Source organism: Bombina bombina, chromosome 6 (assembly GCF_027579735.1).
Source record: "Bombina bombina isolate aBomBom1 chromosome 6, aBomBom1.pri, whole genome shotgun sequence".
Taxonomy (NCBI): Eukaryota; Metazoa; Chordata; class Amphibia; order Anura; family Bombinatoridae; genus Bombina; species Bombina bombina.
Genome location: NC_069504.1, coordinates 855,107,838 through 855,252,016, shown reverse-complemented (window position 1 = coordinate 855,252,016; position 144,179 = coordinate 855,107,838). Strand labels below are relative to the sequence as shown.

The 144,179-nt window shown below is 40.0% G+C and overlaps 2 protein-coding genes across 7 annotated transcripts in view; one reads left to right on the top strand and one right to left on the bottom strand.

The window, feature by feature from the left end:
* Window positions 1–9,545, top strand: part of CTC1 (CST telomere replication complex component 1) — a 210,478-nt gene extending 200,933 nt beyond the window's left edge. For all 3 annotated transcript variants that reach the window (XM_053718286.1, XM_053718285.1, XM_053718287.1), the window contains one exon: window positions 9,193–9,545. In XM_053718286.1, coding sequence (XP_053574261.1) covers window positions 9,193–9,347 — 155 coding nt within the window. In that variant the 3' untranslated portion in view covers window positions 9,348–9,545. The remainder of the gene's footprint in view (window positions 1–9,192) is intronic.
* Window positions 9,546–60,242: 50,697 nt separating this feature from the next.
* On the bottom strand, window positions 60,243–117,293 carry PER1 (period circadian regulator 1). 4 transcript variants are annotated; one of them, XM_053718280.1, is made up of 24 exons: window positions 116,884–117,293; window positions 101,677–101,937; window positions 99,803–100,095; window positions 98,595–98,693; window positions 98,248–98,402; window positions 97,010–97,131; window positions 96,722–96,923; window positions 96,577–96,628; window positions 91,311–91,453; window positions 90,751–90,829; window positions 87,482–87,588; window positions 80,097–80,250; window positions 78,294–78,402; window positions 77,950–78,084; window positions 76,833–76,941; window positions 70,322–70,469; window positions 66,652–66,758; window positions 65,893–66,084; window positions 64,904–65,110; window positions 64,027–64,754; window positions 63,771–63,924; window positions 62,070–62,262; window positions 61,795–61,945; window positions 60,243–60,844 (listed from the first exon to the last, which is right to left on the bottom strand). In XM_053718280.1, the coding sequence occupies exons 3-24, from the start codon at window positions 100,030–100,032 to the stop codon at window positions 60,707–60,709; spliced, it is 3,714 nt and encodes a 1,237-aa protein (XP_053574255.1). In that variant the 5' UTR covers window positions 100,033–100,095; window positions 101,677–101,937; window positions 116,884–117,293; the 3' UTR covers window positions 60,243–60,706. The 4 variants fall into 4 exon arrangements, with proteins under 4 accessions (XP_053574255.1, XP_053574259.1, XP_053574256.1 ...); XM_053718284.1 differs by having other exon boundaries at window positions 76,833–76,938; XM_053718281.1 differs by having other exon boundaries at window positions 101,677–101,895; window positions 116,884–116,981.
* Between the last annotated feature and the right edge of the window lie 26,886 nt (window positions 117,294–144,179).

Sequence of the window (144,179 nt, the reverse complement as noted above, 5' to 3'; positions counted from 1 at the left end):
TTAACGAATAGCCAAGAAGTGGGGTGATAAGAAAAAAAGTGCGAAAGCATATAAATAAGGAATTGGAATAATTGTGCTTTATACAAAAAAATCATAACCACCACAAAAAGGGTGGGCCTCATGGACTCTTGCTAATATGAAAGAAATGAATTTATCAGGTAAGTTCTTACATAAATTATGTTTTCTTTCATGTAATTAGCAAGAGTCCATGAGCTAGTGACGTATGGGATAATGACTACCCAAGATGTGGATCTTTCCACGCAAGAGTCACTAGAGAGGGAGGGATAAAATAAAGACAGCCAATTCCTGCTGAAAATAATCCACACCCAAAATAAAGTTTAATGAAAACATAAGCAGAAGATTCAAATAGAAACCGCTGCCTGAAGTACTTTTCTACCGAAAACTGCTTCAGAAGAAGAAAACACATCAAAATGGTAGAATTTAGTAAAAGTATGCAAAGAGTACCAAGTTGCTGCTTTGCAAATTTGATCAACCGAAGCCTCATTCCTAAACGCCCAAGAAGTAGAAACTGACCTAGTAGAATGAGCTGTAATCTTTTGAGGCGGAGTTTTACCCGACTCGACATAGGCATGATGAATTAAAGATTTCAACCAAGATGCCAAAGAAATGGCAGAAGCTTTCTGGCCTTTTCTAGAATCGGAAAAGATGACAAATAGACTAGAAGTCTTTCGGAAAGACTTAGTAGCTTCAACATAATATTTCAAAGCTCTAACAACATCCAAAGAATGCAACGATTTCTCCTTAGAATTCTTAGGATTAGGACATAATGAAGGAACCACAATTTCTCTACTAATGTTGTTGGAATTCACAACCTTAGGTAAAAATTCAAAAGAAGTTCGCAACACCGCCTTATCCTGGTGAAAAATCAGAAAAGGAGATTCACAAGAAAGAGCAGATAATTCAGAGACTCTTCTGGCAGAAGAGATGGCCAAAAGGAACAAAACTTTCCAAGAAAGTAATTTAATGTCCAATGAATGCATGGGTTCAAAAGGAGGAGCTTGAAGAGCCCCCAGAACCAAATTCAAACTCCAAGGAGGAGAAATTGACTTAATGACAGGTTTTATACGAACCAAAGCTAGTAAAAAACAATGAGTATCAGGAAGATTAGCAATCTTTCTGTGAAAAAGAACAGAAAGAGCAGAGATTTGTCCTTTCAAGGAACTTGCGGACAAACCTTTATCTAAACCATCCTGAAGAAACTGTAAAATTCTCGGAATTCTAAAAGAATGCCAGGAAAAATGATGAGAAAGGCACCAAGAAATATAAGTCTTCCAGACTCTATAATATATCTCTCTAGATACAGATTTACGAGCCTGTAACATAGTATTAATCACAGAGTCAGAGAAACCTCTTTGACCAAGAATCAAGCGTTCAATCTCTACCTTTAAATTTAAGGATTTGAGATCCTGATGGAAAAAAGGACCTTGCGACAGAAGGTCTGGTCTTAACGGGAGAGTCCACGGTTGGCAAGAGGCCATCCGGACAAGATCCGCATACCAAAACCTGTGAGGCCATGCTGGAGCTACCAGCAGAACAAACTAGCATTCCTTCAGAATCTTGGAGATTACTTTTGGAAGAAGAACTAGAGGCGGAAAGATATAGGCAGGATGATACTTCCAAGGAAGTGACAATGCATCCACTGCTTCCGCTTGAGGATCCCGGGATCTGGACAGATACCTGGGAAGTTTCTTGTTTAGATGAGAAGCCATCAGATCTATTTCTGGGAGTTCCCACATTTGAACAATCTGAAGAAATACCTCTGGGTGAAGAGACCATTCGCCCGGATGCAACGTTTGGCGACTGAGATAATCCGCTTCCCAATTGTCTATACCTGGGATATGAACCGCAGAGATTAGACAGGAGCTGGATTCCGCCCAAACCAGAATTCGAGATACTTCTTTCATAGCCAGAGGACTGTGAGTCCCTCCTTGATGATTGATGTATGCCACAGTTGTGACATTGTCTGTCTGAAAACAAATGAACGACTCTCTCTTCAGAAGAGGCCAAGACTGAAGAGCTCTGAAAATTGCACGGAGTTCCAAAATATTGATCGGTAATCTCACCTCCTGAGATTCCCAAACCCCTTGTGCCGTCAGAGACCCACACACAGCTCCCCAACCTGTAAGACTTGCATCTGTTGAGATTATAGTCCAGGTCGGAAGAACAAAAGAAGCCCCCTGAATTAAACGATGGTGATCTGTCCACCACGTCAGAGAATGTCTTACAATCGGTTTTAAAGATATTAATTGAGATATCTTTGTGTAATCCCTGCACCATTGGTTCAGCATACAGAGCTGAAGAGGTTGCATGTGAAAACGAGCAAAGGGGATCGCGTCCGATGCAGCAGTCATAAGACCTAGAATTTCCATGCATAAGGCTACCGAAGGGAATGATTGTGACTGAAGGTTTCGACAAGCTGAAATCAATTTTAGACGTCTCTTGTCTGTCAAAGACAGAGTCATGGACACTGAATCTATCTGGAAACCCAAAAAGGTTACCCTTGTCTGAGGAATCAATGAACTTTTTAGTGAATTGATCCTCCAACCATGATCTTGAAGAAACAACACAAGTCGATTCGTATGAGATTCTGCTAAATGTGAAGACTGAGCAAGTACCAAGATATCGTCCAAATAAGGAAATACCACAATACCCTGTTCTCTGATTACAGACAGAAGGGCACCGAGAACCTATGTAAAAATTCTTGGAGCTGTAGCTAGGCCAAACGGCAGAGCCACAAACTGGTAATGCTTGTCCAGGAAAGAGAATCTCAGAAACTGATAGTGATCTGGATGAATCGGAATATGCAGATATGCATCCTGTAAATCTATTGTAGACATATAATGCCCTTGCTGAACAAAAGGCAGGATAGTCTTTATAGTTACCATTTTGAATGTTGGTATCCTTACATAACGATTCAATATTTTTAGATCCAGAACTGGTCTGAAGGAATTCTCCTTCTTTGGTACAATGAAGAGATTCGAATAAAACCCCAGCCCCTGTTCCAGAACTGAAACTGGCATAATTACCCCAGCCAACTCTAGATCTGAAACACATTTCAGAAATGCTTGAGCTTTCACTGGGTTTACTGGGACACGGGAAAGAAAAAATCTCTTTGCAGGAGGTCTTATCTTGAAACCAATTCTGTACCCTTCTGAAACAATGTTCTGAATCCAAAGATTGTGAACAGAATTGATCCAAATTTCTTTGAAAAAACGTAATCTGCCCCCTACCAGCTGGGCTGGAATGAGGGCCGCACCTTCATGTGGACTTAGAAGCTGGCTTTGCTTTTCTACAAGGCTTGGATTTATTCCAGACTGGAGATGGTTTCCAAACTGAAACTGCTCCTGAGGATGAAGGATCAGGCTTTTGTTCTTTGTTGAAACGAAAGGAACGAAAACGATTATTAGCCCTGTTTTTACCCTTAGATTTTTATCCTGTGGTAAAAAAGTTCCTTTCCCTCCAGTAACAGTTGAGATAATAGAATCCAACTGAGAACCAAATAATGTATTACCCTGGAAAGAAAGGGAAAGTAGAGTCGATTTAGAAGACATATCAGCATTCCAAGTTTTAAGCCATAAAGCTCTTCTAGCTAAAATAGCTAGAGACATAAACCTGACATCAACTCTGATAATATAAAAAATGGCATCACAGATAAAATTATTAGCATGTTGAAGAAGAATAATAATATTATGAGAATCATGATCTGTTACTTGTTGCGCTAAAGTTTCCAACCAAAAAGTTGAAGCTGCAGCAACATCCAATGATATAGCAGGTCTAAGAAGATTACCTGAACACAGATAAGCTTTTCTTAGAAAGGATTCAATTTTCCTGTCTAAAGGATCCTTAAAGGAAGTACCATCTGCCGTAGGAATAGTAGTACGTTTAGCAAGGGTAGAAATAGCCCCATCAACTTTAGGGATTTTGTCCCAAAACTCTAATCTGTCGGACGGTACAGGATATAATTGCTTAAAACGTTTAGGAGTAAATGAATTACCCAAATGATACCATTCTCTGGAAATTACTTCAGAAATAGCACCAGGAACAGGAAAAACTTCTGGAATAACCACAGGAGATTTAAAGACCTTGTCTAAACGTTTAGATTTAGTATCAAGAGGACCAGAATCCTCAATTTCTAATGCAATTAGGACTTCTTTAAGTAAAGAACGGATAAATTCCATTTTAAATAAATATGACGATTTATCAGCATCAACCTCTGAGACAGAATCCTCTGTATCAGAAGAATCATTAGAATCAGAATGATGATGTTCATTTAAAAATTCATCTGTATAAAGAGAAGTTTTAAAAGACTTTTTATGTTTACCAGAAGGAGGAATAACAGACATAGCCTTCTTAATGGATTCAGAAACAAAATCTCTTATGTTATCAGGAACACTCTGAACATTAGATGTTGATGGAACTGCAACAGGTAATGGTACTTTACTACAGGAAATATTTTCTGCATTAACAAGTTTGCCATGACATTTAATACAAACAACAGCTGGAGGAACAACTACCAAAAGTTTACAGCAGATACACTTAGCTTTGGTAGTTCCAGCACCAGGCAGCGATTTTCCAGTAGTATCTTCTGACTCAGTTGCAACGTGTGACATCTTGCAATATGTAATAGAAAAAACAACATATAAAGCAAAATTGATCAAATTCCTTAAATGACAGTTTCAGGAATGGGAAAAAATGCCAGTGAACAAGCTTCTAGCAACCAGAAGCAAAAAATAACGAGACTTAAATAAAGTGGAGACAAAATTGACGCCCACATTATTTGGCGCCTAAATGCTATTAGCGCCAAAAACGACGCCACATCCGGAACGCCGACATTTTTGGCGGGAAAAACGTCAAAAATGACGCAACTTCCGGCGACACGTATGACGCCGGAAACAGAAAAAAAAAATCTGCGCCAAGAAAGTCAGCGCCAAGAATGACGCAATAAAATGAACCATTTTCAGCCCCCGCGAGCCTAACAGCCCACAGGGAAGTCAAATTTTAAGGTAAGATAAAAATGATATATTTAAATGCATTATCCCAAATATGAAACTGACTGTCTGAAATAAGGAAATGTTGAACATCCTGAGTCAAGGCAAATAAATTTTTGAATACATATATTTAGAACTTTATAAAAAAAAGTGCCCAATCATAGCTTTAGAGTGTCACAGAAAATAAGACTTACTTACCCCAGGACACTCATCTACATGTTGTAGAAAGCCAAACCAGTACTGAAACGAAAATCAGCAGAGGTAATGGTATATATATAAGAGTATATCGTCGATCTGAAAAGGGAGGTAAGAGATGAATCTCTACGACCGATAACAGAGAACCTATGAAATAGACCCCGTAGAAGGAGATCATTGAATTCAAATAGGCAATACTCTCCTCACATCCCTCTGACATTCACTGCACGCTGAGAGGAAAACCGGGCTCCAACCTGCTGCGGAGCGCATATCAACGTAGAATCTAGCACAAACTTACTTCACCACCTCCATAGGAGGCAAAGTTTGTAAAACTGATTTGTGGGTGTGGTGAGGGGTGTATTTATAGGCATTTTGAGGTTTGGGAAACTTTGCCCCTCCTGGTAGGAATGTATATCCCATACGTCACTAGCTCATGGACTCTTGCTAATTACATGAAAGAAAAACACATCCTTAGGTCTATGTTCTTTATGAACAGGCCGTCTTAAACCATAGAAGGTCAGAACCTGAGAAAATTGAGGTAATATCTAAATCCCATTCCCAGACTGGGATTGGAATTAACACTTCCAGAGAGAAAGGTCTTGAACCCAGTTCCAGGAATGCCTCATCATACCTGGATTGCAGATACTCTAGAAGGAGAAATCTGCCCCTGGGAGGAAATCCTAGGTTTCGTTAGTTTCCAAGAGACATAACTGACCCCGTAATACAGAGAAGTTCAGCCAGACCAAGTGCAAACAAGGTCTTATCCTAGAAAGAAAAAACCAAAGCAAAGATTTGGAGAAAACCCAATATACTGAACCTGCAAATGCAAAACTATAAAGCCTAGGCTGTACCACTAGGCCACAGTTAGGCTTCTCAGCTGACCAGGCTACCCTCCATAAGAATCGAAGATCTTTAATCCATAGTAGAAAAGTTCCCTTCTACTTAGACACCAAGCATATAATTGGAGTCGGCGACAGGAAAATCCTTTAAGGACGGAAGACAGGGAGAAGACGTCTCCTATTTCTGTGAAGATATCCAAAACAGGACTAGAACACTTCCTCATAGGAGGAACATCCTAGAAATGAGAGAGATAAAAATTCCAAGGGTTGACAACGACATTGTGTTATCAATGTCGTCCAGGTAGCGGAAACCTCCTATAACAGTACACGAGGTGTACACGCATACATCTGAAGTAGACCACATCAGATGAAGGGATTACACTGTCCGAATCTGAGATTTCACCCTCAGAGGTTACCAGCGAATCGTCAGCAGACTTAGGAGAAAAAGCAACCTGTGTAACAGAGAATGGAGCAGAAACCTTACCATCTGAATCATTAAATTTTCTCTTGCGTATCCTCTATAGAAAGGAAAAACAGATAAAGCTGCAGATACCGCAGGGATACCTGAGCTGCAAAATCTGCAAGCAAATACACACCTCTAGGAGAGTGAGAGGAACCGCATGGTACTGCATGTGACGCCATAAAGGCTTGGGACTTGTAAGGAGAAAGCTATGGCATTGCCTGAACAGCATCATCCTGGGAGACAAGGGGCTCATAGGGCATTAATCAGACTGTATGTATTGGGTACTTGTAAAGCGTGGCTAATCACCCATAAGGGTCCCAAGGCTCTGCTCGTTTTTATCGACCTTGGAAGGATGTAAGGCTGAGTGGACCTCGCTGGGGATCGAACCTGCTACAGAGCTCAGCCACAACGCCTTAGCATGCTGAGCTATCTGTCCGGCTGTCTATACATTCAATATATAGTAGATACTGGCCCTACCAGAATAGGGATTCACCAGCAACTTCCAGTTACTAAAACAGCTTACATAGCTCCTATGCTATGCAATTCTGAATTGCAAAGACAATTAATCCTGAGGGACATGAGTCATGAGGTTCCAATGAAAGAATTATTTTATTGTGAAACCCCAGTCCCAAAAACAAATTTTCTAATTTGAGATCTTAATAAAAATAAACACACATGTACCTATTCTTATTATGTACATTAAAAATATCAAAACTTCTTATAAATAACGTTTCCACTAGGAGTACGGTATTTCCAAACATTGTAAGAGGAGCCCTCTCTATCCCTGCGTATCTCTCTCTATAAGACCACTCCGCTGTGAAGGATATGTATAATGAGGGCGCCGCTCCGTTCTCGATTGAAAACAAGGCAGAGTTATAGGAAAAGGCTAACAAGCCTAAAATGGCGCTGCTCTTCTAAGAAGGAGGAGGCGGAGCCATAAAAACGGAATGGGATGAAGCGTTCTGATATTCGCGCTTTCTCCCGCCTAACTTAGGTATCTGGTCTTGAAACCAGAGCGATGAAAAAACCTGTAACTCTTAGATACCAAGGGGTATAGAGAGGAAAGAGAGTGCGGACAAACAGCTTGTCACCCTGAAGGTGTTATCAGCGTATACGCGCCACTCTCCATCATATGTCCTACTGGAAAATTTTCTGTTGCTGAACTTCAAACAACAATAGAATATAAATAATTAGGGAGGTTTACGTCATATATAGAAATAAATAAATACATTTCACCGCTCCGATCTCAAAAGAAAACTGAGGAAATTACACTACATACTCTCCCAAAATGAATGGCGCTGAAAAAAATAAGAGCGTGTCTTACTATAATCCTACTGATGACATGATAGCTCAGAGTATATTCCATAAAATAACACCGAGCCCCAAAAGAGAGTTAACCCCTTAGTCTCCAAACTCGCATGTTAAGTAGTACCTGCTTACTGCCAGAATATTCCTAACTAAGGAATTTGTGTCCCATATATCTGCAGTTACCAGAGTCCTTAACCCTTTCAGTGCCCACCTCCTAGCTCCAGAAGACAAAAAAGGGCACTCACCTGCATTCCAGTTGTCCGGCAGTCAGACGACCTCACAAAGTATGGGAGGATGCCACTCCTCACAGAGACCTGTGAAAAAAAGTAAGAGAGAGTAAACCTACTCAGGCTTTTTATACCAGGGCAGCAAAGCACACTTTACAAGTTCCTAACTGCTTAAAAGCCACCACTGCCCTACTGAAGAGACTGAAGTGGAGTACGGCTAAACCCAATATTGAGGGGAAAGATCAGAGTAAACCTACTCCGATTTCCAAAATAATAAAATCTTGATTGAAGAGAAATAATCGGACACCAAAAACTTCACCTCTTCCTTGTAACGCAGGCAAAGAGAATGACTGGGGTTTGTGGGAAGGGAAGTGATACTTAACAGCTTTGTTGTGGTGCTCTTTGCCTCCTCCTGCTGGCCAAGAGAGATATGACCAACAGTAATTGATGGTGATCCGTGGACTCACCGTGTCATTAGAAAGAATAACAGTCTCTGTTAATAACTGTTAGTGATCAGGCAGAGTACAACCGGAACACCCCCCCCCCCCCGCGCAAATTTACCAGGTCAGAAGGAGCCTGTCAAAGAAAGAGCCTCAAAGGAGGAGGACTGACTAAATGTGTGTGCCAAAGGGAAAATAGCAGCCTAAAATTATGATAGATTTGAAGGTCATGTTTCCTAACAAAAAAAGGGGAGAGATTGTAAGGAAAATGCTCAAACATAAGGACACCATGGTTTTGCTTAGTGGAGATTTCTTTTTAGACTTTCACTTAAACGTCCAAGAGTATTTCCAAGCTCTAATAGAGTTTGAATGTGGTCTTCTATTAGGAATAACCTTAGGCTTGTTATTATGGTCCCGGAAAGATAAGGGCTTTAGAAACAGGCTGTACCTGAGGAGCATCTAAGACAGTGATGGTGAACCTTGGCACTCCAAATGTTTCAGAACTATATTTCCCATGATGCTTGACTTCAGAGTGCCTAAGCATCATGAGAAATGTAGTTTTGAAACATCTGGAGTTTCAAGGTTTGCCATCACTGATCTAATATATTACCTGTATAAGGAATATTATAACTAATCATTACTTCCTGAAGAGTTTCTATCTATGTGATGTTGTATAAGGATTTATTTTTATACATTTTTTTCCATTTACAGCACTTCCACAGTCAAGACGTTTCACACGGGGTGATAGAGATTACATTACATATGTTCCTTCTGCTCCTACTCTCACTTGTTTGCATTTGCAGGAAGTGGACCCTCGAACCTTCTGTCACTTGATCCATGATCGCAACCTATCTAATGTTACATAATTTATTGGAGTGTACACGAAGATTGATTCATTTGTGTTTTTTAATAATTCAACTTTTTATATTAATATATAAAATCTTTGTTGGCTATGCTTAAAAGTTTGTTAATTCAAAGAAGACATAAAAATAACATATTTTACTAATTTAATGTTTTTACTTGCAAAGAACAGAAAAATAAAATATATATATTTTTAAAAAATATTTACTGGCTAATACTTAATGTTAAAGTAATATATCTTAAATTGTTGCTCGTATATGACTTTAGCGCTAGTATTCACTTTGTATAAGAGCAGAAGTCATACTTACCCCAAAATTAATGTCTTTGCATTGAGGGACAGTGCATGGTTACATTTTGTACATGTAGGTTAACACTAGATATATGCACAGATAAAAAAAAATTTGGGAGGAATCATTTTTCATGAAAAAAAAATATTTGTTAAGGAGATTTATTTACAAAAATGCATTTGTTTGCTATTTCCTATGCAGAACATCTTCTGAGGACCAGCTGGACAGTAGCTTACATTTAACCCTTTCTCTACCAGGAATTTCAGAGAAAAAGTACCAGAGAGATTTTAGCATTTTTGTTATCTCTACGTTTAATTTTTTTTTTTTACCTCTGAAAAGTAGACAACCCAGTAGTGTAGTGTAGGGACCACCTTCTCCCCTCCAAGATCACTTTTTTATGTAGTGCAGGGTCCTCCTCCAGCTGATATTTTTCCATAGTGTAGGGGCCCATTCCTCCCTCTGCCTTCATAACTTTTACATAATGTAGGGAACCCCACCCTCCCGGCACCAATGGAGGATTGTTACAGAGAGTGACACAGACAGTGTCACTCTCTGTAAGTCAGTGGTCTGGCTTTATATGGTAAGGCAGCATGATCAGTATGTATGTATTGGGTACTTGTAAAGCACAGCTAATAACCCGTAAGGGTCTCAAGGAGCTGCTCATTTTGTCGATTTCGGAAGGATGAAAGACTGAGTGGACCTTGCCAGGGATCGTACCTGCAACCCTCGGGTTGCTACAGAGCTCAGCCACAATACATTAGAATGCTGAGCTATCTGTCCGGCCGCTCCCTTACCATATGAAGGCTGATGACTTCTGACCCTTTGTTGTGGCTCCCTGTCTAAGCACCTCTGTGCGGAAAGTAGGTACTATGTTAACACAATACACTGGGCAAAGGACTGTGTGACATAGTGCCTACGCTCATATAGCGCAAGGGGTTAAATAAAGTTAACGTAGTAGCCTGTGATACTGCTAGAAGCCAGCAGCAGCACAATTTTTTTTTATGTAGTCAGGACTGGCCAAGAACAAAAGTGATTCTGGTGTCAGCCAAAATTATTCTGCTTACACCAGAATCAATTAACTGGCATGGACATTGGTAAATAATTATTTAATTGTGTAAATTTGACATTTTTTTTAAGTCTTTCGTGCATTTAGAGCACTGGTTTTCAAACCTGTCCTCAGGCCTCCCTAACAGGCCACATTTTAAGGTTATCTGAACTGGAGCACAGGTGAAATAATCAGCTGATTAGTAACCATGGTTATTTTACCTGATCTCATCCAAGGTAATCCTGAAAACCTGGACTGTTGGTAAGGCCCGAGGACAGGTTTGAAAACAAGTGCTTTAAAGTAAAGGTTTTACCGGTTACAGAGGTAAGATACACCAGCTTGTAGAACTTGTAGCATCATTATAGCTGGCAAAGAGGTTGATAATGTAATAATATGAAAGAAGATTCAGAAATTGGACAAAGGATTGTAAACGCAGAAGCATGACTACAGAAAGAAGATTTATCATATGAGAACCCTACTCATCCGTTTAGTCTCAGACCTGTAGTGATATGAAGAGTAATCTACCAGGAAAGCACAATATACACTGCATAGCAGGTACAGATAAAAAGTATAAACAAGTAACACACTAATAGCAACAACGTGGGGGGAAAGGGATTTTGAATTAAAGGGACAGCCAAGTCCAAAATAAACTTTAATGATTCAAATAGGGCATGTAATTTTAAAAAAAGTTTCCAATTTACTTGTATCACCAATTTTGCTTTGTTCTCTTGGTATTCTTAGTTAAAAGCTAAACCTAGGAAGTTCATATGCTAATTTCTTAGACCTTGAAGGCCGCATCTAATCTAAATTTTTGACAGTTTTTCACCACTAGAGAGTGTTAGTTCATGTGTTTCACATAGATAACATTGAGCTCATGCACGTGAATTTACCAAGGATTAAGCACTGATTGGCTAAAATGCAAGTTTGTCAAAATAATTTAAATAAGGGGGCAGTCTGCAGAGGCTTAGATGCAAGGTAATTGAAGAGGTAAAACGTGTATTATTATAACTGTGTTGGTTATGCAAAACTGGGGAATGGGTAATTAAGGGATTATCTATCTTTTAAAACAACAAAAAGTCTGGAGTTGACTGTCCCTTTAAATACATGACACAAGACATTATTATATACTATTACGTGGAGATGTGCAGAAATTCAAACAACCTGTTCAACAGGAAAGCCATCCTATCTCATCCCTCTCCCTCCAGTTTCACCGTTCAGCCAAACAATAAATAAGGAGGAAAAAAGTAAGAGGAAAGAAGCCACACTGCAAGAAGCACCAAACCAGGAACGATGGGTCTTATGCAACACCTTCATTTCTTCATTTTTTTTTATGATTCAGACAGAACAAATTATTATCTAATTTGTTTTGTTCTCTTGATATCCTTTGTTGAAAAGAATACATAGGTAGGTTCAAGATCTGCTGATTGGTGGCTGCACATACATGCCTCATGTTATTGGCTCACCAATGTGCATTGCTGTTTCTTCAACAAACGAAACCAAGAGAATTAAGCTAATTAGGCAATAGAAGTAAATTGGAAAGTTGTTTAAAATTGTATGTCCGATCTGAATTATAAAAGGAAAAAATTGGGTTTCACGTTCCTTTAAGGTCCTCAAATGTGGTTTTTTTAAACCAGGAGGAGGCAGAAATATCCTATTGTATCTTATGTTTATAGTAACAGCACATAATGCTGTAGATGATTTATTTCTAGACTACTGGGTCAGAACCAAATCAAGGTGAATAACCATATGGGTGTGTAAATCTACCAAAGAACAAAGGGGACCTTAACTGCCCCATGCAACTAGGATGATTGGGTGCTGAGGCAAGCTGCCTACAAGGTTGCAACTTTGAACCTGTAGAATGTGCAATAACAGGAATGACATATTTTCTTGGATTCTTCTCTGCTGTATATATCATAGTAATGGCTAAACAATACTTGCTAGGATCCCAGTCAAAGAAAAGTAGACCATCAGTCCATTTGCCTTTAGGCAATATTGACCACAGCTAAGGTGCATAAGAAAGCTTCCAGGAGAGACATGCTCTTGAGGTTCCGGGGGTGGAGTCTGAGTGCAGGTCACACAGTGCTCGTTCTCTCTACTCTCAAACCAGCTGTTGGCGGGAACTACTGCGCTGAAGCCCTGAGACCTAGGGTAGCTGTCGAAAGACCATTACGCTGTCACCGGAACCCCAGAGGTGCCATCCATCGTACCAACTGGTAAATTACTGGAAAATTATCTAAGGTTGTTAACTCTGTGCACCCCTGTTCTATCCCATACCTCTATGGTTCCCCTCTCCCACCGGTGCTGCATGAGAGGGGAATACCTGACAATGGGAGATTGAAGCTTGATGACTGAGGCTATCAGACAAGAGGGACCTCTGTGCAGCACCTGACTGCCGACCGGAACCATCAGAAGGGAACTTTTCAGAAGTTGGCTGCCGTACCTTGTTACCTCTGCCCACCGGTGTTGCGAGCGGAGGTCCGACTAAGATCCTCTACACATCGCACATCTAATATACCTCTGCATCTCCGGCCTTTAACTACACACTCTGTCTCATCGCCCCTCTTCTCCCACTGGTGCTGCGTGGGAAGAGGGCTTTGTGGAGGAAGAAGCTGTGACTGTGATCTGCAGGCTGGGGACTCCGACCAGAAGGAACTCCTGTACAGCCCACAATTGCCGCCGGAAGTCAGAGGGAAAAGTCATCCAAGAAGTAGGAAGCCGTTTTTCGGCTTCTCCATATACCGCTGCTGCGAGGGGAAAATGGAGCAAACTCCTGTGTGACAACTCATCTAAACCAGGGTGAATCCACCTCGAGTACCCTTATTCCATTGGACTCATCTGGAGATCTTGCGGGCCTGGCTATACGTAAGGGCCTTTTCTATGTACCGTTGTACATATAAGGTACTGTCTTATAACTATTTGATTGAAATACCGGTGTCTTAGTAAAATATTGTATAGTTCCCTTACTCTGGTAAAACTGAGCCACCACCCCACCTCTCACACCGCATATACCTGGCTAACTTTAAACGGGGCAGGATAAAACTATAAGAAGGGACCTTCATACACATGAGAGCAAAAGAAGGGAAGGGGAAGAGAAAGAAAAAAAAGTAAAAAGAATTGTAACTGACACAGGACTGCTATGAATCTGTCCCTACCTTGAACAAATTTTAGTACCTCATCCCTCTGCATTCATTTTTCTTTTTCTCCCCAAGAGGAAGAAGGGAAGAAGAGAGAAAAGAGAGGACATTTTCCTTGTCTGTTTGTTCAATAAGAACTCCCATACACTCTTCTATATAAAGGAGAACTACTGACAGACCAGCCCGAATATTTGCTATAGATGGGTAAGCATAACTCCTATTTTTTGTTTGGGATATTGTTCGCTTTGCCAGTCGTTTTTTCTTTCTCTTGTTTCCAAACAGGTTAAAGGGCCATAATACCCAAATGTTTAAACACTTGAAAGTGATGCAGCATAGCTGTAAAATGCTGACTAGAAAATATCTCCTGAACATCTCTATGTAAAAAAGAAAGATATTTTACCTCAAAAGTTCCTCAGTAGCCACCTCCCATTGTAAAGGATTTCTAAGCAGCATTTTAGTGTGTCTGTCCTAGGACTGCTGAAAGGATGAGCCTCGTGAACTCTCATATTATTTCACCAATCAGGTAAAGGAAGCTTACTGTCAAATCTCATGAGATCACAGTAAGAGTTCATGACCTCAGCACTGCTGATGCTGATTGGCTGCTGTTCATTTCTTCATTTTTTTTTTATTTTTACCTGCAGCTGGGAGCAGGTGAAGTATAACTTTTTACACAGAACTTACTCTACTGTGCTGAGGAGATTGTGAGGTAAAATATCTTCCTTTTTTACATAGTGATGCTCAGGTGATATTTTCCTGTCAGCTTTTTACAGTTATACTGCATCAGTTTCAAAAGATTTAGCATATGAGTATTATGTCCCTTTAACAAGAGACATTTTGCCTTTATACACCCTTGGCTAAATATTCTACTAAAATTTTCCTGTTGAAGTTGGATATCGGCCGTTTGAATATCTGATGTATGGATCCATTTCAGTTTTGACTGTCTTTTAAAATAAGCAACTCTTTGGATACACAGGATTCTATATAGGACTTTATTCAGAACTTCTATTTTCTAAAAAGCCTTAAATTTGGGGTTTTATATTGCTATCACAAATTTTGCCCCAATAAGGCAGTCTCTATCTATGTGTTTACAGTCAAATATATATATATATTTTTTTTTATGTTATTCGTATTTTTATTGTGGTTTTAATATCTCATTGTACAACATATTCTACAGTTGCTTTTTGATATCATATGTTTGTATTGGATTGGCCAATCCATTCATATTGTTGTCATATTTTGTATATTCACTTGAAGAGCGCCGTCTCTTCTATATTTTATTTTAACAAGAAATTATTTACTATACACGTTAACACACTGATCTTTCGCACACTATACTGTGTCTTCTCAGTTACCTACCATATACATTATATATATTGATCAAAATATCCATTATTTCCAATAATATTGGAAATAAACTCTTCTCTCTTCACGCAGTTACATTATTGTAACGCTTTTTACTTATATAGTCAAAATAAGCATCTACTCTAAGCAAGTTACTCAATAGTTTTCATGCTTTACTCCTATTCGCTACGCCAATTAGCTCATTTCACTTTATATTTTGCACATTAGAAGTAATCTGCACATTAGAAGTGTATTTTTCAGCAACGTTCTCTAATAACGTTCTTTTTTCCTCCTATCCACACACGATAAGTGTCTCTTTCATCTACTTTTATTGTTCTCGCACTGATACATTGTATTTCTGCTATTCACACTTAACAAGTGTTCTTATTCTACTTTCTTTTTTTACACTGATACACTGTATCACTATATTTATTGACCTTCCAAAATCCACTATATGTAACTATTGCTCTATTAGATGCCCTCCGAGTGGATGTACTAGTCTAACAGATATCACAAGATAATTTTAAATTGCGCTTTAGGCTTTTTAAATTGTGTTTAGCGCTCAAAGGGACATGCGCAGATGTTTTCCTAATTTATGTATCTAATTTGTGTTTGATAACCCTATAATATATATATATATATATATATATATATATATATATATATATATATATATATATATATATATATATATATATATATATACATTATTTTTATCTGAACTCATCGTTTATTGTATCAAATATATTTTTTTAAAAACGTATACTTCTGAGTGATTCATTCATTTCTTAACGAACTAGTGGCTAATCCATTAACTACTCATTTTCACATTCAAACCTTAGTAACCAACATTTCAGAGGCATTAACCCCCAAATTTGAGGCACTCAAATCAGAGATTAAACAGGATATCATCTCACTATCCCAGGAAATCAGACACTTTGCTAGCAGAATAAATGAAGTAGAACAAAGGGTGTCGGATCTTGAAGAGCTCACAATAACACAGAGCTCAAGCTTAGATGCCGCTAAGGCAAATATCTCCAAAATGCAGGAAAAAATTGAGGATCTTGAAAATCGCTCAAGAAGGAATAATATACGAATAATTGGGGTACCTGAGGAGAAACAATTTGAAGACCTAAATACATTTATCTCAGAAACACTAGTCTCTCTCCTTAAAATACCTTCTTCTCACCACCAGATTATAGTTGAAAGAGCACATAGAATAGGGAAATCCCTGAAAGATAGCAAAGGAAACAGTAGACCTAGACCAATAATAGCAAAACTGCTTAATTTTCAGGATAAGGTCACGATACTCCAGCACTTCCGTAAATATCAGCCCATTACTATCAGGGAAGCCAAAATTCTCCTATTCCAAGACTATTCAGCTTAGACAGCATCAAAGAGGAAACGCATAGCCCCAACTTGCACTAAATTCATACAACAAGGTTATCAAGCCTCAATCATATACCCCTCAAAACTAAAAGGGATTGTTAGAGAGGAAACCCATCTTTTTGATAATGCACAAGACGCAGAAAAGCTTCTGCGGGATGTAAATCTCCTAGAGCAATAATGAGCAAGGTTAGCACACTGCAGAATAACCTTACTATTTGTTTCTTTTTCCTTTTATCCTTTTTCTTCTATAATAGTGGTTCACACAATGAGAAACCCTTTCCCTATTTTTTTTTTTTTTTTTTTTTGTGTTTTGTTTCTCGTTATATTCCCCTTGGTCTGTATGAATGGCCAATTTAGTGCCTAATTTTAAAATAATCTCCTGGAATGTGGGAGGTATTACCACCCCCATTAAAAGGAAATCAATCCTCACCCATTTGAGAAAGACTGATGCCAACATAGTATTCCTCCAGGAAACACACCTAACCCTGGAGTAAGCCATGAAGCTCAGAACATCTTGGGTGAAAGAAGTCTTTGCCTCACCAAGCTCTGGGAGGAAAAGAGGGGTGGCTATATTAGTGGGGAAGAAGATCAAGACTGAAGTCATTCAAATATGGGCAGACCCAGAGGGGAGATTTGTGATGTTAAAAATTAAAATTGACAAATCAGTATTAACGCTTTGCAACATTTATGCACCCAATGTTCTTGACATAGAGTTTTGGAATTCGTTACAATCAAAAGCTCTCTTCCACTCTGAAGGATATCTGATCCTTGGAGGGGACTTTAACATGGCCCGGCACTATCCCTTGGATAGATGTAGGCAGAACATTAAACAACTAAAATGCAAAAAGGATAACTTAGAAAATAAATTGCTCACTAAGATTATGCATAATTTGGACATTAGGGACATCTGGAGAATCCAGAATCCCGATACAAGAGACTTTACCTGCTTATCTAAAGCCCACAAAACACTATCAAGAATTGACTTCTTTTTAATCGATCAAAGACTATGTACACAGAAAGTAAAAGCTGAAATAATGCCTATCTTTCTATCAGATCATGGACCTGTTTCCTTAGAGTTTCAGATGAATCATCCTAAATCCAAATCTTTACGATTTCATTTTCCTTCCTTCCTTGCTTCTGATTTAAAATTCAAGAGCTGGCTTAAAAACAAATTTAACGAGTACGCCCTTTTTAACCATGAACATATAGATCGCCCTGTGCTGTTCTGGGAAACCGCAAAAGCGGTACTGAGAGGTGAAATCATTGCATATAACTCCATGGTAATTAAGAAACTTAAATTGAGAGAGAAAGAAACAACTAAATCAGTAACCAATTCTTATAATCGATTTCTGCTTGAAAGAAACCCAACTAATTGGGCAAAATATACTAGAGCTAAAAGTGACAGAGACGCATTTGCAATATATCAAGAAACCCAAAAAGACTTAAAACTGCAAACCAAATTATATAGGTACAGAAATAAGTCTGCAAAACTTCTGGCTAAACTGGTAAAAAGCGATAAAAAAATCACCCTTAATTGAGAATCTCCAAAAACCTGATGAAATAGCTGAGGTCTTTGGAAAATACTATCAAGAATTATATGCCTCTAGAAACTCAGACTTAGCTCAATCTGATTATTTTTGGAGCAAAATCACTTATCCTACATTAACACCTGAATCAGTAGAAATGCTCAATGCTCCAATTTCTGAAGAGGAAATAAAGTAAGTCATATCCGACCTTGCTTTGAACAAAGCAGCAGGGCCTGATGGGTTACCTAATGAGTTCTATAAAATCATATCTCCAGAAATGTAATCTTATCTTTGTAAACTGTATAACTTTATGTATATTAATGGCGAATCAGTGCCTACCTCCTTCTCTGCTTCATTTACAACACTAATCTTGAAGAGTGGGAAAGATCCCACTCAGAAAGAGTCATATAGACCAATAGCTTTACTGAACTCAGACTACAAGGTATTTACTTCAATACTTGCTCAGAGACTTCAGGTATCTCTTGTTAATATTATTCACAAAGACCAAGCCGGGTTCTTAAATACGCGAAACTCTTCAGTGAAAATAAGAGAAGCCTTGGTCATCACATAGTATTTCGATAACATTGCCACATCTAAGCAGGGTCGAAGAGAGGACATCCCTGATCTGGCAAAGACATCCCTGATCTGGCAATCATTTCAATTAATGCAGAGAAAGTATTTGACTCGGTACATCATTACCATCTTTTTTTCTCTCTAGCTAAATATGGCTTTAAAGGTGGTTTTCTCAATTTTATTAAAAGCTTGTACAATCAACCCCATACAAAATTGATAGTCAATAACACTCTGTCCTTACCAATCACCTTAGATAGAGGAACTTGCCAGGGTTGTCCCCTCTTCCCTCTTCTTTTTAATCTCTGTATCGAGCCATTAGCAACTATGATCAGACATCGACTAGAAGGTATCAAAATAGGCAAACAGGAGATGATATACTTATATATACAGGGAGTGCAGAATTATTAGGCACATGAGTATTTTGACCACATCATCCTCTTTATGCATGTTGTCTTACTCCAAGCTGTATAGGCTCGAAAGCCTACTACCAATTAAGCATATTAGGTGATGTGCATCTCTGTAATGAGAAGGGGTGTGGTCTAATGACATAAACACCCTATATCAGGTGTGCATAATTATTAGGCAACTTCCTTTTCTTTGGCAAAATGGGTTAAAAGAAGGACTTGACAGGCTCAGAAAAGTCAAAAATAGTGAGATATCTTGCAGAGGGATGCAGCACTCTTAAAATTGCAAAGCTTCTGAAGCGTGATCATCAAACAATCAAGTGTTTCATTCAAAATAGTCAACAGGGCGCAAGAAGTGTGTGGAAAAACCAAGGTGCAAAATAACTGCCCATGAACTGAGAAAAGTCAAGCGTGCAGCTGCCAAGATGCCACTTGCCACCAGTTTGGCCATATTTCAGAGCTGCAACATTACTGGAGTGCCCAAAAGCACAAGGTGTGCAATACTCAGAGACATGGCCAAGGTAAGAAAGGCTGAAAGACGACCACCACTGAACAAGACACACAAGCTGAAACGTCAAGACTGGGCCAAGAAATATCTCAAGACTGATTTTTCTAAGGTTTTATGGACTGATGAAATGAGAGTGAGTCTTGATGGGCCAGATGGATGGGCCCGTGGCTGGATTGGTAAAGGGCAGAGAGCTCCAGTCCGACTCAGACGCCAGCAAGGTGGAGGTGGAGTACTGGTTTGGGCTGGTATCATCAAAGATGAGCTTGTGGGGCCTTTTCGGGTTGAGGATGGAGTCAAGCTCAACTCCCAGTCCTACTGCCAGTTTCTGGAAGACACCTTCTTCAAGCAGTGGTACAGGAAGAAGTCTGCATCTTTCAAGAAAAACATGATTTTCATGCAGGACAATGCTCCATCACACGCGTCCAAGTACTCCACAGCGTGGCTGGCAAGAAAGGGTATAAAAGAAGAAAATCTAATGACATGGCCTCCTTGTTCACCTGATCTGAACCCCATTGAGAACCTGTGGTCCATCATCAAATGTGAGATTTACAAGGAGGGAAAACAGTACACCTCTCTGAACAGTGTCTGGGAGGCTGTGGTTGCTGCTGCACGCAATGTTGATGGTGAACAGATCAAAACACTGACAGAATCCATGGATGGCAGGCTTTTGAGTGTCCTTGCAATGAAAGGTGGCTATATTGGTCACTGATTTGTTTTTGTTTTGTTTTTGAATGTCAGAAATGTATATTTGTGAATGTTGAGATGTTATATTGGTTTCACTGGTAAAAATAAATAATTGAAATGGGTATATATTTGTTTTTTGTTAAGTTGCCTAATAATTATGCACAGTAATAGTCACCTGCACACACAGATATCCCCCTAAAATAGCTATAACTAAAAACAAACTAAAAACTACTTCCAAAACTATTCAGCTTTGATATTAATGAGTTTTTTGGGTTCATTGAGAACATGGTTGTTGTTCATTAATACAATTAATCCTCAAAAATACAACTTGCCTAATAATTCTGCACTCCCTGTATATCAAACACCAAAAATATACCTAAACTCTTGCAGATTATTAATCAATTAGGATAATTTTCTGGTTACAAAGTAAACACCAAAAAATCAGCACTCCTCTGGCTTAGGGCAAATGACAACTCTCCCTCTACTATTCCATTTCGAACGGTCAAGGATTCATTTAAATATTTTGGGATCCTAATTCCATGTATACCAGCTGATCTATATAGCCTCAACATACCCCCAGTTTTAACGTTCTTTAGGGAGAAGCTTAGAGGGTGGCAAAACTTACCGTTATCTATCTCCGGACGAATCGCCTTATTCAAGATGGTTCTCTTCCCTAAGCTGCTTTATATCTTACAGAACACCGCAATATTATTACTAGAGAGGGATATTCGACTATTAAATACTATGCTCAGAAAATTTATATGGCAGGATAAAAGACCTAGGATGGCGCTTTTTAAACGATCTCTTGCAAGAGATTACAGAGGCCTTGCTCTACCAGATATACGATTATATAATCTCGCCTGTCTGGTGCGCATAGTGGCAGATTGGATTTTTTTCTAAGGACTACATCCTGAATAATGCACTCGGGAAAGTATATGTGAACCCTATCTTCCTCGAGCATTAATTCACTGTGAGCCGAAGGAGCTACCAAACGAGATTAAGAGACACAAATCCTATCTTCACCCAATAAAGGCTTGGTGGAAGATAGGGAATCTTTTATCAGTAAACTGCAGGGTCTCTCAACATCTACCTCTGTTGGGAAACCCACATTTTCAAGCCAACTTAAATGCAGCAGTTTTTAAAAAATGGCATATCCTAGGGCTGGATAGGATAGTGCACCTCATCAACCAAGAGAAAAACTGTGTTAAAACATTTGAGGAACTTAAAAATGAATTTCATCTTATCAATAAAGAGTTCTTTGCATACCTGCAGATAAGGCACTATGCGCTAGAATTAATAAAGGAAGCCAATCGGTGTTAGGCTTTGGGCAATCTGGCTAACCTTGGTCAAGAAGGGACGTATGTCTATTACTCCTTGCTATTATCTCCTGGGATCTAGTAAGGGAATCCCCACTCTTGGAAAATTGCTTCTGGCTGAAACTTGATGTTACCACAAAATAGCATTGACCCTAAATTTATACAAGCATCCATTAATAAAGTTTCACAGGCTACTCTCTCAGCAACGTGGAGAGAAGCACACCTCAAATTACTTCATACATTCTATTACACTCCTGATAAAGGTCATAAACTGCGGAATTTAAGTTTTAATAAATGCCCCAAATGCTCTTTCATAGCCGCCAGATCTTTTGCACATGCTCTGGAACTGCCCAAGGATCAGACACTTCTGGTGGAAGTTAGAATTTTGGCTAAACTCAGCACTTAAAATCTAGCCTCTGGCATTAACACCGATTCAGGTTTTATTTTGTTTAAAAAATCAGGAGGGACATCAACCCAGTGAAAAATTAATAATTCTATCTCTCTTGGCAGCCAGATATTTAATTTTTTAAAAATGGAAAACAAGAGAGACTCCAAGTATCCCAGAGGTCAAGAACTATTTGAAGAAGCAATGCATATTAGAACAACGGGACACTAACATAGATAATGAACTAGACATCAGACAATTTTTGAGCAAATGGGCACCCTTTATTAAGTCACTCCCGACCACTGAGATTGACTATATAATCTTCCCGTTTAGAAATTCAGAGCTAATACTTCTAGGTATATGGTAATTATCAATAAGGATAGCTTAAGATGAAGAATAGGTATATGATGCTTGTCCCCCTTAGTTCATTTCTTTCTTTTTTTCCCCCCTTTATTTTATTTATAGATTTTTTTTTTCTTGGTTCGGGATAATTGTTGTATGTAGAGAGTATTGGTTAAAATTGAAGATTCAGCAGTATAAGATAGAAATTTAAGGTTGTTTTCTGTTAATTTTTTAAACAATGGCAGCTGTGACTTAAACTTTGTTTATGTTATATTATGTTTTGTTTGATACTTTATGCTGCTGAGCTTAAATTAAATTATAAAAAAAAAAGAGAAAGCTTCCAGGACATTAAAGGGATTATGACAAAAAATATTTAAGAATAATTTCAAATTTTATAAAAGTAAACTAATCATAGTTCGGTAATTGAACCTCTTCTGGTAAGTTTGTTTCTTTCATGTAATTAGCAAGAGTCCATGAGCTAGTGACGTATGGGATATACATTCCTACCAGGAGGGGCAAAGTTTCCCAAACCTCAAAATGCCTATAAATACACCCCTCACCACACCCACAAATCAGTTTTACAAACTTTGCCTCCCATGGAGGTGGTGAAGTAAGTTTGTGCTAGATTCTACGTTGATATGCGCTCTGCAACAGGTTGGAGCCCGGTTTTCCTCTCAGAGTGCAGTGAATGTCAGAGGGATGTGAGGAGAGTATTGCCTATTTGAATTCAATGATCTCCTTCTACGGGGTCTATTTCATAGGTTCTCTGTTATCGGTCGTAGAGATTCATCTCTTACCTCCCTTTTCAGATCGACGATATACTCTTATATATACCATTACCTCTACTGATTCTCATTTCAGTACTGGTTTGGCTTTCTACTACATGTAGATGAGTGTCCTGGGGTAAGTAAGTCTTATTTTCTGTGACACTCTAAGCTATGGTTGGGCACTTTTTTATAAAGTTCTAAATATATGTGTTTAAACATTTATTTGCCTTGATTCAGGATGTTCAACGTTCCTTATTTCAGACATTCAGTTTCATATTTGGGATAATGCATATGAATAAATCATTTTTTCTTACCTTAAAATTTGACTTTTTTCCTGTGGGCTGTTAGGCTCGCGGGGGCTGAAAATGCTTCATTTTATTGCGTCATTCTTGGCGCGGACTTTCTTGGCGCAAAAATTTTCTTCTCATTTGCACCAAAAAATGTCGGCGTTACCGGATGTGGCGCCATTTTTGGCGCCAAAAGCATTTAGGCTCCAAATAATGTAGGCGGCTTTTTTGGCGCTAAAAAATTTGAGCGTCATTGTTGTCTCCACAATATTTAAGTATCATTATTTATTGCTTCTGGTTGCTAGAAGCTTGTTCATTGGCATTTTTTTCCCATTCCTGAAACTGTCATTTAAAGAATTTGATCTTTTTTGCTTTATATGTTGTTTTTTCTATTACATATTGCAAGATGTCTCAGATTGACCCTGAATCAGAAGCCACTTCTGGAAAAACGCTTAACTGAGTTTCAGTTCTACCAAAGCTAAGTTCATTTATTTTAAATGTTATAAATGTTTATCTTTAGCTATGGTTTGTAATAAGTTATTATGATATACTTTTACATGCAGAATCCATTAGTGTTTATGCTTTATATATTTCCATTCTTACATCTTATGTACAAGAAATATTTAGAAGATTTATAAGAAATATTTTTCTGATTCTATTTTAAAGGCTTTGTCTGACTTCGTGCCTTCTAATAACATTTTTAGGTCTTTTTTCACTTCTTTTTTAATTATTGAAGTTTCAAATGACCAACAACATACTGATTTATCCTTCTCTGATGATGTTTTTTCTCTTTCAGAAATTTTCTTCATCAGATATTGACACTAACAAATCTACTTTTTTATTATTTTTCTATTATTAAAGTACATTTGTTCTTTGTTGAAAAGGTGTTGATTATTTTGGATATTAAGGTAACTAGTTCTTTAAGACTAGCTGACACTATTTCTGCCTATTTATTTCTTCTGTGTTTCAGAGGTTTTCTTTCCAATTCCCCATTCTAGGGAATGGAATAGGCTGAGAATTTTCTTTTATTCCTTCTTTAAAGGTTTTAAACTATATTCTTTGCCAGCAGTTAAATTCAATTTGGAGGGTTCTCCAATTTATTGGGGCTATCTCTACTTCTACTAATTATGCTATTGTTTCTATAGCAAAATAGTATTTATTTTCCTTTAGATAGTTGTATCTTATTTATGGAAAATTATTTAGTTTCAGGTACTTTTCTTGGTCCTGTGATTTATTTGGATATTGCAATTGCTTCATTTTTTCTGTTTGCTTTAAGATCAAGTATCAGATTATGATTTATTTTAGCATTGTTAAGGGACAACATTTACTATACTAGGTGCTGTTGCATTTGTCTTGTTGTTTTGCATTTATTGATTATGCAAGTCCACTGTATTGACTGGTCCTTTAAACTGAACTATCATGCTAATAATTTCATTTGTGTCTTCATTTTATTGAATATTTTCGCAAATGAGGGTTAATCTATGTCTTTAGCTATTTTAGCTAGAAGAATTTTGTGATTTTTAAAAAAAATAAATAAAAAAAATCCATATTTCTTTTGTTCTAGGATAATCAATTATTTGTTTTATAATTGTATTCAATTCTTAACTGTTACTCTGGGCTTCAAGATTGAGTTCTAAGACTAAAACTTTAAGCTTATACTAGTTTGGTTGTTCTCATTAAGGAACGAATTCCTGAGTTCTTTCCCAAGTAACATGTTTTTAATTGGGGTTCGAAATCAGCTCCCTAATATTGCGATGTACGTGCCGTATTCCAGTTTGGCTGGTAAGGGGCAGGTTAAGACTTCTTTGAAATTTATTTGGTTCTATTTTGTCCAAATTTCTTTGATTTTATTCCAGTAAGGCTAACACTTTCTTTAAGTGTGTTTCTGTCCTATATATTTTGGATACTGTTGAAGCATGGCTTGGCACCCATGGGGTTCAAGCGCTGCTCAGACCTGGAATCTTCTGGGGTATTTCTTCCAGTTCCTTTTTTAGGAACCGGGTTTGGAGTTTTATTCAAACTATTTTGCCTTTTTATGGTCATTGATAGCATTATTTGTTTTCCTTAGATACAATAAATGCATATTTTCATTTAGATTATTTTCTGAGGATACGGAATCTCATATGATTCACTTGCTCTTCAGGACATAGTTAGAGGATCTTTTTTTCGAAAGCTCTTGATTCCTCAAACAAGGGTCACCTTTTTTAGGTTTCCAGATAGTTTGTGTCATTGTCTTTGTCTCTATCAGACAAGGGATAATTCTATTGGGTTCCGTCTGTCGGTACCTTTAGTCTCTATTATTTCCTTCAGTTGCTATATATGCACAGAAGTTTTAGGTCTTATGGCCGCATCATTGGATTCAATTCCCTTTGCTCATTTTCACTAGAAAGAACCTTTCCAGTCTTTTATGAGTGTTGTTTCTTCTAGAACATGGTTGGAGGATCAATTTACCAAAAAGTTTGTTGATTCCTCAGACAAGGGTAACCTTTTTAGGTTTCCTGATAGATTCAGTGTCCTTGACTCTGTCTCTGACAGACAAGAGACGTCTGAAATTGGTTTCAGCTTGTCGAAACCTTCAGTCTCAATCTTTCCCTTCGGTAGCCTTATGCATGGAAATTCTAGGTCTTATGACTGCTGCATTTTCACATGCGACTTCTTCAGCTCTGTATTCTGAACCAGTGGTGCAGGGATTATACAAAGATATCTCAATTAATATCTTTGAAACCGATTGTACGACACTCTCTGACGTGGTGGACAGACCACCATCGTTTAGTTCAGGGGGCTTCTTTTTGTTCTTCCAACCTGGACTGTGATTTCAACAGATGCAAGTCTGACAGGTTGGGGAGCTGTTTGGGGGTCTCTGACAGCACAAGGGGTTTGGGATCTCAGGAGGTGAGATTACCAATCAAAATTTTGGAACTCCGTGCAATTTTCAGAGCTCTTCAGTCATGGCCTCTTCTAAAGAGAGAGTCGTTCATTTGTTTTCAGACGGACAATGTCACAATTGTGGCATATGTCAATCATTAAGGAGGGACTCATAGTCTTCTGGCTATGAAAGAAGTATCTCGAATTCTGGTATGGGCGGAATCCAGCTCCTGTCTAATTTCTGCGGTTCATATCCCAGGTATAGACAATTGGGAAGCGGATTATCTCAGTCGCCAAACGTTACATCCGGGCGAATGGTCTCTTCACCCAGAGGTATTTCTTCAGATTGTTCAAATGTGGGGACTTCCAGAAATAGATCTGATGGCTTCTCATCTAAACAAGAAGCTTCCCAGGTATCTGTCCAGATCCAGGGATCCTCAGGCGGAGGCAGTGAATGCATTGTCACTTCCTTGGAAGTATCATCCTGCCTATATCTTTCTGCCTCTAGTTCTTCTTCCAAGAGTAATTTCCAAGATTCTAAAGGAGTGCTCGTTTGTTCTGCTGGTGGCTCCAGCATGGCCTCACAGGTTTTGGTATGCAGATCTTGTCCGGATGGCCACTTGCCAACCGTGGACTCTTCCGTTAAGACCAGACCTTCTATCACAAGGTCCTTTTTTCCATCAGGATCTCAAATCCTTAAATTTGAAGGTATGGAGATTGAACGCTTGATTCTCAGTCATAGAGGTTTCTCTGACTCTCTGATTAATACTATGTTACAGGCTCCTAAATCTGTATCTAGGAAGATATATTATCGAGTCTGGAAGATTTACATTTCTTGGTGTTTTTCTCATCATTTTTCTTGGCATTCTTTTAGAATTCCTAGAATTTTACAGTTTCTTCAGGATGGTTTGGATAAAGGTTTGTCTGCAAGTTCCTTGAAAGGACAAATCTCTGCTCCTTCTGTTCTTTTTCACAGAAAGATTGCTAGTCTTCCTGATATTCATTGTTTTGTACAAGCTTTGGTTCGTATAAAACCTGTTATTAAGTCAATTTCTCCTCCTTGAAGTTTGAATTTGGTTCTGGGGGCTCTTCAAGCTTCTCCGTTTGAACCTATGCATTCGCTGGACATTAAATGACTTTCTTGGAAAGTTTTGTTTCTTTTGGCATCTCTTCTGCTAGAAGAGTTTCTGATTTATCTGCTCTTTCTTGTGAGTCTCCTTTTCTGATTTTTCATCAGGATAAGGCGGTGTTGCAAACTTCTTTTAATTTTTACCTAAGGTTGTGAATTCTAACAACATTAGTAGAGAAATTGTGGTTCCTTCATTGTGTCCTAATCCTAAGAATTCTAAGGAAAGATCGTTGCATTCTTTGGATGTAGTTAGAGCTTTGAAATATTATGTTGAAGCTACTAAAAATTTCCGCAAGACTTCTAGTCTATTTGTTATCTTTTCCGGTTCTAGGAAAGGTCAGAAGGCCTCTGCCATTTCTTTGGCGTCTTGGTTAAAGTCTTTGATTCATCATGCTTATGTCGAGTCAGGTAAAACTCCGCCTCAAAGGATTACAGCTCATTGTACTAGGTCAGTTTCTACTTCCTGGGCGTTTAGGAATGAAGCTTCGGTTGATCAGACTTGCAAAGCAGCAACTTGGTCTTCTTTGCATACTTTTACTAAATTCTACCATTTTTGATGTGTTTTCTTCTTCTGAAGCAGTTTTTGATAGAAAAGTACTTCAGGCAGCTGTTTCAGTTTGATTCTTCTGTTTATAATTTCATTTTTTTTCATTATAAGATTTAAACTTTATTTTGGGTGTGGATTATTTTCAGCGGAATTGGCTGTCTTTATTTTATCCCTCCCTCTCTAGTGACTCTTGCGTGGAAGATCCACATCTTGGGTATTCATTATCCCATACGTCACTAGCTCATGGACTCTTGCTAATTACATGAAAGAAAACATAATTTATGTAAGAACTTACCTGATAAATTCATTTCTTTCATATTAGCAAGAGTCCATGAGGCCCACCCTTTTTTGTGGTGGTTATGATTTTTTTGTATAAAGCACAATTATTCCAATTCCTTATTTTTTATGCTTTCCCACTTTTGTCTTATCACCCCACTTCTTGGCTATGCGTTAAACTGATTTGTGGGTGTGGTGAGGGGTGTATTTATAGGCATTTTGAGGTTTGGGAAACTTTGCCCCTCCTGGTAGGAATGTATATCCCATACGTCACTAGCTCATGGACTCTTGCTAATATGAAAGAAATGAATTTATCAGGTAAGTTCTTACATAAATTATGTTTTTTTGTTTGTTTTTTAAGAACATGTACCCTTTAGTTTATATCCTGCTGGAGATATGATCTCCAGAACTGCACAACATACTAAAGATGAGGCCTAACTAGTGATCTGTGAAGTGGCATAAGAACCTTAGATTTCTGCTGCAAATACAACTTTGTATATTTTTTGTTGTTGTTTCATAACATACCCCCATAAGTATCCTTATTTTAAAAAGGTTTTGTAGGGCCCAAAACCTTATTATGGCATTACAGATGTAATTAAGATGCCTATTCTCACACTTTATATGGTCATTTATTAATCCATTCTATTGATTTAGGGGTAGATAAAGACTCTTGGAGCAGTAGCCAGACCGAAGGGGAGAGCTACAAACTGGAAATGCTGGTCCAGAAAAGCGAATCTTAGGAACTTTAAGTGATCCCTGTGTATTGGCACATGAAGGTATGTGTTGTTCAAGTCTATCGTAGTTATGAACTGACCCTCTATAACTAAGGGCAGAATAGACCTTATCGTCTCTATCTTGAACGATGGGACCAACAGAAATTTGTTTAGGCACTTTAAGTCCAGAATCGGGCGCAACGTGCCCTCCTTTTTTGGGACCACAAAAAGGTTTGAATAGTACCCTAGACCTCTTTCTGCTAAAAATACCGGAACAATTACTCCTAGAGAGGATAGATCCCTCACGCACTCTAGAAAAGCATCTTGCTTATCTGGTCTTGACAATAGATTTGACAAGAGGAATCTGCCCCTGCGAGGGTGAGTTTTGAAACCTATCCTGTAACCCTGGGCAATATCCTCCAGAACCCAAGGATCCTGCATGTCTCCCATCCAAGCCTCCGCAAAAAGAGATAGTCTGCCCCCTACGAGATCCAGAGACGGATCAGGGGGCCGCCCCTTCATGCCAATTTTGTTTTGACGGGCTTCTTGCTCTGCTTGGCTTTATTCCAAGACTGAGATGGTTTCCAAGATCCCTTGGACTGCTCTGGCTTCACAGCAGGTTACTGTCGTTGGGACTTGTCCGAATGAAAGGGATGAAAATTAGGACCCTTAGCTTTATTATTCTTATCCTGCGGTAGAAATGCACCCTTGCGCCCCGTGACTGTGGATATGATAGAGTCCAGGCCTGGACCGAAAAGAACCTTGCCCTTAAATGGAAGGGGAAGTAATCTAGATTTAGGCATCATATAAGCAGGCGACGACTTCAGCCACAGGGCCCTCCGGGCCAGAACAGAAAGGCCTGATAGCTTGGCATTCAAGCGAATAATCTGAATATTTGCATCACAGATGAACGAATTAGCTACCCTCAGGGCCTTAATTCTTTCCTGTATCTCATCAAGGGGAGTCTTCACCTCGATCATCTCTGACAGAGTCACACCAATAGGTAGCGGCTCCCGCCACCACAGCGATCACCGCTGCCGGTTGAAATACGAACCCCGTGTGCTGAAACATCTTTCTTAACAGGGTCTCTCATTTCTTATACATGGGTTCCTTAAACAATGAACTATCCTTGAGTGGGATAGTGGTGCGCTTAGTGAGTGTTGAGATAGCTTCATCCACCTTAGGGACAGATCCCCACAATTCTAGCTGAGAATCAGGAGCGAAGAAGAAGGGGAGAAAGATGAACCAAGTCTCTCCCATTCATTCTTTATAATATTCGCCATCTTTACGGGAACCGGTAAAGTCTGGGGCACCACCCTGTCCTCATAGACTTTATCAAGCTTAGGAATAGAAGGTTCCTCCGGCAACTTCGGTTCCGGAACCTCTAGAGTAGCTAACACCACCTTTTGTAAAAAGCGTAAGTGCTCCATCCTAAACCTAAAGTCTGGTTCCTCCACAGCCAGAGGTTTAGAGGCCGCAGATTCTAAACCAGAGAAAGAGTCCTCCAAAGTATCGGAGTCCTCTGCGTCAGCGGATAATCCAACGGAGTAGATGACCCCTGGGAAGGATAGCAATGTTTAACCTTTCGCTTGCGCTTAGCAGTGCGAGGTAAAGCACTGAAGGTCGCAGACACCGCCGTTTGCAACTGATCAGCAAAATCTGGAGGCCACAGGGCTCCTCCCACAGGAGGTTTAGTAGTGCACTGGGGAGCTGCATGTGTAATCGGAGATGATTGTAGGGAACGCACCTCGCGGGACGGAGACCCCTCAGAGGTGAAAGGTTTAGTGTTACTAAACATCTTGTTCTTTTTAGATATCACTATTTTATCAAGGCATGTGGAACATAGTTGAGCAGGCAGATATACCGTAGCGTCCTCACAATAAACACAGACATTAGATTTAGGCAAAAAGGGAGTACCCTCTAAAGCATCAGAGTCCTCCATAGCTTGTGGACTATGGAAAAAATAAATGGCACCTTTATACCCCAATGGCCGGGGCACTCACCACCTCCTATGACACAGGCCCACAGAGAAACCGTGTTCGTCTCCTGCAACCGGCGGTCAGGAAAAGGAAGAGAATGAGGCCACACCCCTGCAGCCGAGAAAAAGCACGCCAACTAGACAGGCTGAGAAGTAATCAAAATGAAGGAAGAACCTGTTCACACATGTTGCAGCAAAAACATAATTTATGTAAGAACTTACCTGGTAAATTAATTTCTTTCATAATGGCAAGAGTCCATGAGCTAGTGACGTATGGGATATACATTCCTACCAGGAGGGGAAAAGTTTCCCAAACCTCAAAATGCCTATAAATACACCTCCCACCACACTCACACCTTAGTTTAACGTACAGCCAAGTAGTGACGTGTTAAAAGGAGTAAAAAAGCATAAAATAAGAGGAACTGGAAAAAAATTATGTGCTTTTAAACAAAAAAAATATAACCACCAAAAACAGGGTGGGCCTCATGAACTCTTGCCATTATGAAAGAAATGAATTTAGCACTTACAAAAATTATGTTTTCTTTCATGTAAATGGCAAGAGTCCATGAGCTAGTGACGTATGGGATAAAATATCCAAGATGTGGAAATCCACAGAAGAGTCACTAGAGAGGGAGGGATAAAATAAAAACAGCTATTTCCGCTGAGAAATTAAATCCAAACAAAAAATAAGTTTTTCTTATAAATTTTAAGAAAAAAACTTAAAATATAAGCAGAAGAATCAAACTGAGACAGCTGCCTGAAGAACCTTTCTACCAAAGACTGCTTCAGAAGAAGCAAATACATCGAAATGGTAAAATTTTGTAAATGTATGCAAAAAAGACCAAGTTGCTGCTTTGCAAATCTGATCAACTGAAGCTTCATTCTTAAAAGCCCAAGAAGTGGCAACTGATCTAGTAGAATGAGCCGTAATTCTCTGAGGTGGAGTCTGACCCACCAGCAAGTAAGCCTTGTGAATCAAAAGCTTTAACCAAGATGCCAAAGAAATGGCAGAGGCTCGCTGACCTTTCCTAGAACCAGAAAAGACAACAAATAGACAAAGTCTTTCTGAAATCTTTAGTAGCCTCAACATAGTATTTCAAAGCTCTTACCACATCCAAAGAGTGTAATGATTTCTCAAGAGAATTCTTAGGATTCGGACACAAGGAAAGAACAACAATTTCCCTACTAATGTTGTTAGAATTCACAACCTTAGGAAGAAATTTAAACAAAGCCTGCAAAACAGCTTTATCCTGATGGAAAATCAGAAAAGGAGACTCACAAGAGAGAGCAGATAATTCAGAAACTATTCAAGCAGAAGAGATAGCCAAAAGGAACAATAGTTTCCAAGAAAGTAGTTTAATATCCAAAGAATGCATAAGCTCAAAAGGAGGAGCCTGCAAAACCTTCAAAACCAAATTAAGACTCCAAGGAGGAGAAATAGATTTAATAACAGGCTTGATACGGACCAAAGCCTGAACAAAACAGTGAATATCAGGAAGTTTAACAATCTTTCTATGAAATAAAACAGAAAGAGCAGAGATTTGTCCCTTCAAAGTACTTGCAGACAAACCTTTATCCAAACCGTCCTGAAGAAACTGTAAAATTCTAGGAATTCTAAAAGTTGGTAAGGTCAAGGAACTGCTAACCCATCCACCATCTCCGCCTGAGGATCCCTGGACCTGGAAAGGGAAGTTTCTTGTTTAGATGGGAAGCCATCAGATCTATTTCTGGAAGACATCTTTATAATCTGAAAAAACACATCTGGATGGAGAGACCACTCCCCCAGATGTAAGATAATCCGCTTGCCAATTGTCTACACCTGGGATATGCACCGCAGAAATTAGACAAGAGCTGGATTCCGTCCAAGAAAGTATCCGAGATACTTCTTTCATAGCTAGGGGACTGCAAGTCCCACCCTGATGATTGACATATGCCACAGTTGTGATATTGTCTGTCTGAAAACAAATTAATGGTTCTCTCTTTAACAGAGGCCAAACCTGAAGAGCCCTAAAAATAGCACAGATTTCTAAAATATTGATTGGTAACCTTGCCTCTTGAGGTTTCCACTCCCCCGGATGTAAAGTCTGACGGCTGAGATAATCCGCTTCCCAATTGTCTACACCTGGGATATAAATCTCAGAAATTAGACAAGAGTTGGATTGTGCCCAAGAAAGTATCCGAGATACTTCTTTCATTGCTAAAGGACTGCGAGTCCCTCCCTGATGATTGACATATGCCACAGTTGTGATATTGTCTGTCTGAAAACGAATAAAAAGTTATCTCTTTAATAGAGGCCAAGCCTGAAGAGCCCTAAAAATGGCACTGAGTTCTAAGATATTGATTGGTAACCTCGCCTCTAGAGGATTCCAAACCCCTTGTGCTGTCAGAGACCCCCAGACATCTCCCCAACCTGAAAGACTTGTATCTGTTGAGACTACAGTCCAGGAAGGACGAACAAAAGAGGCCACTTGAACAATACAATGATGGTCTAACCACCAAGTCAGAGAGTAGAATGCTGGGATTTAAGAATATCAATTGTGATATCTGAGTATAATCCCTGCACCACTGATTCAGCATGCAAAATTGCAGAGGTCTCATATGAAAATGAGCAAATGGGATCGCGTCCAATGCTGCAGTCATGAGACCTAAAACTTCCATGCACATAGCCACTGAAGGGAATGATCGAGACAAAGTTTCGACAGGCTGAAACCAATTTCATTCGTCTCTTATCTGTTCATGGACACTGAATCTATCTGGAAACATAAAAAGGTGACCCTTGTCTGAGGAATGAAGAAACTCTTTGGTAAATTGATACTCCAACCATGTCTTTGATGAAACAACACTAGTTGATTTGTGTGAGATTCTGCTAAATTAAAAGACGCCAGTACCAAGGTATTGTCCAAATAAGGAAACACTGCAATACCATGCTCTTTGATTACAGATAGAAGGGCACCGAGAACCATCGAAAAGATTTTTGGAGCTGTTGCTAGGCCAAATGAAAGAGCGTCAAATTGGTAATGCTTGTCTAGAAAAACATAATTTATCGTATGGGATATACATTCCTACCAGGAGGGGCAAAGTTTCCCAAACCTCAAAATGCCTATAAATACACCCCCCCCCACCACACCCACAATTCAGTTTAACGAATAGCCAAGAAGTGGGGTGATAAGAAAGGAGCGAAAGCATCAACAAGGAATTGGAATAATTGTGCTTTATACAAAAAAATCATAACCACCACAAAAAGGGTGGGCCTCATGGACTCTTGCCAATATGAAAGAAATTAATTTATCAGGTAAGTTCTTACATAAATTATGTTTTCTTTCATGTAATTGGCAAGAGTCCATGAGCTAGTGACGTATGGGATAGCAAATACCCAAGATGTGGAACTCCACGCAAGAGTCACTAGAGAGGGAGGGATAAAAATAAAGACAGCCAATTACGCTGAAAAAAGAATCCACAACCCAAATCAAAAAGTTTTAATCTTATAATGAAAAAAACTGAAATTATAAGCAGAAGAATCAAACTGAAACAGCTGCCTGAAGAACTTTTCTACCAAAAACTGAGAAATTATCAAAATGGTAGAATTTAGTAAAGGTATGCAAAGAAGACCAAGTTGCTGCTTTGCAAATCTGATCAACAGAAGCTTCATTCTTAAAAGCCCAGGAAGTAGAAACTGACCTAGTAGAATGAGTCGTAATCCTCCGGGATTTACCCAACTCCAAATAAGCATGATGAATCAAAAGCTTTAACCAAGAAGACAAAGAAATGGCAGAAGCTTTCTGACCTTTCCTACAACCAGAAAAGATAACAAATAGACTAGAAGTCTTTCTGAAATCTTTAGTAGCTTCAACATAATATTTCAAAGCTCTTACCACATCCAAAGAATGCAAAGATCTTTCCAAAGAATTCTTAGGATTAGGACACAACGAAGGGACAACAATTTCTCTACTAATGTTGTTGGAATTCACAACCTTAGGTAAAAATTTAAATGAAGTCTGCAAAACCGCCTTATCCTGATGAAAAATCAGAAAAGGAGACTCATAAGAAAGAGCAGATAATTCAGAAACTCTTCTAGCAGAAGAGATAGCCAAAAGAAACAATACTTTCCAAGAAAGTAATTTAATGTCCAGAGAATGCATAGTCTCAAACAGAGGAGCCTGTAAAGCACTCAAAACCAAATTAAGACTCCAAGGAGGAGAGATTGACTTAATGACAGGCTTGATATGAACCAAAGCCTGTACAAAACAACGAATGTCAGGAAGATTAGCAATTTTTCTGTGAAACAGAACAGAAAGAGCAGAGATTTGTCCTTTCAAGGAACTTGCAGACAAACCCTTATAACCATCCTGAAGAAACTGTAAAATTCTAGGAATTCTAAAAGAATGCCAAAAGAATTTATGAGAAGAACACCATGAAATGTAAGTCTTCCAAACTCGGTAATAAATCTTTCTAGACACAGATTTACGAGCCTGCAACATAGTATTGATCACTGAGTCAGAGAAACCTCTATGACTAAGCACTAAGCGTTCAATCTCCATACCTTCAAATTTAATGATTTGAGATCCTGATGGAAAAACGGGCCTTGAGATAGAAGGTCTGGCCTTAACGGAAGTGGCCAAGGTTGGCAACTGGACATCCGAACAAGATCAGCATACCAAAACCTGTGTAGCCATGCTGGAGCCACCAGCAGTACAAAACGAACGCTCCATTATGATTTTGGAAATCACTCTTGGAAGAAGAACTAGAGGCGGAAAGATATAAGCAGGTTGATAATTCCAAGGAAGTGACAACGCATCCACTGCTTCCGCCTGAGGATCCCTGGACCTGGACAGATACCTGGGAAGTTTCCTGTTTAGATGAGAAGCCATCAGATCTATTTCTGGAAGCCCCCATATCTGAACAATCTGAAGAAACACATCTGGGTGAAGAGACCATTCTCCTGGATGTAAAGTCTGGCAACTGAGATAATCCGCTTCCCAATTGTCTATACCTGGGATATGGACCGCAGAGATTAGACAGGAGCTGGATTCTGCCCATGCAAGTATCCGAGATACTTCTTTCATAGCTTGAGGACTGTGAGTCCCACCTTGATGATTGACATACGCCACGGTTGTGACATTGTCTGAAAACAAATAAACGGTTCTCTCTTCAGAAGAGGCCAGAACTGAAGAGCTTTGAGAATCGCACAGAGTTCCAAAATATTGATTGGTAATCTCGCCTCTTGAGATTTCCAAAGCCCCTGTGCTGTCAGAGATCCCCAGACAGCTCCCCAACCTGAAAGACTTGCATCTGTTGAGATCACAGTCCAGGTTGGATGAAGAAAAGAGGCCCCCTGAATCAAACGGTGGTGATCTAACCACCAAGTCAGAGATAGTCGAGTATTGGGATTTAAGGATATCAATTGTGATATCTTTGTATAATCCCTGCACCATAGGTTCAGCATACAAAGCTGTAGAGGTCTCATGTGAAAACGAGCAAAGGGGATCGCGTACGATGCTGCAGTCATGAGACCTAAAACCTCCATGCACATAGCTACTGAAGGGAATGACTGAGACTGAAGGTTCCGACAAGCTGAAACCAATTTCAGACGTCTTTTGTCTGTTAGAGACAAAGTCATGGATACTGAATCTATTTGGAATCCTAAAAAGGTTACCCTTGTCTGAGGAATCAAGGAACTTTTTGGTAAATTGATCCTCCAACCATGTTTTTGAAGAAACAACACACGTTGATTTGTGTGAGATTCTGCAGAATGTAAAGACTGAGCAAGTACCAAGATATCGTCCAAATAAGGAAACACTGCAATACCCTGCTCTCTGATTACAGAGAGAAGGGCACGAGAACCTTTGAGAAGATCCTTGGAGCTGTTGCTAGGCCAAAAGGAAGAGCAACAAATTGGTAATGCTTGTCTAGAAAAGAGAATCTCAGGAACTGATAGTGATCTGGATGAATTGGAATATGAAGATAAGCATCCTGTAAGTCTATTGTGGACATATAATGCCCTTGCAGAACAAAAGGAAGAATAGTCCTTATAGTCACCATTTTGAATGTTGGTATTCTTACATAACGATTCAAAATTTTTAGATCCAGAACTGGTCTGAAAGAATTCTCTTTTTTTGGTACAAGGAACAGATTTGAATAAAACCCCAGACCCCGTTCCATATATGGAACTGGCACAATTACCCCAGATGACTCCAGGTCTGAAACACATTTCAGGAAAGCCTGAGCCTTTACTGGGTTGCGTGAGAGAAAAAACCTTCTCACAGGCGGTCTTACCTTGAAACCTAGTCTGTACCCATGAGAAACAATGTTCTGAATCCAATGATTTTGAATTGAATTGATCCAAACATCTTTGAAAAATTGTAGTCTGCCCCCTACCAGCTGTGCTGGAATGAGGGCCGCACCTTCATGCGGACTTGGGGGCTGGTTTTGATTTTCTAAAAGGCTTGGATTTATTCCAGACTGGAGAAGGCTTCCAATTGGAAACCGTTCCTTTAGGGGAAGGGTCAGGCTTCTGTTCCTTATTCTGATGAAAGGAACGAAAATGGTTAGCAGCCCTAAATTTACCCTTAGATATTTTATCCTGAGGCAAAAAAGCTCTCTTCCCCCAGTGACAGTTGAAATTATAGAATTCAACTGAGAACTAAACAATTTATTACCTTGGAAAGAAAGAGATAGCAACGTTGACTTAGAAGTCATATCCGCATTCCAAGATTTAAGCCATAAAGCTCTTCTAGCTAAAATAGCTAAAGACATATACCTGACATCAATTCTAATGATATAAAAAATGGCATCACAAATGAAATTATTAGCATGTTGAAGTAGCTTAACAATGCTATACACATTATGATCTGGTACTTGTTGCGCTAAAGCCTCCAACCAAAAAGTTGAAGCCGCAGCAACATCAGCCAAAGAAATAGCAGGCCTAAGAAGATGACCTGAACATAAATAAGCCTTCCTTAGATAAGATTCAAGCTTCCTATCTAAAGGATCTTTAAAAGAAGTACTATCTGCCGTAGGAATAGTAGTATGTTTAGCAAGAGTAGAGATAGCCCCATCAACTTTGGGGATTTTTGTCCCAAAACTCCAATCTATCAGACGGCAAAGGGTACAGTCTCTTAAACCTTAAAGAAGGAGTAAATGAAGTACCCAAACTATTCCATTCCCTAGAAATTACATCTGAAATAGCACCAGGAACTGGAAAAACCTCTGGAATAACTACATGAGGCTTAAAACCAAATTTAAACGTTTACTGGTTTTAATATCAAGAGGACTAGACTCCTCCATATCTAATGCAATCAACACCTCTTTTAAAAAAGAACGAATAAACTCCATTTTAAATAAATATGAAGATTTGTCAGTGTCAATATCTGAGGCAGAATCTTCTGAACCAGATAGATCCTCATCAGAGATAGATAAATCAGAATGCTGGCGGTCATTTAAAAATTCATCTAATTTATGAGAAGTTTTAAAAGACCTTTTACGTTTATTAGAAGGAGGTATAACAGACAGGGCCTTCTGAATAGAATTAGAAACAAATTATCTCACATTAACAGGAATATCCTGAACATTAGATGTTGAAGAAACAACAACAGGTAATGGACTACTACTAATGGAAATATTGTCTGCTTTTGAAAGTTTATCATGACAACTAACACAAACTACAGCCGGAGGAACAGTTACCACAAGTTTACAACAAATGCACTTAGCTTTGGTAGAACCGACATCAGGCAGCAGCATTCCAGAAGTAGATTCTGATACAGGGTCAGATTGAGAAATCTTGCAATATGTAATAGAAAAAACAACATATAAAGCAAAATGATCAAATTCCTTAAATGACAGTTTCAGGAATGGGAAAAAATACAAACAGAATAAGCCTCTGGAAACCAGAAGCAAAAAGAAACAAAGACTTAAATAATGTCAAAAAAACTGGCGCCAAGTATGACGCCCACAATTGACAAATTTTTTTTGCGCCAAAAACGTCTGCAACAAACACGAGCATCATAGATGACGCAACTACGTGAAAACTCTCGGCGCCAACTAAGACGCCGGAAATGACATCATAACGTCAACAAACGTAATTCTCGTGCCAAAAAAGTCTCGCGCCAAAAATGACACAATAAATTATAGCATTTTTTGCTCCTGCGAGCCTAACAGCCCGCAATTTAGAAAGAAAAGTCAATTTGAAAAATTTTCAGGTAAGAAAAAAATGTATTCATATGCATTTCCCAAAATGAAACTGACAGTCTGTAAGAAGGAAATATACTGATTAACCTGAATCATGGCAAATATAAGTATAAAACATATATTTAGAACTTTACATATAAAGTGCCAAACCATAGCTGAGAGTGTCATAAATAAAATAAGACATACTTACCAAAAGACACTCATCTACATATAGCAGATAGCCAAACCAGTACTGAAACGAGAATCAGCAGAGGTAATGGTATATAAGAGTATATCGTCGATCTGAAAAGGGAGGTAGGAGATGAATCTCTACGACCGAAAACAGAGAACCTATGAAATAGATCCCAGATAGGATGACCATTGCATTCAATAGGCAATACTCCCTTCACATCCCTCTGTCATTCACTGCTCTCAGAGCTAACAGGGCTTCAGCATGCTGTGAAGCGCACATCAACGTAGAAATCTAGCACAAACTTACTTCACCACCTCCATAGGAGGCAAAGTTTGTAAAACTGAATTGTGGGTGTGGTGGGGGTGTATTTATAGGCATTTTGAGGTTTGGGAAACTTTGCCCCTCCTGGTAGGAATGTATATCCCATACGTCACTAGCTCATGGACTCTTGCCAATTACATGAAAGAAAGATAATCTCCGAAACCGATAGTGATCTGGATGAATCGGAATGTGAAGATAAGTGTCCTGTAAGTCTATTGTGGACATGTAATGACCTTGCTGAACAAAAGGCAGAATAGTCCTTATAGTCACCATCTTGGGACCCTTACAAAACGATTCAAAAACTTCAGATCCAGAAATGGTCTGAATGAAATTTCTTTCTTTTGGACAATGAATAGATTTGAATAAAAACCCAGACCCTGTTCCTGAAGCGGAACTGGTATAATCACCCCTGAAAGCTCCAGATTGGAAACACACTTCATAAAAGCCTGAGCTTTCACAGGATTTGTTGGAACGTGAGAGAAAGAGAATCTTCTCACAGGAGGTCTTATTCTGAAACCTACTCGATACCCTTGAGAGACAATGTTCTAAATCCACTGATTCTAAATAGAATCTGCCAAAATGTTTTGAAATAATTTCAATCTGAAGTTGAACTGGATTGAGGGCCACACCTTCATGCAGTCTTAGGGGCTGGCTTTGGTTTCTTATAAGGCTTGGATTTATTCCAACTTGAAGATGGCTTCCAATTGGAACCAGAGTCCTTAGGGGAAGGAGTGGTTTTCTGTTCTCTATTCTGACGAAAGGAACAAAAACGATTAGAAGCTTTAGATTTACCATTAGATTTTTTATTTTGGGGCAAAAAAACTCCCTTCCCCCCAGTGATAGTGGAAATAATAGAATCCAACTGAGAACCAAATAAATGATTACCCTGGAAAGAAATGAGCCTAGATTTAGATACCATGTCAGCATTCCATGATTTAAGCCATAAAGCTCTTCTAGATAAAATAGCTAAAGACATAGATTTAACATCAATCTTGATGATATCAAAAATTGCATCACAGATAAAATGATTAGCATGTTGAAGCAAACGAACAATGCTAGACAAATCAGGATCTGCTTCCTGTCGTGCTAAGATATCCAACCAAAAAGTTGATGCAGCCGCAACATCAGCCATAGAAATTGCAGGCCTGAAAATATAACCAGAATGTAAATAAGCTTTCCTCAGATAAGATTCAATCTTCCTATCTAAAGGATCCTTAAAAGAAATACTATCTTCCATAGGAATCGTAGTACGTCTGGCAAGAGTAGAAATAGCCCCATCAACTTTAGGGACTTTTTCCCCAAAACTCCAAATTAGCCACTGGTAAAGGATATAACTTCTTAAACCTAGAAGAAGGATTAAAAGAAGCACCAGGCTTAGATCATTCCTTAGAAATCACATCAGAAACCGTATCTGGGACAGAAAAAACCTCAGGAGTAATCATAGGAGGTTTAAAAACAGAATTGAAACATTTACTGGTTTTGTTATCAAGAGAACCAGACTCCTCAATACCCAAAGTAACCAATACTTCTTTCAACAAAGACCGAATATATTCAATCTTAAAAAGATAAGATGTATCAATTTCATTGTCTGAAGTAGGATCTTCTGAACGAAAGAGATCCTCTTCAGAGGAGGATATTTCAGTATGTTGTCGGGTCATTACAAATTTCGTCAGTTTTATGAGAAGTTTTAAAAGACCTTTTACATGTATTAGAAGGTGGAATAGCAGACATAGCCTTCTGTATTGCATCAGCAATATAATGTTTCATATCAACAGGGATATCATGTACATTGGATGTTGAGGGAACAACAGACGCTGTACTAGTACTAATAGAAACATTATCGGCATGCAAAAGCTTATCATGACAACTGTTACATAATATAGCCGGAGATATAATCTCAGCTTGCTTACAACAGATACATGTAGCTTTGGTAGAACTGTGTTAAGGCAGCATGGTTCCTACAGTAGCTCCTGACACAGGATCAGACTGAGACATCTTGTAAAATGTAAAGGAAAGAATAATATTTAAACAAAATATCCAATTTTCTCATATAGCAGTTTCAGGAATGGGAAAAAATGCATATGCTAAATAGGAAGAAAAGCAAACAACATAGCCCTCTAGAATATAGAAAGAGCAAGGAGCATAAAGAAAGTAGGGTAATATAACAAAAAAAATTGGCGGCAAGTATGACGCACGACGCAAAGGGAAGTGAAAGATTTTTTGCGCCAACCAACTTCCAGAAATGACGCAACTCGCGTCATAACAAGTGCAACTTCTTGCCAAACAACCTAACGTCAATAAAGACGCAGGAAATGACGAAACTTGCGACACTATAGACGCAAATTCACGCGAAAAAAAAAAATTGTGCCAAAAATGATTAAATAAATAATAGCATTTTGCGCCTTCGCAAGCCTAGATTTGCCTGCAAAATTTAAGGAAAAACAAGTCCAATTGGAAAAAAGACTAAACCCCAGGTAAGAAAATATTAAAAAAATAACAGAGCAGACGGCCAAACCAGTACTGAAAACTATCAGCAGAGGTAATGGTATAAGAGTATATCGTCAATCTGAAAAGGGAGGTAAGAGATGAATCCCTACGACCGATAACAGAGAACCCTTGAAAAGATTTCCCATGAGTGAAAACATAAAAATCTACAGGTGATACTCTCTTTGCATCCCTCTTACACACACTGTACTCTGGGAGGAATTGGGCTTCAAAATGCTTAGAAGCGCCTATCATAGAAGAAATCAAGCACAAACTTACTTCACCACCTCCACAGGAGGCAAAGTTTGTAAAAACTAAGGTGTGAGTGTGGTGGGAGGTGTATTTATAGGCATTTTGAGGTTTGGGAAACTTTGCTCCTCCTGGTAGGAATGTATATCCCATACGTCACTAGCTCATGGACTCTTGCCATTTACATGAAAGAAAACACAATAAAAGAAATTCTGTATAACCCCGTTCAATAATCACCTTCTGGAGATATTAACACTTGATTCTATACAGATAAAAGGAGTCACACTGTGACCCTGTCTTCTTGCGTTATCATTAGACGTATAAAAAATGAAACTAACACGACCTCTCAAGTTTGACAGTGTTGTAGCATCGCTCCTGACATGGACTTGAGTGATAGAAAGCAGGCAGTGAAACTCTTCAACACTGATTGCTTAAGGAGCTGTTAATACGAGTCTGGATGGTTTCGCAGAAAGACTCTCCCTGCATCTCCTGACCCTAACATTCCTGCCAAGACTACTTAAAACTCCAGTCCCATTCCGAATAGGACTACCCTCCATAAGAGACTATTTTGAATCTTCCGACACTTCTCTGCCATCCACCTGTGACGAAAGGCAAAGAATGACTGGGGGATGAGGGGAGTGGGGGAGGTATTTAAGCTTTTGGCTGGGGTGTCTTTGCCTTCTCCTGGTGGCCAGGTTCTGTATTCCCACAAGTAATGAATGAAGCCGTGGACTCTCCTTGTATTAAGATGGAAAAAGAAATTCTCATACATTTTATACTCTGCAGTTAGTAAAATAAAAAAGTAATTGGAAACACATTTAGGGGAAAAAAACTGCAGAATACTGTCCCTTTAACTATGTTCAGAGTACAGCCACATATATTAATATGAAACAATTGTTGGTGACTTTTCTGTATATGCATTTGTGTTAATTTTTATTTTTGACACATGGGGGTCAATTTACCAAGCGCGTGGCGGACATGATTCGCTGTGGCGAATCATGTCCGCCCAACATTGCTAAATGCCAACAGCATATGCTGTCAGCATTTAACATTGCACAAGCCTTTCTAGTGAAATGCTTGTGCAATGCCGCCCCCTGCTCACCGGCGATCAATCGGCCATTAGCAGGGGGTGTCAATCATCCCAATCGAATCAGGATGATTGCAGTGTGTGAACCTAAAAGGTGGTGGAGAAGTTAAGGAGCAGCGGTCTTATGACCGCTGCTTCTTATTTTCCATTTCATGCAAACCTGAAACACTGGGAGTAGAAAGCAGTGTCCTGTCATGATCCAACCTAGAATTGAACCTGGGACCTGTTTCTTTTTCTGCTGCTGTTCTTTCCCAGCTTGCTGACTTACCTCTTCGCCACCAGATGGCTTGGTCACAGGCTGAGAATATTGGTTTTCTGTTTGCTGCAACTTTGGCTCTCTGGCTCCACCTGCCTACCAGCTGTAACAAGTCATATAATCAGCAGCCTTGACATTGAGTGTTGCATTCTGACAGAGCCTCTGCTCCAGTTTCCTGTTTGAATTCAGCTTTGTTGGATTTCCTGGTGCCCGATTTCTGCTTTATTTTGAGACTACTCTTCTGGATTTTCACTTGGCACTGTGTTTTATTTCTGGACTGATTTCCTGGCAATTGACCTTGGCTAATTCTCTGATATTTCCTAAGGACTGCCTCAGAGTTCCAGTCTACAGCCTATGCAAGTATCCTGCCTGTTATTACAAAGATCTGCATTCCTGACTGTTACTACAAAGTTACCCGTCTACAGCCTATGCAAGTATCCTGCCTGTTATTACAAAGATCTGCATTCCTGCCTGTTACTACAAAGTTACCCGTCTACAGCCTATGCAAGTATCCTGCCTGTTATTACAAAGATCTGCATTCCTGTCTGTTACTACAGTTCCAGTTTACAGCCTATCCTCACATCTGTCTGCTGTTACAAAATTACTTGTCTAGAGCATATCTGCATTACTACCTGTTACTACAGAGTTCCAGTCTACAGCCTATGCAAGTATCCTGCCTGTTATTACAAAGATCTACATTTCTGCCTGTTACTACAGAGTTCCAGTTTACAGCCTATGCAAGTATTCTGCCTGTTATTACGGTTACCTGATTACAGCATCTCTTCATATCCTGCCTGTTACTGTCAAGTTTTGGTCTACAGCATATCTACGTATCCGGCCTGCTATTGCCAGGTTTCTTGTCTACAGTTTATTTACATTTTTGCCTGCTTTAAGACTGTCTAAACCAAGTTACTTTGTATTCTTGACTACACAGAGACTATGCCTTTATCTAGTTTGCATCTCTCTGCATTGCTAATTAACCTATCAATAAAACCTTCACCTTTATTTCCTAAAACCCTTGTACCTGTTTAATTATGGCAAAAAGGAAAGACTCACGCAGACAAAATACAACTTTAACCCCAGAACCTGACACCTCTGCACAACCGTTTCCAACGCCTGAACCTTCTCCCTTGAGGAGTGTGACACATCAACTGCTTGTTAAATCTACCCCCAAGTCTCCAATTCGTTATAATGGGTGTTGTATTTTTGAATTTTTCTTTATATTTCTATATTATCTGTGCTTTTTTTTGTCTGTTGTAAATACAAATTGAGAAAAAACTTAAATTATGCTTACCTGATAATATTCTTTTCTTCAGATGGAAAGAGTCCACAGCTGCATTCATTACTTTTGGGAAATAAGACCCTGGCCACCAGGAGGAGGCAAAGACACCCCAGCCAAGGGCTTAAATACTCCTCCCACTTCCCTCATCCCCCAGTCATTCTGCCGAGGAACAAGGAACAGTAGAAGAAATACCAGGGTGAAAGGTGCCAGAAGAAGAAAAAATAAGAGACGCCCCACAGAAAAAATACGGGTGGGGAGCTGTGGACTCTTGCCATCTGAAGAAAAGAAATTATCAGGTAAGCATAATTTAAGTTTTTCTTCATAAATGGAAAGAGTCCACAGCTGCATTCATTACTTTTGGGAAAACAATACCCAAGCTATAAAGGACACTGAATGCAAAAACGGGAGGGCACAATAGGCGGCCCATTCTGAGGGCACCAGGCCTGAAAAAACCACAACCCAACTAAACTCCGCTTCGTCAGAGCCGGGTAAAAAACTAGAAGGAAAAGGCCCCAAGGACACTGACCTGCAGATAGTCCGAAAGCCGAAAGCAGAACGCACTGAGCCAACACTCCTCCAGGAGAACTGTCCCCAAAAGGGAGAGGACAAGGGTAAGCCAAAGGGATACCCAAAAGGTACATCAAGATCCAATAAAGGAAACACCCCCTTTAAAAGAAGGCCAAGACCAGAGAGACCCAAAAGATCCCGAGAAGGGGAGACAACACCCAACCCACAAGGAGCAACCGGGCATCATCAAGGAGAAGAAACATCTCCCAACATCGTGCAACAGCACTGAAAAGGACAGCTGAAGACAAAGTCCTCAAAACGTCAGAATTTAGAGACTGAGCACACAGAAATAACAAGTAGCAAACTCAGAGAATAAACATCTGAGTCTAGTAACACATTGCCATCGGTAGGAAGACACAGAGAGAACACTATCCGTAAGGAAGAAGCGGCTGCACAAAATAGCAGACTGCCCAACCTGCAGAACAGAGGACACTCTCCAGGCAATCCAGCCACCAAGCCTACTCACAGATCTCATAAAGGGGGAGAGGCACAGAACCTCTAAAAAAAAAATGTCCACTGTCACCCCCAAGACTTGAGGAAGAACAACAAATATCAGATCCTACGCCCAACGGTAGATCTGAAAGCAAGGGAACCGAAAGGAACCCCAAGACCAGCCCCCAATCGAGCAGGCGTTAGACCTAAGGAGATCTAGCAAAGCCACCCGACTAAGTCTCAATGCGGAGCCAGCAGCTCCCCTGATGGACAGGAACAACTCAAAGAGCAGACCAATCCCCGAACCAGATTTTAAACATCTGTTCTAACCTCCTGAACACAGGAGGGGCCCCTAAAAAGTGAACCACACCTCCATAAGGAGGACAACAAACCCCCTGAAGGGGAGAGCTTCGAGAAACAACTGCCCAAAAGACAGGAAGACCTAGGAAGAACCGAGAGGACACAAGGCCACGTCACTGACTAACACGGAAGAACCCCTCAAAACACCATTGTGCTAGCACACATACCAGGCACAAAAGTGACAGCTGAGCAACCGCAAACATTCTGTTCGCTAGGCAGGAAAGCCCACCATCAGGTCACGGCAGTTGGCTGTCCCAAGGGAACCGTATCGTCTAGTACAAGACAAGCCCCAAGGAGTCCCGGCTCTCAGTAAATCTGGCCAAGTTGTAGAACAGAAAAGCCAGAACAAGGGCTAAGCCCAAGTACCCCGGAAACTGAAACCCCCCGGCCAGTCCTAGGATCATAAGGTTCGGTAACATCCCACAGCGTGATCCACAAAGAGAAAATGCTGAGCAAAACCCTCAACAACCGGAAGATCAGGACAAGAAGCCCAGGACCCACAAATGTTTAGATCAAACAATCTTCCAGGAACAGAAATCCCTTGTCTGATATAAAAAACAGACCTCCCAGGGAAAAAAATCCAGAATAACGCGGAAAACAAGAAGCCCTTGCAAGTCCTGACCCAAAGGGAAGAGACCACCCCTTGCAGGAGCCCAACACCCCAAAGAGCCAGGGCCATAAAAGGACACTAGAGCTAACAGGCGTCCAAGCCACCTTAACATGACTGTGCTTGAAAGTGCGACTAATCCCCCTTAAGGGACACAGGGCGCTACTCAATTTATCAACCTCAAAAAGGGGAAAGGCTGAGTAGACCTCGCCGGGGATCCAACTAGCAAACCTCGGTTTGCTACAGTACAGAGTAGCCACAGAGGATTAGAATGCTGAGCTAGCTGTCCAGCTAGCCACGAGCTCCAGACGCAAGAGGAACATTGAGGGCAAGTCACCCGAAAGAGCAACATCCAGCCTCCACATCACCTCAGATTCGAAATTAGAGGACAGTAAAACATGGGTTTGGATGCCACCTGGATGGCAATACCTGAACCATATGAGTGGAAAACCCCTAGGACCTCTTCTATCCCAAGAAAGAGATGCAAAGCATTCCCAACACTGGGAAAGGACCCCTAACTGGAGCCCAAAAGGACCTCACTGTCTAATGTCCAGAAAAAAGGAACAACCAACTCCCAAAGGGAATCTAAGTCCCCCGAAGGCGACCCATTTACAAGAAGAAACGGACAATCCAAGAGGTCTCAAGGAAGAAGAGAACCACTAAAGGAACAAGTCCAAAAAACGACAATTTCCTAAAGCAACAGCGCCCCGACCGGCGGAAAGAGGCGCTAAACCCTCTAATTTCCAACCATGTGGGAAGGAATACTCTGGGTCAGTGAATTTTGCTGCGTCACTCTCTGTTGTTTTCCGATACCCTAGGAACCTAGTCACCAGAGAAACGGCTATTTAGGACTGAAACAATCCCGAGAGCCGCACGTACCCGCAAGTCCTCTTGAGAATGCTTAGCTGAAACTTGTAAAACAAATAACAAGAACATAAATGATGTTAAGAGCACTCGGCACCCCAACCTGACCAACAAGGTATAATAGGCGCCACGTGTCTGAATAAGCCGCGAGACAGAAGCTCTGAACCCAAGCAGGACCAGCCTGCAACCAGGGTCATAACTGCCAAGCTGGCTAAATCCGCCCTCAGAGACAAACATGGGACTAACGTGTCCCGAACAACTTCTGTAGACGTAAACAGCGAGTAGCAACACAGTATGAAAAATAAAATAAAATTAATTCTAACCGGATAAAATAAAATAACAGGCAACCCGAGGGTTAACGCCCAAGAAGAACAGAAAGATCCACAGGACCAGCCTAACGGAAACCCTGTTCTTCCAACAAAACTGGGAAGGATCTCGATAACGAGCCTTTTACTTCATCCCCCCATGTCTAACGAAGGAGACTAATGAGTCCCATAACTGAGAAGGATAGGGTCCCCAAACAGCTCAAAAACCTGTGAGTAAAAGACTAAGGTGAGCCAGCCTATAACGAAAGGCACAACACTCAGGAACAGTTACACCCGCAAGGAACTGCACATGCCCTCCAGTGGCTGAGAGACCTGGGGCAATCGGGCACGAGCACAATCGCAAATAAACATATGGACTTTGTAGACGAGCAAGCGCCAAAAGTATGTAAAAGCGCATGTGTAGTAGTAGTAGTAGGGAGCGGTAGGGAACTCGCCTCCTGGAGGACAGGGCCCCCCGAGGCAGATGGCTCAGCAGTCCCTTGAATCCCTGAGCCCGAGGAACAAGGCGCTCTAGGACGGTCTAAAGAACATAACTGACTGACCTGAGTCAATGAGGCCAATTCGCATTCGTCACAGGACAAAGAATCTGAATCAGAAAGTTGAACAATTCCAACATCAGCATCCTCCATAACTGGATAAAGGATACCAAAAAATGGACTATATATAAAACAATTTAAACGGCACCTCAATGGCTGGGGCACTCACCACCACCTATGAACTAGACACCAGCGGACTAGAATTCTCCATCGCCACACAGTCAGGAATGCCGAATTTGGAGACCAGAACGTAAACACGCTTGGTCACAAGGTGAACCGTAGGGTCCAAAAAAGTGCGCCCAACCGTAAGGTCGCGTCACTTTGAAAGGCCGTTATGTTCCAAAAAGCCATGAGCCCAGTTAACACTACACATAAGCAGATTGAATCACATAACAATCATGATTAAAAAAACATGATTAAACCCCCCCCTGTTCAATTATCCCCCTCAGGAGATATTAACCCTTGATTCCAAGATACTAAAGGAGTCCCGCTGAGACCCTGTATTTTTCATGTGAGTTCGCAGGAACAAATGAGTTATAGTACAATCATGAAGAAGTAAAATGAAACGATCCTACCTGAATCTACGCCGTGGCACAGGAACACGGCCCTTCAATTGTGACGGATAGTAGCCTCGCCTCCGCCATGGACTTAAGAGAAGGAAGCAGGCAGCGAAGCGAAGTTCGACAACGCTGATTGCTTGTGGAGTTGTTAAAATCAGTGGGGATGGTTTCGCAGAAAAACTCTTCCTGCATCTCCGGACTCTAACTTTCATCCAAGCCCTTGCTGAGACTGACAGGATTACTTAAAACTCCCATGTCGAAGAGTACTACTCTCCATAAGAGATGAAAACAAACTTCTGACACTTCTCTGCCAACCTCCTGGGATAAAAGGCAAATAATGACTGGGGGATGAGGGAAGTGGGAGGAGTATTTAAGCCTTTGGCTGGGGTGTCTTTGCCTCCTCCTGGTGGCCAGGTTCTTATTTCCCAAAAGTAATGAATGCAGCTGTGGACTCTTTCCTTTTATGAAGAAAAAAAATCTACTGATATGAGGAAGAAGGTAGTTCCCGATGAGAAGTTATATATTCCATATTGAATGAACAATATGGTCAAATAGGTGGACTCTGCAAGACTTTTACTTGGAGTCCTGACAGCTTTCACCAGCCTTTTGACCATGTAGGTAGTGGCTGAATGTTTACTTCAGTTGCTAGACCCCTAATTTTCTATTTTATGTTTGTGGCTGCTCAGACCCTTGATGTCTGTAATTAGGTCCCTAAAATTTTATAGAAGTGGAAATTTGGGGTTAGCTAGAAGTACTGGTTCTTTGAATTTTTTTTATATTCACAGCCATAGTTCTTAGAGAATAATATCTAATGGTTTGCTCTCTCTTTTTTTCTGATTGCCCTACTGAGCTAAGGTCAGTGTAATACAGTATTTGCTATCCAGGCTGCACTTGACATAAAAAACTAAATTTATGCTTACCTGATAAATTTATTTATTTCTTGACACGATGAGTCCACGGATCATCTATTTACTAATGGGATATATCACTCCTGCCCAGCAGGAGGCGGCAAAGAGCACCACAGCAAAGATGTTAAATATCACCTCCATTCCCTCCCAATCAACTGAAGTAAGGAGATAAAGGAAGTAACAAGGTGCAGAGGTGTCTGAAGTTTATAACATACCAACACCCTGTCTAAAAGAACAGGGCAGGCCGTGGACTCATCGTGTCAAGAAATAAATTTATCAGGTAAGCATAAAATTTGTTTTCTTTCTAATGACACGATGAGTCCACAGATCATCTAAATAATAATGGGATTCAATACCCAAGCTAGAGTACACAGATGATAAGGGAGGGACAAGACAGGGAACCTAAACGGAAGGCACTACTGCTTGAAGAACCTTTCTCCCAAAAGCGGCCTCAGCCAAGGCAAAAGTGTCAAACTTATAGAATTTAGAAAAAAGTGTGAAGAGAGGACCAAGTTGAAGCCTTGCAAATCTGTTCCACAGAAGCATCGTTTCTGAATGCCCAGGAAGAAGCCTGGAATGAGTGGAATGAGCCGTGGAATGAGCCGTAACTCTCTCTGGAGGCTGCTGTCCAGCAGTTTCATAGGCAAAGCGAATGATACTCTTCAACCACAAAGAAAGAGAATTAGTCGTAGCTTTCTGTCCCTTACGTTTTCCCGAGAAAATCACAAACAAGGCAGAAGACTGACCAAAATCCTTAGTCGCCTGTAAATAAAATTTTAGAGCAAATACCACGTCCAGATTGTGCAGAAGTGTTTGTCTATAAATGCAAACCTTAGAAACTTGTGATGGTCCCTGTGAATGGTAACATGCAGGTATGTGTCCTTTAAATCCACCGTTGTCATAAATTGACCCTCTTGGACCAAAGGAAGAATGGAACGAATAGTTTCCATCTTGAAGAACGGTACTCTGAGGAATTTGTTTCGACTCTTGAGATCTAAAATTGGTCTGAAGGTTCCCTCCTTTTTGGGAACCACGAACAGATTGGAATAAAACCCCAGACCTCGTTCCTGCATCGGAACAGGAACTATCAATCCCAGGTCAGAGAGGTCCCGTACACAGTGTAAGAAACGCCTCTCTTCTTGTCTGGTCTACAGATAATCTTGAAAGCAGAAACCTGCCTCTGGGAGGAAAATTCTTGAACTCTAGTTTGTATCCCTGGGACACAATGTCCACTGCCCACGGATCCTGAACATCTCAAACCCAAGCCTGAGTGAAGAAGGAAATCCTGCCCCCCCCCCCCCCAAGATTCGGTCCCAGATCGGGGACAGTCCCTTCATGCTGATTTTGATTCCATAGTAGGCTTTTTGGATTGTTTTCCCTTGTTCCAAGACTGATTGGGTCTCCAGGAAGGTTTGGACTGTTCTTGCTTGGAAGAGGAAGCGGAAGAATTTCCTTTGAAATTTCGAAAGGAACTAAAATTACTCTGATGTCCCTTTTGTTTGTTTCTCTTATCCTGAGGTAGAAGATGACCCTTTCCTCCCATAATATCAGAGATTATTTATGTCAAACCCGGTCCAAACAAGGTCTTTCCCTTGTAAGGAATCGCTAAAAGTTTAAACTTAGATGACACATCCGCAGACCAAGGTTTTAACCATAAAGCTCTGCGGGCTAGTACAGCAAAACCTGACATCTTTGCTCCCACAGTTTGATAACCTGTAGGGAAGCATTAGTAATAAAGGAATTAGCCAATTTAAGGGCTTTTATCCTATCCTGGATCTCATCAAAGGGAGTGTCTGTCCTAATAGCATCAGACAACGCATCAAACCAATATGCCGCCGCACTAGTGACGGTAGCAATGCACACTGCAGGTTGCCATTGTAAACCCTGGTGTACATACATCTTCTTGAGTAACCCCTCTAATTTTTTGTCCATAGGATCCTTAAAGGCACAACTATCCTCTATGGGGATGGTAGTTATCTTGGCCAGAGTGGAAACTGCCCCTTCCACCTTGGGAACTGTTTGCCAAGACAAGACTCCTTGATAGAGTCCGCTATGGGGAACATCTTTTTAAATATAGGAGACAGAGAAAAAGGGATACCTGGTCTCTCCCATTCCTTAGCAATGATCTCAGTAGCTCGATCTGGTACAGGAAAAACCTCCACCAAGGAAGGTACATCAAATATTTGTTAAGCTTACTGGATTTCTTAGCATTAACTACGACCATGGTGTCGCTGTCGTCCAATGTAGCTAAAACTTCCTTGAGTAACATCCGGAGGTGTTCTAGCTTAAACCTGAAAGATACAACTTCAGTATCAGCAGGAATAATTACACTGTTAGAATCTGAAATTTCACCCTCAGATGCTACCGAAGTATCCTCCTCCTCAGGCTTCTGTGAGGGGGCATTTGAAATAGCAACAACTGAGTCAGTAACCTTGCTTACTGAATGTTTATTTTTCCTCTTGCGTTTTCCCTGCAACATGGGAAAAGCAGACAACGCATCAGAAACTGCAGAGGACATGAGGGAAGCGATGTTTTGCAGCGTAACTCCAGAAGGAGTTAAAGAGGAAGTGCAGGGCACTGCATATGTGGGCGGTAAAAGTTGGGATGCTTGAAGGAGAAACCTGCGGCATATACTGAACATTATCATTAGACTCCTGAACAGCATCCGCCTTAGAAAATGTTGGCTCAGAAAAAAGTCTCTCTGTGGTTCCACATTGGATTCAAAACATAATGAACAAGTGACATTTTGCAGGGCCTCTTGGTCCATTCTGACTCACAATGAATCAAACTATGAAATAAAAAACTGAAATTCTTTAATAAAAATTAAAGCAGAAAAAAAACGTTACTGTCTCTTTAAATTTCAAACCGTTACGTTTTTTACTTTTACAGCAAGGTAACTATGATACAAAAAAATTCCCCAGATGACCTCTACACCTCAGCTTAGCTCTGCTGAGGTGCCTACCTGCCCTGCTGCACCGGAGGAATCCCCTTATTTAGATAATAATCCGGATTCGTCTTTTTCTTTATCAGTAAAAATCAACAGTCCAGAGTAGGCTGAAGCTTCTATCGACTATTTCTGTGCTGTCTTTCACTAGCTACTGCGTAGGCACAGTTCTGATCCGGAAGCGCAGAGTGAAAAAGGCACGCAACAGTAGTGGCCGCATCAGCTAAGTCCCGCCCATCGTGGGCGTCTTAAACAATAATCTCCCGGTCGGTAAAAATGTCTGACAAACCGCCGGGAGTAGAAACACCACACAGAGAATGAGCCTTAAATAATCTCCCGGTCGGTAAAAGTCACTTAGATGCAAACCGCCGGGAGAAGTGAATTCACACACGTATGAGCCCTTAACTCCTCAGCCCCTATGTAGTAGCCCCAGTGCCTGCTTTGAACAAACTGCCTTATGGAATTGTTCCCCCAAACTTATAGAGGAAACGGTGTGTCCCAACAAATAAATAAAGTGCCCAAATTTTTCTTCCTCTGAAAAAAGAAAATTTATGCTTACCTGGTAAATTTATTTATTTTTTGACACGATGAGTCCACGGATCATCTAATTAATAATGGGATATTCACCTCCTGGTCAGCAGGAGGAGGCAAAGAGCACCACAGCAGAGCTGTTAAATAGCTCCTCCCTTCCCTCCCACTCCAGTCATTGGACCGAAGTTAGGAAGAGAAAGGAAAAGCCAAGGTGCTGAGGTGTCTGAAGTTTACAATAACCCACAACCTGTCTAAAAACAGAGGGCGGGCCGTGGACTCATTGTGTCAAAAAAGAAATAAATTTATCAGGTAAGCATAAATTTTCTTTTCTTTTTTAAGACACAATGAGAGGACAAGACAGGGAACCTAAACGGAAGGCACCACTGCTTGAAGAACCTTTCTCCCAAAAGCAGCCTCAGCCAAGGCAAAAGTGTCAAATTTGTAGAACTTTGAAAAAGTTCCCTCCCACTCCAGTCATTAGACCGAAGTTAGGAAGAGAAAGGAAAAGCCAAGGTGCTGAGGTGTCTGAAGTTTACAATAACCCACAACCTGTCTAAAAACAGAGGGCGGGCCGTGGACTCATCGTGTCAAAAAAGAAATACATTTATCAGGTAAGCATAAATTTTCTTTTCTTTTATAAGACACAATGAGAGGACAAGACAGGGAACCTAAACGGAAGGCACCACTGCTTGAAGAACCTTTCTCCCAAAAGCAGCCTCAGCCAAGGCAAAAGTGTCAAATTTGTAGAACTTTGAAAAAGTGTGAAGAGAGGACCGAGTTGCAGCCTTGCAAATCTGTTCCACAGAAGCCTCATTTTTGAACGCCCATGAGGAAGCAACAGCCGTAATTCTCTCAGGCGGCTGCTGTCCAGCAGTCTCATATGCAAACCGTATGATACTCTTCAGCCAAAAAGAAAGAGATGTAGCCGTAGCTTTCTGTCCCTTATGATTTCCTGAAAAAAAATCACAAAGAAGACTGACGAAAGTCCTTAGTCGCCTGCAGGTAAAACTTCAAAGCACGGACCACGTCCAAATTGTGAAGGAGACTTTCCTTCTGAGAAGGATTAGGACACAAGGACAGAACAACAATCTCCTGATTAATGTTCCGATCAGAAACAACCTTAGGAAGAAATGCTAATTTAGTACGTAAAACTACCTTATCTGAATGGAAAATAAGGTAAGGAGACTCATACTGCAATGCCGAGAGCTCTGACACTCTTCGAGCAGAAGAAATAGCTACAAGAAATAAAACTTTCCAAGATAACAACTTAATATCTAAGGAATGCATAGGCTCAAATGGAGCTCCTTGAAGACCTTTGAGAACTAAATTAAGACTCCATGGAGGAGTAACTGGTTTGAACACAGGCCTGATCCTGACCAAGGCCTGGCAAAATGATTGAACATCTGGGACATCTGCCAGACGTTTATGCAACAAAATAGATAAGGCCGAGATATGACCCTTTAGGGAACTCGTCGATAAACCCTTCTCCAAACCTTCTTGTAGAAAGGGCAAAATTCTAGGAATCCTAACTCTACTCCATGAAAAGCCCTTGGATTCACACCAATAGAGATATTTATGCCATATCGTATGGTAAATCTTCTTGGTTACAGGCTTACGAGCCTGAATCATGGTCTCTATGACCAAGTCAGAAAAACCTTGCTTGGACAGAATTAAGCGTTCAATCTCCAAGCAGTCAGCTTCAGAGAAACTAGATTTGGGTGAAGGAAGGGCCCTTGAATTAGAAGGTCCTTCCTCAACGGAAGTCTCCAAGGTGGCAGAGATGACATGTCCACCAGATCTGCATACCAAATCCTGCGAGGCCAAGCCGGTGCAATGAGGATTACCGATGCCCTCTTCTGCTTGATTCGAGCAATGACCCAAGGAAGAAGCTCAAACGGAGGAAATAGGTATGCTAGACTTAAGGTCCAAGGCACCGCCAGAGCATCTATCAGCGCCGCTTGGGGGACCCTGGACCTCGATCCGTATCTCGGGAGCTTGGCATTCTGTCGAGATGCCATGAGATCTAATTCCGGCTGACCCCACTTGAGAATCAGGCTGGAGAACACTTACGGATGGAGTTCCCACTCCCCCGGATGAAAGGTCTGCCTGCTCAGGAAGTCCGCCTCCCAGTTGTCCACCCCTGGGATGTGGATCGCCGACAGACAGCAAGAATGGGCCTCCGCCCACTGAATTATTTTGGTTACTTCTGTCATCGCTAAGGAACTCCTTGTTCCTCCCTGATGATTGATATAATCAACTGGGGCCAGGCCAGAAGAGCAATGAAGATCGCTCTCAGCTCTAGAATGTTTATAGGAAGAACAGACTCCGACTGAGTCCAAATTCCCTGAGCCTTTAAGGAACCCCAGACTGCTCCCCACCCTAGAAGGCTGGCGTCTGTTGTCACAATCACCCAAGATTTGTCACAATCACCCAAGATGGTCTGCGAAAACAGGTTCCCTGGGAAAGATGATCCAGAGACAACCACCATTGAAGAGAATCCCTTGTCTCCTGCTCCACTAAAATTTGAGGAGACAAATCTGCATAATCTCCGTTCCATTGCCTGAGCATGCTTAACTGCAGAGGCCTGAGGTGGAACCAAGCAAACAGAATGATGTCCATTGCCGCCACCATCAGCCCGATTACCTCCATGCACTGAGCCACTGATGGAAGAGGAGTGGACTGAAGGACTCAACAAGTATTGATAATCTTTGATTTCCTGACTTCTGTCAGAAAAATCTTTATTGATAAGGAATCTATTATAGTTCCCAAGAAAGTTACTCTTGTATTTGGAACTAAGGAACTTTTTCCCAAATTTACCTTCCACCCGTGAGATCGCAGGAAGGATAACCCCATGTCCGTATGGGATCTTGCTTGATCTAAAGATGGCGCCTGGACGAGGATATCGTCCAGATATGGTGCCACTGCAATGCCCTTTAACCGAAGCACTGCCAATAGGGATCCCAGAACCTTTGTGAAGATTCTTCGAGCTGTGGCAAGACCGAAAGGCAGAGCCACAAACTGCAAGTGCTTGTCCAGAAAGGCAAACCTTAGGAACTTGTGATGCTCCCTGTGAATGGGGACATGCAGGTATGCATCCTTTAAATCCACAGTTGTCATAAATTGACCCTCTTGGATCAAAGGAAGAATGGAAGGAATAGTTTCCATCTTGAAGGACGGTACTCTGAGGAATTTGTTTAGACTCTTGAGATCTAAAATCAGCCTGAAGGTTCCCTCTTTTTTGGGAACAACAAACAGATTGCCCAGGGGTCCTGAACGTCTCAAACCCAAGCCTGAATGATAAAGGAAAGTCTGCCCCCTACAAGATCCGGTCCCGGATCGGGGGCATGCCCTTCATGCTGTCTTAGATTCAACAGTAGGCTTCTTGGATTGTTTTTCCTTATTCCAGGATTGATTGGATCTCCATGCAGGCTTAGTCTGCTCCTGTCTGGAGGCAGAAGAGGAGGAATTTCCTTTGAAATTTCGAAAGGAACGAAAATTGCTCTGTCATCCCCTATTTTTGTTTCTCTTATCCTGGGGGAGATGAACCTTAGCATTTGTGATATCAGAGATAATCTCCGACAAGCCCGGTCCAAACAAGGTCTTCCCCTTGTAGGGAATAGCTAGAAGCTTAGACTTAGAGGACACATCCGCAGACCAAGGCTTTAACCATAAGGCTCTGCGGGCTAGTATAGAGAAACTACAGATCTTCACTCCCAGCTTAATAACTTGAAGGGAAGCATCCGTGATAGTTTAAGAGCCTTTATTCTATCTTGGATCTTGTTCCAATGACGTTTCCGTCCTAATGGTATCGGACAACGCATCGAACCAATATGCCGCCACACTAGTGACGGTAACAATGCACACCGCTGGCTGCCATTGTAAGCCCTGGTGTACGTACATCTTCTTGAGTAAACCCTCTAACTTTTTGTCCATAGGGTCTTTGAAAGCACAACTATCTTCTATAGGAATAGTAGTTCGTTTAGCTAAAGTGGAAACGGCCCCCTCCACCTTGGGAACTGTTTGCCAAGCCTCCTTAATAGAGTCAGCTATGGGAAACTTCTTCTTAAATATAGGACATGGAGAAAAAAGGTATACCCGGCCTCTCCCACTCCTTAGCAATGATCTCAGAAGCTCGGTCAGGGACCGGAAATACGTCTGACGAGGAAGGAACCTCAAAATATTTGTTCAGTTTACTGGACTTCTTAGGAACCACTACTGTGGAGTCACTGTTGTCCAGAGTAGCTAAAACCTCCTTGAGTAACAGACGGAGGTGTTCTAGCTTGAACCTGAAAGATACAACCTCAGTATCAGCAAGAGGAATTACACTTTCTGAATCTGAAATTTCGCCTTCAGATGCTACTACGGTATCCTCCTCCTCAGGCCTCTGGGAGGGGACCTCTGAAACTGCAACAACTGCGTCCGAAACCTCACTTACTGATCTGATTTTCCTCTTACGTTTTCCCTGCAACATTGGAAAAGCATACAACGTATCAGAAATTGTAGAAGACATGAGAGAAGCGATGTCTCTTAGAGTAACTCCAGCCAGAGCTATAGAGGAAGCTCAGGGCACTGCTTGTGAGGGCGGCAAAATTTGGGACGCTTGAGGAGACAAATGCGGCATATCATCATTAGATTCCTGGACAACATCCGCCTCAGAAATATTTTGCTCAGATAAAATCTTTTCTCTGTAACTTAGAGTCCTCTCAATACATGAGGAACAGAAAGGGATTGGTGGTCCCATGTTTGCGTCAAAACACAAGGAGCAAGTGACATCTTACAAAGCCCCTTGGTCCATACTGATCACAATAACACAATTTTGAATAAAAAATTTAATTTGTAACCAAAAATTTTTTTTAAGTGTAAAAATGTTACTGTGCCTTTAAATTTAAAAGTGCAACTTTTTTCCTGCACAAGTAACAAACGTATTTAACAAAAGAAAACCAAAAAATAAGTGACACCCCTACACCTCAGCAGCCCTGCTGAGGTGCCTACCTGACTCTAGGACCTGCAAAACCTCCTTTCTTGTTGTGCAACGATCCGGACTCCCCAGGGATATGTTGCAGCTCTATCCGCTCCAAGAAACGCATGTATCAGTAAGGACCATGCGTTACTAGTCAGAGACAGAAGTTCCTGCTCCGTTGAAGCTATGACCATGGAAGCGCAGTGAAAAGGCGAGTAATTGGAAGCCCCGCCCATCGTGGGCATTACTACACGAAGCCTCCTCTCCCGGTCTGCATTTTGAGTAAAATAAGCCACCGCTCTGTAAAACCACCAGGCCCTAAATAAGCATGTCTCCTAGCCCCAGTGCCTGCTCATATATATCCTTTCAGAAACAGAGTATATATGTCCCAACCATCAAGTGACTTCTCTGAGCCCTTAGATTAATAATGTTTGCGAGTAAAGTGCTCTCCTTTTCCTCTCAGTTTGTTAAGCCCCAGAAAAACAAAGTGGCACTTACCTCACATGTCTGCCGTACAGTCAGGTAGTGCATCAGGTTTAAGAGGTCCTCTCCCTCCTATGGACCTGAAAAAGAAGACGTTCCTGAGTAAATATCCCTCAGGTATTCTGGATTCAGGGCAGCATCAATATATGTGAGGCACAGTGAGAATTATGTCCCACAAGTTCCCATTGCTCTAAAGCCACCAAAGCCCTACTGAAGAGACTGATATGGACTACGGCTACACCCTAGAACAAAGCAGCACACGCTGGCACTACTTTAAAAATAATAAACTCTTGATTGAAGAATCTAATCTAACACCTCACTTTACCTCTTCCTATCACTAACGTAGGCAAAGAGAATGACTGGAGTGGGAGGGAAGGGAGGAGCTATTTAACAGCTCTGCTGTGGTGCTCTTTGCCTCCTCCTGCTGACCAGGAGGTGAATATCCCATTAGTAATTAGATGAACCGTGGACTCATCGTGTCTTAAAAAAGAAAATAAAGCAGCACTTACCTCAAAGATCTGCCAGGCAGCAAGGCAGCTCACTAGGTTTGAGAGGTCCTCTCCCTCCCATGGACCTGTGGAGAGAGAAAAAAGACTGAGTGATCTTACTCAGGCTTTCAGAGTTAGGGCAGCATACACTATATGGGAGGCGCAGTGAGAATTATGTCCCACAAGTTCCCATTGCTCTAAAGCCATCACTGCTCTACTGAAGAGACTGATATGGACTACGGCTACACCCTAGAACAAAGCAGCACAATCTTGCACCACTTAAAAAAATTATAAAATCTTGCATGAAGAATCTTTTACTAACACCTAACTTTACCACTTCCTTGCTCTAACATAGGCAAAGAGAATGACTGGGGTGGGAGGGAAGGGAGGTGATATTTAACAGCTTTGCTGTGGTGCTCTTTGCCGCCTCCTGCTGGGCAAGAGTGATATATCCCATTAGTAATTAGATGATCTGTGGACTCATTGTGTCATTAGAAAGAAATGTCTTATTTCTAATTTTAATTGCATGTTATTACATACATATGAATCACCTCTTTTCAGATTGCAATATAAATTGTTTAATTATCCATGTTAAAAACATATTTGCAATATTCTTTATTTACTTTGCTCCCCCCCTCCTTTCCTGTAATTTAATTCTGAAAATTGTAGGTTCACACTCCTGGCTTCATAAATCTAACCCTGCTATATTCTACACAGTATATGTAGAAGATCATCTATATGTGACTATTTAGCCTCTACAGAAGAGATACCAGTCTAGAAATAAAAAAACACACACTTGTTCATTTACAAGATAAAAAAACAAAATAACTTTATTTATAATTTGAGAAAAATGTAATATAAATAGCTGACACATAAATGATTCACTCTCTAGGGACTTTTTATGATCCCTCCCACTGGCCATAAATTAAACAATTAAAAAATATTTCACAAAAGGTTTTCATCCTTTTAGTAGCACATACCATTCATTTTGTCTCCAAGATCACCACAGGACACAGCTTCCATTTTTGCACTCTATTAAGAGATTATGAAAGGGAATCTGAGATTGTCCTAGGTGCCAGCCCTGAATTTGAAGAATCCAAGCTTGTGATGGGAACTGACCATTACGTCATATATAATCCTTTCCCTAGCAACCGTAGGTGGCGGAAAATATGAATTTGTCCTTGGAATTTCTCCTGTTTGAAGCAGGGCAGAAGATAAGGCAGCTTGAGATTGGTTAATGAGAATTTGTGAAAAAGGCATTAACTTCTTAGCCACTCACAACATCGCCGGCTCCTTCTTCCCCAGTCGCCGGGTATTCACCACCTTCTTCCATCATTATGGACAGGTCTACATCTTCATCATATGGAGCTGCTGGGGAGGAGTCAGGAAAACAGCCAGTGCAGGACTGAGAAATGGGAGGAAAAAAAAGAGTATAGAAAAGTTAGAAAAACTGTATTCAACACTAAAGAAAAATTACCAAAAGTAAGTAGTCTTAGGTGTGGCCTCAAAATAAAATAACAAAATTAAGCTTAGGTAACCAAGTATAGAACACTCGGTTGACATACTGATAATGGCTCATGGGGAGGCTACAACCATTGCTAATTACATTTTTTTCCTAAACACACATTTGTCAACTTGCACTTTTAGTACTTTTAAGATTTGTATGGCTACAAATTTATTCTAGCACACTGTCTATTGCACATACCTAACTTGCTAATTGTGCATAACATGCACACTAGCCAAATTACTGCTTTATACAGGAAGCCACAATAAATGGTGCCTGTGGGAGTATGCAATTGAGTGTCTGTTGGATATTTGCAAGAGCAGGAGACTTCATGGGGTTTGAATAAGGATGGAAACAGTAACTGAGTGCGAGTGCATAAGGATATGTAAGTGGCTGAGGTTTTGTGCATAAGGATGGAAGGGTTCCTGGGGAGTAGGAAAGGTTTGGAGAGTGGGGGAAGCCCCAGAACCTTATGACTTGTACCCCAAAAAGTACTTGCCTGTCTCTGGAGGATTCCCAAAGGCCAAATAGTGATTGATGGGGACAGAAGCATTTGAGCAACTACACCAGAAGAGCTATGTGGTGCAGAGTTACAAAGTAGAATAAACATATATTGAGCTGTTTCTTTCTCTGAAAAATATTATCAATTGCCAGCTATACCAATATCATAAATCCCAAAGAACCCTCCAGGTTCAAGGCAAGTATATTTGCAGACAGGGGTAGGAGGAATGAGAGTTTTATTTTTAAACAAACTATTTACTTCCAGAACCCCACCAACTCAGCTGATTTTCTCTCCACATTTATCATAATATAGAGATGGATAAATCAATCTATTCGTCTAGTATACTCACGGTGATGTTCATGATTTTGGGGATTCGGCCTCTCCGCATCCAGCTGTGGACTTCCCCCAACTCCCTCTTCTGCTCTTCACTGAATTTTGGCTGATGTCTCTGAAGCTGTTGCAGCTTCTCTCTGTCTTCCTGAAGGACACTTTCCATGTCCCTATAAAGGAAGGGACATGGGGTGAACTCAAGCTGGAGGTGATGGTGTCATGTCAAGAGGGGGTTGGAGGAAGAATCCTTGAGAGGAAATATATAAGCATGCACAAAAATGATATATGTCTCACCTGGGTGGGATCTGGTATGACATCATCACTTTGTGGTCCGCATTAGCCATAAGCAGCCAGAGTGGGTCCTGCATTACATATCGAATAACTTCACGTTCCTCTTCTTCTCTTTCAGCCTTTTTGACTCTCAAGTCTGTTTCTGAGGAGTCAATGCTCCCGAAGTATTTACTGGTGTTGCTGCTCTCACTACTTCCTTAATGAAGAAAACAAACAAAATCAGTGAATTATCATTATATTATATTGGTTTTAGAGCAATGTGTCTCACTAGTTTTATTTTGGAATGTTCATATGGAAATTGTCACTATTTAAGTATTGAGTTGAAAATGTCCCTATAGTATGACTTCTTATCTGCTTAAAATGTTATCATATTTCCATATAGATATTTTTAAGGGGCACCCCGCAAGGCATTACTTTTAGGCTCAGGCATTTGATTTTATTAGTCAGCTGAGCATTCCTGAATGGCCTCAGTGATTCTATCATCACCAGATCCAAAACTCAGAGTTGCTCCAATTTCTATGCTATTCTAAAGCGTATTCATCTATCCATTCTTCAGCGAATCAGCTAAAAGAATGACACAGCATTTGGTGAAGCTGTAGAGGGCTTTAAGTGATCTGTTTTCAGTATGTGGCAGCAAGAGAAGCTGTATATATCAGGTGTTACTGCAGAGGCAAATGAGCTGTCAGAATTCTACTCAGCACTGTCCTTGGCCCCATAGAGTTATCGGCACACCTGAGCACAAGGTGTATGCTAACCTGTCTACAAACTTTCAGATAACTTAGCTTTCTCAGCCACAGTAGGACTGACATTAATTGTATCATTAAACGATCATGCTTAGTGTCAAGGTACAGATAATACAGAAGATATAAAAAAACAAACTGTCCCTGACTATGTCATAGATTTACCATCAGACTAGAAAATAGAAAAAAAAATCCAAGCAACACTGACATTTTACAGAAAGGTTTATTTGTCCATGAGGAAATGTGGGTTATAGATATGATTGAAACTAGATGAACTTATAGAAATCATCTCTGCTCCATACTATGACCACTTTAAGGGTTTAAACTTCCTTTTAAGTAAGTGTGTTTAAAAGGACAGTCTAGAGCCAATACTTACCCTTATTATTATTACTTATTGTTACATACCACGGGTTCCACATCTATAAGCTTGTAAAGAAGCTCATGAAACCTTTAAATAAACATTGTTTGTTAGCAGCCGAAAATGTCTGCCAAGCTCTGCCCACAGCTTTCTTCTTGTCCAGTTAGCTGTTATCTTGTATGCAGTTTAGCAGTGCACATTTAATACTTTTCAGTTAGCTATTTCAAATTGCAAAAGCACAAATCAGTGTGTGCAAGTAGGAAAACGTATTCACAAATCGATTGTGATTGGAGAAACTTAACATACCAAAGTATACACACAATAGGTGGGCGGAGTTTGGTGGCCATTTTCAGCTCCTAACAAACTTCTTACAACCTTATAGATGTGGGACCAGTTGCAGGATGCTTCTCTGGTATGTAATAATAATAAGTAATCAAAATGATGTATTGGGTCTAGATTGTCCCTTTAAGGTAGCCAGTGGAGTGCTGTGAATTTGTGTGTGAAACAATATATGAGTCTGTTTTGATGTTACATGTCAGTGTAAATTGTAATGGATAATGGACACATTAAGCTTACAATTACTTATAATACCAGCACTCTACTTACTTGTGCCACAAGCTGACGTGCTCCCTCCATTAGATCCCATGGAACCAGAAGCAGAACCTGTTCCGGAGAATGAATCTTCTTGAAGCAGAAGATCCAACAGATCACTAGAGCTTGAGAGTGCATCATTATGAGAGGATGACTCCTGATGATCTCCCTGCATGTAGAAAAGAGTCAAGTTGTTGGAAAAGAGGAAGAGTGATATGTGGTGGGGGGAGAAGAAAGATGGAGTAAGTTCAAGAAATAACTTAATTCTTACCATACAGTTCTCTGGTTGCCTGTCCTCTTCTCCACTCCCAGATCCTGCAATGGACACTCCTACTGCTCCCCCTGACCCTGCTGCATTAGTAGGAGAGACTCCTAACTTTGCCTCCTCTTCTACCTCCACTTCAGCCACTGTTCCTGTTGTTGGCTGTGGAAGTTCTTCCATCTGTAGCAGGTCAAGCTGCAGCGGGGAGCTACAACGTGACTGAAAGAGCTCTGGCTGGGGCAAAGACGAAGAGCGGGAGGGAGGAGGGCACAATTGTGTGGGAGGGGGAGGTATGGGTACTGGTGTAGGCTCTTGAGTAGCAAGAGGTGGGGCTTCTGCAGGTGTAGGAAACTGAGGGAACCCAGATACCCCAGGATAGAAAGGAGGTGCAATAGGGGGAGGCTGGAAGAGGTAATTGGGGAGCACCAAAGCTACAATAGGAGTGACAAGGGGGTATCTGGGAAGTGGTGGGGAAGGATCAGGGGCAGGAACATGTGGGGGATAGATAGGTATCTGGAACCCAGGCATGACTGGAGTTGAAGGGGGTAAAAGAGGTGCTTCAGGTTGTTGGAGGGGATGTATAGGTGGAGAGGATAGTGGTTTGCCAGGTTTTGGGCGTTTGGCTTTGGATTTGCCACTCTTGCTCCGACGACCTTGTGCATTTGATCCTCCCCTAGATGCAGGTTGGGAAGTACCAGGAGAGGCACGGTGGTGTCGCATACGTTGAGGCTTGTTACCTGTGGGGGAAGTGAAAGGAAGTTAAGATTATAGTAATGAGAGAAAACAAATCTATACGAAACAATAAAGAAGTACAATGAATAGTAAGGGATAAACTAATTAGACAAAAAGATGCAAGATAGGGAGAAGGAAGAATGAAGGTAATGACCTTGAGAGGGGTGGTGGCTCTGTTCCTCCCAACCCGCTGCATTTAGGGTGTCAAATACTCTGAGCTGGCTTAGATTGTGTACTCTGGTAAGAAAGGCCTGCTCCTCCCTCTGTGTGTGTGCGGATAACACTTCCTTTGTCAGACCTAGTGGGCGAGGTGGAGGAGTCGGGGCTGCAGGGCATGGGGACTCTTCCATTTGTACAATATCTGTAAGAAAGTGAGAACAAAAGTGATAGAAGTGAATACAAAAAACCTAAATATGAATAGGGAATAAATTAATTATCAAGATAAAATTGACCAAAGAAACATCAGTGAAACAACTTATTTTTTTAACTATATAAGCAGTCATATCCGTATTAGTGTTGTGTTGAAAAATAGACAAAAAACATGTAGGGCATCAACATTGTCATTAAATGGACATGAAACCCAAATTTTTTCTTTCATAATTTATTTAGAGCATACAATTTTAAAATGTTTCCAATTTACTTATTATATCAAATTTACTTCATTCTCTTGGTATCTTTTGTTGAAAAGCATATAAGGTAAGTTTAGGATCATGCACATGCCTGGAGCTTTATACGGCAGTTTTGCAAGAAGGCTTTTAACAATGCTAGGCATTTGCAAGGACACTAGATGGTAACAGTGCTTTCTGCCAAATAGTGCTCTAGGCAAGTACACGCTGCCTACTTGCATATTCCTCCATAGAAACGTTCAACTGAAAGTTTCAACGGGAACAGGGGATTGTGGGTAATGCTATGCAAATGAGCTTCAAGTCTGTATTTAAAAAGAAAACTGGAGCCAGAAAGTTGAGGCATTGAGCTCATTTGCAAATCCTTATCTGGAATCTCCAGTGGAAAAAACAATAATACTTTTTATCTATCCATCTATATATCTACGTACATATACTAGTCTTTCCAATCGCCCTATAGCTCATCACATACATACACAAGCCATAGGAAGTTAGAAGATACTTTATGTTAGCAAGTTACCAGAGTCTGGCGGCTTCTTGTCTCCCACGTGGACAATAGTGCTGCTGAAGCTGCCTTGGCTGGTGATAGAGACCATACTCTCTGCTTTACTGGGGGGGAGAGGAGGGAGTGGAGCAAGTGGGGCGGAGCCAACTGCAGAGGGTGTTGGTGGGGGAGGCAGGTCAGGCAAATGGGTGGCACCAGAGGTGGGCTCTGAAATGGAATATAAGGTGATAAGAGACATACATTAGCAATGAAAAGGTGATATCCTCAGAAAGTGCTAAAAGATCATCTACACCTGTTACTTTACACCACTCTAATTTCCCTGCCCAATAATATTTTCCTTCCCTTAATTATCTCCTTATGACTTCCATTAAAGGGACATGAAACCCATCATTTTTCTTCCATGATTCAGATTGAGCATGAAATTAACAACTTTCTAGTTTACTTCTATTACATTCCCCCCCCCCCATTTTCTTTTGTTGAAAATCAGGGAAATAAGCCCAGGGGCTTTCCCATTTCTGGAACATTATATGGTAGTCGTTTTGCAAGAATGTTATCCATTAGCCAGAGCACTAGATGACAGAGCTATTTCACACCTACCTACGTATTTCATCGACAAAGAATACCATAGAAATTAAGCAAATTTGGTAAAGAAATTAAGCAAATTTGGTAAAGAAAATTGGAAAGTTTTTTAAATTGTATGATCTGTCTGAATCACAAAAAATGTGGGGTTTCATATCCCTTTAATTTTCTTTTCCACTCCTCCTTAAGTCTCACCTTCCTTGTCACTCTCCCTTGTCTGCTGTTTATCCTCCGACGAGGTATGGGAAGAGGATCCACATTTCCGTTTCACAGTGGTGGGGAGGTTACAGCTTTCCAGGTACCTGAAATAGAGCAGAAAGAGCCATAATGAGAAAACAGATGGATGTGGTAAAAAAGGGGACAAATAATTTAAAGGTATTTACCAAAAAATGCAAACAGACTTGCACCACAAAGAGAAAGGTAGCCTTACTCTGCCATAGAAAAGTATTTACAGTAACAATCATTCAAAATCAAATAACTTTCGGCTAGATTACGAGTTTTGCGGTATGGGTGAAAAAGCAGCGTTAAGGCTCATAACGCTGCTTTTTCACTACCGCTGGTATTACGAGTCTTGCAGGTTTAGCTGCACCGTACACTTTTTTGGCCGTAATGCAACGTAATTACCGCAGCTTTCAAAAAGTCCTTTTTCAATGGGACTTTCATAGCGCCGGTATTACGAGTCTGCCTGGGAGGCCAAAAAGTGAGCGGTACAGCCAATACCGCCAAGATCCATACCGTAAACTGAAAGTCAGTAGTTATGAGTTTTACGCTACAAAGCTGTAGCATAAAACTCTTAATTAAAGTGCTAAAAAGTACACTAACACCCATAAACTACCTATTAACCCTTAAACTGAGGCCCTCCCGCATCGCAAACACTAAAATAAAATTATTAACCCCTAATCTGCCGCTCTGGACATCGCCGCCACTATAATAAACATATTAACCCCTAAACCACCGTACTCCCGCATTGCAAACACTAGATAAATATTATTAACCCCTAATCTGCTGTCCCTAACATCGCCGCAACCTACATTACTGTTATTAATCCCTAATCTGCCGCTCCGGACATCGCCAACACTATAATAAACAAATTAACCCCTAAACCGCCACACTCCCGCATCACAAACACTAGTTAAATATTATTAACCCCTAATTTGCCGCCCCTAACATCGCCGGCACCTACCTACATTTATTAACCCCTAATCTGCCTCCCCCAACATACTAAATTTATTAACCCCTAAACCTAAGTCTAACCCTAATTCTAACACCCCCTAACTTACATATAATTAAAATAAATCTAATAAAAAATTCCTATCATTACCTTAATAATTCCTATTTAAAACTAAATACTTACCTATAAAATAAACCCTAAGCTAGCTACAATATAACTAATAGTTACATTGTAGCTATCTTAGGGTTTATTTTAATTTTACAGGCAAGTTTGGATTTATTTTAACTAGGTAGAATAGTTACTAAATAGTTATTAACTATTTACTAAATACCTAAATACCTGCTATTGGTAGTTTAGTTTAGGCTAGGGTGTTTTTTTATTTTGGGGGTGCTTTTTTATTTTGATAGGGCTATTAGATTAGGTGTAATTAGTTTAAAGATCTGATAATTTCTTTTTTTATTTTGTGTAATTTAGTGGGGTTTTTTTGTAATTTAGGTAATTATATTTAATTTATGTCATTTATTTAATTGTAGTGTAACCTTAGGTGTTAGTGTAAGACAGGTTAGGTTTTATTTTACATGTAAATTTGTATTTATTTTAACTAGGTAGTTAGTAAATTGTATTTATTTTAACTAGGTAGAATAGTTACTAAATAGTTATTAACTATTTACTAACTACCTAGTTAAAATAAATACAAACTTGCCTGTAAAATAAAAATAAACCCTAAGCTAGCTACAATGTAACTATTAGTTATATTGTAGCTATCTTAGGGTTTATTTTACAGGTAAGTATTTAGTTTTAAATAGGAATTATTTAGGTAATGTAAAGTTTTATTTAGATTTATTTTAATTATATTTAAGTTAGGGGGTGTTAGGGTTAGATTTAGGTTTAGGGGTTAATAAATTTAGTATAGGGGCGGCAGATTAGAGGTTAATAAATGTAGGTAGGTGGCGGCGATGTTAGGGGCGGCAGATTAGAGGTTAATAATATTTAACTAGTGTTTGTGATGCAGGAGTGCGGCGGTTTAGGGGTTAATATGTTTATTATAGTGGCAGCGAATTGGTGGGCGGCAGATTAGGGGTTAATAAATGTAGGTAGGTTGCGGCGACATTGGGGGCGGGAGATTAGGAGTTAATAAGTATATAATGTAGGTGTCGGCGATGTTGGGGGCGGCAGATTAGGGGTTAATAAATATAATGTAGGTGTCGGCGATGTCAGATTAGGGGTTAATAAGTGTAAGATTAGGGGTGTTTAGACTCGGGGTTCATGTTAGGGTGTTAGGTGTAAACATAAATTTTGTTTCGCCATAGGAATCAATGGGGCTGCGTTACAGAGTTTTACGCTGCTTTTTTGCAGGTGTTAGGCTTTCTTCAGCCGGCTCTCCTCATTGATGTATATATGGGGAAATCGTGCACGAGCACGTAAAACCAGCTCACCGCGGCTTTCAGCAGCACTGGTATTTGAGTGCGGTATGGAGCACAATTTTGCTCTACGCTCATTTTTTGCCTGCTAACGCCGAGTTTTTATAAACCTGTAATACCAGCGCTGTAGGGAAGTGAGCGGTGACAATAACTTGCAAGTTAGCACCGCACCCCTCATAACGCAAAACTCAAAATCTAGCCGTTTATGAGTGAAAAACACTGTACATAAACACACACACACAGGTTACAAATTGCTATAAACCAGGATGATTATTACAGAGTATATAATCTATGCAACATTCACCACTGAGAAGTCAAATCAATAGATCAGTAATAATGTTTATGCTAGTAGTAAGTATCGCAGCAATAATTGCTAACTAATCCCAAGTAATAGGTTAGGATGATTAGAGCATATATAAACCCCTGCTATAGAGCTAAACTGATTAAAGTTCCTTCTATAGCGGGAACTTAAATTACTTTCTCTTTGTGGTACAACTTTGTTTGCATTTTTTGGTAAATATTGTTACTATTTAGCCTTTCACTCTGATGTTCAGCAAGCTAAGTAATCAATATATTTTTACTCTAATATAGCTGCGTGAACATAATATACGCTACCCACATTTACAGCCCTCAACCCTCTTTTCTAATATCAAATAATTTAAAGGGTTACAACAGTCTACACAGTGATTGCTTTATCAGGGATATAGCTCTAATCGAGCACCGCAAAGGGCATAGGATCAGAAACACTTAAAGGGCTTTTAAAAAATATACTGTTGACTACAAAACAGTGCAAAATATTTGCAACAAAATGAGTTTTAAATGCTTCAAAGGAAATTTATTTTACACATCGAATTTTTGCAAAGGTGAAATGGACATGAAACCCAATTTTTTTTCTTTCATGAATCAGAATATACAATATTAAACAACCTTACAGTTTACTTCTATTGTCTAATTTGCTTTATTCTCTTGGTATATTTGCAGCCACCAATCAGCAGCTAGCTCCATGTAGTACACTACTGCACCTGATCCTACCTATGTATGCTTTTCAACAAAGGATATCAAAAGAAAGAAGCAAATTAAGTAATAGAAGCTTGAAAGTTGTTTAAAATAGCATAATCTATCTGAATCATGACAGAAAAATGACTACTGACCCTTTAACTGTTGATATATACTTTACATTTATAAGGGATAAAAGAGCTGAATGTCCCTTTAATGTATAGAAAGAAGAAAATTATATAGTTATGAAACATGTATTTAATGACAGAGCTATTACCTTATAATACTATCCAGACAGTTAATCTGCTGATAGGAATAATTGGAATTCTCTTTCCGCGTGAGCTCCTCTGGAATTCTGGGAGGAAGTGGATGAGAAGGGGCACTCTCCAGTGCCATGGGGGGAATAGAACGAGAAGGGGCAAGACCTGGAAATAAGAAAACATGATAGAAAGAAGAAGTTATAACAGGGAACAATGACACAATTCTGTTATAGATGGGTATCTCTAGTGATAAAAACTGGATTGCAGAGCACAGAATAAAAAGACCAGTTTTATTGAAGATTCAGCTTAAGGACAAGAACAATAAAAAACAAGAGCTGTAAAGCTGTGGATATTACACGTTTCGGCATCACACAGCTACCCCAAACCTGCCATGAGCTTTTAAAGTGATTAGACGCTGCCTACTAAATCAACCCATTAGTGACAAATGTTAAACTTCTGCCAATAATGCATATTGATACAATATGAGAATTACGTTCTTAAAGTTTTTATACGAAGTTTAAGGAAAAATCTGACCATTTCTACAATAAATAAATACTTAATGTTATATCTATTTATACTGTAAATCCTAAAACTTAATTTGATCATTATGCATAATTAAATACTTCATATTATTAAAAATACTTATACACACATTGGTATCAATTATTAACTGTAAACAGTGCATAAAAAGAAAATTTATGCTTACCTGATAAATTTATTTCTTTTTTAACACGATGAGTCCACGGATCATCTTAATTACGAATGGGATATTCACCTCCTGGTCAGCAGGAGGAGGCAAAGAGCACCACAATAGAGCTGTTAAATAGCTCCTCCCTTCCTTCCCACTCCAGTCATTCGACCAAAGTTAGGAAGAGAAAGGAAAAGCCAAGGTGCAGAGGTGTCTGAAGCTTACAATAACCCACAACCTGTCTTAAAAGAACAGGGCGGGCCGTGGACTCATCGTGTCAAAAAAGAAATAAATTTATCAGGTAAGCATAAATTTTCTTTTTTAAGACATGATAAGTCCACGGATCATCTTAATTACTAATGGGATTCAATACCCAAGCTAGATTACACAGATGAAACGGGAGGAACAAGACAGGGAACCTAAACGGAAGGCACCACTGCTTGAAGAACCTTTCTCCCAAAAGCGGCCTCAGCCGAGGCAAAAGTGTCAAATTTGTAGAACTTTGAAAAAGTGTGAAGAGAGGACCAAGTTGCAGCCTTGCAAATCTGTTCCACTGAAACTTCATTTTTTAATGCCCATGAGGAAGCAACAGCCCTCGTGGAACGAGCTGTAACCTTCTCGGGAGGCTGCTGTCCAGCTGTCTCGTATGCAAAACGTATGATGCTCTTCAGCCAAAAAGAGAGAGAAGTAGCCGTAACTTTCTGTCTCTTATGTTTTCCTGAGAAAATCACAAACAAAGAAGAAGACCGACGAAAGTCCTTAGTCGCCTGCAGGTAAAACTTTAAGGCACGGGCCACATCCAAATTGTACAGAAGTCATTCCTTCTGAGAAAAAGGATTAGGACACAAAGAAGGAACAACAATCTCCTGATTAATGTTCTTATCAGAAACAACCTTAGGAAGAAATCCTAGTTTTGTACGTAAAACCACCTTATCTGAATGGAAAATAAGGTAAGGAGACTCATACTGCAATGCCGAGAGTTCTGATACTCTACGAGCAGAAGAAATAGCAACAAGAAATAAAACTTTCCAAGATAACAATTTAATATCTAAGGAATGCATAGGCTCAAACGGAGCCCCTTGAAGAACTTTGAGAACTAAATTAAGACTCCATGGAGGAGTAACTGGTTTGAAGACAGGCCTGATCCTGACCAAGGCCTGACAAAAAGATTGTACATCTGGGACATCCGCCAGACGTTTGTGCAACAAAATAGATAAGGCCGAGATTTGACCCTTTAGGGAACTCGTCGATAAACCCTTCTACAAACCTTCTTGGAGAAAGGACACAATTCTAGGAATCCTAACTCTACTCCATGATTAGCCCTTGGATTCACAGCAATAGAGATATTATGCTAAATCTTATGGTAAATCTTTCTAGCTACAGGCTTACAAGCCTGAATCACGGTCTCAATGACCGAGCGAGAAAACTCCCGCTTGGATAAGATTAAGCGTTCAATCTCCAAGCAGTCAGCTTCAAAGAAACTAGATTTGGGTGAAGGAAGGGCCCTTGAATCAGAAGGTCCTTCCTCAACGGAAGTCTCCAAGGCGGCAGAGATGTCATCTCCACCAAATCTGCATACCAAATCCTGCGTGGCCAGGCCGGTGCTATGAGGATCACTGAGGCCCTCTCCTGTTTGATTTGAGCAATTACCCGAGGAAGAAGAGCAACCGGAGGAAATAGGTATGCTAGACTGAAGTTCCAAGGAATCGCCAGAGCATCTATCAGTTCCACCTGGGGGTCCCTGGACCTCGACCCGTATCTTGGTAGCTTGGCATTCTGATGGAATGCCATGAGATCCAATTCCGGCTGACCCCACTTGAGAATCAGGTTGGAGAACACCTCTGGATGGAGCTCCCACTCCCCAGGATGAAAGGTCTGCCTGCTCAAGAAATCCGCCTCCCAGTTGTCCACCCCTGGGATGTGGATCACTGATAGGCAACAAGAGTGGGCCTCCGCCCACTGGATTATTTTGGTTACCTATGTCATCGCTAAGGACTCCTCGTTCCTCCCTGATGATTGATGTAAGCCACTGAAGTTATGTTGTCTGACTGGAACCTGATAAACTGGACCATGGCTAACTGAGGCCAGGCCAGGCCAGAAGAGCATTGTAGATCGCTCTCAGTTCCAGAATGTTTATAGGAAGAATAGACTCTGAGTCTAAACTCCCTGAGCCTTTAGGGAGCCCCAGACTGCTCCCCACCCCAGAAGGCTGGCGTCTGTTGTCACAATCTGCGAAAGCAGGTTCCCTGGGAGAGATGATCCATAGACAACCACCATTAAAGAGTCCCTTGTCTCCTGGGTCAGAGTTATTCAAGGAGACAAGTCCGCATAGTCTCCGTTCCATTGTCTGAGCATGCTTAACTGCAGAGGTCTGAGGTGGAACCGAGCAAACGGGATGATGTCCATTGCCGCTACCATAAGCCCGATTACCACCATGCATTGAGCCACTGACGGCCGGGAAGTAGACTGAAGGACTAAGCAAGTATCGATAATCTTTGATTTCCTGACTTATCTGGACTAGAATGTCGTCCAGATAAGGCGCCACCCCAATGCCCCGTGACCGAAGACCGCCAAAAGACCCCAGAACCTTTGTGAAGATTTTGGGAGCCGTGGCCAAGCCGAAAGGAAGAGCCATGAACTGGAAGTGTTTGTCTAGGAAGGCAAACCTTAGGAACTTGTGATGATCCCTGTGAATAGGAACATGTAGGTACGCGTCCTTTAAACCCACAGTTGTCATGAATTGACCCTCCTGGATTAAGGGAAGAATGGAACGAATAGTTTCCATCTTGAAGGAAGGAATCCTGAGAAATTTGTTTAGATTTTTTAGGTCTAAAATTGGTCTGAAAGTTCCCTCTTTTTTGGGAACCACAAACAGATTGGAATAAAAACCCTGACCCTGTTCCTGGACTGGAACGGGAACAATCACTCCCAAGGCGGAGAGGTCTTTTTCACAATGTAAGAACGCCTCTCTTCTTGTCTGGTCTGCAGATAATCTAGAAAGTAGAAACCTGCCTCTGGGAGGAAAACTTTTTAACTCCAATTTGTATCCCTGAGAGACTATTTCTATTGCATATTGAACGTCCCAAACCCAAGTCTGAACGAAGAAGGAAAGTATGCCCCCTACCAGATCCGGTCCCAGATTGGGGGCTTGCCCTTCATGCTGTCTTGGAATCACTAATAGGCTTCTTGGACTGTTTTCCTTTATTCCAAGACTGGCTGAGCCTCCATGTAGGCTTAGAGGAGGAAGAGGAAAAATTTCCTTTGAAATTTTGAAAGGAATGAAAATTGCTCTGTCGTCCTTTTTGTTTGTTTATTTCTCTTATCTTGAGGGAGAAGATGACCCTTCCCTCCCATGATATAAGAGATAATCTCTTTCAGATCAGGTCCAAGCAAAGGCTTCCCCTTGTAGGGGATAGCTAGAAGTTTAGACTTAGATGACACATCCGCAGACCAAGGCTTTAACCATAAGGCTCTGCTGGCTAGAATAGAGAAACTTGAGATCTTAGCTCCCAATTTGATAATTTGAAGGGAAGCATCTAAAATAAAAGCATTAGCTAGCTTCAAAGCTTTAATCATATCTTGGATTTCATCCAAAGACGTTTCTGTCCTGAGGGCCTCAGACAGTGCATCAAACCAATATGCCGCCGCACTAGTGACGGTGGCAATGCACACGGCCGGTTGCCACTGCAGACCCTGGTGTACATAGATCTTCTTGAGTAACCCCTCTAACTTCTTATTGATAGGATCTTTAAAAGCACAACTTTCCTCTATGGGAATAGTAGTTCTCTTAGCTAAGGTGGAAACGGCTTAGCTAAGAGTCTCTCCCACTCCTTAGCGGTGATCTCAGTAGCTCTCTTAGGAACTGAAAACACATCTGTATAGGAAGGAACCTCAAAATATTTGTCCAGTTTACTTGACTTCTGAGGGACAACCACCAATGTGGAGTCACTGTCATCCAAGGTAACTAAAACCTTCCTGAGTAACAGACAAAGGCGATCAAGTTTAAATCTGAAGGATACCACTTCTGAGTCCGTCAGAGGTAACAGCCTCTCAGAATCTGAAATTTCTCCTTCAGAAATACAGAGCATCAGAAATAGTAGAAGACATGAGAGGCTGTGTCTTGTAACGAAATCCCAGAAGGGACTATAGCTGAAGTGCAAGGCACTGCTTGTGAGGGCAGTAAACTTTGGGACGCTTGGGGAGAAAGCTGCGGCATATATTGACCCTCATTATTAGACTCTTGGACAATGGCTGACTTAGAGGAAACTGGCTCTGAAAAAATCTTTTCCCTATAACTTAAAGTCCTTTGAATACATGAAGGACAAAAAGGGATTGGTGGTTCCACATTAGCGTCAAAACATAAATCGCAGGTGACATCTTGCAAGTCCCCCTGGTCCATGTTTGTTTACAATTTGTCAAATAGAAACTAAAAATTTTCAAAAGTATTTGCAAATATTTAATATAAAACACCATTGCTGTCACTTTAAATACTAAACGGCTTTCTTTTTATTTTACTGCAGATTCATTTTAATGCAAATCTCTTGTAAAAACAACCTCAGCGCTCAGCTGAAGTGCTCCTACCTGACTCAATATCGCTAGATTTCTCTCAGACGATCCTCTAGTATTGGCTTTCTCCTTAGAAAACAATAACGATGGGCTGACAGGAAAAGGGAACACCGACTCTGCACTAGCAGCGCATGAATAACTTTACCATGTGACTCTAGTACAGCTCGGTCTTGATGTTGCACTATTACACTGCTCCCTGAACTGAAGCGCTACGAAATGGCGTGCAAACACCGGAAGCCCCGCCCATCGTGGGCGTAACCTACGCCGATGTATTGAATGTATGAAGCCTAACTTCAAACAGTGAAAACCACCAGAGCCATCTAAAAAATTTGTAAAGCAGCTTAACTCCAGCCCCAGTGCCTGCTCGATAATACTGCCCAATTACTTTCCCCTCAGGAAAGATTTAAACGTCCCCACATAAAGAGCTACTTTCCCTATACAGCCCCTTATGTATAATGCGTTCTAACTGATTATCTGAGTCTCCTTGTGCCCCAGAAAAATACATAGCACTTACCCTGACTTCTGCCTGGCAGTAAGGCAGCTCTCAGGCTTGAGAGGTCCTCTCCCTCACATCAACCTGAGGAAATCAAAATGCTGAGTCACTGAATACCTCAGACTTAAGGAGATAGGGTAGCAAGAAATATGGGAGGCGCAGTGAGAATTATGTCCCACAAGTTACCATTGTTCTAAAGCCACCAAGACTCTACTGAAGAGACTGATATGGACTATGGCTACACCCTAAGAAAAAAACAGCACATCTTGCACTGTTAAACTCTTGATTGAAGAATCTATACTAACACCTCACTTTACCTATTTCTATCACTAACGTAGGCAAAGAGAATGACTGGGGTGGGAGGGAAGGGAGGAGCTATTTAACAGCTCTGATGTTGTGCTCTTTGCCTCCTCCTGCTGACCAGGAGGTGAATATCCCATTAGTAATTAAGATGATCTGTGGACTCATCGTGTCTTAAAAAAGATATCTCCATTTCTAGTGAGCCACATCTTTAAATTCATGTTGTCCTACAGAGCAAATTCAATAATATTTGGAAATATTTGCTGTAATTTAGATAAAGAGCCAGAAATAAAAATACAAGGTATGTGTTTGAAATGGCCTCTCGAAACTTAGTGAATATAAGCCACATTATTATATATAAATTCCCTGTGAGATGCAGTTTAGTCCCCAAATAATGAAGTATCCCAGCTTGGAAAGCTCATATTTTAGGTACACTTTACAATCATATAAGTAGGGTTATAAAAAAAAAACAGAAGAGTACCTTGGAAATGTCCCCTCTGTGGACGCGGTGCTCTGGATCCTAAGAACATTTGCTGACCTTGATTCTTTACCATGTGGACATTCTGGCAAAATTCCTGAAATGTCATCTGCTGGTATAAATGATACATCAAATCACTTAATATGATGCTTCCTATATCTTCACTGTTAAAAAGACATGAAACCCAAAAAATGTCTTTCAAGGTTCAGATGGAGCATACAGTTTTAAACAACTTTCCAATTTACTTCTAGTATGTAATTTGCTTCATTTGCCATATGCACAAACAGTATGAGTGGCAACGTGTACTCACAAATTGTCTATATCATTTTCCTTGCGGGTATTATAAATTGTAACTGATAATAATAATAATGGTAATAATAGTAAACAGAGTTTAAATCCTCCTCTATGCTGTTCTCTCACGCCACTCCAGGCTGGACATTGTACCATGAAAGTCACCATATACCCCTCGGCAGTGTCGGCTTATATACCTACAGCCTGTGGTCAATGCAAGATCTGAATTGTCAGCATCCTCAAACACTCTACTAATAGAAGCAGTAGCAACGCTACCTGCTCACCAGGCTCAAGGCTGGAAAGATCAAAAACTTTTTAACACAAAAGACCAGAGTTCCCCCAGCGCAGGTTAAAACTTCTTAACTGCACAATCATTGGATACAAACTCCAATATGTATCCTTAACAAAGTGCATCTGGCGCATTTCAGCCCTCAGGCAATGGTTATAAATCTATGACTATGGCTTGAGGGCTGAAACGCGTCAGGTGCACTTTGTTTAGAATGCATATTGGAGTTTGTATCCATTGATGGTGCAATAAAGGAATTTTAACCCATGCTGGAGGAACTCCGGGTGTTTTGTGTTCCAAAGTAAACTAAAAACACAGTAACCACCAAAATGTCATTTTTTTATTTAGAATGACCCTGTAGATGTCAACATTTCTACAAATATTGTTGCAAACAAAGCTACCATATAGTGCTCAAGACACAAGTACACTCATGAGCCTATCTAGATATTCTCTCATGGAAACTAGCTAAGTTTAATCACAGGATTCCAAGAGAAATTATTCACAAATTCTAATAGAAAATCAGACCTGTTATTTGTCACTTACTGGTTTTGAATCATTCCCCTCCTCAGTAACCATGGCATTGCTGTCACTAGATGAGGCATTGCAGTGGAACTTCAGTTCTTGTGATGTATTACTGCCCCCACTGCCATTTCCAGCTGAGTTTGTACTGTGCACTGGCTGAGAGAAAACAATTGTGAAGGTTCACCAGAAACATCAAGAAACATACCAGATAAATACAGGATATGAATAAGAGGTAAGAAGCTAAGAAGGTAGGAGAATCCCCCCTCCTTCTGTATCAATATGTATATTTAGGTTTGTTTTTTTGTTGGGAATAATCTAGAGCTACATATATAAATAACAAAACTACTAATAGAAATAACATGCACCTGCATGAGAATCCGGTGAATCTGCTCAGACAGTTCCTGAATATCGGGATCTAGTGGTTTAAGCTCCGCCCCTTTGGGGGCTGTAAATACATCTTCATTAAGAGGACTCCTGAGGAAGAGATATATAAAAAAATATTAAATCATCAGTGTGTCATAACAGTAAAGATGGTGAGGTAGAGACAAATAGATATACAAGAGGGCTAATCAATAGAAATCGTGGTAGATAAATGCAGTAATTAAAGAAATTATAATGCAATTTTTCCTTGTTCTTTTTAAACAAATGGGGTTTTTTTAAATAAAAATTAGGGTTTTTTTTTGTCAACCATATCTTCTTTTACTGAGAAAAAAACTGCTTAAATATATTTTAATATGTTTACTCATTTCAAAAACATGAGTTTAATATCCTTTTAACAACTTTCAGGAACCAAATAAGTCAATTTAGATAGTTATTGAAATAAGGACTCTTTTATAGTGAAACGTTTTTCTAACTATGTTAGGATCTAATTTTAAACAAATGATCATTTAAAATCTGTTTAAGCAGCTTTAGTTTCTGAGTTATGCTGGGTAATCATTTATGATGATTTATACCAATTGGTGTGGCCGGACCAAAAAAGGTGGCAACCCTACTTCAATGGATTTTGTCTGTATCTTTTTGAACAAGAAAAGTAGTAGCTTGTGGCAAGTCAAAACAACCGAGTTCAGCTCAGGATACTGCAAATTATCGTAAAAAAAAGGTCTGTAGAGCACTATCTTACCAGCAGATGGCAACACTAAGCAACACCATTTGATTCCAGCACTGGGAAATGAAATGGTAAGCAACTGTGCTGCATTAAGGAACTATGGGAAATGATTATTCATATACATTGTGTGTAAACAATGTCTATACATTAAATGAGCCATCTTTTCTATATTAAATAATTATTGGGATATAGCACTTGCTTTGTGTTCATAAAATGCTAAATTTGGCACAATTGGCAGAATTTTGCAGCGCTATACAAATAATTATAATAAAATAACAATGGGATTTGATTACAGGAGGAAGTATTTAAAACATAACAAATGCATTGATCCTTAAGGCACTAAATAAGAGGAGGGTGGGCAGAGGCGGGTGCTGGTTAATAGGCTGAGGCTAAACACAACACACACGGTGTAGGTGAGTGGAAACTACATCTTAGACTGACCGCACGCAGCACTTGTAAATAAGAGGAGGGTGGGCAGAGGCGGGTGCTGGTTAATAGGCTGAGGCTAAACACAACACACACGGTGTAGGTGAGTGGAAACTACATCTTAGACTGACCGCACGCAGCACTTGTAAATAAGAGGAGGGTGGGCAGAGGCGGGTGCTGGTTAACAGGCTGAGGCTAAACACAACACACACGGTGTAGGTGAGTGGAAACTACATCTTAGACTGACCGTGCAGCACTTAGCTTGGTAACCGGCACCCGCCTCTGCCCGCCCTCCTCTTATTCACAAGTGCTGCATGCGGTCAGTCTGAGGTGTAGTTTCCACTCACCTACAGTGTGTGTGTGTTGTGCTTAGTTTGTTAACCGACGCCCGCACTATGGACATAGTAAGTGGTCACAGTGGAGGACGGCCGGTATTCCACAGTGGAGGACGCCACTGGTATATATATATATATATATATATATATATATATATATATATATATATATATAAATAAATAAATATAAGAAAAAACATCATGAATATATGTTTTAGAAAGATTTTTGTGTTCCAACTTGTCACGTTGCCAGCGCAAACACTGAGCTCCCTCCTCCCCCATTACACAAAAGAATGACTTACGTGCGCACTTTATGCCTTCCTAGAATAAATGAGACTTTTCTGCTCCAGGGGTTGACAAAGCTGCTCCAGCTGGTATCAATGGTCACATACTCCCCTGAGCGAGCACATAGACGGATGGGACAGTGATCAAAGGGTTGGCCAGCATTCTGGAGAACTGCAAGACAACAATCGAGGCAAATATTGGTAAATAAAGAGTGTGAGCAGAAAGTAGGAAAATAAGAAAATGTATGCTTACCTGATAAATTTATTTCTTTTTTGACACGATGAGTCCACGGATCATCTTAATTACTAATGGGATATTCACCTCCTGGTCAGCAGGAGGCGGCAAAGAGCATCACAGCAAAGCTGTTAAATAGCTCCTCCCTTCCCTCCCACTCCAGTCATTCGACCGAAGTTAAGGAAGAAAGGAAAAAAACTAAGGTGCAGAGGTGTCTGAAGTTTAAAATAACCAACAACCTGTCTCTCAAAAACAGGGCGGGCCGTGGACTCATCGTGTCAAAAAAGAAATAAATTTATCAGGTAAGCATAAATTTTCTTTTCTTTAAGACACGATGAGTCCACAGGTCATCTTAATTACTAATGGGATCCAATACCCAAGCTAGAGTACACAGATGATACGGGAGGGGCAAGACAGGGAACCTAAACGAAAGGCACCACTGCTTGAAAAACCCTTTCTCCCCAAAAAAACGGCCTCAGTCGAACAAAAGAGTCAAATTTATAGAATTCTGAAAAAGTGAGAAGAGAGGACTAAATTACATCCTTGCAAATCTACTCCACAGAAGCTTCATTCTTGAATGACCATGAGGACGTAACGGCCCTTGTGGAGTGAACCACAACCTACTCAGGAGATATTGCTGGTCAATATAGCAAAACCTGAATCATATCTCCCAATGAATTAAAGGAGTCTACTTTAAAGGGACAGTCTAGTATAAATTAAACTTTCATTATTCAAATAGGACTTTTAATTTTAATCAACTTTCCAATTTACTTTTATCATAAAATTTGCTTTTTTCTCTTGGTATTCTTAGTTTAAACTAAACATAGGTATGTTTATATGCTGATGTATAAGCCTCTGAGGGCTGCCTCTTATCACACGCTTTTTAAATCTCTTTTCAACACAAAGAGACAGAAAGTACACGTGGGCCATATAGATAACACTGTGTTCAGGCACAGTGGGTTATTTAAGATCTAGCACAAAACAATTCTAAATTTAAGACAATAGATAATAAACAGTCAGAGTCATGTGATCAGGGGACTGGAAGAAGGTTCCTAGACACAAGGTAATCACAGAAGTAAAAAGTATATGAATATGACTGTGTTGGTTATGCAAAACTGGGGAATAGGTAATAAAGGGATTATCTATATTTTAAAACAATAACAATTCTATGGTAGACTGTCCCTTTAAGGTCCTATCCTATCTCTGAGATAGGGGTGTTTGTCCAATAGAAACAGACAACGCATCAAAACGAGTACACCGTCGTACTGTAGACAGTAGCCATACCAACCGCAGGTTGATAATGAAAACCCTCTAGCTTCTATCCATAGAGTTCTGTGTAGGGACCTTAGGGAACTACTATCCTCCATGTGAATAGTATCTCCCTTGCTTAGCTTGGAAATTCTCATCAACCCTGTATCATTTTCTTTTTAAGGATAGGAGAAAAAGGTGAAACAGAGCATCTCCTATGCCTTAGCAATATGTCTATAGCCCTATGTGGAACAGGAAATAATTTTATCACACAATATTAGTATAACCTACTGGGCTATCTCGGCTAGACTATGCCGGTAGTGACGGAGTCACTCAGGATAGCTAAAACCTCCTCCAGTAGCAAATGGAGGAATTGAAGTTAAAAAAGAAGGAAAACAGACTCAGGATCAGATAAAGGAATTACTCCATCTGAGCCTGAGAAGTCCTTATCAGATACTACCGAAGTATCTTCCTCCTTCAGTTACAGGGTGGAAACATACGAAATATCTATAACTGATCAATCACATTATGATGAGTGAATATGACCTCTTGCACTTTTCCCTACTGCGAGGGAAAAACTGTATTAAATGCAAGGTAACTCTAGGTGGAGTGAGAGAAGGACCGCAGGGCACTGCATGTGGGCTATACATTTTTTGGGACGCCTTAGTGGGAAATTTGTGGCATATCCATTGTCAATAGGCTCTTAAGTAATAAGCACCTTAGGAGAAGTAGGTTCAGAACAAGCTATCTTCATTAATTAAAGATCTCTCAAAAAAAAGAGATAGAAAGGATTGGCAATGCTAGACTGGCATCAAAACCTAAAATAAGAGACCCCTCGCAGAGCCTCTTAGTCCATCCTGAGATACAAGGGATGAATTAAACAAATAAACAGCTGAAATTTTTTAATACAATTTAATACATAAAAAACGTTACTGTCTCTTTAGTAACTTTTTTTTAAAATGTATTATTATTATTATTATTATATATTTATATTTAAGTGAGTTAAATTAACACTCAAATAACCTATCTACACCTCAGCATAATCCTGCTGAGGTGCCTCTGAATCAATGCATCAGAGCCTGTACCTTCAACATTTAGCCCTTATTATACACTTAATCTTTGTATAAAAACAGATCCGGAGCGCAGCTGTACCGCTGTCCGGACTGAAATACCAAGGACAGTGCTAGAAATAAATAAAGGCTCTACTATCCAATAATGAATCTGCGGAGGAGAGCGCAGCCTAAAAACGGCCTTAAACATAGCTCCGCCCCTCGTGGGCGTGATACAACTCAAGCTCCAGGTTCCATTAATGTAGCATTTAGCTACAGACTGAAACTGCGTAGGAGTGTGCAGCCTAACACGGCCTTAAACATAGCTCCGCCCCTCGTGGGCGTGCTACAACTCAGGCTCCAGGTCCCATTAATGTAGCATCTAGCTATAGACCGTAGTGCAGCTCAAAAGAGCGTCAAACATAGCCCCGCCCTTCGTGGGCGTTACAACAACGATCTCCCGGTCGCCATTAATTTGTTTTAGAAATAGGCCACCGGGAGCTATTGAACCCTTCTCTGTAAACCTGGTGGCAAATTGTGACACAGTATGTTATAGAACACTCCTGTGACCCAACCAAACACCTCTTCTGAGTCCCTCTGTATCTGGCTCAGCCCAAGTGAATAAAGTCCCCAGAGAAGCCACCTTCTAGTCCCTCAGCCCCAGTGCCTGCTCACAATGTGCTGTCAAAGTATCCTCTTCCTTTATTTATATATATATATAGGAATTATGTTCCAATAAAGTGCTTCACTTCATCTGAGATTCCTCTTCAGACCCAGAATAAAAAGTCAGCACTTACCTTTAAATTCTGCCCGACAGCAGTGCAGCTCACCAGGATTGCGAGGTCCTCTCCCTCACATAGTCCTGAGGAAAGAATAAAGCCTGAGTCATCTTACTTAGGCTATTAGGATTAGGGCAGCATCAAAGTATGGGAGGCGCAGTGATAATTATGTCCCACAAGTTCCCAAGCTCTACTGAAGAGACTGATATGGACTACGGCTACACCCTAGGACAAAGCAGCACAATTTTGTACTACTTTATAAATAATAAACTCTTGATTAAAGAATCTATACTAACATCTCACTTTACCACTTCCTATCACTAACGTAGGCAAAGAGAATGACTGGAGTGGGAGGGAAGGGAGGTGCTATTTAACAGCTTTGCTGTGGTGCTCTTTGCCCCCTCCTGCTGACCAGGAGGTGAATATCCCATTAGTAATTAAGATGATCCGTGGACTCATTGTGTCTTAAAAAAGAAAAGGAAATGTATTCTTACCTGATAAATTTGTTTCTTTTACAATACGATGAGCCCACAGATTTCATCCTTACTTATGGGATTACGCCTCTTGGTCAGCAGGAGGAGGCAAAGAGCACCACAGCAGAGCTGTATATATAGCTCCTCCCTTCCCTCTCACTCCAGTCATTCGACCGAAGTTAGGAAGAGAAAGGAAAAGCCAAGGTGCAGAGGTGACTGAAGTTTAACAAAAAGAAAGACCTGTCATATAAAAACAGGGTGGGCCGTGGACTCATCATATCGTAAAAGAAACAAATTTATCAGGTAAGAATAAATTTCCTTTTCTTTTACAAGATACGATGAGTCCACGGATTTCATCCTTACTTATGGGATACAATACCAAAGTTATAGTACACGGATGAAAGGGTAGGGACAAGACAGGGACCTAAACGGAAGGAACCACTGCTTGAAGAACTTTTCTCCCAAAAACAGCCTCAGACGAGGCAAAAGTATAAAATTTGTAAAATTTAGTAAAAGTGTTAAGAGAAGACCAAGTTGCAGCTTTGCAAATTTGTTCAACAGAAGCATCATTTTTGAATGTCCATGAGGAAGCCACAGCCCTAGTGGAATGAGCCGTATCGATCAGGAGGCTGCTGTCCAGCAGTCTCATATGCAAAACGGATGATACTCTTCAGCCAAAATGAGAGAGAGGTAGCCGTAGCTTTCTGACCCTTACGCTTCCCAGAAAACATAACAAATAGGGAAGACGATTGACGAAAATCCTTAGTTGCCTGTAAGTAAAACTTCAAGCCATGGACCACGTCCAAATTATGTAACAGACGCTCCTTCTTAGAAGAAGGAATAGGACACAAGAAAGAAACAACAATTTCCTGATTAATATTTTTATTTGAAACAACCTTAGGAAGAAAACCAGGTTTGGTACGTAACACCACCTTATCCGAATGAAAAATAAGATAAGGAGAATCACATTGTAATGCTGAAAGCTCAGATACCCTGCGAGCAGAAGAAATAGCGACCAAAAATAAAACTTTCCAAGATACTAACTTAATGTCTATGGAATGCATAGGTTCAAACAGAACCCCTTGAAGAACTGTAAGAACTAAATTCAAACTCCAAGGAGGAGCAATTGTTCTAAACACAGGCCTGATTCTATAAATAAAAAGAGAGAAGCGCTCTCTTGGGCTGTTTCTTGGGTGATAACTAGCCATAGAGCAAGCTATTATGCTATTGTTCGTTCCCAGGTTGAGCGCTTCTCTCTTTTTATTTATGCAAATTATGACATTTTGGGAAGTCTCCCTAAGTGTGATGCGGGAATCCAGACGTGGACCCGTTGCTCAGTGTGCCTAGAGGGATATGGCTGCACCTCACTGACGAGGCCCACAATAGGCCGAAACGTACGTCTGGGGTTTTGCTGTTTCTCTCGTTCAGAGAGGGATTGCCTGGTATTTCGGGGCTGGACTGTACTGTGAAGTCAAGATCAGACTGATATGCTTCAGGAAAGTTCTTCTCTGTGAAAGGCACATTTTGAGCAAAAAGAGGCTGCTTCTTGGGTGATAACTAGCCATAGAGCAAGCTATTATGCTATTGTTCGTTCCCAGGTTGAGCGCTTCTCTCTTTTTATTTATGCAAATTATGACATTTTGGGAAGTCTCCCTAAGTGTGATGCGGGAATCCAGATGTGGACCCGTTGCTCAGTGTGCCTAGAGGTATATGGCTGCACCTCACTGACGAGGCCCATAATAGGCCGAAACGTACGTCTGGGGTTTTGCTGTTTCTCTCGTTCAGAGAGGGATTGCCTGGTATTTCGGGGCTGGACTGTACTGTGAAGTCAGGATCAGACTGATATGCTTCAGGAAAGTTCTTCCCTGGGAAAGACACATTTTGAGCAAAAAGAGGCTGCTTCTTGGTTGATAACTAGCCATAGAGCAAGCTATTATGCTATTGTTCATTCCCAGGTTGAGCGCTTCTCTCTTTTTATTTTTACAGGCCTGATTCTAGTCAGAGCCTAACAAAAAGATTGAACATCTGGAACATCTGCCAGACGCTGTCCCTTTAAGGAACTTGCCGACAACCCTTTCTCCAATCCATCTTGGAGAAAAGACAAAATCCTGGGAATCCTAACCCTACTCCATGAGTAGCACCTAGAGTCGCACCAATAAAGATATTGACGCCATATCTTATGGCAAATTTTTCTAGTAACAGGCTTACGTGCCTGAATCAAGGTATCTATGACAGAATCAGAAAACCCTCGCTTAGATAAAATTAACCGTTCAATCTCCAAGCAGTTAGCTGCAGAGAAACTAGATTCGGATGATGGAAGGGTCCCTGAATGAGAAGGTCTTTCCTCAATGGAAGCTTCCACGGTGCCTGAGATGACATGTCCACCAGATCGGCATACCAAGTCCTGCGAGGCCACGCAGGAGGGATGAGGATCACCAACTCCCTTCCTGTTTGACTCGAGCAATCAACCGGGGAAGGAGAGCAAATGGAGGGAACACATAAGCTAGGCTGAAAGACCAAGGTACTGCCAAGGCATCTATCAGCTCGGCCTGGGGATCCCTGGACCTGGACCTGTATCTCGGAAGCTTGGCATTCTGACGAGACGCCATAAGATCCAACTCCGGCCTGCCCCATCTGAGAATCAGGTTGGCAAATACCTCCGGATGAAGTTCCCATTCTCCCGGATGAAACGTCTGTCAGCTTAGAAAATCCGCTTCCCAGTTTTCTACACCTGGGATATGAATCGCGGACAGATAACAAGAGTGAGTCTCCGCCCACTGAATTATCTTGGCTACTTCTGTCATCGCTAAGGAACTCCTTGTTCCTCCCTGATGATTGATGTAAGCTACAGTCATAATGTTGTCCGACAGGAATCTGATGAACTTGGCCGCAGCCAACTGAGGCCAAGCCTGAAGCGCATTGAATATTGCTTTCAACACTAGGATATTGATGGGAAGTAGTGACTCCGTTCGAGTACATACACCCTGAGCCCCCAGGGAGTTCCAGAATGCCCCCCCATCCTATCAGGCTGGCATCCGTTGTCACTATCACCCATGAGGGTCTGCGGAAGCATGTCCCCTGGGATAGATGATCCAGCGACAACCACCATAGAAGAGAGTCCCTTCTAAACCAACACCTCACTTTACCTCTTCCTACACTAACACAGGCAAAGAGAATGACTGGAGTGGGAGGAGATATATATATATATATATATATATATATACAGCTCTGCTGTGGTGATCTTTGCCTCCTCCTGCTGACCAGGAGGCGATATCCCATAAGTAAGGATGAAATCCGTGGACTCATCGTATCTTGTAAAAGAAAAGGGCATAGACAAAAAAAACCCATAAAATAATGACTGATTTAACACAATATACATATTTATTCAATTCTATATTTCCCGGTACCTATGTGTACCTAAATCCTACATAACTTGTCTTCTATGATCTATATGTATCTGCTTGACAAATATCTCAGATATATGTCTTACATATGCATACCCATACAGTATTTACAATGAGAACATATATATCTACTGAAATATAAACAAGATCCAGTGCACTGTGTGTGCCTATATGTGCGTTTGTACGCTATACTTGTATGGCCATATTCTACTCACCTTTCTTGTGTATGGCCAACATAAGAGGTCGATCCTCAGGGTGAATGAAGAATAAAACAGGCATCCCAATGAGATCCTGAGGAAGGTACCCAAGGAGGGGGACTGCTCTGTACCAAAAAAAAGTGAAATGTGTGAGACAGATGAAGAATAAAAGAGACAGAAGGGTGCAAGAAACAGTATAATGTGTGAGAATTTAAAAAATAAATATTAGACTAGAGGATCTATGGATATGACATAAATCATAGAGGATCTATGAATGGTGGTAGAAAATAAAATATAGATGATTTATGGACAATGATAGGGCATAAAAACACAAAGGATTCAGGGGTGGTTGTATAACATAAAACACAGAGAATCTAGGGGTGGTTGTATAACATAAAACACAGAGGATCTAGGGGTGATGGAATAACATAAAACACAGGATCTAGCGGTGATGGTATAACATAAAACACAGAGGATCTAGGGGTGGTTGTATAACATAAAACACAGAGGATCTAGGGGTGATGGAATAACATAAAACACAGGATCTAGGGGTGATGGAATAACATAAAACACAGGATCTAGGGGTGATGGTATAACATAAAACACAGAGGATCTAGGGGTGGTGGTATAACATAAAACACAGAGAATCTAGGGGTGGTTGTATAACATAAAACACAGAGGATCTAGGGGTGATGGAATAACATAAAACACAGGATCTAGGGGTGATGGTATAACATAAAACACAGAGGATCTAAGGGTGATGGTATAACATAAAACACAGAGGATCTAGGGATGATGGTATAACATAAAACACAGAGGATCTAGGGATGGTCATATAACATAAAACACAGGATCTAGGGGTGATGGTATAACATAAAACACAGAGGATCTAAGGGTGATGGTATGACATAAAATACAGAGGCTCTAGGGATGATGGTATAACATAAAACACAGGATCTAGGGGTGATGGTATAACATAAAACACAGAGGATCTATGGGTGATGGTATGACATAAAATACAGAGGCTCTAGGGATGATGGTATAACATAAAACACAGAGGATCTAGGGATGATGGTATAACATAAAACACAGAGGATCTAGGGATGGTCGTATAACATAAAACACAGAGGATCTAGGGATGGTGGTATAACATAAAACACTGAGGATCTAGGGATGGTATAACATAAAACACAGAGGATCTAGGGATGGTATAACATAAAACACAGAGGATCTAGGGATGGTATAACATAAAACACAGAGGATCTAGGGATGGTATAACATAAAACACAGAGGATCTAGGGATGATGGTATAACATAAGGATGATGGTATAACATAAAACACAGAGGATCTAGGGATGATGGTATAACATAAAACACAGAGGATCTAGGGATGATGGTATAACATAAAACACAGAGGATATAGGGATGGTGGTATAATATAAAACACAGAGGATCTAGGGATGGTGGTATAACAAACAGAGGATCTAGGGATGGTATAACATAAAACACAGAGGATCTAGGGATGATGGTATAAAATAAAACACAGAGGATATAGGGATGGTGGCATAACATAAAACACAGAGGATCTAGGGATGGTGGTATAACAAAAAAAGAGGATCTAGGGATGGTATAATATAAAACACAGAGGATCTAGGGATGGTTGTATAACATAAAACACAGAGGATATAGGGATGGTGGTATAACATAAAACAGAGGATCTAGGGATGATGGTATAACATAAAACACAGAGGATCTAGGGATGGTGGTATAACATAAAACACAGAGGATATAGGGATGGTGGTATAACATAAAACACAGAGGATATAGGGATGGTGGTATAACATAAAACACATAGGATCTAGGGATGATGGTATGACATAAAATACAGAGGCTCTAGGGATGATGGTATAACATAAAACACAGAGGATCTAGGGGTGATGGTATAACATAAAACACAGAGGATCTAAGGGTGATGGTATGACATAAAATACAGAGGCTCTAGGGATGATGGTATAACATAAAACACAGAGGATCTAGGGATGATGGTATAACATAAAACACAGAGGATCTAGGGATGGTCATATAACATAAAACACAGAGGATCTAGGGATGATGGTATAACATAAAACACAGGATCTAGGGGTGATGGTATAACATAAAACACAGAGGATCTAAGGGTGATGGTATGACATAAAATACAGAGGCTCTAGGGATGATGGTATAACATAAAACACAGAGGATCTAGGGATGATGGTATAACATAAAACACAGAGGATCTAGGGATGGTCGTATAACATAAAACACAGAGGATCTAGGGATGGTGGTATAACATAAAACACTGAGGATCTAGGGATGGTATAACATAAAACACAGAGGATCTAGGGATGGTATAACATAAAACACAGAGGATCTAGGGATGGTATAACATAAAACACAGAGGATCTAGGGATGGTATAACATAAAACACAGAGGATCTAGGGATGATGGTATAACATAAGGATGATGGTATAACATAAAACACAGAGGATCTAGGGATGATGGTATAACATAAAACACAGAGGATATAGGGATGATGGTATAACATAAAACACAGAGGATATAGGGATGGTGGTATAATATAAAACACAGAGGATCTAGGGATGGTGGTATAACAAACAGAGGATCTAGGGATGGTATAACATAAAACACAGAGGATCTAGGGATGATGGTATAAAATAAAACACAGAGGATATAGGGATGGTGGCATAACATAAAACACAGAGGATCTAGGGATGGTGGTATAACAAAAAAAGAGGATCTAGGGATGGTATAATATAAAACACAGAGGATCTAGGGATGGTTGTATAACATAAAACACAGAGGATATAGGGATGGTGGTATAACATAAAACAGAGGATCTAGGGATGATGGTATAACATAAAACACAGAGGATCTAGGGATGGTGGTATAACATAAAACACAGAGGATATAGGGATGGTGGTATAACATAAAACACAGAGGATATAGGGATGGTGGTATAACATAAAACACAGAGGATCTAGGGATGGTGGTATAACATAAAACACATAGGATCTAGGGAGGATGGTATAACATAAAACACAGAGGATCTAGGGATGGTGGTATAACATAAAACACAGAGGATCTAGGGGTGGTTGTATAACATAAAACACAGAGGATCTAGGGATGGTTGTACAACATAGAGGGATTTATTGCTGCTGGTATAACATAAATATGGCAAACAAATACAACTGTGAATAATGAAGTGAAATAAATATGGTGATTCTTACCTTTCATCCACCTCTTGAAAAACACAGCTTGTAGTGTGTCTGGTAGTGAAAATGCGTTTATCTGCTGGAATGCGTGGAGCTGTGGGAGAAGAGAGAAAGTCAGAAAAATAGATTCACTATCTGTTCCTTCTCATCAGAACTTACTATTTCAGCATTCCCTCTATTCTCTAGAAATCATTTTTTCCCCAGAATATTTAATGTTGTGTTATATACTGTTTAAAGGGACATGAAAGTCAAAATTTAACTTTGTTGGATCAGAGCATATAAAACTTTTTCAATTTACAACTATTATCAATTTGACTTTGTTCTCTTTGTATCATTTGTTTAAAAGCATACCTAGGTAGGCTCAGGAGCAGCAATGCACTACTGGGAGTTAGCTAGTGATTGTTGGTGGCTGATGTGTTCAACTACGTATCAGTAGTGTATGACAGCTCTAAAGCAGGCTTTAACTATGTGCTTAACCTCTTTGCAGGGGTTAAACACAGTTAGAACATTTAATTATATAACTATTGCTAACATATATAACACATTAGAGAATTTTCTTTATTGCACTAACATACCTTCGTATCCTGAGTGAATCTTCTCTGCAATGATCAGACAGCAGGGCTGACCCTCGGCATTCTCTGAGTCTCGCACCTTCATCAGGTATGGAGTGAGGCGGAAGGGATGGTACCGCAGATTCATATCTCTCTCTCGGCCCCCACTGAAAACACATACCTGCAATAAGACCAGAGCCAGGGAGAGCGCAGGAAGACAGTGTGCATAGGATTTGCATGAGGGAAGGGGGCAGATGGGGAAAAGGATGTATGTGTATCTATGTGGGAGGAAATCATGAGTGCAGGGAAGCTGAAGTGTACTGAATGCCAGTGGGCAGAGGTGTTCTGAATGCCAGTGGGCAGAGGTGTACTGTATGAGTGGGCAGAGCTGTACTGTAAAGATCAAAAACCTGCAGAGGGAGAAATCCTTAACATACCTTATGTGTACAATATGAGACAAGAAAATTACACTGGGAGGGGTCTAAAATCTATTGCTTACATTTTGTATAGAATATTTCTGTGTATAAAATAAAATATCAGCTTACTCATTCACATCTGTCTGTCTGTCTATGTTATTTGTTTATAGCGATCTATTTAATCTGTATCTATTTTATATATCTATCAATCTACTATCTACGTCTGTCTGTCTTTCTCAGATAGATATATGACAGATAGAGATAGATAGATAGATAGATAGATAGATAGATAGATAGATAGAGAGAGAGATAGATGATAGATAGATTAGGCAGATAGATGTTAGATAGAGATGATAGATTAGACAGATTGATAGATTTTAGATAGATAGTTAGATGATATATAAGATCTTCTAATCACATCAATGTAAGATTGTATTAATACTAAATATACAGAAATCCTATATGCTTTCATATATAGATGCACAGGAAATGCAGAAATTATATATTTATTAATGTTTTTGTGCAGATCTTTTTATACAGTTTCTCACTGGTGTCTTGGAAGCTAAATGGTTACAGGAACAGTCCTTATAGAGCTGGGGTGATGTGTGGGTGAGTGACGCAGGCTGTGTCAGTGTGTTAATTAAAGGGTCCATTGTGTCACAGCTGTATCAGCGTGGGGAAAACAAGGGAGGGAGAGGGGGAACTTCCTGTGAGTGGGATTGCTCATTTTCTCTGTATTTACGGTTTATACATATACAAGAGATAGATAGGTCAATCTCTCCTCTTTGTACACGTAGATGATAGCTGTCTTACCTATATATGCATACGGTTGACAGCTTTGTTTTCTTTATATTCAGGTATTAGTTTGTATCTATGTTATTTTATGTCTGGTATATACATAACAATATCATGAGGACTCATTTAGTGCACTATTGTAGGCAGAATACATTAGATGCATCCTTAGATGTTGACAAAACTATGTACATTTAATGGGTAGCTCAGTTTTTTAGTGGAAAAAACATAAATTATGCTTACCAGATAATTTAATTTCCTTCTGTACAAGGAGAGTCCACGGCTTCATTCTTTACTGTTGGGAAATACTGAACCTGGCCACCAGGAGGAGGCAAAGACACCCGAGCCAAAGTCTTAAATACCTCTCCCACTTCCCCTATCCCCCATTCATTCTGCCGAGGGAACAAGGAATAGTAGGAGAAATATCAGGGTATAAAAGGTGCCGGAAGATAACACAAAATTTAGGGGTCCGCCCATCAGAAAACACGGGCGGGAGTCGTGGACTCTCCTTGTACAGAAAGAAATGAAATTATCTGGTAAGCATAATTTATGTTTTCCTGCTTAATACAAGGAGAGTCCACAGCTTCATTCCTTAATGTTGTGAAACTTATACCCAAGCTCTAGACTAGAGGACACTGACGGGAGTGACAAAAAAAGAGGCAGACCCTAGTCTGAGGGCACCAAAGCCTCTCCCGAAGGCTGCTTCAGTAGAAGCAAAAACATCAAATTTGTAGAATTTAAAAAAAGTGTGTAAGGAAGACCATAGAGGCCTCGTTCTTAAAGGCCCAAGAGGAAGTCACTGCTCTAGTAGAATAAGCTGTAATTCTCTGAGGAGGTCTTTGTCCCGCTGTTTCATAGGCTGGATAAGACCCCTCAACCAAAAAGATAAGGAAGTCGAAGAGACCTTTTGACCCTTACGCTTCCCAGAATATGCCACAAACAAGGAAGAAGTTTGTCTAAAATCCTTAGTAGCTTGAAGATAAAACTTCAAAGCACGAACCACGTCTAAATTATGAAGTAAACGTTCCTTCAAAGAAGAAGGATTAGGACACAAAGAAGGGACCACAATCTCCTGATTGATGTTACGGTCTGACACAACTTTAGGGAGAAACCCTAACTTAGTACGTAGGACAGCCTTATCCGAATGGAACACCAGATAAGGAGGCTCACATTGCAAGGCTGCAATCTCAGATACACTGTGCGCCGAGGCAATAGCCTAGTAGAAAGAGAACTTTCCAAGACAACAATTTAATATCATATTCATAAATAGGCTCAAACGGAAACTTTAAGAACCAAATTCAGACTCCAAGGTGGAGTCGAAGATCAGAACACAGGTCTGATCCTAATTAGAGCCCTAACAAAAGACTGAACATCTGGAAGCTCAGAGAGCCTCTTATGCAGTAATATAGAGAAGGCCAAAATTTGTCTCCTCAAGGAACTGTCCGAAAGACCCTTCTCCAGACCAACCTAGAGAAACAGCAGAATCCTGGCAACCTTAACTTTATGCCAAGGAAAACCACGCTCTTCACACCAGAATTAGTAGGTTCTCCACACCTTATGATAGATGCAACGAATAACTGGCTTATGAGCTTGGATGAGAGTATCAATAACTCTCTTAGAAAAACCTATCTTGGCTAGGACTAAGCGTTCAATCTCCACGCAGTCAGCCTCAGAGAATCTAGATTTTGATGAACAAAAGGACCTTGTTCCAGCAGATCCCTGCGACAAGGTAACTTCCATTGAGGAGAAGATGACATCCTCACTAGGTCCGCGAGCCACGTCCTTCGCGGCCACGATGGAGCAATCAGTATTATTGACACCTGCTCCTGCTTGATGCGGGCCGCAACTAGAGGAAGGAATGGTAATGGCGGAAAAAGGTAGATTAGATTGAACCTCGAAGCACCGCTAATGCATCTATTAGCTCTGCCTGAGGATCCCTGGACCTCAACCCATATCTGGGTAGTTTGGTATTGAGATGAGATGCCATGACATCTATCTCCGGCGTCCCCCACCTGTAACATATCTCCGCAAACACTTCGGGATGGAGAGACCATTCCCCGGATGAAAGGATTGTCTGCTGAGAAAATCCGCTTCCCAGTTGTCCACACCCAGAATGTGGATCGCTGACAGGGAACAGCCTTCCCTCATTGCTAGAGAGCTTCTCGTTCCCCCCTGATGGTTGATGTAAGCCACCGAGGTTATATTGTCTGATTGGAATCTGATAAAAATCTGAATGGTCCTCTGCTAAAAGAAAGGATGGTGCTTCAACCAGAATGTCGTCCAAGTAGTGAGCTACTGCTATACCTTGGGTTCTGGCGACGTACAGGAAAGCTCCTAGAACCTTTGTAAAGATTCTTGGGGCCGTAGCTAGACCAAACGGAAGGCTGGCTCCTCCGCAGCCGGAGGCCTACAGGTAGCAGACTCCGATCCAGAAATTTCACCCTCTGACGACTCAGAGTGTGACCCATCCTGGGATACTTGAAAGGCAGACAAATCAAGCAAATCACTGGATGTCCCCTGGACGAGAGAGCTATGTTTAACCTTTCGCTTGCGCTTAGCAGGGCGAGGTAGAGCACTAAGGGCCTCAGACACCGCTGTTTTTAACTGTGCAGTAAAGTCTGATGGTAAAAGGCTCCCTCCAGATGGAGGATCAGACGTGCTACGGGAAGCTGCAGGTGACAATGGAGATGATTGATGGGTACACACCTCACGGGACGGCGAGTCCTCAGAGGTGGACGGCTCAGTCGTACTAAAGGGGTTAACCTTTTTAGACATAATAACCTTGTTGATGCATATGGAACATAGTTGAGAGGGCGGGCACACCAAGGCCTCCTCACAATATAGACAGGTATTACTATTAGAAATAGAGGGAGTACCCTCAAGCATATCAAGATCCTCCATATCTTGCGCTAACAACAGTAGGATACGAATTAATGCACTTTTTATTTCTCACAAAAACGGCATCTTTATACCCCCAATGAGTGGGGCACTCACCACCTCCTAGATCCATGCAACCAGAGAAGAAGCAACCTCTCCAACAGCTAGCTCGGTCAAGAAAGAGAAAACGAAAGTGTGACCACACCCAGTCACGTGGTGCGCAATGCAGGACTGCCCCTGCTATGAGAAAAAGTGCACCAAGTTACAAGCTGCGCAGCGTTCAAAGTGGAAGTAAAACACCTGTATGTTCCGTTACCGCATAACAACAGTCTATGAGCCCAAATAAATCTCACACATAAAGGAGCATAAATCAAAGAAAACACATTTGATTAATCCCCACTGTTCAATAACCTCCCTCAGGAGATATTAACCCACGATTCTATAAAGATAAATGTAGTCACTGTGATCCTGTCTTCAGCAATTTCAACTTAAGTAAAAATGTAAACGATCTTACCAGAATCCATGCTGTGGAACAGAAACACAGCCTCTCAAGTGTGACAGTCTTGTAGCATCGCTCCTGACATGGACTTGAGTGAAGTAAGCAGAAAGTGAAACTCGTCAACACTGGTTGCTTAAGGAGCTGTTAGCAGGCAGTCTGGATTGGTTCGCAGAAAGACTCTCCCTGCATCTCCAAACTCTAACGTTTGTCAATGCTCTCACTGAGAGGCTGACAAGACTACTTAAAACTCCAATTCCATAACGAAAGGCATATATCCCTCCTGAGGAACATCTCGAAAACTTCTGTCACTTCTCTGCCATCCTCCTGTGACGAAAGGCAAAGAATGACTGGGGGATAGGGGAAGTGGGAGAGGTATTTAAGCCTTTGGCTGAGATGTATTTGCCTCTTCCTGGTGGCCAGGTTCAGTATTTCCCAACTGTAAGAAATGAAGCCGTGGACTCTCCTTATATTAAGAAGGAAATATCACTATATTTTTACTAGTCAGGGGTTAAAAGCTACTAGCCCAGTGGGATAAAAGTTACTAGCTCGCTCAATGTTAAAGATAAAAGAAAGTTAAATTTTTTAATCTGATGCAATTTCTTACTTGTCCAGGACTAGTGGAAATTTCAAGCCCTGTGTATATATATTTTTATTTATGCATGTAACATAGTGGTATTACATCCACCCATATTCTTACGATACCCACCTGATCCGGCAAAATAAAGATTTTTCCTGAGTGTAGTCCATTGATGTGGTATCTGTAGAAAAAAAATGTAAAGAAATTTTGAACATCACGGTCTCAACCAACAAAGACAAGGGGAGTCTGCTTTTTGTCTGAGTCTTTGGGTTACCTCCAGAGGTACAACTGCTCCAAGAAGGGAGGTGATACGGAGCTGTTGATCCATAGAAAACACTGACATCTTGAGGAGCCAGGAATTCTGCAAACGTTGCACCTTTAAAGACATCCCTCTTACAATGCAGGATGAGAGAAGCTTGATCTGAGATGTAAACGATGCGGCCACTGATGAATGAAACTGCTACTGAGAAGGTGTCCTGAGAAAGAGAGACGGAAATAAGCAACTAGAGATATGGAGAATATTACAATATTTTATGGAGAATTACACATGTCAGTCACTCACTGGGTTTTTCAGGGTGTACTCTGAGGTAACGCTCTCTACTTCCTCAATGGTAAAGCTGGACATGTCCAGGCCACAGGGCTGAGACTCATCGATGGTCCACTGTTGGTAATATTCCTGATTGGCTGAGAAGGAGTGAGACAACAAAATGGCAATGTAATTATAAAGTGTCATTGGACAGATTATAAAAAAACAGAGTAGATGAGTATTATAAATGCTATATATACAATACAATAAGATAAACCAAACATACTTTGGATGCACATACGCCTAACCTTAGCGTCATGGAATATAAAGATTAATTGATTTTTAAGAAAAGTTTCTATATTCCTATACACTCCCAGATTTTTCTTATACAAGCAGATCTGTTGCATTCTGATTGACAGACTATATATCTAATACATAGGTAATTTAAAGGCCTTGCTTTTTAAGTATCTTTAAGAATCACCAGTATTTTATATTTTTGTATGGGAATGTGTTATCCTGGAGGGTAAAAGCCATAGTTAGAATTACTGAGCACTTTGTAAAATTCACTAGAAGTCCAACTGATTCTTTCCAGCATCTAACGCAACTGAATGTAGGCAATTAATTCAATAAAAATTGGAACACTGAGGGCCCGATGATAACAAAATCACACAAAATCTTTGAGATTATGTTTTATACTTTATTTTGTAAAATAGGATTCTCCTTTATATACAGAACCCTTTATAGTGAGTTAAATAGCTCTCATGGTAAAGTTTGAGTTTCTAAAATTATTTTAGGCACCTCAATGTACAGGCGAGACCTCTTAGATCATGAACATCTTTCGGGCACTCAGTGAGCAATAGTGAACCAATAGCATAGAATATATAGGAACTGTTGAACTGATAATATACAGGAACTTTTCAACTGGAGATCCTAGATACAAGACCATTGAGGACATTTGGTGAATTTTCCCACTGTGCTATCTTCGTCTGACTGCTAGACATAACTTATAAGCACTATAGATCTTATCAAGCAGCATGTTATACAGAGATTATAGTGAACCATGGATATGACATCACACTGATCTAATGAGAAACAGACTGGTGTAATTTCTTCTTGATTATTATGTACGTGGAGTTTCCAAAATGGTGGTTTATCAGAAAAATACAGAAAGGTAGCAATCGCTTCATTAGGTGAAAGCGCAATGTCAGTCAGTAGCAGAAAAGCTTAAAATTTAGTCATGAACAAAAATAAAATGTGTTGACTTAATTGCTCACCTCGTACTTGCTTGACGCAGGAAAGTGCATATTGCAAAGTGGCAAGAGTCCCTGATTTACCCTTTCCACGTTTCTCTGTTGGGAGACGTATTTTCAATTCCTTTAAAGCCTTCATTAGATCTTTTTGATTCTTTTCCCGGGCTGACTGTTCACTGCTACATGTGGGAAGGAAGAAAAAAATGAGAAGTACGGAAAGCATTGAAGAAGAAGATGGGCTACAAAATGGCTGACAGGGAGTGAAAATGTTATGGAAGCAGAAAAGTGATTACATAGAAAAAAATTAAACACAAAATGAGAAACATAATCAGAGAGGGCTACTAGTGAGAAAAACTGGGGTGAAAAGTTACCTGCAGCCACTGGTGGAAGGGTTGTCCTGCTCAGAGCTAGCACTCAAGAGGCTATAAGCAATGGAACTGCTAGGAGGCGATGGACTGTGAGAATTTGTGCTGCAATGAGAAGAAGATAAAGCATTATCCATCCATTTCCTAAAAAAACACCACTAGGAATAGTAGTAGAATTAAAGGGACAAAAACTAGATATGTGCATTTGGCAGTTTGCAGAAGAAGGTGCCCCCCCCCTTGCGGCTCATTTCGGAGCCAAAATTATTCTTGTGAAAGTGCAATACACTAAGATCTGAATTTCGTGTGCTGCACTTTCACAAAGATAATCTTGGCTTCAAAATGAGCCGCAATCTGCAAGGGACCGACTTTTTCCTCAGTAAACAATACTGCTGGGGGGGGGGGGGGGGGGAAGAAAGAAAGAAAGAGAGAGAGAGAGAGAGAGAGAGAGAGAGAGAGAGAGAGAGAGAGAGAGAGAGAGAGAGAGAGAGAGAGAGAGAGAGAGAGAGAGAGAGAGAGAGAGAGAGAGAGAGAGAGAGAAAGAAAGAAAGAAAGAAAGAAAGAGAGAGAGAAAGAAAGAAAGAGAAAGAAAGAGAAAGAAAGAGAAAGAAAGAAAGAGAAAGAAAGAGAGAGAAAAAAAAAGAAAGAGAGAAAAAAAAAGAGAGAGAGAGAAAAAAAGAGAGAGAGAGAAAAAAAGAGAGAGAGAGAGAGAGAGAGAGAGAGAGAGAGAGAGAGAGAGAGAGAGAGAGAGAGAGGAGAGAGTGGTTTGCCCTTTTAGCTGCAAAATAATGCACTTACTTGACTTTTAGAAATAGTGATCTGCTTGTACTATGTCTCTTAAATAATGTATCTCTGTACACACACGATTAATATTGCTTAAAGGGACATTATATTAATTTTTCTGTTTGTTGCATAAAAAAAACTATCCACCAATACGGCTATGGGAGCTGTTCTTATCAGTCATTAAGAAATCTATTCAGTAAATGAACTGGACTTGCTGTTAGTTTGAATATATAAATAAGCAGATAAAATCTGACATTTAACATTTCACATCTACTCTTTCATTTAAATAGTATTTTTAGCTTAATGACCCTTTAACAGTGATTACCATTTCCTTTACTCTTAATTCCCATTAGGTTGTTTTTTGTTTTCACCCATAGCTACACCGACTAAACAACCATTTTTGTTTCCTCTCTATTCCATGAGTTTGTGATTACCTTTTACTACTTTCTGTTGCTTCCAGCATGGCCGAGTCTTTTCCATTGCCACTGGTACTGCTGTGGGAACTCCGACTCTGCCGTGATTCATTACCGTTGGATTCATTGCCGCTTGATCCATGGCTGTTGGTGTCTGTCTCATCTTGTTGGGTCCCCTCGAGTTCCCGGGGGGCCCTTGTTCGCCTCCCTCTCTCACCTAAAGGTGGGGGAGGTTCACAACTACCATTCATCCTCTTTGTCTTAGCCAGTCGGTGGCGTGAAGAACTAGAGAATACGTTTGGAATGGAGACGATCTGAAGAAAAAGGCAGAAAAAAAATACATTACAAAGAAATAAGAATAAATGTATATTTTACTATTTGGGAATAACTACAACACAAATCTGACTGATGAAGAAGAAAATAAAATAGTTTAAATGCCACTTGCTGAATTCTTTACCTCCCTTTTTTACTCAGATCCTTCTTGGCTCCCTAAACATTTTACTCTTCTGCCCTCTCAGCTTCTTGGGCCTTTTTTATAATCTGTTTCAGAGCACTACTCAAATTGTTGGTTCCTCCATACTTTTAAATAGACTCCTCCCACTGGCTAGCAATAACTGCCTTCCGTGCAATAACTGCCTTTTTTTATTCTCTGATCAGCTTCAGGTAATTACACAGGTAACACAGGTGGACTGAGGCAAATTCCTTGTGTCTTTTTGACCTTTGCCTAATATTATTTTTCCCAGGTCAACAGTCACTCCTCCCTTATCCTTTTCCCCTAGTTCTTTCATGATTTGTCCCTGATGACTCCATCAAAGCATCACACTCTCATCACACAGTCTATAATATTTCATGTCCCTCTGGACCAAAGTCAGGAGTTTTCCATCTTTAACTTGCCTCCGGACCCTCCTTCACAAATTTAGAGCACACCTACTGACTGCCACATTAATACAAACTGTTCTCAACCTTACATAGTAAACCAGTTTATGTGAAGTTATTTTAGCTTCCAACACACAGTAAGAGGAAAAACTGGTTTTGGTTGTACGTGCCTTGTGCATATTCAGACTCTCTATACTCTATACCAAGTAATAAAATGGGAATTCTAGGCTAATATCATGTTAATATAAAATGTATTTTATTTATTAAAGTTATCATTTTCCTTTAAAAAAAAAAGACTAATATAAAAATGAATACTTTATTTGTTTGAAAAAAAGATAAATACAGATAAATATATGCTTCAATAAGCATAACAATACACACTGTCAATAAAGATAAATATAAAATCAAAGATTTACATACACTTCCGATGACAATCACGGAACAGATACATATCAATCAATGGAATGCACAGCTATCAGCCTGTATATGAGATTTACAATTATCATTCCGTATATAAGATTCACAGCTATCAGTCAGTTAATGGTATTTGGGATGCACAGCTTAAATCTAAACTGTAGGTGTTTAAAGCACAGCTATCAGCATATCCATGTGATACAAAGCTATAAGCTAGGCTGTCGGCAGCACAGATATTAACTGGACTGTGGGATGCCCAGCTATCAGACAGATTATGGGACGTCCAGCTTTCAGACTGTCGATAGGATTTACAGCTATCTCACAGCCAATACTACAACCAGCTATTTCTCAATCCTTGGGTACACAGCTATACCGCAATGGGGTATATGGTTAGTTTAGAATCCATAGGAACCAGAGCTATGCTCCCAAACTAAGAAATACACATCTGCTTCTCTGAATGCTGGGCACAGCAATATCCATAGATGGTGTACACCAGAAAAAAAAGACTTCAGAAAGTATAATGGATTTTGTATTCCATATATAACCAGTTCCCTCTATTTTCTTGATTTTGCTATTCTATTTGGTTTTCTCCCTTTTTCCCTTACCTTGTCTGTCTCATCCTCTGGGGGTCAATCTTTCGTTCTTTCTTAGGTCTACCACTTCTCTCTTTTCTGTTTTCTCTGCCTCTTCAACATTAATCTTCATAATAACCCCTCCTGTCTTGTCCACTGATTGGCCATCTGCCATGTGATGTCAGTGTACCGCCCTCTTAAGTCATAGACCTGCACGTGGACCACAGTGCTGCTCTCACCCCCCTCTGGCCGCTGTGATTGGAAACCAGAAACCAACCAATCAGAGAACAGCTCCTACATAACATGCAAATACAGAGCGTGTGTGAGTGTGTGCTTCCAGGGAAGTAACCCCTCCAGTACCAGAGACTAGTAAAACCTAAAAAAAAATATTTTGCCTCTCTATTGCAAAAGATCTGCAGAGCTCTTTCTCCTTAATCCCCCTCCTGTTAAAAAATCCTCTCTTGCAGAACAATGTTCTGTCTTGCTAGATAACTGCAATAGCACTGCTTTAATTTCTCTCTTGTGAGAAATACCATCTGTAATAACATGATTCGTATATCTTTAAGAAGACTGCCAATGGGCATTTAACTGCTTTACTCCCAGAGCAGTACTTGCAAAACCAATATTTCCTGCAAAATACATAATATTATTCACTTAACCCTTCTGCTTCCAGATATCCTCAAAAAAAACTGTCCATTCACTCACACTTGTAGCAGATCATAACTACATTAACCAGTTTAATAACTGAGGAAGAGACACACCCAGATAGACAGACCGAGAGTGTGCCAAGGACATAGCGTACTATGAAAAATAAACATATAGGGGAAGAGAGAGATAAAGAGAGAAAAAGAGAGCAAGATAGAGAGAAAAAGAAAATCAGAGAGAAGAAAATATGGAGTGAAATAGAAAAAAAGAGATCAGATTACATGTGCTAGGTATTCCCTCCCCCAGAAGCATCCTAGTTAGCAAACACAGATAAGTGTCCTCACATCTGAGAAATATCTGTGTGCTATCCTGTTACCACCACTTACATAAAGAATGGGTGGACCCCCCCCACGAGACAGAAAGAGGCTTATATAAAAAGACATTATATAAAATGTGTCCAAGAGCGTGTGAGAGGTGGGAGAAGCTTCGCTGGACAAAGATGAGGACAAAGATTATTAAAAAAGAAACAAAATCGCATGGCAACAAATATATAATATGGGTAACCTTTGCTTGAGGATAATATTCTGCAGTCAGAAAAGACAGGAGCAGATGGGGAAAGGTAAATAGGTGCTAAGTTATTGCAGGGCAGGAAAGTCTGGGGGTGATTTACAGGGCAAGAAAGTCTGGGGGTAAATGCAGGAAAGAAGAGATATGGGGCACATAAAGAGAGGCAATAAGGGAGGAGAGAATCAGACAGGTGATTGCAAATAGTAATGGGGAGAATTAGACAGGGATTGGAGACATGGGGAGAAACAAATGAGGCTGGGGGAAGGGTAATGGAAGAGTTGGGGGGGAAGAGAGACTAGTGAGTAGTAAGAAAGCTGTGTGTGAGTAATAAAGTGATAGATGGATAATATTAGGATGAAGAAGATAAGATTAGGTTACGGTGCTCGATTGCAAAGACAGATTTAATGACATTAATGTAATAATAAAATGTTATTTTTGCTAGATTGTTTTATTATTATCCAAATGTATTAAAGGGACATAAAAGTGCAAAAATAGTATTTATGCTTACCTGATATATCTATTTCTTTAAGGATATGGTGAGTCGACGGCGTCATCAATTACTGTTGGGAATACCACTCCTGGCCAGCAGGAGGAGGCAAAGAGCACCACAGCAAAGCAACTTCCCTTCCCACAATACCCAGTCATTCGACCGAAGGGAAATGAAGAAAAAAGAAGTAACACAAGGTGTAGAGGTGCCTGAGGTTTAGTCAAAAAAATTAACTGTCTTGAAATAAAGGTCGGGGCCGTGGACTCATCATATCGGGAAAAAAAGATTTATCAGGTAAGCATCAATCCTGTTTTCTTTCCTAAGATATGGTGAGTCCACTGCTTCATCAATTACTGTTGGGAATCAATACCCAAGCAAGAGGACATGGATGAATATCGAGGGACAAGACAGGCAGACCTAAACAGAAATTTAACAAATTTGAAAGAGTATGCAAAGAAGACCAAGTTGGAGCCTTGCAAAACCATCCACAGAAGCCTTCATGTAATGAGCCATAACTCTCCCAGGAGACTGCAGCCCCGCAGTATGAAAAACAAACACAAACAAACTTCTCAACCAGATAAAAGAGAAGTAGTAGTAGTTTTCTAATACAGAAAAAAAATAAATATATTAAAAACACACAACATCCAAATTGTGCATACACTTTCCTCAACATATAAGAATGAGGACACAGAGAGGGAACAACAAATCCCCAAACAAAATTTCCACTTAGGAAAAATAACCGCCTTATCCGAAATAAGATAAAACGAATCACACTGCAAAGCTGAGAGTACCTAAACTCTCCGAGCAGAAGATATTATTTAAAATTTATGGAATGCCATGGCCCAAACTAAGCCTACTGCAAACCCTTAAAACTAAAGACTTAAACACAGGCCTGATACTAACTAGGGTTTGACAAAAAGATTACACATCTTGCACATACGCCAGACACTTGTGTAAATAAGGATAACACAGAAATATGACTCTACAGAGAACTGACTGAAAAACCGTCCTCCAGACCTTCCCGGAGATAGGGCAAAACCCTTAGGAATCCTGACCCTACTTCCAAGAGTAGTACTGGGATTCACACCATTTAGGGAATTTACGCCATACTTTATGGAAAAAGTTACCAGAAACACGCTTGCAAGCCTGAATCATGGTCTCAATGACCGATTCCGAAAAACCATGCTTAGACAGAACTAAGCATTTAATCTCTAAGCAGAAAGCATCAGACCAAAACTTCACCTCCTCCTTGCACAGAAGGCAAAGAGAATGACTGGGGATTGTGGGAGCTATGGTTTTCTTTGCTTCCTCTTGATGGCCAGGAGTGGTATTCCCAACAGTAATTGATGAAGCCGTGTACTCACCATATCTTAGGAAAGAAAATGCTCTGTGTTAAAGCATTTTGTTATTGCACTATTGCGTACATATATAAATTCAGATCCAGAGCAGTAATGCATTACTGGGAGCTAGCTGAACATATCTGGTGAACCAATGACAAGAGGCATTAGTGTGCAACCACCAATAATGAGCTGGCTTCCAGTAGAGGCTGAAAAGACTCTTAAAAGTGCTTGATCTATCTGACTTTTCAATTTATTTCAACTCTCATATTTACTTTGTTATCCTTTGTTGAAAAGCATACTTAGGTAGGAACAGCAATGCACTACTAGGAGATAGCTGTTGATTGGTGGCTACACACACTTACCCTTTGTGATTGGCTCATTAGATATGGTTAGCTAGCTCCCAGTAGTGCATTGATGATTTGTAGCTTATCATACGCAATGCAATTTTTTTTTTAAAACCTTATTTGTTTGTGTAAATCTTTTTCTACACCACACATGGTCACAACAAATAGCATCAGACCCATTATTTCTTAAAGGGATACTAAACCCAAATTGTTTCTTCGTTCTCTTGTTTTATTTATTTGAAAAGCAGGAATGTAAAGCTTTGGAGCCGGCCCATTTTAGGTTCAGCACCATGGATAGCAATTGCTTATTGGTGGCTTCATTTAGCAAACCAATAAGCAAGCATAACTCATGTTCTCAATCAAAAATTGTCCGACTCCTAAGCTTTACATTCCTGCTTTTTAAGTAAAGATAGCAAGAGAAAGAATAAAAGTTGATAATAGGAGTAAATTAGAAAGCTGCTTAAAATTTCATGCTCTATCTAAATCATTAAATAAAAAAATTGGGTTTAGTATCCCTTTAAGCTCTGACTGTCCACAATACATGAAGCAGTAATTTAACCTATTGATCTCTATTAATACAAATGCAACAATGATTTAACTCTAGAGTGCCTGGAACATGCACGTGTAATTAATGGTTTAAATCGGTACTGCTTAAAGGGACAGTCAACACAAAAGTAGTTTTAACATGTATCAATAAAGTTGCCCTAGATCGTTTTTTCAAAATATTTGCCAGTTTTTAAAGATAATCCGTTTTCAAGTTAAATCACTTACTTTTCCCCCTGCTGCCGTTTAAAATGTCTGTGTAGCTCCGCCCCTTTTTTGTCATCCGTGACATCATGAAAATCCTGTGTTCACTCTAATTGTTCTAAGTTACTTGTAACCCGTTTTTCGCGCATGCGCAATGCGCCTATTGTACTCTGGTCACTTTTTCACAATCTTAGACTAGTATGCAAGCCTCTGCAGTCCACTATTATGTTCAAGTAAAAAGTTACCAAATTAGATTTTTTTACAGATCATGAAAACGAGGACAGTTTACATAGTGTTTGTTTATCAACTTCACCTTTGGGCTTACCAATACAACCACAGAGTCCTCAGTGGCTATATTTATCTACTATTAGTTTGCTCCAAAATTGCGCTCTCCACCTATTAAAGCACAGCATGCAGTGAACTATAGTTACCGGTCATAGGGTTGGTGAAAAGCCTAAAACGTGAAGCCAGAGTGCAATGCAATTATAATTTACACTACAGCACCTGCCAGGAGCCTGGCCCTCCAGAATAAAGATGATGTCCAGCACAATAAAGGTGCAAAGCTGCAACATGGTCCTGCAACAAACCACAAATCCAAAATCCATCAAACGAAAGAAGCAGCAGCACTCTAGGAAACAAATCTTTATATATTTTTTGTGCATCAAATGGCAGAAAGTAGCAACGTTTCAGAAATTAAATTATTCTTTTTTTAAATGTGACTCTGCTTCCCCTTCAGATTTTTTGGGGACAATGTGACTTGTCTTTGTAAAATGAACAATCCTTTTAAAAGGGGGTGTCTGGTAACCCTATCCAATTGCTTTTTGGGAGATAAAATACTGTACTGTACTGTAATTTGATTTACACCAGTGTAGGAAGTATATAGTATACCATTTGATGCACAAAAAATATATAAAGATTTGTTTCCTAGAGTGCTGCTGCTTCTTTCGTTTGATGGATTTTGGATTTGTGGTTTGTTGCAGGACCATGTTGCAGCTTTGCACCTTTATTGTGCTGGACATCATCTTTAGGGTCAGGCTCCTGGCAGGTGCTGTAGTGTAATTGCATTGCACTCTGGCTTCACATTTTAGGCTTTTCACCAGCCCTTTGACCGGTAACTATAGTTCACTGCATGCTGTGCTTTAATAGGTGGAGAGCGCAATTTTGGAGATAAATTTTAGTAGATAAATACAGCCACTGAGGACTCTGTGGTTGTATTGGTAAGCCCAAAGGTGAAGTTGATAAATAAACACTATGTAAACTGTCCTCGTTTTCATGATCTGTAACAAAATCTAATTTGGTAACTTTTTACTTGAATATAATAGTGGACTGAAGACTTGCATACTAGTCTAAGATTGTGAAAAAGTGACCAGAGTACAATAGGCGCATTGCGCATGTGTGAAAAACGGGTTTCGAGTAACTTAGAACAATTAAGAGTGAACACAGGATTTTCATGATGTCACAGATGACGAAAAAGGGGCGGAGCTACACAGACATTTTAAACAGGAGCAGGGGGAAAGTAAGTGATTTAAATTGAAAACGGATTATCTTTAAAAACTGGCATATATTTTGAAAAAACGATCTAGGGCAACTTTATTGACACATGTTAAAACTACTTTTGTGTTGACTGTCCCTTTACAGAAAGCCCAAATTTGCCTTTCAAGATTCAGATAGAGCATACAATGAAAACAATTTCCTGTTTACTTCTTTGTTGAAGGATCAGCAATGCACTACTGGGAGCTAGCTGAACACATTGGGTGAGCCAATGACAAGAGGCATATATGTGAAGCTCCCAATTAGCAGCTAGCTCCCAGTAGCGTATTGCTGCTCCAGAGCCTACCTAGATATGCTATTCAACAAATGATAACAAGAGAATGAAGCAAATTAGATAACAGAAGTACAATGGAAATTAATAACGCTATATTAATCATGGTTAAAGTTAAATTTTGACTTTACTGTCCCTTCAACTATCACAGATTTGACCTTTTTTTTTGCCAGAAACACCTGAATTAAAATTCTATTTAATTTTTGATAGCCCATAATGCACCAAACAGTCAAAGGGTTTAATCACTAGTGCATAACAAACATACATCAATGATTCAAGCCCTTGATTGCCTGAAGAACACACAACAGTGCATTCACCCCTTCATTGCCCTTTACTTTTGTAGGTTCTGGGGCCGGGTCACCCATGCACCGTATGAGTGCTCTGTTAGTGGGAGGAGATGATGTAAAAAGGGCAGAAGAAACTTCTGAGAACATTTCGGCTGCGACCCCCGAGGACCTCCACCAAGTCAAAATTCCAGGGTTTAATGACATTATACCTGGCACCAGGCCCCACAGTGTCCAACATTTGTTGAGCTCTGTCATGCAGGTTTCTAGAGCAAGACTTGATGCTATTATGCATTCTATTACCCATTGTATGCTACAAATTTGTCTCTCTAGTAACAACCAGAGGACATTTTAGAGCAGCATTGGCTAGCATTGGCACCCGTTTCTGAACTACATTTCCCATGATGCTTAGGCACTCTGCAGTCTAGTTGAGCATCATGGGAAATGTAGTTCGAAAATATCAGGGGTGCCAAGGTTAGCCATCACTGTTTCAAAACAAAATGGGGTGCCAGATTTAGCCATCACTGTCCTAGAGCATTCACATAGCTAGAACCTATACAACCTGCTAGAATGGAGCTGCTATGAAAAAAAAAAATCTAGCAACCTTTAGGTAATCTCCTTTGTAGTTCAGATGTGCAGGAGGATCAATTGTATGACTTTTGTCATCCCTCGTGTAGGAACTGAATACTGCCATTGTGCTTTGGAATATTTATTATAGGAAAATTTGGAAATATTGCAGAGCTAGGTTAATACTCTTACTAATTGAGTGTCTGCTATTCTTGTTTTCCTTGTTTTCTCAGCCCCTTTCACTGAATGTCCCAGCCTAACTTTATCAACAGCGCTAAATTGGGAGCTTCTAGTTTTTAAAAGGTTTTATACTGGATTTTTAAATCAGTAGCTGTGCATACTCTTCTTTATAGTAGTGTCTGTTACATACCGTTATATGAAAATTGGTGTACTGCCCCTTTTAGTAAAAGCTGTTTAAATTTAATATGAAACTAAAAGTAAATTATTGTGTACCAGAACTCCACTGCTCATTGGTTGATAGGGACAACTCAAACAGAAAAAGTTGGATTTTTCAAACAAAATAAAAAATACAAGTACTGTAATACATTTTGAAAAATTCTATTTAATATCAAGTCTCTAGTGGCAACTCTTATTATGGAATATACTTGATATGATTTTTTTGCGTGGGAATTCTGATCGATTGGAATACAGACTGGTGACAGTTGTAATAACGACAATAGTGAAATGTCACTAGCTCAACGCAAGAGCCGGAGAATCCATATACAAAGTGTGCGTCACTGTGTGGGAGAGTGAGGCTAAATGAATATAGTGTGAGTCACAAGTCAGCAACATTATAATATGTGTGGTATGAAAATTAATCTAATATTATATAACTATATGTGAGATTTCTTAAGAAATACCTAAACAACAGGAGCCTCCCATGTATTAATACAGTTTTCCTTAGAAATTGCAAGGATGATTGCTACATTATTTACTGTATGCCTGTAACTGAGCATAAGTAACACCTAATACATTATTTTTAAAGCTTTGAAATGAAGACTTGAAATGCTAAACAGCATTATAAACCTAATAAAATAATCACTCAACACAGAATATAAAATTAAACTAAGTTAAATGAACAAAAACATTTGTTAAACAGCATTATAAACCTAATAAAATAATCACACAACACAGACTTCACATTTTTCTGCAAACAGTTCTTTCTATGCATTCCAATCTGGACTGATTTATAGACAGGAAGATATTGTTCCTTTGAAATCTGCTTGATAGCTCAGGTCTGGTTAAACTGATTAATTTCAGCTTGCTTGGCTTTGCTGTAACACAAGCGGACAGCTCCACCTACTGGCTATGTTAATAAATGCACTGCTTCTCAATGCTTTTCAATAGCAGTCACATGACTAAAAAAAAAAAAAAGGTTGTTATTCTGAAACGGTGTAAATTGAACCGTTGTAAAACGAGGGCCACCTGTATATATATATATATATATATATATATATATACACACACATATATATATAAAATATAGACAGATACTATATGTGATGGACTCCGGCTACCCCGACTGGTTAGCTCCGCCAAAGGACCTTCCTTTACCTGGAACATGCCGCTATGTAGCGGAGAAAGTGATTATAGCAGAGCCCACCCAAATAACTAGACAGACTAGCATTCAGGTGAAACACAAAGAACTACTTTATTGTGGAAAACACACTACCTTTATACACAAACTGATCTTGATGTTATCAGGCCCCCAGATCTCCCACTATTCCCGCTTCTCCAGACAGGCTGGCACCCCCTATAGTGTCCGTTGTCTTATAGGGTCCCAGTGATAAAGAGGTGGCGGTTTCGGGGTGATCCCGGGGGAGCGGCGGCACTTCCAAAAAGCGGCATGATCTGTCGCTGGGATCCGGAGTTACAGCCTGGGAAAGATATGGAAGTGGAGGGTGTCCAAAACCCCCGGTTCCCAAGGGAGCTCCCCTCTGGCAATCACCCCACCTCTTGTCCTCCCTAGGGGCTATCAATCCCTAAAAGAGCAGAGCTCTGGGGCAAGGGGCTGCTGGAGCGACCTGGGGTAAAGGAAAGCGGGTATACGGTGCAGTGCAGATGGTCGTTCCAGGAGCCTGGCCAGCCGAGAAGGGTTTTCTCGATCAGAGAACAGCTTATCTGGGAGGATGTGCAAAACACCAGGTCCTGGAGATCGCAAAAGCTCCCAAAAGTTCAAATATGGGGAGAAATATGAGGGGGCTAGGTAGAGGGGAGTGGAGGTTTAACCTTAGCAGCCTGGTATCCGTGACACTATAGATGATAGATAGATAGACTAATTGATTGATGGATAGATAAGTGTAATTAGGTATGTGTTACAGGTGAAGACACATTCAACGCCTGAAGCTAGAGGAGGCAGAGCAAGCATTTAATTGGCTGATAGCTACGCAGAGGGCTGTGGTTTTACTGGTTAACGCTGAAAAGCAAGGGCTACCGGATTTTACTTTGCATTACCTTCTGTAAATATATAGATGATAGATAGATCGATAGATAGATAATATATTGATAGGTAGATAGATATAGACAAAAAGAGGCATGTGAAACCTGTGAATGCCCATGCCCAATAGATAGATATAAAATAGAGTAATAGATAGAAAATAGATGCTAGAGATGAAATAGATTGATAGACAAATAGATATAGACAGATAAGATAAAAGATACTTATACACACAGATAAAACTGATGATAGATAACTGTAATTAGGTTTGTGTTATAGGTGAAGGGGCATGCGGTGACACATTCAACGCCTGAAGCTAGGGGAGGTAGGGCAAGCATTTAATTGGCTCATAGCTACACAGAGGCTTGTGGTTTTACTGGTGCACGCTGTAAAGCACGGGCTACCAGATTGTACTCTGTATTTCCTTCTTTCTCCTCTCTAGCCTCAGGAGTATGATCTGGGTTAGTGGGGTAGCCAATGAGAATGCTTTGTAGATGAGGCAAATACACAATAACATGCAGCAAATGCACATGTGGGGGGGTGGGCTGCATATTGTAATATCATATGCGTCATAACAAGAACTGCATTTCATTAAATCATTGTCGAAGGAAAAAAATAAAAAAGAGAAATAAAAAAGGAGGGGTGCAAATAAGAGGAAGAACAAACATAAAGTAGTGTTTCTGAGAAAGCAAGAGGTAGCCCAGCGAAAAAAGAAAGGCAGATATTTCAATCAAAAAGAGCTCTATATAAACACAATAACATTTTTTTACATGGATTTTATTTTTTAACATCTCTTTTGAAAACAACAAGAAGTGCACAGTTGGTCTATGAAGCAGAAGCTCATTGGATGATAAAGAAAACAACCACTGCTCTAATGGTAGAAATTGTTTTAAGCATAGCAATGTTTTGTTTTTGTTTTTTTTAAAAAGCCTTTTAGCCGCTATAGCTGTGTGGCATAGAAAGGAACCATCTGCAGCAAGCTAAATTTTAGGGGCCAAATGTGTTTTGGGGATTCTAAACCACGGGTCAGGGCCTAAAGGGACAGTCAACTGAAAAATGCTATTGCTTAAAGGGACAGTCAACACCAGAATTGTTGTTGTTTTAAAAGATAGATAATCCCTTAATTACCAATTCCCCAGTTTTACATAACCAACACAGTTATAATTATAAACGTTTTACCTCTGTAATTACCTTGTATCTAAGCCTCAGACTGCCCCCTTATTTCAGTTCTTTTGACAGACTTGCATTTTAGCCAATCAGAGCTGTCTCCATGGTAAATTCACGTGCATGAGCTCAATGTTATCTATATGAAACATATTAACTAATGCCCTCTAGTGGTGAAAAACGATCAAAATGCATTTGGACTAGAGGCGGCCTTCAAGGTCTAAGAAATTAGCATATGAACCTTCTAGGTTTAGCTTTCAACTAAGAATACCAAGAGAACAAAGCAAAATTGGTGATAAAAGTAAATTGGAAAGTTGTTTAAGATTACCTCTGTGATTACCTTGTATCTAAGCCTCTTTTGACAGCCCCCTGATCACATGACTTTTTATTTATTATCTATTGACTTGCATTTTAGCTGTGTTGTGCAGAACTCAAGGGCGTAAGCACAATGTTATCTATATGGCCCACATGAACTAGCATGTGATTAAGAGGCTGTCTATAGTGGCTTAGAAAAAGGCAGAAATGTTGAGGTTTAAATGTTTTAAAGTATATTAATATAACAATGTTGGTTGTGCAAAGCTGGGGAATGGGTAGTAAAGGCATTATCTATCTTTTTAGACAATACAATTTTAACTGTAGACTGTCCCTTTAAAGAGACATCGGCTCCCTGGTTCCTGTTTTTTTTTATCCCTGGTATACTCCTTGTTTATCAGTATATAAACATAGTATTTATTATTATATACAGATCTGGGAACTTTAGGAATTGGCCTTAAAACTCAGGATTTATAATCTGAGGGTACATAGCTAAATTCTCAGTGTTTCAACAAATCTGCCGTTTTAATTTAATTACCCGTGGAACAATTCCTGAGGAATTTTTAAGAACTGTATCTCTAATATGGCAGCAGAATTTACAACACTGTATAACACTACAATAAACAATGTTGCAAACACTGCTGCCAGCTGGGTATAGACATGTGCATGCTCCTGAGCTCACCTAAGATTACTCTTCAACAAAGGATACCAAAAGAATTAAAGGGACAGTCTACACCAGAATGGTTAGTTTAAAAAGATAGATAATCCCTTTATTACCCATTCCACAGTTTTGCATAACCAACACAGTTATATTAATATACGTTTTACCTCTGTGATTACTTTGTATATAAGCCTCTGCAGATTGCCCCTCTTATCTCAGCACTTTTGACAGACATGCAGTTTAGCCAATCAGTGCAGACTCCTAAATAACTCCACGGGAGTGAGCACAATGTTATCTATATGACACACATGAACTAGTACTGTCTAACTGTGAAAAACTTTCAAAATGCTCTGAGCTAATAGGCGGTTTTCAACGGTTTAGAAATCAGTTTGAGCCTAGCTAGGTTTAGCTTTTCAAAAACACCACTAAGTAAACAAACCAAATTTGATGATAAAAGTAAATAGGAAAGTTGTTTAAAATTGCATGCCCTATTGTTCCTTCCTTGTCCCCACCCCGTTTCCCTTCTCTTCCTTTCCCGTCTTCCCCCTTTTTTTTTTTTTTATGGGGGGGGGGTTGGGGTTGTTTATTTAAAAGATAAAACTTCAGCAGAACAATTAATTATTTATTGATTGATGGAAGTATAAAACGTTATTGAATTGTTTAAATGTTTAATTCTGAGATTTTTATGCTATTTTGCTTTTGTGAATTATTGCTGATATGTAAATAAAATAATAATAATAAAAAAAAAAATTGCATGCCCTATCTAAATCATGAATGTTTAGTTTTGACTAGGCTGTCTCTTTAAGCAAAATTGCTAAATTGGAAAGTTTTTTAAATTGGAAGACTCCAAGTTTCATTTTGACTTTACTGTCCCTTTTTACTGCGGCTCGCGGTCCTCATCCGGCCCACAGCATAATTTTGTGCGGCCCACGCCACCTCCATGCAAAATATAATAATTATAATATGCTTATTACTTAAAGAGCGAGTGAGCTTACTGCTAGGGTTGCGAATACGTGCAACCTCCATTCAGCTCTTCATTATAATGATTGTATCCCTTTGTTCTGGCATTGTGATTCACTTGTTGTATAGTGAGCAGCTGCACTATGGTAGCAAAATCATTAAAACCCCTCAGTCTTTTAACGAGTAACATTGTTATTTAAAAAAAAAAGCAAACACAAATAAGTGCATAAGGATTTATTTGACAGATGCAGCACTTCTTTATATATGTTCATTATTATGGCAACATCATTTTTGCCCATTCATATTTGATAAATATACATTTTATATTTTATACAACAGGTATATGTCTATCACATTTAAACAGTGGGTCGCTATGCCGACAGCATTTGTGATCCATTATTTTTAATGCCGAGGAAATGTTATACTATGTGCATGTGTATGCTAAACTGTAAGCGTGCTCGGAAAAGGGCTGCTAGAGAAAAAAAATCACGGACTCTGTGGGAGAGCAACCCGATGAAGCGTGTGTGTCACCTTCTTAAAAGCAGAGTGCATTTCTTCAAGCCAGAGTAAGTTAATTAAGAGTTACAGAACACCATATTTTGAAATGTATGCAGTTACAGCAAACATCACTGCTTTGTTCAGCAATGGCAAGATATTTAGGTAATGCGCAGCCCACATAATTTGTATATAAAAGTATCCAAAGTAATTTGTATATAAAAGAATCCACAGAGAGAACTCGCTGTGAGGTTTAAGTCCTCCTATTATTTCTTTAAAGAAACAATAGGAGGAGTTTAACCTCACAGCGCATGCTCTCCGTAGATTATAATATATATATACACATACACACACACATACACAGTGTATACACACTTTATTGTTGTTATTTTTATTTTAGTTTTACATGAAAAAAAAAATGTTTAAGTAAAAGCTGCTTAAAGTGATGGTAAATTCTAGCGTTTTTGAAACACTAGGATTTGCCAATGCAACAATTAAAGGGGACTTTCAGTCAAGAAGTATAAAAAAAATTCATTCTGAAAGTACCTTTATTTGCATCGAGTTTATGCCAAGCTGCCCATGGCAAAAATATATTTTTCAAATGAGATTATGTTTCCACCTCTTAGCCAATAGCCGTTCAGACCAATCAACATTATGCTGGATGGCTTGCAAGCTATTGGCTAAGAGGTGAAAAAATAACCTTATTAAGGAAATAGCGTTTTTCCGTGGGCGGTCGAAGGAACTCAGCTCGGCATAAACTCGCTGCAAAAAAAAGGTACTTTCAGCATTGTAGCGTTGGTAAATACTAGTGTTTCAAAAATATTAGGATTTACCATCACTTTAAATTTAAAGGAACACTCAAGTCAAAATAAACTTTTATGACTCAGAAAGAGCATGCAGTTTTAAGATACTTTCCAATTTACTTCCATTGTCAAATTTTGCACTTTGTCTTCTGCTGCTCACTGGGACAAATCCTACATAAAAAGATGGTTTATTCAGCATGGATACATCCATTTTCTTTAATTATTTTTTTAAATAATAAAAAAAAGAATACATACATTTCGAAAAACATCCTCTTTTATATGGAACATAGAGAATGTCTGACTACCTTGTACCTTTAAATACACATCAAATTATTATACAATACAAAGAAAAATTATCTGTAGGGTTTTCCTGAAATATAAAGACAGGGATCTCCTGTGCGAGAGAGGGATTTGTTATATAACAAGAGTATGATATAATGAGACACCAACAGTTATGTCACATGAAAAAAGAGAGGGGATCACAAGGTGGTAATAGAACACTAAACAATAATTTGCACAATTTAGAAAGAGTGAGGTTTAAAAGGCAGAGAGGAAAAAGATGCAGGTGGGCAAATTTCACATCTTCCCTAGATACCAATAATGAGTATACAGCGTATCCAAGATACCAAGATCTCTTGATAGATGAGAAATGACTGTGCTCAGTGCAGGGTCAATAACAAACCGCAGAGTGCACTGTAACAATAATATTCAGACATTCAGGCGATTATTATAAATAAACAAAGCTTAACCTATAGTAAGTGATACTGAACATATAGATAGTTTCAACAATTCTTAATTAATATAAACAAATCATCACAACCATATGTACAGCATAGCACTGTATATTATTTTTTTGTACAAAATATAGCACCGAGGCACTGCCCTATAACTAACACAGATATAAAAGAATGCAAATGGAGCATATTCATTAAAGGGATAGAAAAGTCAAAATTAAACTTGCATGATTCAGATAGCTCATGTCATTTTAAGACACTTTTAAATTCACTTTTTTTTTATATGTGCCTTGTTCTCTTATCATCCCTTGTAGAAAAACCAATACACACATATCCTACATTAGTGGAAGCTAGCTGCTGATTGGTTCCTGCACACATTTGTCTCTTGTGATTAGCTAACTAGATGTGTTCAGTTAGCTGCCAATGTTCCTTCAGCAAAGGATAACAAGAGAATTAAACAAATTTGATAATAGATGTAAATTGGAAAGTTGATTAAAATTGTATGTTCTATCTAAATCACGAAAGAAAATGTGTGGTTTCCTGTCCCTTTAAACAGCTAGCAAGTGGCATATATATATGGGACCCCTGCTGCAAATAAAAATGCATTGGATCAAAACATGCAACTACATTAATTCTCTCTAAGTAATCTATAAAAGAGTAAATAACCTTTGATTTGAATATTGCATTGATTCTGTACATTCTCTAGCTACAAAGTATTATTTACAGTTAACAATTTACATAACATAATGATACCATGGCAATTAAACCGTAACATTTTAATGAATTAATATAAAAATATAAAGTAGCATTCAATACATAGCAAAAGTAGTGATATCCTAATGATGCATATGTTCTGTTATAATATTAATACCTGTTAAAGTATGACCGTCACTGTAATCAGCTCCTTGTAGCCAATGGGTGTTGTTTTATATTGACAATCTTCTTTATATATCAGCCATCAGTATGTACAGGTCCGTAGCTGTAGATTTCAGAATTATTCTTTAAATCGAGATAATTAATTTTGCTCCCTAAATAATCTCTCTATGAACCATTTTAATGGGGTGTAATGTATCATAAAAAAAACAATTACAGTATAAATGAACAGCTTCCCAGGTACTTTTTTTCTCTCCAAATTGTCTTACGAATAATAGCAGCCTTTTAGATGGGCTGTCAATAAATTCGATTTTCTATCACAAACTCTACTCTGACCCCCTGTCTATATATGATTACCTTTCCTTGGGATCTCTTGCCTATAATCCCATGTAATAACTGTATTCAGCCTCTTCCACTCCATGCTACACGTGAATCTGCAGTCCTAAAACACACCTTCTACATGGTGATTGGACGCCCTCATTATGTGTACACGCCCTCTGCACATTGATTGGTTAATAAACATGAGAGCCCGTGGAGTAGCGGTCGAACACGTGAGTGTGTGGTAAGATGGAATGCTGCACAGTGTAACACAACACGCTTACAAACTATATCATACGGTGCAAAACAACATTTGTCTCAAGTGTCATTCTACAGACAGATGTAACACACTAACACAGTATGACACGTGTACCACGGCGCGCTGCCATAACCCTTCACATTGTAGCATGACATAATGACACACGACAAGCGTAACATGCTTATACAACAACACACAATATGTAACACAAAGCAGTGCAAAACAACATTCTGCAACATTACATTGTGTAGTATTGTACACAATCACACATACAGAGCATATCATACTACGGTACGCAACACACCCACAATGTATCACAATAACACTCACTGATATGCACTGCATGGTTTAACACTGACACAACCAATGTGTGATATAAAATGGCAGACGTAGCATTACATGGTTTAACACACTAATACAATAACCACACTGTAACACAGACATAACAATACAAATGAAACAATCTGGCAAAAACACAGTGTTTCATTCCATACCATACTGGTGTAAAACAATGACACAATCACACACTACTGGTAGAATAACAAACACATTCACATATTATTTCATAATAACAGACACTACCTCTCTGAGCATCAGATTCTCTAAAGCACTGGAGAAAAAGTCTTATCAGTACTGTGCACATCAGCCCAAGGAGGCCATACAGTGTCACAAGATGCAGAATCACCATACAGGATTGAAGGCCATATTCCTTTTGTGGCTGTAACCTTACATAAACTTTCTAATAATAAGCATGCAGACTCAGAGAGTTGGGTTAAAACTACAAGGTCATATTTATTATATAAAAAACTGCAACAACTATACATTATGTCATTTTATCACTGTTGCCCCCAAATGGGTTAAACACATACGTAAAGTATCACTCAGGACCACCAGCTCTCTGTGGGGCCGATCAGCAGTCACATGACCCAGCTGTACAACTAATGCTGCAGACATACACTGACAGGATCAATATGAAAATATAGGTGCAAGCAGCAATACAGGTGGCCACGAGCATCGCCTTTGCGTATATAGGTATACAGCAAATTTTACAGCTTTAACATAAGCGGTTACAAATAAATCACATTTTCAAAATTTTTGCGTAAAACCAATATGGCTGCCATAGCTTGTGACCAATTCCTTCAACATGAACAAATGTGACTCTAGGTCACAGTATAAGGTTATACAGCTAGACTCTAGTTCACAATATAAGGTTATACAGCTAGTTTCACAGTTCTATCGTAAGCAGTTGCAGAGAAAATAGATTTTCTAAATGTTCGCATAAAACAAAATGGCTGCCAGATCATATGATATACAGCCTCCATATTATGCACAATAATTCTCACCATAGATGTTAATTCAAAATGGCTGCCAAACCACATGACCTAGCAACTTCTCTTGAACAAATCTGAATGTTAGTCATAAGATAACTCTGTAAATGAAATTTCAAGTCTGTGCAATAGCGGTTTCGGAGAAGAAGATTTTTGTAGTTTTTAAAAACAGCGCATATGAAACAAAATGGCCGCCAAGCTATACATTGTATGGCTTTCAAATTGCACATACTAATGCTCACTATAGACCTCTACAATTGGCAGAAGTTTTATGAAAATTTGCAAATGTTTTATTTCACGAAGGCGACTACGCAGTGCAAATTTTTACTGCAATATTGCCTTTAGGGGTCATGACTGTGTACTCATGTGTCTGCTACACTGTAATATAGTTAAATAGTGTAAACATAATGCATAAAGTGCAAATTTACGCAATAAAACAGCGATAAAAATGAATTGCTCATAGCAGCCATGTTGATTATGGAAAATTTGCAGTTTGAACAAACTTGGTAGATGACCTTGCAATGAGCACATGTGCAAAATTGCGCTTCATTGCACTTAGCGGTTGCAGAGAAGAAGATGTTTAAAGAGTTTCGCAGATTTCAAAATGGCAGCTTGATCATGTTACTAAATCACTTCTCTTGAACAAACTTTTTTCTAGGTCAGTACTGCAGTACACACAGCAAGTTTCACAGCTGTAACATAAGCGGTTCTGGAGAAGAAGATTTTGACCACATCATCCTCTTTATGCATGTTGTCTTACTCCAAGCTGTATAGGCTCGAAAGCCTACTACCAATTAAGCATATTAGGTGATGTGCATCTCTGTAATGAGAAAGGGTGTGGTCTAATGACATCAACACCCTATATCAGGTGTGCATAATTATTAGGCAACTTCCTTTCCTTTGGCAAAATGGGTCAAAAGAAGGACTTGACAGGCTCAGAAAAGTCAAAAATAGTGAGATATCTTGCAGAGGGATGCAGCACTCTTAAAATTGCAAAGCTTCTGAAGCGTGATCATCGAACAATCAAGCGTTTTATTCAAAATAGTCAACAGGGTTGCAAGAAGCGTGTGGAAAAACCAAGGCGCAAAATAACTGCCCATGAACTGAGAAAAGTCAAGCGTGCAGCTGCCAAGATGCCACTTGCCACCAGTTTGGCCATATTTCAGAGCTGCAACATCACTGGAGTGCCCAAAAGCACAAGGTGTGCAATACTCAGACACATGGCCAAGGTAAGAAAGGCTGAAAGACGACCACCACTGAACAAGACACACAAGCTGAAACGTCAAGACTGGGCCAAGAAATATCTCAAGACTGATTTTTCTAAGGTTTTATGGACTGATGAAATGAAAGTGAGTCTTGATGGGCCAGATGGATGGGCCCGTGGCTGGATTGGTAAAGGGCAGAGAGCTCCAGTCTGACTCAGACGCCAGCAAGGTGGAGGTGGAGTACTGGTTTGGGCTGGTATCATCAAAGATGAGCTTGTGGGGCCTTTTCGGGTTGAGGATGGAGTCAAGCTCAACTCCCAGTCCTACTGCCAGTTTCTGGAAGACACCTTCTTCAAGCAGTGGTACAGGAAGAAGTCTGCATCCTTCAAGAAAAAACATGATTTTCATGCAGGACAATGCTCCATCACACGCGTCCAAGTACTCCACAGCGTGGCTGGCAAGAAAGGGTATAAAAGAAGAAAATCTAATGACATGGCCTCCTTGTTCACCTGATCTGAACCCCATTGAGAACCTGTGGTCCATCATCAAATGTGAGATTTACAAGGAGGGAAAACAGTACACCTCTCTGAACAGTGTCTGGGAGGCTGTGGTTGCTGCTGCACGCAATGTTGATGGTGAACAGATCAAAACACTGACAGAATCCATGGATGGCAGGCTTTTGAGTGTCCTTGCAAAGAAAGGTGGCTATATTGGTCACTGATTTGTTTTTGTTTTGTTTTTGAATGTCAGAAATGTATATTTGTGAATGTTGAGATGTTATATTGGTTTCACTGGTAAAAATAAATAATTGAAATGGGTATATATTTGTTTTTTGTTAAGTTGCCTAATAATTATGCACAGTAATAGTCACCTGCACACATAGATATCCCCCTAAAATAGCTATAACTAAAAACAAACTAAAAACTACTTCCAAAACTATTCAGCTTTGATATTAATGAGTTTTTTGGGTTCATTGAGAACATGGTTGTTGTTCAATAATAAAATTAATCCTCAAAATAACAACTTGCCTAATAATTCTGCACTCCCTGTACAAATAGGGAAATGTAACATTTGTTTGCAACAATGAATGTCAAAATGCTAACATTCAACATTCTTTTAGAACAAAAAATGTTACCAACATTACATCATCCAAAATATGTATTACAAGACAGGAGGTGAATATTTTGGTTTAACTTTCTTTAATTCTCAAAACAGCAGCAAAGATTATTATTATTATCATTTGTAGAGCGCAAACAGATTCTGCAGCAATATAAACATAGGCTCTATAGAAGATAACATTCATAGGGGTCAAATGGGTAGAGGCAGTGGCGTCACAAGGGTTGGTGTCACCCGGTGCGGTAAGTCATGGTGTCACCCCCCCCCAGAAAGCAGACACACACAAAAACACAGGCAAACACACATACAAACACTCAGACACACTTAAAAACATACTGAGATGCACACACAAACACTCGGAAACACACTCAGACACACACACAAAAACACACACACAAAAACACTGACACACAAAAACTCAGACACACACATACAAAATATGTAAACTGCACTGCATTAATTATGAAGCTCATGCTCCCTGGCTCAGCAGAACATCAAATGAAAGATAAACAGAGCACTCTAAAATAAATCACTGAAGAAAAGGTTTAGGCGCACAAACTATGAAAATTCTGCTCTCTGACTCTGTTCCAAGTCTGTCAGTGCACAGCCCTGGGCCGCATGTCACTGAGCAGTGAGCACAGATAGGCAGGCAGGTTTAGGCTAGCAGCGCAACTTTGCAAGCCCCACGGCACACCCACAACATTCATAGTGAAATTGGGCAGGGGAGGAGCAAAGTACAAACAAGCAAAAGCAGCCAGGAAAACTATTTGTTGAAATTGCAGTACTGGCTCAAGGGGCAAAAAAATTGTGTGGCTACAACTTCCCCAGTCCCACTAATGTTCACAAATGCCAGCCTCTAATAAAATAATCTATGCATCTCAACATTGTATTTCTTTGAATTTCAATAAAATGTAAAAAAAAAAAAAAAAAAAAATAAATATTTTTTTTTTTTTTTTTTTTTGTGTCACCCCCTGGAGGGTGTCACCCGGGTGCGGCCCGCCCCCCCCCTAGTGACGCCACTGGGTAGAGGGCCTGCCGAGAGTTGCACTGTTGTAGTAAGCTCTTATGAAGGTGATCTACAAACAGATGGGCTCATAGGCTTACATGCTATGGGGTTCAAGGGGATAGCAATGGCGTTAGGAAGCTTAGTGTAGGTTGTATGCATCCCTGAATAGTAGAGTCTTTAGGGAGTGCTTGAAGCTTTCAAAACTAGGAGAAAGTCTTGTGGAGCGAGGCAGGGAGTTCCATAAGATGGGAGTCCAGACATCCCAACTCTCCCTGAAGTTCAGGGAGCCTCCCTCATTGTAATAGCAGCTCCCTGACGCCCGCAAATGAAATGCATTCTCCCTGAAACTGCAAGTACCATGATCCAACTTCACAAGCTGGACGCTATGGAACCCTCTAAGCATCCATCAGTAACCAAAAAGCCCCCACTGATTTTAATAAAATAAAACACAAATAATACCTTATTTACTGCACGTAATTAAACTTCGTATTCTAAAATATTTGAGCATTTAACAAGCATACGATCACTGGAAAATAAGTTTGTTGTATGTGGTTGTGCAATAAAGCTACTTTTTTAATGTGAGTTTAGTGGGAAGCTACTTTAATGATAAGTCTCTATCTTATTTAGGGTTTCCAGGTGTCCAGTAAGTAACCTGGGGGGGGGGGGGGGGGTTAGCCGGTGAAGCCACCTCCCTGAAATTAGTTTTTGCAGGTTGGGATGTCTTGGAGTCAGTCTGGAGAAGTCTTGTAAATGGGAATGTGAGGAGGTAACAAGAGAGGAGGAGATCATGAGTAGAGCGAAGGGGCCGGGAGGGAGAGTATCTGGAGACAAGGTCTGAGATATAGAGGGGAGCAGTGCAGTTGAGGGCTTTGTATGTCAGAGTGAGAATTTTGTGTTTAATTCTGGAGGCAAGAGGAAGCCAGTGAAGGAATTGGCAGAGAGGTGCAGCAGATGAAAAGTGACGGGTAAGGAAGGTGAGCCTGGCAGAGGCATTCATTATGGATTGTAAAGGAGCTAGGCGGCTGCTAGGGAGACCAGAGAGGATGGAGTTGCAGTAGTCGAGGTGGGAAAGGATGAGAGAGTGGATTAAAATCTTAGTTGTGTCTTGTGTAAGGAAATATCTAATTTTAGAGATGTTTTAAAGGGTCATGATACCCAAATGTTGGAACACTTGAAAGTGATGCAGCATAGCTGTAAAAAGCTGAATAGAAAATAACACCTGAACATCTCTATGTAAAAAGAAAGATATGTTACCTCAAAATGTCCTAAGTATTCACACCCCATTGTAAATTACTTTAAGCAGCAAATCAGTATGCCTGTCCTGGGACATGCAAGGGAGTGAGCCTCATGCACACTTGTGTAATTTCCTTATTCAGTTTAAGGAAGTTTACTATGAAATCTCATGAGATCACAGTAAAAGAGTTCATGATATCAGCATTGATGATGCTGATTGGCTGCTGTTCATTTCTTCCTTTTTTCTTTTTTTTACCTGCAGCTGGACAGCAGCTGAAGTATAACTTTTTACACAGCACTTACCCTGCTGAGCTGAGGAAGTTGTGAGGTAAAATATCTTCCTTTTTTACATAGAGATTCTCAGGTGATATTTTCCTGTCAGCTTTTTACAGTTATGCTGCATCACTTTCAAGATGAGAGAGACAGTTAGTGACATGGGTTAGCATGGAAGGAGATAGGTCTGGTGCGGAGAGGTAGATTTGGGTGTTGTCAGCATATAAATAATATTGAAACCTGTGGGACTTTATTAAGAAACCTAATGATGACGTGTAGATTGAGAAGAGAAGGGGACCGAGGAAAGATGCAAAGTAACAAATCTGAACGAATCAGCAAACAGCTTATCATATACTGTATAATACCCCAACACAGTAACCTTCTCTTTCTTTGCTGCTTAGACAGCAGATGAATAGTTTTTTTTGTATTTGGTTGTTCTGCTTGTTTATATTAGTGCTGTATACTATTTACCCTTTATCTTGTGAGGATTTCCTTTTCTGTCATTTTTCTCCCCATATGCTAGTGGGTATATTTGGTACTGTATCTTTGTTATCCTTCTTTCCTTTCATTTTATATTTTTATATTTATTTTATTTTCATTTTGTTTTCTATTTTCTTTTTTATTGTCCTACTACAAAGTGTACATTGATGTTCAGTTTGTTGATACCTACCAACAGGGTGCTCCGGTTGCTCTGTTCAATCCACTCGCCGCTGACATCTTTGTTAAAGTGACAGCCAAGTCCAAAATAAAGTTACATGATTCAGATAGGGCATGCAATTTAAAACAACCTTCTAATTTACTTTTATCACTAATTTTGCTTTGTTCTCTTGGCAATCTTAGTTGAAAGCTAAACCTAGGTAGCCTCATATGCTAATTTCTTAGACCTTGAAGGCTACCTTTTATCTGAATGCATTTTGACAGTTTTCACCACTTGAGGGGGTTAGTTCATGTGTGTCATATAGATAACATTAAGCTGATTCACATGGAGTTACCTAGGAGTCAGGACTGATTGGCTAAAATGCAAGTCTGTCAAAAGAACTGAAATAAGGGGGCACTTTACAGAGGCTTAGCTATAAGGTAATCACAGAGGTAAAAAGTGTATTAATATAACATTGTCGGTTATGCAAAACTGGGGAATGGGTAATAAAGGGATTATCTATCTTTTTAAACAACAAAAATTCTGGTGTTGACTGTCCATTTAACGGCATCTTTGCATCTGTGTGGATCATGTACGCCAACTTTGATACTCTAGCAGATGCACATTGGATAGATTAGATGTCGATGGCCATTTAGGATATTCTGGATTGTTTTTCTCACCTTATATGGAACTGACTGTTTAACTGCGTTTCCACCTGCTGCGTAACAGAGCCAATTTATATTTGGCTTGGTATCTTCATACTCTCGCATTATTGTTTATTGCTGAGTTGTTTCCCTCTGGGTATAGTTTTGGGCTGCTTTATTATTAACCCTGATTGTACTCTACTATTTGGTACGACTGTATTTCTCATTTTGCAAATATACTTTTGAGTGACTTTGATTTCTATCTGGCATACTGATTTGTTTTACTATCTGCTCTTATATATTCTTTTTTACTTATTATACTATGGAGTTTCACCTGAAAATTGATAATCTGCCATTCAAAAACAAAATGTATGCTTACCTGATAAATTATTTTCTTTCCTGTCATGGAGAGTTCACAAATCCATTCTAATTACTAGTGGGAATTCAACTCCTGGCCACCAGGAGGAGGCAAATAACAGGCTTTAAGTATCCCTCCCACTTCCCATAAACTCCCAGTCATTCAGCCGAAGGAATATGGAAAGAGAAGAGGACACAAAGGGTATAGAGGTGCCTGAAGTCTAGAAGAAACAAAAACAATAAGCCGTCTTGAATGAGGCAAAAACGGTGGATGATTAAATTGGAAAATGTATATAACAGGGACCAAAAGGTCGCCTTGCAAGCTTGCTCCCCCAAAACCTCTTCTTAAAGGCACAGGAAGAAGAAACAGCCCAAGATGAATGAGCCGTAATCCTCTCAGGAGACTGTTGTCTAGCTGACTTATAAGTCAACTGATGACACTCCTCAACCAAAAGGAAACAGAAGTTGACTTGGTCTTCTGGCCCTTACAGCACCAGAAAATACTATAAAAAAGACATCCAATTGACACAAATCCTTGGTAGCTCAGAGATAGGATTTTAGAGCACCCACTACATCCAAGAGAGTAACAGACGATCTTTCTGAAAAGAAGGATTGGGGCACAAGAAGGAACGACAAAATCTGATTGATATTGTGGTCCTAAACTACCTTAGGAAGGATCCCATGAAGAACCGACCTATCCGTATGGAATGAGATAAGGCAGATCACACTGTAGAGCCGATAGTTCAGAGATTCTACGAGCAGAAGAAAGTTAATAAAAACTTTCCAAGACAACAAAATAATGGAACCGCTAGAGCGTCCATCAGAACTGCTTGTGGATCCCCTGATCTGGATCCGTATCTGAGACGCTTGGCGTGTAGACGAGACGCCCTCAGGTATATGGCAAGGGATATGAATGGAAAGGACTATAATGAAAATATATACATGGTGTATGTATGTAAATATATACCCATAAACGGGGGGCGTGTCCAAGAAGTGACTCTGAGCAGTCGCATTTTTCTAGTGCTCCGGGAGAAAAGCTAATAATTTGCCAATTATTGCTTGATTCACACAGCATTAAGAGCCCACACGACTGGTTTCGTGAATACTAAAGAACATTATCACTAATTTTCCTTGATTGCTGTATTAATGACCCCAGGGTCGGAAAGGGACACTTGAGGCCTGTAGTCGTGGCAAACTCACAGGCGGCGCCTCCCCCCCGGACTCTCTGGGGTGTTTGACCGGAGCTGTTCTCACAACTACATGCCGCTGACACATAAGAGTGCTTGCAACTAAATACAACTTTGCTGTGGACAGTGGACACCTACGCAACATACTAGAAAATATAAAGACTACCGAACACTACAGCCACCATGAGAGGTATTCCCCTATCTGACAAATGGGATGCATTTCTTATAAGACTTGAGGGTCTATTTCAACCTCTTATAGAGAAAGCGCTATCGGAGAGTGAGCTGCAGCTCCTTATAGACAGACTACCAAAGACGACATCCTCGATGAAAATTGCACAGCAAGCTAAGGGCCACAGACCTGATTCTCGCATAAAGCCCATGAACGTTGTCACCCTCAGTACACAGATAGAAGGGGAGCCTTCACAGCGAGATGGTACCCTACTTCACATACCTCTACCGGCAGATCATATCGAGTGGGCAGAGAAAGCTTACCGGGACATTCCTGGTGCAGGAAGACCTTTCCCGATGCAGAGAGATGGGATACAACAGTATGGTCATCAAGTTAAGATGGCGCCCGGAAAAATGGAAGCATTGAGTCACAGTGGCGGAGGCCACAAAGAAGGCGCGAAAAAACTACTTCACCATCGCCTGAAGACAGCGCATCTACTATACCTGAGCGGGCACAAGTCGAGACCGACGGGGCCACCTTGTTGCCTGGGGGGTGGTTCCGGAAGGTCAGTGATTCCAGATATCTTTAGTACCCCGCTATATGGCGACTCCCCTGAAATTCTTAAGACTTTGGCCCTGCAGGATGAAGTAGCTCACAGTGATCCCGGAGACGGCTGTCGGGCGGGGATGGCTGGAAAACACTTCGGCTTTGCTCTGGCCGCGCCAGGCCCGGGATCTAAGATAAGACATCTATCATGGGGCCTAGCGGTTACCTAACAAAATCTAAACGAGATAAGCAGGGATGAGATCCCTAGGACTATAGCTAAGTGACTCAAGTTTACCATGTTTTAAGTTAAAGAAAGTTTTGCTCTGTTTGTGAATGTAGTTTTTTTTAGGCAAATGCTTGGTCTAGGAATGTTGTTTAATGTGCACATAGGGTTCAAAATTGTTTGGGTGGCATTGTCTGATAAACTCTGCATACCTCAGCTCTTCTGCACAATGAGGGGGTGAAAAAAGTACAACCAACAGTGAGACGATTACACCACATACATTTACTTTAAATGGAACTTTTACACAGTATATTGTTAGACAGAGTGCCCTCATCCTTCCTCATACTAAGTAAATAGGTGTACGTAGTGGGGGTTAGAGGGGGGCCCCTGGGAAGACACAGTTCAAGCCATACAGCAGGAGGGGCACTTGAAACTACGGAACACTAAGCCATTGGGTGTTGCAGATTTACACAAACTGTCTAGTCTAGCGGTCTGCGGCCGGGACTGTGGGATAGACACTACGAGTATAACCCTTGACACCCATGATAATGCTACCAACTTTAGGCATATATATATATACATATATATATATTGTATCAAGATAGCAATTCACCCATAGTTTACCATTCTTCTCCTTTTCACTTATTCCTTTTTTATAAATATGGTATACCAACCTTTACCCCCAATTTGAGCCTACAGACCATCTCGCACAAATGAAAAGCTGGTTTATCCCAAAGGGCTATGCATGACCTTCCTAGAAAAAATGCAGCAGGCGTGGTGTCTAACTTCTATATTATCAGGTCACAACAGTGTATTTTATTGATTATTATTGTAACTGTTTAAGGGTTAATAGACTGTGTCAAGATATTATGCACATATAATATGTTCAGCTCTGGTCTTAGTATCTGGACTATAACTTGTTTATTTCATATCTGCAATGATTTTATTAATGAAAGATACTTTTTTGTTCTTTGTATTATAATATCCCCTGGATTTTAGTTATATCGCATGTAAGGTCCAAGAGTGACCTAATATATTATTTATGGGGAAGAAAAATGAGGACTTTAAAGCAAAAAATCTACTCTTACTATAAATGGAAGAAACTATTTTGCACACTGTTTATAAATACAGGTATACCTCACTTTACAGCGCTTCACTTTACAGCGATTCGCTAATACAGCGCTTTGTGGAGCTGAAGTTCAACCTCCAAGGATTTTGAAACAGTGCTGTAAATCATTGTGAGATTGCGAGAAAAGTGACTGGCACCATTTTGTTATGCTTAGTTCACTCTGTTTATAGCATTACAGTGCAATCTGTGTCTCTGCTATAGTCTGGCAAATTTTACTACAGTAATTGTCACACTTTTACAGGTACAGTATTTATTGAATACTAATTGAATACTGTGCTGTGCTAGTGTTAAACTAAACGTAACACTATTGCACCCCTAATATATGTTAGTTCAAACATGTTTTTAAGATGTTAAACACTGAAAAGAAAGCTAAAACTGCCTTGTTTCACTTTAAGGCGGTTTTCACTTTACAGCGGGTCTCCGGTCCCTAACCCGCTGTATGAGCGGGGTATACCTGTATTGTATGTTTCCTATCCTCAATAAAAATATTAAAAAAAAAAAAAAAAAAAAAAATATATACCCATAAACATATGGATATGGTCATGCCCATGCACAGAATTGATCCTGGGACCTCCAGTCACGGAGACGTTTAGCCACTGGGGGGGCTCTCAAATCCCTTGGTGCACGTAACGGAAGTGCACCAAATTCACAGATTGCGGCTGGAAATACAGACTGCAAGGAAAATAAAATGGTGGCTCCATTTCTTATGAAGGCTTTGAGGAGAAAAGTAAATAATAACTCCTGTCTATTTACTGGAGAACCTGCCCTCTTTAATCGCATGTCCTAAGTAAGGAGACTTACTCAATTGGGGCGCAATGTGATTGGCATGTTATCAGCCGTAAGATATGAGGGAGGACGGGCAGTTGGCGCTAAACTCACACATTAAAGCTGCCGCAATAAATAAAAGTATTGGGTTAAAGGAGCTCAACTCTAATTGCTCCCATGCATAAGCGGAGACTATCCTGGACTTAAGCCCCTTAACATAACATGCGGCCTCTAAATGTTTCAATACTTGTGATATCAGGTTGGTAATACCTCCAAACTATCTAGCTGGGAAAAATCACAGCCAAGCTCCTCCTCAAGCACAGCAGACTCAATGTGGAGAGAGAGATAGACGTGCTGAACAAGGGCCCAAAGTACAAGGCAAGTAGTAAGAGTGAAACTCCTCCGCACTACTGTCTATACACTTGGAGTCCCTAACAGAGACAGCTTAAGCTTCTAATCGCCACACGCAACTCTCCGGTCCACAAATAAAGGCCTCTATAGCCCGTGGATGGACTTGACCGAGAGTGAGATGCGTGCAGTGGGAACGAAGTGCGCGAAAATGTGCTGCGAACAGGCTGCCGCCGGACTGACCCGGTCTATACATGGGAGAACTGGGGATTCTAGTCATATCACACACAGAGTGAGAAATTTGGCTGATTATAGCACTGGGCTGTCCTCTGGTCTCATGTGTATAAACTGCCCATGATTGAAATCCCAAAATTGAAGATATATATATATATATATAATTGCCCCCAGACTCCATGTTCTAAATAGAGGGATTAACCCCCAAAGTGCTGAGCCTTCTCACCTAGAAGGAATAAAAGCACATACCTTAGGAGCTTCATCTGCAGGGCAGGTACAGCATCTCAGGTATGACAGACTCAGACAACCTCTGACAGGACTTGAAGAGAAATAAAAGCAGAGTAACCAACCCTGGTTTTCTATATATGGGTTAACATAAATTGTTGGAGGAGCAGCAAGGACTACCCTGCCAACCTCCAAGAGCTAAAAGCCACCACTACTCTTACTAAATAGGATTACGTGGACACAGCATTGCCCCAATCCTTGCTTGCAGGGAAAATACCCATTAAAGGATTAAATATTTTCAGACACCATCTTCACACATCCTCCTGATGAACAAGGCAAAGAATGACTGGGGGTTTATGGGAAGTGGGAGGGACACTTAAAGCCTTGATGGGGTGTCCTTTGTCTCCTCCTGGTGGCCAGGAGTTGAATCTCCACTAATAATTAGAATGGATTTGTGGACTCTCCTTGCCATTGGAAATAAATATGGTTTATACTTCTATGGAAGCTAATCTTGTTAAATCCATTGACAGGATAGTTTCTTTTGCTGAAGCTGTCAAATTATTTAGGTATATGCTGAAGGAATTTCATTAAAACTATTCTGGTGAGGGCCCATCCACTCGCCCTACTAAGTGTGCTTGACGGCCCTCGCCTGCTAAAACTGTAAATGAAAATGATTATTTTTAAAAACGTAAACCTTTCTCTCCCTAAGCTTACAAACAGTGTTAATTTTGACGGTCAATTTCGATTTAGTAGTAGTTGTTTTTTAGTCATCTGAATTGTTTTAGTTTTAGTCGACTGAATCTCTAGTAGATTTTAGTCGACTAAACCCCTTAGATTTTAGTTGACTAAAATCTACTGGAGATTTAGTCGCAAGCGAGGAAACCTGCGCCGCCCATAGTTTCAGCTCAGCTATCCCATATACGGCGCCGTCAGATGCTAAAGTGCCGTAAGTCGGACAAACTAGCGATGTCCAGAAATCTGCGTAAGTACAAATTTTTGTAGTTGCCAGTGACTTACGGCACTTTAGAAACTGCCGCCGCCTACAAAACCTTACTAAAGTATTAAATCTCCCGTACTGTCTAACACGCCTCCCAAAAATAACCCGACACGTATACCCCTCTATCCGCAATCCCCCCTCTCACTCCTAATAATAAATATATTAACCCCTAAACCGCCGCTCCCGGACCCCGCCGCCAGCTAAATATGTTTTACCCCCCTAATGTGACCCCCCCTACACCGCCGCCAGCTACATTAAAATTATTACCCCCTAATGTGAGCCCCCTACCCCGCCGCCACCTATTTAAACTATATTAACCCCTAATGTGAGCCCCCTACTTAAACTATATTAACCCCTAATGTGAGCCCCCTACTTAAACTATATTAACCCCTAATCTGACCCCCTTACACCGACGCCACCTATATTAAAATTATTAACCCCTAATATAATCCCCCTACACCGCCGCCATCTATATTAAAATTATTACCCCCCTAATGTGAGCCCCTACCCCGCCGCCACCTATTTTAACTATATTACCCCCTAATCTAATCCCTCTACACCGCCGCCACCTATATTAAAATGATTAACCCCTAATCTAATCCCCCTACACCGCCGCCACCTATATTAAATGTATTAACCCCTAATCTAATCCCCCTACACCGCCGCCACCTATAATAAATTTATTAACCCTTAAAATACTAAAATGTCCCTACCCTAAACTAAATTACAAATAGCCCTGAAAAGGGCTTTTTGCGTGGCATTGCCCCAAAGTAACCAGCTCTATTACCAGCCCTTAAAAGGACCTTTTGCGGGGCATTGCCCCAAAGTAACCAGCTCTATTACCAGCCCTTAAAAGGGCCTTTTGCGGGGCATTGTCACAAAGTAATCAGCTCTTTTACCTGTAATGTAATCCCCCTACACCGCCGCCACCTATAATAAATGTATTACCCCCTAATCTAATCCCCCTACACCGTCGCCACCTATAATAAATGTATTAACCCCTAATCTAATCCCCCTACACCGCCGCCACCTATATTAACCCTAATTATATTAGGGTAAATATAGTTAATATAGTTATTATATTATATATATATATATATTAATATAGTTAATAATTAATATAGTTATTATATTATTTATATTAACTAAATTAACCCTATCTAACTCTAACACCCCTAACTTAATTATTATTGCAATAAATCTAAATAATATGAATCTTATTAACTAAAATATTCCTATTTAAAACTAAATACTTACCTATAAAATAAATTAAGATAGCTACACTATAATTAATAATTACATTGTAGCTATTTTATGGTTTATATTTATTTTACAGGTAACTTGGTATTTATTTTAACTAGGTACAATAGTTATTAAATAGTTAATAACTATTTAATAGCTAACAAGTTAAAATAATTACCAATTTACCTGTAAAATAAATCCTAACCTAAGTTACAAATACACCTACACTATCAATAAATTAAATAAACTACAATTATCTAAACTAAAATATAATTAAATACACTAAACTAAATTACAAAAACAAACAAACACTAAATTACAAAAAATAAAAAAAGATTACAAGACATTTAAACTAATTACACCTAATCTAAGTCCCCTAATAAAATAATAAAGCCCCCCAAAATAAAAAAAATCCCTACCCTATTCTAAAGTACAAAGTAATCAGCTCTTTTACCAGCCCTTAAAAGGGCTTTTTGCGGGGCATTGCCCCAAAGTAATCAGCTCTTTTACCTGTAAAAAAAAATACCCCCCCCCAACATTACAACCCACCACCCACATACCCCTATTTTAACCCACCCAAACCCCCCTTAAAAAACCTATCACTAACCCCCTGAAGATCTCCCTACCTTGAGTCGTCTTCACCCAGCCGAGCCGAAGTCTTCATCCAATCCGGGCGATGTCTTCATCCAAGCGGCAAAGAAGAGGTCTTCCATCCGGCCGATGTCTTCATCCAAGCGGCAAAGAAGAGGTCTTCCATCCAGGCAATGTCTTCCTCCAAGCGGCATCTTCTATCTTCTTTCTTCAGGCTCCATCTTCAGACCTCCTACGCGGAACATCCAGCTGGCCCGATGGACTAACGACAAATGAAGGTTCCTTTAAATGATGTCATCCAAGATGGCGTCCCTCGAATTCCGTTTGGCTGATAGGATTCTATCAGCCAATCGGAATTAAGGTAGGAAAAATCAGATTGGCTGATTGAATCAGCCAATCGGATTGAGCTCGCATTCTATTGGCTGTTCTGATCAGCCAATAGAATGCAAGCTCAATCCGATTGGCTGATCCAATCAGCCAATCGGATTGAACTTCAATCCGATTTTTCCTACCTTAATTCCGAGTATTATGTCCCTTTAACTGTTGTGGTATATAACATGTCTTTATCTTAAAAAATGTATAAAATAAGTTTCGAAAGTTTAACAAAAGAGCAGTAATTAGATATGGATTGATTATAACACCTTGCATAAAATGTTTTTGTCAGCAAATTTTGATCTAGTTTTAGTCATAGTCTTTTAACTAAAATGTCATTTTGATTTAGTTTTAGTCATAGAGGCCCATTTATCACGCTTCGTATGGAGCTTGTGGGCCCGTGTTTCTGGCAAGTCTTCAGACTCGCCAGAAACAGCAGTTATGAAGCAGCGGTCTAAAGACCGCTGCTCCATAAACCTGTCCGCCTGCTCTGAGCAGGTGGATAGGAATCACCACAATTCAACCCGGTCCAGTACGATCGGGTTGATTGACACCTCCCTGCAGGCGGCCGATTGGCCGCGAGTCTGCAGGGGGCGGCATTGCACCAGCAGCTAGAATAATCTCTATTGCTTTTAAACCCACCTGGGGCCTATGTATGCTGCCAATGAGGAGGGGTGTGTGTGACCCAACAGAAACCGACTGCAACACACTACTGGGTCTTGACCCTCAGTTTCAAGAAACCTGATCTAGAGTGTTTTTAGGGTTATGTGTTTATGTTCAGGTTTGTAAGGTTCAGTACATTAATATTTGTAAGCAAAACAGTGGCACAACAAACACCTTATTTTCCCTGTAGAATCTTTTACTCCTTAGCTGCAGAACATCATAATGCCAGAGTACTGCAGATACTTCAGTTTTAGTTGAATGAGTATCAGTTTCATGATTGTTAAATGCTGAACCATTTCCACCCTGTGCTGAGCTGATTTGGTGTTTTTAGATGTTAAAATTTAAGCCCTACTATAGGCCTTTTTTTTTGCAGGAGATCCAACTGATTCAAATTATATTATTATTTCATGTAAATATAATGGCATTTAAGGAACCTGCAACAACAACAAAAAATGCACTTTTATTAGGATGTGTGTGCGTTTCCCCCCCCCCCCCCTAAACTCTATAGTAAAAACAAGGGGTTATCCACATAAAATAAGGGCCTTTCTATATGTAATGTACCTTTGATCTGCATATATGCACATATGGGTTTCTATAAACCCCTATGCAGATAAATGGACATTTATTCAAGCCAGGTGATCACAATTACCACAGTGATCATATGGCTATAAAAACATATATAGGAGCTTTATTTTAAAGAGGTGCTTCTGGGCTTTGTAACAATGAGTTTTTGGGTATCTAAGAATTTTTGATGGCCTGTTTTAAAGAGATACTAAACCCAAATGTTTTCTGTCATTTGCACAATGTATTTAGTGCAATAAAGATCACGTGTTTTCATCCGGGGGGCAGCTCAATCTGGGCCATCTGCACTTACCCTGCATCACTGGTGGGCAAGGGCTCCATCATAACAAAGGGATGCTGATGATGTCACCAGGGACTACAGGGTTTAAGAGAGCTGGATGTGGGGTTGGTATTCACACTTCTCAACCTCAGCTCCCTTAAGCCCTAGAAACCACCAAAACCCACTGTTTGAAAGGCAATCGCCTGCTCTTTCAAACAGTATGTGCCTTGGAAGTTAAAGTTTAATCAAATAAAAATAAAAACACACTAGATTTAAAACGTTTTTGATAATAAATACATATATAAACCCTTAAAGGAATACTAAACCCTTTTTTTTTCTTTCATGATTCAGATAGAGCATGCAATTTTTATATTAATTCTTTATTAACCAACAAAAATAAAAAAGAACAGAAATGATATTGTACAATAATTTTGATCTTAAATTATTTCAAGAGAGGGGAGGTAGAAAACAAAAAGAAAACAAACAGATAATAAAGAGAAATAACCTCTAACCCTCCATCCTCTCCTGAGGGGATTTGCATTTTGTCAAAAGAAAAGGTAAAAAAGGATCACTACCTTGTATCGCTTTATGTTGGGATTTTCTAGTTTTATATAAAAAAAGGGAAAAAGCACAAAACAAAAAACAAAGAAGAGGAAGAAAGGAAAGAAAAAATAATAATAATATATATATAAGAAAAAGGGGAAAAGAATTACTAAATATAACCACTCCTCTCTCATCTCCCTCAATCTCCCATCTACCACATACCTAGTAATATCAATTCAGAATTTTGGAAGGGGAAGATCATATATTCCTTTTCGTGTTCAGGGAGTGATTTGATATATATTGCCCATTTATTGAAGAAGTTCCTTATATCTTCTTCATTGTTTATGTCTGTATCCCTTTGTTCCAAGAGACATTGTTTTTTTAAACAATTCTGGATTTCAGACACGCTGGGTACTGAACGCATTTTCCATTTTTTACATATTAAATATCTTGTAGCTAATATAGAAATGGATATTAATTTATCATTAAGATGGCATTTGGTTTGATTATCTATACAAAATATAATTTGATGTGGAGTAAGGGTTACCGGAGGGATTTTCAACACCTTGTTGAGCCAGTATTCTAACTTACACCAGGTAGTTCTCACTTTTGGACAAAACCAAAACATATGTTCTATATCAGCTGCTGGGAGTGAGCATTTAGGGCATTTATCAAAGCCTGAGTTATGAACCCTGCGACCCATTGCCGGAGTGAAGTATGCCCTATGAAGAATTTTCACATGCGCTTCCCGACAGGTGGCTGACAGAGTTATTTTTTTTACTTTACTTATAGATTGGTGAATTATTTTTGAGTCAACCCTGTTTCAATCTGACAGTGAAATCCATGTTAGAGCAAGCCTTGCTAGGTTCTGATTGCCCCTACTAATAGCTAGAAGATGGTAGCACACTGAGATAGACATCCGACTCACCTTGATAAGTGTGAGCCAATTTTCAATTTTACCTAATTCCCAGCACCACCCTGCCTTTCTAGTTGTTTCCAAAAGGAAGTGCCTAATCTGCAGATATGCATAGAAGTCTTTGTTGGGTAGATTATATTTTCCTTTTAATTTTTCAAATGTTTTAATAGTCTTCCTATCGCCATCTATCAGAGAGGTCAGCTTATTTAACCCATTCTTGTGCCATCTATTAAAGATCTCAGATTGGAGACCGGGTTGAAATTTTGGATTCCCGATCAAGGTAAGATACTTTGAGATCTTAGGATTAAAAGGCCGAATTTTTGATATTTTCCACCATGCCTTAATAGGATTGGAAATCGATTTAAGTCTTTTGATTTCTGGAGGTAGCTCTTTGGGAGGGGAGTGCAGGAGTGCTACAGGTAGATAAGGATCACAAATATTTATTTCAAGTTGGTTATTTAGGATATAGTCCTTCGATAGGATCCAGTCACTTGCTATTCGTGCCAGAGAGACAAGATTGTATGATCTAATATCTGGAAGCGCCATACCACCTAGATCACATGGGAGAAAAAGTTTATTAAGAGAAATTCGCGCTTTTTTCCCTTGCCAAAGAAATTGGCTGATTAAGCTGTTAATGAGCCTTACGTCCCTCTCAAATAGAATTATTGGAACATTCATGAGTATATATAGCAATTTGGGAAGGAGAATCATTTTAATTATTGCCACTCGGCCCGAGATTGAGAGAGGCAGTGTCTGCCAAGCTCTTAATTTTTCTTTAATTTGCCTAATAATAGGAAGTATATTCAATTCATATAACTTATCAGAGGTCACTTGAATATTTATTCCTAAATATTTAAATGAGTCTGTTACACTTTTAAAGGGGTTATTTATACATGAGTCTTTGTCCGTACGAATCCAATGAATTTCTGACTTTTGATGGATTTATTTTGTATCCTGAAAAAGCTCCAAAGTGATCTATTATCTGCATAAGTTTTGGAATATTAGTTTTAGTATTTGATATGTAGACAAGTACATCGTCTGCATATAGGCCTATTTTCATTTCATGATTTGAAATCTTTATTCCTTCTAGGCTTTGTCGTATCATAATTGCTAAGGGCTCTATGGCCACATTAAACAAGAGGGGGGAGAGTGGGCATCCCTGTCGGGTTCCCCTTTCAAGAGTTATAGACGAGGATATACCCCCATTAATAATCAAACGTGTAGCTGAGTTTTTATAGAGGTTCTTCACGAATTCAGGGAATTTGCCCTTAATTCCAAATTTTGTCAGGACTGTATTAAGATGTCTGAAAGTGACAGAATCAAACGCTTTTTCTGCATCAATAGAAAGAATAGCCATATCTGGCATTGCAGGCGTCTCCCCTCCCCCCCTCCCGTCCAAGAGGCCTTTTCAAAATATTCCAATGTAAGTATCACCTCCCTTATTTTTGCCGAGGAATTTCGCCCATTCATAAAGCCAGCTTGGTCCGGATGGATCACCTGTGGTAATATTTGCTGCAGTCTAGCTGCTAAGATGGAAGTGAGGATCTTGTAGTCTGAGTTAAGTAAAGCTATTGGTCTATAAGATTCTTTAAGCCTTGGGTCCTTCCCTTATTTAAGAATCAAAGTCGTATAAGACGCAGAGAACGCAGGTGTAGGTAGCTTTCCATTTACATAAAAATCATTATATAAGTTCATTAAATACAGGGAGATTTCTAAGGATAGTATTTGATAAAATTCGCTAGGTAAGCCATCCGGACCAGCTGCCTTGCCAGTGGATAGACCTGCAATTGCCTCAGATAGCTCTTTTGCTGATATAGGGGAATTAAGCCTATTGATGTCATCATCCTCCACTATAGGGGTTTCAATCTTGTTCCAAAATTCTACTGCCTTGTCATGGTCATAGCTTTTACCAGAATATAAGTCCTGATAGTATTCTACCATTATAGATGTAATTTTGTCTGGGTTTAGGGTTTGCTCACCCTTCTCTAGAATTTCTTCTATGTGCGATTTCTTTTTCTCATTGCTGATCATTCTGGCTAGCATCTTTCCAGATTTGTTCCCAAATCTGTATAGTTTAGCCTGGGTTTTTAACTCCTTTTGTGTTTGTCGAGTCAAAATAAATGTGTCCCGGGCTTCTTTAGCCTGCACATATTTCGACCAGTTTAAAGCGTTCTTATGTAACATGAATTTGTTATATGCATTAGTTAGCGCTTTTTGTATCTCAATGTCCCTTAGCTTCAGTTTTTTGGTCAGGTTTATATTGTAAGCTAGAATTTCACCCCTGAGCACCGCTTTAGCGGCTTCCCAGAACAATTCTGGGTGATCAATATATTCTAAATTAAATTGGAGATATTCCTCAAATTTCGATCTGAGATGGGTTTTAAACTTCATATCTGTCGCTAGATAGTATGGGAAATAGAAGCGCGAAGTTTTAAGTCTTGGATGTTCAAGTTTAATATCTAAAGTAATCGGAGCATGATCTGATAAGAGTATAGGGGCAATACTTGCTTGTGCTCTTAAAGAGCCCAGTCGCTCATCTACGAGGTATAAGTCTATTTGAGACAAAGTTTTATGCGCTTTTGAAAGGCACGTGAATTCCTGAGTATCAGGATTCTGGCTTCTCCAGATATCATACAATGAAAGGTTCTGCTTTATTTTCTTAAACATTTTAGATTCTAAGTTATCCTTTTTTTGTTTTTTCTGCTTCATAGCTTCTCTGAGTCTATTTAGCGGACAGTGCGGTGCCATGTTAAAATCGCCACCTATGATTAAAAGCCCCTGGTTGTAAAGAAGAAGCTTATTTTGAATTCTATTCCAGAATTCTGAATCAAAAGTATTGGGACCATAGATATTGCAAATTGTATAAGTTTCCTGAGCAATTTTAACCTTTAACAAGACATATCTTCCCTCCGGGTCTGGTTCACAGTGAATCACCTCAAGATGAGCTCTTTTCCCTATTAATATTGCCACTCCCCTTTTTTTGCCTACACTTGGCGAAAAGTATACCTCTTGAGGTGGGTTTCTTGAATTAGCCCTATATCTGTTTGGGATTTCCTTAATTGTGTTAGTATAGTTTTGATAGGGGTGGAAATCCCTCCCACATTCTATGAAACTATCCTATCTGTGTCCTTAACGACTCTTTGTCTTTAGGGAGTAGTGGGAGAGAGGGAGATGGTAGAAGAAGGAAGAAGAAAAAAAAAAAAAAAAAAAAAGGAAAGAAAAAAAGGAAAACAAAAAAGAAAGGGGGAAAGAAAAACCGCTTAACGCAGTCTCTGCTCGCCCCATGGATCCCTGGGTGGGGGCGTTCCCAATTTATGAGCCCGTACTGGCTAAGTGGGGGCCACAGTCTCTATTGCTGATGGGTTTAGAGATAGAAAGAATTTCTCGGCTGCGTGTGCCTCCTGGAAAAAGTGTACTATTCCATTAACGGTTGCTTTTAGTTTAGCTGGGTAAATTATGGTTGCATTTATTCCAGCATTAATGAGTTTAGTGCATATAGGTGCCAGAACTTTTCTCCTGGAGACTGTCTCAACCGAGAAATCTTGAAATATGAGGATCTTGGCTCCGTTGACAATAAGGGGTTGTGTTTTGCGATAGGATTGGAGAATAGAGACTTTATCTTGATAATTCAGTAATTTGATGATGACAGGTCTAGGTCTGCTGGAGTTTTGAGCTGGCTGTGCTGGACCCATTCTATGGGCCCGCTCTACCAGAATGTTATTATGCAATGATGGGAGTTTGAGAGCTGTTTTTAATGTATCAGAAACAAAAAAAGCTAAGTCCTCATATTGTTTCTCCTCTGGTAGACCTATTATTCTAATGTTGTTTCTTCTACTACGATTTTCTAGATCTTCTAATCTCATGAGAATTTTTTGATTACTGCTATTGATGCTATCCATCTTAGTGCCTTGTGTTACTACTGTGTCTTCCAAATCAGATACTCTCTGCTCAACCTCCTGCATTCTTGAGGAGAATTGTCTAATTTCCTGTGATAAAGAGGAAATATCCTGCTTAATCTCCATCCTTAACACATCAAATTTAGGAGAGAGAGAATCAGAAATGTTGGCAACTAAGTTTTGGACATTTAATGGTTCAGATGTGGCTGTATTTGCTAGAGTTAGTTGAGTGTCGGGCAGTGGGTCCTGTGCACTCTTATGTTTCTTATCTCTTTGTCTACCTGCCATTCCTGGTGAAGGTGTTTTATGAGAGATACCAAGGAATTTATCCATATACTACTTTATATAAAGGAAAGGAGGAGAGAGAGAGAAAAAAAAAAATAGGAAAGTGTGGGGAAGAAGGGGCAGGGTGAGGAATTAATGGGTGGCCTGTGTAGGGTGATTGAGCCGTGAAAGTGCTTATGGTTGCACCAATTAAAAATAGTGACTTCCAGTTGGGCTGATCAATTTGTGATACTAGTGTTTATAAAAAAAAAAAAAAAAAAGAAAGGATACAGTGTTAGTGAAAAAAAAGGAAATCAAGACCCCTAAATGGAGTCAATGTAGTGGGTACTATAGGTGAGCCAAAATATGTGTTAAGGGCTATAGGTTGTGATAATCTAATTAATAATATATAAATGAAGTGTTCTGGGGGTGAGTGAGGCAGGGGAGGGGGGAGAGGAGAAAAAAAAAAAAAGGGAAGATTTCTCTCTTCGCCCTTTCTATCTTCTATACCTAGACCAATAAGGTTGTATTATGGTTTCGCCGTCTATAGCTTACTATCTCTATATTTCAGAAACACTTGAGATAATATTATTAGTTTAAATCAGTCCTACCTATTGTTAATTCGCTCTCTTTTTATTTCCCTTTCTCCTCCCTTAGTCTCTAAAGACCTTAATACTTTCAATCCGTGAAGAGAAGTTATTTGAATATATAATGCTGATTATGAGTTGATGTATCAACTTCTGAGCTGTAAGAGCGCAGCTAAATATTAACTTGTTATGATCTAGTGCTTTGATGCTACAGGGGGCTACAAAATGAGACTCTTAAGAGGTTTAGGTCTCACAAATATTACCCACTGCTGAGTTTATTTTTATTTTCTTATAGATCAGTGACCTTCAATGTGATAGCGTCCGAGATTCAATCTCTCAAATAAGAGTGGGAAATAAATATGAATTACTATCTGCTTTTGAGCTGGTCTCGTCTAGGATGCACAGGAGGAACCCCTGTAGCACTCTAAGCACTGTATTGGTAATTAAGGAATTAGTTTAGAAGAGTTTTATTTTAAAGAGAGGATGTGGGATTTTTCCCCTTGTTTTGTCATTTTAAATTTCTACCATTCATTTGGGTCTGGGTAGTTAGCTCCCAAATCTAATTCTAATCACTTCTATCTCATAGGGTAGAACAAAATCAATTTCTACAGTTAGTTTTTTCCTTTCTCTTCTCTTCCCCACACCACCCCCCCCCCTCCAGTATTAGAAGTTACTATCTATGTCTAGAGTCAACACCCTTATTGCTAGCACATAGTAGAATTAAAGATATGTCCAGTTGTGTTAATATCCTATGTTTTCAACAGAAAGACAGGGAAGGGGGGAAGGGGAGAGGAGCGAGGGGACGGAGGGGGAAAAAGAAGAAAACAATCCCATTTACATACATAAACATAGATTTAGTTAGCACATTAATTAGCCTTATGAATTAAAGACTCTAGTATTCTCAGTCCAAGGTGCATCAATTAGACTTAGCTACAGAGCTATGTCTACTGTCCTGCTTCTGTATTGCTCTGTGTTAACAGTGTCCTCTTGTAGCATATAAGAGCATGAGTTTGATTAGAAGATTAAACAGTCTATTAGATTAAGACTTATAGTGTTTTCAGTCTGAGATGTATTAGTTAAATTCAGCAATAGGGCGATGTTTGTCCCTTATCCTCCTTTCTTAAGTACCCCGACAAGTGTATATGTCTGTTTGCTTTAAATGGGGATTTCTTGTACTGCCCTTTCAGATTTAGAGAATCATCCGTTCTACATGTAAGTTCTGGTTACTCTACTTCAGTGTTATTTGACATATACAGCTTCCTCTCCTAAAGTTTGCATCTCCTCCGCTACCATACAGCATGCATCACAGTGTTTTTCAAATGAAACTCACCCCCTCCTGTGCTGTTGGTCCGGCTACCACCGGCGGCATCCAACTTCAAGCCGTTCGCGGGAGAAATTTGAGATCAGCAGGGCTGGGGCTCCTCCGCCCTGATAGAAGAACACAACCAACTCCCCCCACGCAGCACCGGTGGGGGGGGGGGAGAGGACGGCGCCACACCAAGCGGGCAACAGGGCAGAGAGGCGGCCACACGCTGAATCCAGCAGCCCCTCCGGGTCCGACTCCCTCCCACGCAGCACCGGTGGGGGAGGGCAAGGGGGCGGGCCCAGGCGGCGGGACCCGCAGAGACCAGCGGGACGGCAGGTAGGTTGAGACGACTATGGATCGTTGTTCAGGGTTGATTCTTTCAAGGATGGTAGCCGCACAGAGGGGGGGAGAGCTGGGCTTCAGAGGAGTAGCGAGGCTGTAGATTAAATCCGAGATAGTAAGCTGCAGCACTGACAGTCAAAAGCTGCTTTCAAAACCAAGTAGTCAGTAGGCAGAGAACTGTAGCCAAAAATACCAATTAGCCAGCAGGTAGGCTCAACACAGTGGGATGGCGTACCACTGTGAGGTTCAGGAGTAGGTCTATAATATCTATCAGGGGAAATAGCTCCAAAGCCTGGGGCTGGTGCGGGAGTCCTCCACCAATTTCCCAGTAACTGGAGAACCGAGCTAAGCAACACCTGAGCAGCACCTGTGCAGCACCTGCGTGTAGCTCCTCCTCCACCGGAACCTAGAGCATGCAATTTTAAGCAACTTTTTAATTTACTCCTAATATAATTTTTTTCTTTGCACTCTTGCTATCTTTGTTTGAAAAGCAGGAATGCAAAGCTTAGGGGCTGGTCCGTTTTAGGTTCAGCACCCTGGATAGCGCTTGCTTATTGGTGGCTACATTGATCCACAAATCAGCAAGCGCTACCCAGGTGCTGAACCAAAAATGGGTCACCTCCTACGTCTAAAGGCCTAATATACAATACAGCAAACAGTCCGTTAAACCACCTTAACAGAAAACTCCATAAAGCTATAATAACAGCTTGAAAATCAAAAGTCCTTAATATAGTCACTGTAATGCCAAAAGCAAACTGTTGAAAACAAAGAAAAGGGGCTGAAAAATATGTTAACCTTCTCAGGGGAGACCCAACAGTCTGTACGATCCCTCGCCAAATGCTGTGCAATGTTCGTTAGGCTTCTCACCCCTGTGCAAACGGACCATAACAAATATCAGCCAATCATGGGTTGCAGCATCAATGACGATCCAATGACGTTTCAATGACCAATCCTGCAGTGGAATCTGCTAGCCTTGGGGCCAGTGGAAAACAGCGGACTGTGCCTGTGTGCCTATATCGAGCTGTCACTCTGGTGGAATGAGTGATTCAAAAAGGAGTCTGACAGTTTGAATAAAATCCAAAGTATTTATTGATATACATTAAAATACAAGGAAGGAAGCCAAGTATTGTTAGGGTAAGCGTAGCACTGTCTGGCTTAAACTTCTACTCCCAAGACGCATGTTTGAAAGAGCAGGCGATTGCCTTTCAAACAGTGGTTTTTGGTGGTTTCTAGGGCTTAAGGGAGCTGAGGTTAAGAAGTTTGAATACCAACCCCCCATCCAGCTCTCCTGTAGTACCCTCTCTTAAACACTGTAGTCCTCGATGACATCATCAGCATAGCCACCTACATTAAAGGTGTAATGTAAATAATTCCTTTACACAGTATTGTTGGCAATGCAATTTACATGTATCAACAGAAAACATAATTTATGCTTACCTGATAAATACATTTCTTTCATGGTGATTAGAGTCCATGATCCATTACCCCTGGGAATTACTCTTCCCTGTCACTAGGGGGAGGCAGAGATTCCC

Coding starts and splice junctions, on each gene's coding strand:
- PER1 (XM_053718280.1), bottom strand. CDS start 100,032: ATGAATGGTAGTTGTGAACCTCCCCCACCTTTAGGTGAGAGAGGGAGG. Junction 98,694..99,802: donor GCAACAGAAAGTAGTAAAAG/GTAATCACAAAC, acceptor TTCTCATTGCAG/CACAAATTCTCACAGTCCAT. Junction 76,942..77,949: donor AGGGGAATGATTCAAAACCA/GTAAGTGACAAA, acceptor CATTTATACCAG/CAGATGACATTTCAGGAATT.